The following is a 142,363-nucleotide window of genomic DNA, read 5'->3' on the forward strand; positions in this document are numbered from 1 at the left end:
CAGTCTGCATTTGGCGTCACGAACAGCTGCGTTTCTCACAGCACTTTGAGCCCTCTTTATTTCCAGGCCCAGTCCTCAGGCCAGATCCTCTTAAACCTCTTCAACTCCCAGAGCCAAATTGAGTAAATTTAGTCTTTCCGTGGGATTTATGCTTAATAAAACATACTAGAAGTGTTTTCATAAGCCGGAACATCCAGTCCTTCTACTAACGTAGACTCCAAATCCATAGTGACAGGAGAACCGCTGGAGTCCATATGTGAAAAGTTTGTTTTCTTTACGTGGCACAGTTTTTACAGTGTGAGGATATTCTGTGTGCTAAAAAAAACAACACACAACATAATAATATGTGAGGGAGTAGCTCTGACATCTTGTTAGTTTCTGCCATTTGGCTGTTCAGTTGGTCAAATGCTGAAGTTTTCCAGAGTTGCGAGCTCCTTTTCCTGATAAATGATTAAGACTTGTTCCTTTTTGCAGCTGAAATGATGAATTATCACCACCACTGTGTTGGTGTGTTAAGTAATGTATTGAGTAGGAACACTAAGTGTAAATGAAACCAGACGTGCCAAAGAAATCTGTCTAATTTTAGACCGCTTAACTGCATTGCTGTCATTACAATGCCCTTCCAGCAACTCTGTTCTCGGTTCTCGTAGCAGCTAATTGTCAGTTGTTGCTCTATGTGCTAACTGGCAAATGACATTTTTGGGACAAAAGAACTTTTAATGTGGTGTTTGCTCAGTGTGATGGACACTTATGTCACACTTGGGAGTGAGGACCCAAAAACAGATGAACGAAACAAAGTGTTAAAAAAAATGAATTATTTATTGCATTAGTGAAATGTGCAGGAGAATGATGATAAGGTGACTGACTGAGGTGAGGACTGGTCTGTGTTCTTGTGGTATCTTCGGCCGGAGGAGTGGACAGGAAACGGCTGGGAAACATGGCAGAGATTACAAAGAGGTCTCAGCAAAAAAACAAATCAGCAAGCTGGCAAAAAAATGGAAAAGGTAAGAAATGAAGCTGGACTCGGCTTGCAACAAACTGTGTTCGGCTGCACTCTTGGCTGCACTCTTGTAGGTGCAGGCTTGATTGCAGGCAGGTGTGTAGTGTGAGGAGTGGGGGGAGAACAAAGGAGAGACAAAACCAAAACACAACAGGCACACACCAATTACATGCTGACAGGAAAAAATGAACAAAATTCACACAGACTCACAGGAGTCACCTAGAGTCCGTTAGAACAACTTATCTACATTTAGTTCACTGTTAACAGGATGTGAAATTGCAGCTTTTTTCTCTGCAACCCACTTGTGCATGTTTAAATCCTGATAGAACAAATTATCATCACTTTTCTTGAGCTGCGTTCAAACATCTTTAACAAGTTTTTAAACCCTTTAACCCAGAGCAAATCACTTTGATTTCTTTCAAAAACAAAGGAAAAAGTCAACTTGGCAAGAAATGTCCCGTAAATTGCAAGAAATGTTTTAGATTTAGAATATTATTATGTTTTTATAAGGTGGGGTAAAATGCTTAGAGAACTATATTTAGAATCATCAGAATTAAATATTTAAAATTATTTTACAGAATTATTAGTTTTTAAGTAGTCCTTCAGGAAATTTTACTTGCTTTTTTTGTTGTTTTTGTGGGATTTTTTTCTGTTTTTTGTTTTCTAACTTTCCTGACTTTTTTGTTTGTTTTGGATTTTTTAGTTAATTTTTGTTGTACTTTTTCACTAATTTCTGTCTTAATTTTGGGTCATTTCTTCTTTAAGTTGGTCATTGCATCCCTGCCTGTGTGTTTGAAGGAAATCAAGCCAATTAGCCCAGGTTTTAAAGGGTTAATAACAGCAACAAATGCATAGGGGTGTAAATCATACAGGGTTCCTACAGCTGACGGCAATTTAGATTTAAAAAACTCTTTGCATATTGTGATATCTTGAGAGGAAGAGTCACAGAGAGGAGATACATTCCCTCCCGCTGGCTGCAGCAAGGACTACAAACCATAATGGCATCCAGTAAAAGACTAAACTACCCACAGTAAGCCAGCAGGGCAGTCAGGATAATGACTGCTGCCCAGCTGAAACAAATCAGCTGATCGCCTCTGTGAGGGAGCGGAGGGGGAGGGGACACTGTATGTGTGTGAGGGAAAGACAATTATAGACAGACAAAGAAGAGCATGGTTTTTCAGTTACCCTGAAGACAGTGAATTCAGGTTTAAAATTTACACGTCGGCACAAATAAGTTGTTAAAGAAGACTAAATACATTCAATTTAAGTTGAAAAAACATTTAGCTGTCTTTTTTCCTGCTCCCACACCTCCAAAGCTCCAAGAAAAAAGCTCCAGACCTCTGAAGACATCACAATATAATACACCAAGCCTCTATGCCTTATTTACCTTGTACTGCTTTAAGCCATGCCACAAAAATTTAGTAAAATAGCTGATTTTTATTGGATTTGCACTTTCCCTTTTCACCCAAAGTACAGTGACAGTTAGCCAGCAAAAGATCCTCTGCTCTGAGCATCCTGACTATTAACAAAATATGACTGTCATTAGTTTCGCAATCCTGATCTGTATGACATTAATGCGAGCAGCATTTTGTATTTTTTTTTAACAGATGTTACTGATTATTCTAAGATTTTACAATGCTGCGAAAAAAAGGAGAAAAAAAAGATAAAATCCTCCTTTCCATGTCTTAACATTTTCAAGACTTTTGAAAGATTGATTTAAGACATTTTGATAGAAATTAAGGACTTGATATTGCATATATATTTAGGGGGCTGCAATCAACATGAGAAATTATCAGTTAATTTTCTCATTATCTTTTTTTTGGCTGCTTACCATTATCTGCTTGGCATTTGGCTGCTAGCACTGTTTGAGAGTTTGGAAAGATGGTATGCTTAGAATAGTGACAGAAATTGTGACACAGATGTGCTGCGGACATTTCAAAGTAGAGGTGAATCTTAAAAATGATATGTGTCAGGTTTTTTTTTTTCCACTTTGCATTGTTAATATTGTATTGTTGATCGTTATATCAATATATCAATCCAGATAAATGTATCATTTCACCCCTTTGAGTACTCGGTAAAAAAAGCATCAGCTCGTGGCGATACATTGAAAGAAAGGTTTTATTGTGACTGTAAAACAACGGTCCGAGAGTGAAATACGGGCTTTGATATAAACACCTGAAAATTGCATATGCAGATCAGTGTGTGCATTTTGATCCATGCACAAATCCCCGGTCTCGTCACTGAGTCTTGACCTTAACATCATCACACACATTCAAATCTTTTAAACAGATCACACAGTTATATTAGCAAACAAAATCATTCCTTTGATCGCCTCAGGGCTTGTGACTACAGAGTGAAATGCTGACCCAGGATCTCAGACTTATTGTGAGTTTCACAATTAAACTAAGTGCGTTTGAGGCGTTCTGTTCAATTTGGTATGCTGGAAATGTCCGACATACAAAGATGACCGCCGAGAAGTTGCACCTCAACTGCTGACTAAGTGGTGGATCAATGGTAAAGTCAGGAAAGTTACATGCTTGCCAGGTTTAGGAGTTGTGATCTAGGACAACTGTTAAATAATATGCTGGAATATTTTAATATAATCAGACTTCTAATGTGTGACTTTAACCGTGACAGCCCCTCAGATAGGACACATATTATTCATGACAGCAAAGTCCAAATCAGCACGCTGACAACTATCTAAAGACACTCCCTGATGCACATACCATTAAAATACTATACATTTATACAGAGTTATCATCATCAGTGTCTCCCAGCAATACCCAACATTGATTTTTATGTGACTAACTTACCATTACATTTCAATAGCTCATTAAGTAAGTGCAGTGCTAAGTGTTTCCAGCATCAGCACATTTGCGTGAAGTGCTTCGGGCCAAATTCAAAAGCTCCGGCCTGTTGACTTTGACAGTGAGGCAAAAACAAAAAAAAAAAAAACAGAAGTAGGCCGTCCCACTGCGCTCTCATCTGCACAATCTGACAAGGTTAAGGCTTTAACGCCTTCTCAATGAACACTTCACAACCATGCTATAACTGTAATCATTAAAATCCAGCATTGAATTTAAAAGATAGTGAAGTCTCTCCCAGTCCTTCTGAGGTTATTGCCTTCCTGTGTTTAGGGCCAGCCTCTCCCCTCTGTGGTGATGTCACTTCCTCCGACATCTTTTCCTTAGCCTCTCTTCCTATCTCTCTGTCTAAAAGGTCTTTCTGCCGCTGTCAGTCTCTCTCCCGCTCTCTCTCCTCCTCCAGCGGATGGGTCTGTCTGTGCTCCCACATTCGCACCGCTCCGTCCCACTGTGGAGAAAAAAAAGGAGGAGTAGAGGGATCAGAACTAGAATAACTTGATGATTTTAAAGACCCCTCAAATCAAATTGTTAACATTGTTAACGTTTCCATACGGTGTTTTTTATATGCTGCAAGACATACAATGAGCAAAATAGGCAATCAACACCATGGCTGAGCATTTGTGACTTTCAGTGTAGCAATGAAAGTCTCAAACACACAGATTCAGACAGCCAGGGTTTGTTACATCACAAACTTACGGAACCAATCCCATAACGCTAAGGCGAAATGAGGGGTAACAGAGGAGAAGCAAGGTGAAGATACACATGGGTATATTTTGACTTCCACTTCAAGCTGTGGGAGCTGGTGATCGGGAACGTTTATCTAATAATAGCAACACTTTATTAGCTGTTTGATATCGTGGTCTAGCCAAAGATTCATGTTATCCATTACTGTTATGTTTCTAATGTTTTAGAAATTGATGAACAAAGTCATATGCCATCAAGTAAGCTCCAGCTGCTGCAAAGTAGATGGAGATAGAGGCAAGGACTGATTTTCAAATTCATAGTTTTGCACATACTAAATGAATTGTTTGTTTTTTATTTCAATCTTCAACATATTTTAAATTTGAAATAGATTCCAATTAAAATTTTAACCTCCTGTACGAGCACTATACAGTAGAGCCACAATGATTAGATGATTAATCAACTGATCGATCGAAAGAAAATCAATCCACAACTATTTTTGTAACTATTTCGGTCTTTTTCCGAAGAAAGATGTCAAACATTTCCTGGTACTACTTTCTTATATGTGAGAATTGGCTGCTTTTCTTCATCATTTATGACGGGCAAAGGGAGCAATCTGAAGACGTCACTTTTGGGTTGGGTGAGCACTTGTTTAAAAACGTTTTTTTTAATTTTATAGACTCAATTCACTGTGAAAATAATGGATAATGATATTAAGCTTTAGTTGCAGCCCTACTAATCAGTCACTTCGCTCTGGGTAGTACCGTGCTTACTTTCTATCTGAAAATGCTTTCTCTTAATTGTTGCCAATTTTGTACTTTTATCCACTGAAAGTCATTGACAAAATGTATTAGTCAGTGGATAAACTTTTCAAATTGTGCAATGTGAATTTACTAAAAAAAGTCTACAATACGACATCACAAGAGCATCAGTACACTCTGCAAACATTCAGTAGTTCTTGTCGTTGTAGAGGGCGATAACATTAGGACACGCAGCATATCAGGACTCAGTTTTAATGGTTTATCCAGCTATGAGTAAATAGTCTGGGTTTCTCTTTAACTGAGAGAGAAACGGCTGAAAAGTACATTTTAATGCAATATATATTTGGAGCAAGATATATTAAATATGCTTGTCTATGTCTAAATGATCCATCTGATTCTTTTTGCCAGAACACATATCAAATTCTCTTTATTCCATAGTACTACGCTACTGGCGGAAACACTGTCTGATTTAATCCCCCTTAAAAAAAAGCTTTTGACATTTTTTAAAAAACATTTTACTGTAATATTTATGAGCACAAGCTTTTACACGTCGACTTCAGTTGAACAGTTTGCACGAACAGCACTCACAGAGCTGCTGACGATGTTGTCCTCGTACGGGTGCCAACTGACATCCCTCACACACGCGTCATGGCCCGACAGTCTGGAGACCACGGTGCCCGTTAGGACGTCATAAACTGGACACACAGAAATAAAAACACATTTAGATACTTATTTTTCATATATAAAATACACAAAGAGTTAACCGGTGCTGGCCCATTGCAATGCAATTACACAACATGTGCCCTTCATAGCACCGCATTACAGACTCACTGATGATTTTGCCAGTGGAGCAGCCTGAGTAGATAAACCTCTGTCCAGTGCTGAACTCTGGAGAGAAACGGCAGCGGATGAGGGTGTGCAAAACGCCGTGACCACGGTAGGTCATCACCGAGGTGTCGCCTGTCAGCTTGTGTCTCTTCAGGGCTGAAAAGGACACAAAATCATTTTCAGGAGTTATAATTGAATTCACATTAGTTTGACACAATTAACCAACAGTTCATTTATATCCTAAACATCTATAAGGGGTGGGGGTTTTATTTATGAAGAGGGAGGGTTGGTGCAAAAAAGGGAAAGCATGTCAAATAATTTTTTAAGCACTGAGGACAGACTTTTTTATTTTGGCTTAAGGAGGGGGCATCCAAATTTAAATTGTTGTATTCTTCATTTATTTTACATGAGATTTTCTATGAAAATATGTTTTCTTTAAAAACTGCCCAAATGACACCATTCATCATAGCCAGAAACTGTACAAACAGATGTTATTTTTGGAATTTTAAATGTTGTATGTTCCTTGGACACATCATATGCAACAAACGGCAAATCTGAGTTTAAAATAGTGATATTTCATTAAAAATCTCTGTATTTTATGACTCATTTAAAATTTGGCTAAAAATAAACTGTTTGCTAGCTATCTAATTAACTAGCATGCACAACAAAAGTAAAAAAAAAAAAAAAAAGGCTTTTTTAACCTCCAGGATTTAGTCTTCAACTTTTCACTTTAAAACATCAAAAGTTTTAAATTTTAACAATTAATTTATGATAGATGGAGGATCATAGATTTTCTGCCAGTCGGGAAAATATTTTTTAGCTTCAAGGAGGGTCAAAATAAAAAAAAAAAAATCAACAAAGAAAATAAATAAAATGAAGTCACATGCCTAATAAGGAACAGCCCCAAATCATGTGGAAAAAGAGCGTAAAGTAGAAAGATATGATTTTTAGGATTTTCTCTTCCCCTCTCTACTCATTCTCATTATCTCAGATCCTTCACCTCTCCTCTTCAACGTCCCTCCTCTAAGACTTAAGACTCGTCATGCTAATCACTCATCTCTCTATCTATAGTTTTAATACTGTTGTATCCTCTTACCCTCACCACACATACACACCTACATTTCACCTCTCCGTCACTGGCCTTCCCTCCCTTCTTTTATAACGTCATTTCATCTTTATCTCCTCCTCTTTTCTTCCTCCATGAGACCTCTCCTCCTCTTGTCCTCTAACTTCTCCTTTCCTCCCACTCGATTCACTACGAGTGGCTCCGTCTCTCCTCCTCACCTCTCTGGGGAACCTGCTGCCAGCGGTAATCCCAGTTTTGTTGGGTGACAGCCAGGCGGGAAGCTGCCAAACCCTCTTTTGGTGAGAACTTCCTGACGTCCCAGAGCTTGATGGACTGGTCCTTCGAGTTGCTGATCAGGTAGCGTGCGTCACCCTGACACAGTCATGACACAGGTGAGGAGGACCATATTTTAAAGAGAAGAAAAAAAACAAAAAAGCAAGTATTAGACCAGTATACTGAAGAAGACACCAATGCACTCAGCTTATTTTAGCATTTAATTAATCAACTTCCAGCGAATCATGAGTCAAATCCAGCTACCCATGAGGCTTTGGGGAACTTGTCATTGACAGATTGATAAAATACCAGCAGCATTCCTTTCTTCGCCCCCCCACCTTGCTGTGGATGAAGGTGATGCCGTCTCGGTGGCCGGCCAGCTGTCCGACAGGCTGCGGTCTGTCCTCCCGCAGCGTCCGTCTGTCCCACACCTTGCACAGCGCGTCGTCGCTGCCAGAGAAGAGCAGCTGGGACGAGCTGTCGGCGAACGCCACCGCATTCACGTCGTCCTCGTGGGCATCAATCTGATGAGCGGAGACGCAAAAGACAGAGAGTCAGTGTTCCTTTGTGGAGTGTGTACAAGCCAGTGAGGGTGTGTGGTAAGATTGTGTGATTTCCTTTGTGAGTGACAGTGTGGAATATACATGGTTGTGTGAAAGTGCCTTTTGTCTGTGAGCTTGTGCATGTTTTTGTGCATGTCAAAGTCGTGACAGAAACAACAAATGCTGTAAAATTCAGAGCATCAGTGGGATGAGAAAGCTAGCCCAACATTTCTAGAGCTGATCCAGTATATTTCCTGTTTGACTTAATGGCAGACATATTTTTCTGCAAGATTGAAGGACACCGGAGCTCAGACTATTACATTGTCAATACAGTTCTCTGCAGCAGATGAGAAAGGCACTCCTGCAAACAAGCTCTGTGGTGTGGTTACACAGGATGCATGACCTAACTTGATAGGCTTAGGCAGTAATACAGTATTATTATTCTTAGTATGATGATGATGGTGATGAAAATAATGATGGTGGTTGCTGCTAGTGCTGACCACGTTTTATAGATGATGCCTAGGTTGTTTTTTGTCAGAATGGAGATATGTTGATTTTTTAAATCAATCTTATCCATCTTGCAGGATCACCATGCACTTTGTTTACCTTTTTGCACTCCAGATGCTGCAAATCATTCGATTGCATCATATTTTTTTTTACATTGCAATGGCTGTATTCTGGTGTCTACTGCTGTGGCAGTTCTGTATCTCACTGTATCCCCCCTCCTCCCACGATAGTTATGTACTGTGTATATATATACTGTATAACCCTGTGAAATGTCAGGAAGGTATGATGGTATTAAAAAATATATACTGCCCAGGTCTGGTTAACTGAACTGCTGTATACTCTAACCTGATGATTCACACTCTGCCATTACAGCTCTAAAAATAACAGCTAAAATAATAAGGGCAGACAATGAGGCTGACTTTTGGACACCCAATCCAACAGATTTAAAATCCTCTTAAACCAATTATCCATTGTCAATTGCGCACCCATTCTAAGGTTTATGCTATGAGCGTTTGCATCATATCTTTGTCCATTTTGACTCTGATGAAGACACAGTAATATGGATAGGTTGGTCTGTTGGCCCAATTAAGGACTGCAAGTCAATTGGTGAGCTCCAGTCCCTTTTTTGCTCCCCTTGGACGTTCTCTGTCCTTGAACTGAGAGGCACATGATTTAACTGCATGCTGCTGGTCAATGCACAAAGAACCGCTTTAAACTATTTTCACCCACTAATTTGGTGCTCTTGTGACTATTTACAGCTGCAAAACAGTGTATGCGGGATTGACTCAAGATAAACTACAGCGGCAGTGTGTACTGTAATAAAGCGGCGTGTTACCCTGTCCACCAGTGTGCCTAATTAGTGTATTTTTAGTAATTTTTTGGGCAATGGTGGAGCTCTATGGCACTCTATGGATCTGTTTACTTTCGTTTTTTTGGATTTGTTAAAAATAAGAAAAATACTGACCACTGTCAGACTTATCATTTAGGGGAAAATATAGCCAAAATGGGCAAAAGGTAAAAGTTCAGAGATTAAGTACAGACACACTGACGCAGAGGTAATAAGAGGGACAGAATGAGAAAGAGCACAAGACAGCGGTGAAGCAGATGGCAGAGGCCAGCAACTGACTTCTACGCAGAGGGGGGTTATGGGAGGAGGAGGGAGGGGGGTTTAACCCCCCTGTCCCTCTGCAGGGTGTAGCTGGACACTACAGACGGCCGGGGCGGGCGGGTGTGAAACTTTAAGTGAGGCGGGCACACTTTCAGGTCTGCTAATGTCTGGCTCACCTTGATCAAAGGATGAGGCACAAAACAGACGGACAGGTGGACGTGACTCAGAAACGGAAAAGGAGCCACAAGCAAAACACAAACAGAAAACGCACTAACCTTCAACGTTCGTTTATTCTGCTCAAGATCAAAAACGTAAAGGCAGCCATCATTTGCTCTGAAAGGAGAGGAGAGAAGGCAGAACACATTCTAATGAAATGGTTAAACGCGACTGAGCTTGCTGGTCTGAGCGTGCTTTATATTAAATAAAGGTGTTTTATCTTGTAATTCAAGTATTCAATGAACCGGCTATAAGAAGAAGAAGTGCATTCAACTTCCACCGAGGGGAAAAAGGACTGCCTGAATTAACATTTCTGAAAGAGACTTCAGTCCTGGTTTCAACTCTGTCAGTCACTGCCTTGAAACATAAAAGCAAATTGTACTCACCCTCCCAGGATCTCGTTGCCATCTGTGGACGCAGCCAGCGAGAACACACAGAACCTCCTCTCATCTGGACTACAAAGCACAACAGCACACACACACACGAGCAGGTTGATACTGCAGCAATAGAACCATTATTGAATCACAATTACACAGAGTCTACTGTATGTCATCCCACAACAAAAAGCTTGATGAAGGCACGCATCACCTCTTAAACAATGCTATTGTTAGGAGTGCTGTGAGTTTAATGGGGGTGCTTTGTTGAAATAATGATCTCTCCGTTTCACAAAGTAACACACACGCACACACGGAGCGAGAGGATGGATGTTGAGGTGACAAGTTCTGACAGCATCATTCATCCAGGTGGTAATGAAGGGAGAGGAGGGCCGGCTGGTAGGGAATGATAGATTACCTGCTCCGCAATGTTATAAGTTACTATGAGGGAAACACTAACTTGAGGTCCAGGGCGGTGTGGTTTTCACTGTCTCCGTTTATACTGCACAAATGAACTGTGGGGAAGACACACAGAGACAAAAGAACACATGAATAAAACAGCACATCAGAGCTACCTATTTTAAGTATTTGGAACAATTTGTAGGCAGGAATTTTCAAAAAAGTCTAGAAACTATCTAATTCAGTCACAATATCTACACTGTAAAATCTGACAAGATCTTACTTGAAATAATCTTGGAAACCAAAATAAACTTAACTTAAAAATGAAAGTGAAATTACCTTGTCCATTCTAAGCAACTTGAGTAAACCAAGTTAGTCTGACTTAACTTGATCATCAAAGAGGATTTTTACCCATGATGAAGTCAGATCTGTGAGTTCAGTTTCCTTAACATGATTAAGACAATACAAATATGATAGACTAGTTAGCAAACAGCAAAATACAGATATATAGCTCAGTAAATTTGGTTTTACTGAAGTTGCTAAAACTTAGAAAGATTGATTTAATTAAACTTCTCATTGTTAAGTTGCAAAAATTTCACAAAATTAAGTAAATATAACTAAATTTTAGGCAAATTTAACAATTAGATGTAAAGTAAACATAGATTAAGATTAATGGTAATATCGACTGTTAGATTTTAAAGTGTACAAAGTAAAATGTGCATTCAAAAAACTAACCATTACAGGAAAAGTTAAACCCAAAACAAAAAAACATTTTTCTCTTACCTGTAGATCAATCTATACTGTTTTGGTGTGAGTTACCGAGTGTCGGAGATGTTGGCCGTAGAAATGTCTACATTCTCTTGAACATATTGAAACAAGATGTCACTCAGCTTGTGGTGCTCAAAGCGAAAAAAAAAATCTGAAAAACTCAACAGCAGTGTCTTTTTTGTCAGAATTCTTGAACCAGTTTCTTAAGCTTCTTGCCGTTCTGATGGCATAGACATCTTTACGACCGATATCTACAAGACTCGCTAGCCTAAACCAAAACAATGTAAGTTCATAAATAGCATTACAGGTAAGAGGAAAAATGTGAATTTTTGATTTTGGTGATAAATAGTTGGAGGCTGCAAGAGCTGGCACACCATTAACAGGCGGATGAACACCGCCATTCGTTCTGAAACATGAGGAACCCTTTAAATCCTTACCTCGTCTGCTGGATCTTCAAATAAAGAGCAAATCAGATTTGCTGCTGAAAAGCTACGACATATTAGGCATTCAAGGGGTAAAGGATGCTAGCTAGCCTAGTGCTAACTAACAACATGATGTTTATTTGTTGATGGCACCATTTTTTTGGGACTATTGCTAACAGCCTGGAGGGCTATCAATAAACTGACAGTGCTGTCATCTCCCATAGAGACAGCATCACACCAAATGCGTCAAACAAATAGTCCATTTTGTTTTTTCTCAAATTGGGCTAAAATAAATGTACTGCAAAGCATGGTGTATATGTTCTTGTACTTCGGCAAACTGTTCCGTATGTGTCTACTCCACCAAAGAGCGTTTAAGTTACATTACATCTCAACTGTTAACGTGTAGGTAACATTCACACTACAAGTTAATATAAGCTAATTTATAGAGAGTTACGTTTTTTCATTATTATTATTATGAATCCTGGTGTGAGTGCGAATCTACTTCTGACAAACATTCAGGCGAAGACTGTTGTTTTTTGTAGAAATATGCAGATATTTACCATATTCAATAGTGGGTTTTTTTTCTCTAACCACGATTTTATAAAAACAACTAGCCACCTCATATGTGACTATTCTACAGTTGTAACAACAAACTGTTTGATATGGGATCAACATAAGGCTGTGAACCAAATTATGAGTTGGTCTCTAAACCGCCGCTGCTCTCTTGTGACAATAAAGTTAAGCTTTTTTTTTACTATCTTTTTAAAAAATCTTTTATGTCCCAATGTCATTTTTAAGCTGACATATAACTGCATGGTAAAAATTACTCAAATTATAAGATGACTAAAAATCATTTAGAGCAGGCAATCAAAAGCTGATGCCGGGTTGCCAGTCTAGAAGCCACTTTTAAAGGTTAAGTGCAAAGCCCTATGAGATGCAGATAGATATAGATCTCCATCACCTTCCAAGTGAACTGTAGCACAATTTGTCTGTAGTGAGAACACAATTTAATTTAACTATAGGAAACAAGCCCATAACATAAACATCTGAAAATAAAATAACTTCAGTGTGCTAAAGTTAAGTTAGTTTTTTTGGGATCCCACTGCAGCAGCAGTAAAATTCAAATATGGATAACACGGATGGTTCTTGTCTAAGTGATGACTATTGTAAAGAAATTATGAACATGAACTTAAAGGGCGCTCAGAGAGTGCAGACTACCACCATGAGCACATGCTCTATCCCACTATGTTAACGAAAGAAAATAATATTTCATGCATCCACCCTGTCATTCAGATCTGCTTCAAAACCTAATGGGTTCTTCCTTGACCCTTGCTACACCCTGCTGACAAACAGAAAAACTAAACTGAAAAAACATAATCTCCTTAGCAAAGATAAAAATAATTGGCAGACTGTATTATACTGTATTTTAGAGCTCCATTAGCCTTACTGTAGTCAGACCAGCTTGAGTAGAGCACATTCTGTGCGTCAGGGGTGAAGCAGACGTCCAGCACGCTCCAGCCCACATCACGAGCCTTCACTGTTCGCCGTAGATGAAAGCGTCCCCTGGTGGTGTCGTACAAGCGAATGTTCTGGTCTGCAGCGAACAGCAGGAAAAGCGTGTTATAAATCTGATGTCTGATAGTTGCTGTTTGAACCAACAGATGCTTAAAAAGGAATTTTAACATCACAATAGTCGTCTGTCGGTGACTACATTTTGCATATGACACTTCATGAATGGCTCTGATGATTTGGTGGTCTACGCAGTTTTGAACAAACACTACCAATCAGATCTGATTCAGTTCCTCCGAGTGTTCATGTTGGATCTGGGGTTATTTACCTTGGCAGGCGGAGAGGAACATGTTGCCATCCTCACTGTACACTCCACAGAAGGCTTTCTGCTGGTACGTATCCTTGTGGGATACATAGTTTGGCAGGAAACTGCGAAGGAACAAGGGTCAGTATCGTTTGACGGACAACAGCGTGAATCTTCTCGTAAACATCACAGAAAATATACAGTAATCAAGTCGCATGGAGTTCATTCTTCATCAAGACTGATTTTTTTAATGTGCCACTCTTGTTCTTTCTCTGGGTCACTTTCTGGTAAATCCACTTAATAATATTGCAAATGTGTCAAATCTGAGCAACACTTACTGTGTGCGGATACGACTGCACTCTCCATGGGAAAAACTGGAGCCTCTACATCTGCCTTGTTCCCTCTAAAAAGCAAAGAGTTTATCAGAAAAGAAAAACTGGGAACAAAAGGGACTCAAACTAGGTGACACAAACAATTGACTAAAATCATCTTAAATATTTGGATAAATTTAATCTACTTTGAAGTAATTTATCTTAATTATTTTCCAAATATGTGAATGAAAATGATTATAATCATTATCATCTTGTGCCATTCTAGTCCTCAAAATCTGCCCATTGCATTCAAATCCAGTGCTAAATTTTAGTTTGTATCTCTGCGGTCTGACCTCTGTTAACATGTGAGTGAAACTGTGTCGGCCTTTCAGGGTGGAGGATCCGGTGGCCAGCAGGATCTGAGTTCGGATCTCGCTTCTGTCCACCTCATGTGTGTCGGGTTGGGTGTCCACTAATAGATAACAAAAAAAAGTCTTGGTATTAAATACCAAAATCAAACTTTTACAACTTGTTACATACTACAGACAGTATATTCTGGTTCAATAGGACTGGACTTTTCTACAGCTGTTACATTGTACCATTTCAATGACCATTTGACAAATTATACACAAACAAGTGAAAGGATAGTAGTAAAGTAGAAACTGACAAAGAGCTAAAGAAAAACACGACTCACACCTCACACACTCAGTAAAGCTAATTGTGGAGTTTGAAAAAATTCTAAATACAGGATTGTCTTCATTTTATACTTCTTATTAACGTCAGTATTTTTTCAACCTAGTTGTAACCATAAGAGGCATGTGCACACTGTCAATACACGTCCGCTCAAAGGTCTTGTTAATGCCACTGACAGGATCATATTATTATTCCCAGTGTGTGACAACATTATATCGCCAAACCCACCAGCCACTATTTAAATAAAACAGTAATTGTATTATTATAAAACACACTTTATTCAAAGTTGACAAAAACAAAATAAAACTAATAAAAAAAACATCTTGGTTTGTCTTTGCACCGCTCCAACATTCATTCATTTATTTAAATGGAGTCTGGGGAGTTTGGCGAAGGCAATTTAGAAACTGTTTCTGGTTAAACAAAAAGGACCTTGTGCTTTAACAAAAGGTATCTCTGTACTGATAATTTCCATAATGGTTTTGGATAATTAGAATAATAATCAGAGCCTGTCTGAGGGGAAAACAAGCACCTTAAGTGGACTCAATATTGGACCAACTTCAAAAATCATTCCTTATGGTCAATTAGACACGAGAACGTGGAAAAATTCAGTCTACGTTTAAAATGATTTAAATTATTCATCATTTTTTCTAACACAAAGAACATTTATTTTGGAGGTAACTGAATATAAGACAATTGCATTACTCTAACATGATTTACATCTCTAACTGAAAGACACTGACACATTACTGGCATAGTTTCATGCTGTTTCTGCTGCTGGGTATTGGGTGGATTCCAACTACACAGAATACAAACAGCCTGAAGCCCACAGCAAAACACACACGCAAATAGCCAAAACACTGTTAATTAATACCGCAAGTAAATGTTTTGTTTTTATCCAATGTGTGAAGCTGTTAAAACTGTATGTTTAGGAAAAAAGTGAAAGCAAGATACAATTCATGTTTCTACCTTTAAACCTTGACAGTGAACTGTGTCAGTCGGACGTTACCTGGTGGATTGTAGCGGTCACCCAGCCGACCCTCCCAGGCTCCGTCGCTGTCCTCATCAGAGTCAGAGTATGACTGGACCAGCTGCAGCCCTGTGGCTCCACTGCCATGGACCAGTCGGACCTGGCCCCTACACACGCAAACACCACATTAGTTCAAAAAAAATCAATCCAAATGAATTTAACCCTCTACAGTGAAGAAGAGATCTTCACTAAAACTTGAAATACCCATTCAAAAATCAATGATGGTGAAACACCAGCCTGTACAAGGGCTCATGTTTTTATACTGAGCAGCTAAACTCTAACACATGGGGGATCTGTGGCTCGCTCCAAAGAAGATAAATGCTAACGGAAGTGAAAAGTAAGAATGCTACTTATTCATTTCAACTCTTCCAGATCCTGGTACTTTCTAGCTCTAACATTCCTGCTGTATTATCACTAGAGACCCTGCTGCTCTCATGGATCAGCGCTGAAAACATTCTTTCAGAAGTGGTAGTTAACAGGAGGAATATTAAAAAGTTTCCCAGCCACTTTAACGGCATAAAAAATCACACTGGAATAGGGATGGGAATTTCCCAACCTCTACTAAGCTTTACCAGCACTGGAATGTAACGAGATTTATGCTCTCTTGACAGAGAGGTAAAAAGTCTTTCCTCTGCTTTGTGCCATTTGAAGAGTGTCCAGATACAGGCCACCATCACAGCAGCTCGTATTTACGTGACAATTGATCCTTCTTTTCTACGGAAGTGGTCACATGTTTGAAATATCCACCGTAAAAATCTTAATTAAATCATCAATTTATGATGTTTTGTACATTTCAAGAGATTTAAAGTGGGAAGTTGATGTTGTGTAACATGTTTTGAGTCCCCCACTCAAACTACTCATTTATACCGAGTGACCAGAAAAATAGAAATTCGGTTACATTCATGTAATGACTGTTGTACTGCACTGCACCTAATCACACCGAGTGTTTCTATTGGAGGCAGTAGCTCAGTCTGTGGGGACAGTGGGGACATGGAGTCTGTAGCGGCAGCTGGAGAGGTGCCTGTCTGCCTCCTGGACACTGCCGAGGGGTCCTTATTCAAGGCACCGAACCCCCAGACTGCTCCAGGGGTGCTGTGCTATGGCTGACCCTATGCAATGACCCATCTAGTATGCATGTGTGTGCTGTGTATAAAAGGAGGAATATGCAAAGACAAAAATATCAACGGCCTTGTGTGAATTCATCAGAGAGGCTATTAAAACTGTTGACAATTGTATACCTTATAATATTTTTATTTAATGTAATATCCCTGACTTTTTGGTATTATTTTTAGGTGTTAAACTGTATGCTGTATTTTTCTTATACTCTATTGTGTAAATAACAAATGGGAAAAAAAACACAAAACAACCAACCATCTGGACAATTCTATATTTTTTCCTTTCTTCATAAACTTATGATCTAAACAAGGGCATATTTTAGATGATGATCTGTATGGGGTTTTTATTTTTGCTTGTGCAGTTTTCCACACTATGGTTATTGACCTACAAGTGAATGTTTGCCACTTTGCACCTGAAGTGTTAAGTAAACAAGTGTATTAATTTAAGTGAGTATTTATACTTTTTTTCACTGTGTACATATCTATTATCTGTCAACTGTATTTCTTTATTTATTACAGTGTGAATATTTTTATTGTATTTAATAGGGGTCCACAGATTATCATCCTGGCTGATCATCAAGGCCGATATCTGGCATTTTGATGATTATCTGTGTGCAAAGAATGTGTCAGCATGGGAGGAAGCTTTTTTTGTACTTTTTTTTTGTAATTTTGCTGCATATGATGTTAAATGTCTCAGTTTTGATTAAACATTTACTAAAGGCATGTGAACAAAGTTTTGTGTTGGAGTTGTTTATATTCCAAATTCTCAACATTGACAGAAAGATTTTCATTTTTATGGTAAATGCAAATCGGTTATCAGCCTCAGTAACTACTAATTATCAGTATCGGTATAAGCCCTGTAAAAAACAAATATGGATCAACCCCTGGTATTAAAATGTTGTTTTTTTTAATATTTGACTAAGAGATCCACACACAAATTCCACAACTAGATAAGAGGAGGATAAAAGTGTTGCACTTAACCTAAACCACAAAAATAGTCCCAATTCACCTCCTTAGTAGGTAAGCCAGCACTTCAGCTAAGTCAACGTCCTCCTCTGATGCCTGCTGTCTGTCTCCCTGCTGCCTGTCAGCCGTCCTGCGGCCTCGGCTGCTGCTGCTGCTGCTGCTGCTGCTGCTCTGGTTTGACTCTGCTGCTTCAGGCTGCTCAGCTGGGTTGCCACTGGAAGAGCCCCTTCCACCAGACATCCCAGAACTGGACTGAGAGCCCATAGACTGAAGAGGGCCTGCCAGAGAGAACAATTCAACAGTTAAATGACAGTTTTAAATGCACCTGTGAGGAGCTAGGTAAGCACAAATACAGTGTTTTAACAGGGAATTGGAAAAGTGAAGTTAGATAATAACGGCTGCACAATTAGCTAAACTAACATGAATTCGTTTACTCAACCACTGCATTTTAATTTATTCAAATTGACAAGCAGCGTGTCTAACAAAGAAACCGAACAACATATCTGTGCTGTTACGTTACGTGGGCTCATCATAATCAAGATGCAGAGGCTGGTTTTGTTGAGCTAGCTAATGCTAACGACTTAACATTACCGTTTGACTGTCAAACGGTCTTGACAGCTCGTCCGTCCAGCTCTTTGTCGTTCAGCTGCGAACTTCACAGTTTACCCGACGCGCAACTTCCGCGGGGTTTAACGTGTAGCGCTTATAACACAAAATAGCTGTAGCTTGACAGCACAGTGTTAATCAGTCGGCTAGCAGCGGCAGTCCGTGAATCGCCATGTTGTTTACAAAAGTGTGAAAAAACCCTGCGCGTGCCCTGGCCTTTCGCCGTCACGTGATCGAGCGCGCTGAAGCTCCTGCCAGCCCCACTGACCAAATTTAACTGAAAATCAATAACACAGTTCAAAACACTGGCTAGCAGTTTGATTTAACAATGAAGTATAACTACAGTTTACTATATAAACATATATTCAAATGAATATAAATAAACTACACTACAGCAATTGCTTTACACAAAAGAAACAATAAACACAACAATACAGAGTAAAAGAAAGGCACAGAAAAGTAAAACAGACATAAGATAACAATCTGGGATGTTCAGCTACAATATCATAAAATATAAATCAAAATAATGGACTATTAAAATATGCTTTTTAGCATCTCACACAGTGGTAGACTTAGCCAGTCAACACCCTCGGCAAGCTTTCCCTGGCTCCCTCACAATGAAATAAAAATAATAGTGGTGGTAGTAGCCCATAGTAGCAGTATTATTATTATTATTATTATTATTATTATTATTATTATTATTATTATTACTACTACTACTGGGGTGAAGCTTTAAATGAGGCATGTGGAATGAAGTAATGTTGATTAATTTTAAGCTTAGATTTGGTTATGGTGCTAAAATGCTCAATATATATGTTTCTGAAAATTCAACAGTAATTTATGCTTTGCAGTTTTTTGCTATGAGGAATTGTGTGATTTTCATTTTCTTTTTTTTAAGCGTGCCTTTAAAGACTGTTGGTGGGCTCTAAAGGTTCATCCAGGTTTTTAAAATTCATTAAAAAAAACAACTTAAACAGTTATATGTGCCTCCCTTAAGCCAATTTAAAAACCACAAGTTCCTCCCCAGAGCTTAAAAAATTATCATAATCAAACAGTCCCTAAGAGTGTAATAATTCCTGAAGGTCTGGCTATGGAGTTACACACTGTGTAGTATAAACTCGTCCATGATCTATGCAGTCCATTATACCAAAAATGAATTCTCTTGCTAACATCTGTATTCATTCATGTTTTAAAATTGTAATTACTGTGCTATTCATGTAAATGTCATGCAACATACCACATGTAAGTACACCATTGTTTTGTTTTTATCTTTTATGAAGGATGCAGTTGCATTTTGTGTAAAAAGAGCTGATGTGGCCTGTCAGTGTAACTGTATGCACGTTGTGCATGAAGCTGGCCTCCAGTGTCGTCTCCCTGTGACCAATACCAGGACTATTGGGACCCAGCTGTCACAAGGCAGACTGATATGCAGGAGGAGCCTGGGTGTGTGTCTCTCAAATGACTGATGATTGCTCTCTGTGTGAAAATGCCTACCCATGTGTCAAATTACTCTACATTGTATACAATCTGTTAATGTGTGTGTGCATCACAGGTGTCCAGACAAAGCTGCCCACAACAGGTGCTGGTGCAGTTGAGACGAGATCAGCAGTGTAGTCTATCAGAGGGCTAATTTTAAGCTCTCAGAAATCTCCTCCATCACTTCCGACTGATTGGTCACAGCCTGAAATTGAAGATGATGATCAATGCGTGACAGTGGTAACCTGTCTTTTGTTGTTAGTCTGTCTCTCATGGAGGAATCAAGTGATGTTCCGCAGAAATGGATGTGTGAGGATTTGAATACTGACCAAGTCCTCTTTTCGTAGATGAAAACACAGCAGTAGACTAAATCCTGCAGTGTCTGCATACTAATTACAATTTAATCTATCTTGCTTAACGAGAGCATGCTGCAAAAATGAAATCAGTTCATTTAGTGCTTTTGCTCATCTACTTCTGCATACTAGTGGCAACATTGCTTTTAGCTCATTATAATGAGAAAACATCTGTTGTTATTGTTTTACAAAGTTAGTTAATGTAATCAGATTATTTTCTCATTTTAACCAGATGCTTTGTTGTGATAACAGGATACATCACTTGTACGAGCATGCCACAACCATAATCATGCAGACTGTCGAAGTCAACTGAATGGTTTCATTATTACACATCCTACATACAAAATATCCATGACCACATTCTTTAGTCAAACATTTTGATTAACTACAATAATGATATAGTGCCATCAAAATAAGGTGACACTTTAGTTACTGCCAATGCAAAAGTTACTTAATTTTATTATTGCAAGACATTTTATTGAAGTGAAAGATTGCGTTATTTTGAACGTCTACATTTTAGCATTCAACACCTTACTGACCTTTATGCCATTACAGATCTGACTTAAATTCTAATTTGCTGAGTTCATTTATGATTTTATAAAGCAAAGCTGACATATAAGCCAATTTATACCACTTTACAGCATAGGGTAATATAGATTTAAGACTTTTAAAGGTTTTTTTAGTGACACATGGAAGGAAATTTAAGACCAATTTTACAATAATTGAAACGTTCATCATAAATGGTGAATTGACAGTAATTCAAGAGCCTTACACTATTTTCAGATCCAGGAAATGTGCTGAGTGATTCAGGTCTTACAGTGAGTGACTACAGTAAGTCTTTTATTAATTTATTTATTATTTAAATTTAAAGAAAATTAAGATTCCTTATAAATAATACCTTAGTTTCACCATGGATGGATTACTGAACAGGCCTACTGGGCACAGCAGGGGCCCAAAGTGTCAGGGGTCCCCCTGGCCTACACCTGCAAAATGTCATGCAGATTACCACTGACCATAAAGAGACTCAAAATGATGACAAAAAGACCACAAAGAGTTTCCAAAAAAAAAACCCAAAAACAAACACAAAATAACTACAAAACCAGGCAAAGCACAAAGAGACCCAAAACAATCACAAGAAGACACAAAATTACCACAAACACAAAACAAAACAACCACAAGGAGAGGAAAAAAAACAACCTAAAAAAGACGCAAAACAACCACAAAGAGATGCAGTACAAACATAAAGTCTGTGTGTCTTGCTCCTGTCGGGGAGGTGTTGGGGCCCTCTCCATATCTGTGCCCAGGGACCCACTGACTCATAATCCACCCATGAGTTTCCCTTATACGACTATATGTACATTTTAAAAACAATTTAACTGTAACTGTTAGAGATCATGTATCGTATGTTTTATAAAATATGTTCACTCAGTAGTTTTGCATAGTGCTCTGGGTGATGTCTTTTAAGGTAAACATCCATTTTTCCCTCAATCCGCTGATCTCCCATCAGACCTGGGGAAAAGAAGAAAAACATAATATTTTAACAAAAGCAGGTCACAGAAGGTTGCAGTGATATCGACACTGATGAGTGTAACTAATGATGCTGAATGTGGTGTATTTACATAAAGGGTTGGGCAGTTTGACAGCTTTGAGCTCACCCAGCTTTGCAGCCATTCTTTCGATCTTCCCAAAGGCTGACTGCACATCTCCTCCCTCTGGAACTAGGACCTCGATCTCTCCCACATGGTAGCCAAAGTCAGCTTGGTCGAGATCTATCTGCACCCCCTCCTCCTCTAAAGTGAATGACCGCCGTTCTGTTGTGAACTCTGCAAAGCACACCAGATTCATTTTGCTCAGCCAAGACTCATCCTCCTGTGAGGGGACCGTCTCTGTCTCACAAATGTCTTTTATGACCTCTTTCACCCTGAGTTGAATCTCTGGCATATTTGTTATCTCCTTGTAGCGGGAACACAACGCAGCCGCTTTAGATAGTTCTCCAGATGTCTCTTCTGTCCTGCTGACTCCTGTGGGGCACTTCAGCTCCCAGCATCCTTTACGTTTACGCAGCCACATGTCCCTCAACGTCAGGTCAAACTTTGGGGTGTCATAGTATTGGTCACAAAACTGGCGCTGACCAACACACACTGCTGAATAATAGAAGTGGGAGGAAGAGAGATAAATTGATAAATAATCATAAAAATACTAACGAGGCTGATACAGAAAATTAAACTTCATTATTAACAAGAGACAGATGGCCAGTGTCACTACAGTTACAGTGCAAATCACAGCAATTAGTGCCATCAAATGAAGTCCTTCAGTCACCATTTAGAAGTTGACTTGGATCACAGCATCAGTTAAATGCCTCAGTTTTAAAGTTACCCATGCGTAAATGTGTGGTAGACAAATTAAACACATACCGCCTATCTCCTCCAGTGTTTTCACAGTGTCAGCATTGCACACAAATTTTCTTTCCACTTCCACACTCATCTGAAATGACAAAGTAAGATCAACACCAACAATACTGAATGAAATCCAGCTAAAGACAACAAGTTTAAAGACTGTTATTAATCTTTTTAGCAAGCAACCTAATATGTAAATATAGTATTATACAAGGATGTGTAGGTTTTTTTTCATTAAAAGAACAGTGTGCAAGATTTAGGGGGGTTAAGTGGTATCTGTTGGTGAGGATTGCAGATTGCAACCAGCTGAAACTTCTTTTGTCATCTAAGCACATTTACTTAACTAGTGCAGGAGGTACTGTATAGTATATTATAGACTACATCTCAAATGGAAATATTTTACTTTATAGTATACTGGATTTAGTTACTGAACACTTTTAGCTACTAGTTTATCTGCAGATTAGGATATTACATACAAAATTAAAAAAACAAAACATTTACAATATTATGCATTAGTGTCGACTAAAATACCAAAACTTATAGAAATGTAAAAATACCTTCACTTCAACCAGCTACATTAAAGTAGGGGTCAACAGATTATTGGGGCAGATCATTGGGGCTGATATTTGGCATTTTGCAGATTATCTGTATATAATTTTATTGACCACCAATAAAATTAATTAATTAAAAAGTGCAAAGCATGGGAGGAACTTGTACTTTGTATAACCAGGGAGCTACAATTATTCATTTTTTAATTTAAATTCTCACTTGACTTTATAATAAAAAAAAAAGTTGCTGGGAACTTGCTGTATATGATGTTGAATGTTCCAATTTTGATGAAACATTTGCTCAAGGTGTTTAAACAAAGCTTTGTGTTGCAGTTTGTTATATTCCAATTTCTAATTATATACAGAAATATTTTCTTTTTTCATCAATGCATATTGGTCCCAAATATCGGTTATCAATCTTCTTGACTGCTAATGGTTGGTATTGTCCCTGAAAAATCAGTCGACCCTTAATTAAAATCCATCTTTACACTATCATGCACCAGTAATACATAATGCATTTATATTAAAATAATAATATAAATTCTGTGGTTCTGTATTATACAATATTTTAAACACATACCTTTTACGAGTAACAAAGTATTCTTACATTGTGGTAGATCTACTAACTTCTGCCACCACTAAATGCAACCATTATTTTCACGGGTTCTCAAGTTTTGGGTGTCATTGCACTTTGTAAATGTCACATTATGTCTAGTATGACATTTATTTTCAATATCGCAGTAATATAGCAGTACAGTCGTAGCTCCTGCAGCCGCACCGGTGTCATAATAACCAGGCTCAATTTATTCAACTCGAGCTGCTGCTGCTGCTGCAGACTCACACACGAACTCCAACACAAAATCACCAAATTGAACAACAGAGTTATAAAAATCACAATCAACGTAGCAAACTGCACTACCACGCACCTTCGCAAGTCAAATCCTTTTGTCAAAACAATTCGGCATTGAAAAGTGGGCGATACATCAATCCGAGCTGCCCCAACACGTCAGCGAAGTTTATTTTGCACAGGCGCAATTAGAGACACCTATCAGGGTATTCAGGAACATCACTTCCTGTCCCAGTAACGCAGGGGCATACAGATGGTGCAGTTTTAATCCCCTCTGCTTCATAAATATTTATTCCACATACTCGACTGTTGATGTGCGCCACACCTATCATTTGATTGAAAACATGTCATAATTCGCGCGGGCGGAGCCCTCGCGCTCATATCTGTATTATTCAGCCTTAATTAACTCGTCACACTCTTTGTGGCAATGCAAGTTGGCAGAATGGGGACTCATTTTTTATTCACCTTTAATGTGAAAACGAGTAAAGGGGATTCCGTGTAATCCATGCATCGACTTTTCTTTTTTTTAAATGATCCATCATGCATTTTTTTTAATTGTCTTATCTTTATAGCTCAATTCCAACATTAATAATCTCTAATATCTGCGGGGTTACATAAGGGATTTGATAGCCGTGTCTGTCCCTTCTGAATGTCAGCAATCAGCCTTGGGGGGAGCTGTGGTCTGTTTACTAGAGGGAAGAGGGGAAGGAGAGAGGGATAGGGCGAATGAAGGGAGGGGGAGAACAGGAGAGAGAGAGAGAGAGAAGAGAGAGAGAGGGAGGGAGGGCATGCAAGAAAACTTTTCACTTCTGAGGAGCCACGGAGGAAGCGTGTGTGTGTGTGCGTGCTGGAGCGGCGACCATGCAGGTAAAAACGCATTAGCTAATTGCTCTGAACTTAATTAAACGTCATTCGCGATCGGTTAATTGTGCCGATTTGAGCGGCCTGCGACTGATACGGGATCGAGCAAACGACGGATTGTGCCCCATACTAATCCGATCCCTTATAGAAATCCAACATTAAATCCCAAACTTTTTCGTCTCTCTTTCGCCTGCTCTCCCTTACACCACCCCCATCGTCGAGGCGACCGCGGCGCACGTACTCCGCTCTTAAGTCGCTTTTTAGCGTTTAATTCTTACGCCAATTACGGCTGGAAGCTGTTAAAATGATAGTTTAAATGGCCATGTGTTGCACCGTGAGTGTTTAAGGTATGGATTTGAGCGCTAGGACGCGTCAAAAGAAGGTCTGCTGGGCGGCGAGGGAGGAGGGGGTGCGAGTGTTTTCTAACACATCTGTAAACGGAGCCCACGTTCATTAATTAAATGGCTTTAGTCCGGCTAGGCCTCAATTTGCGCTGTTGAGCAGCAGGCGGCGGGCGGTGCAACACTAGATGCCCGATTGGCAGCCCACAATCAGAGGGGTAAGGACACAACTCGAGGCCGAGGTTTTTGAGCTGAAACCTAACGAGAGTATTTTCTATCCTGGGTGAACTCGGTCGGTGTATTGAAGCTGCAGTTCCCACCTGGAGCAGGCAGAGTTTGTAGGGAGTGGAGACTAGCCAGTTGGAGACAGTTTGAGGAGCGGTTAATTATCTCTGCCTGCTAACAGGCTAGCTAGCAAAGTGACACGACTGTTATTAGCTCTACCCCTTTTTTGTTTATGGATTTAATGAACGTCCGGAGAGCCAGCAGCGAGATAATGCACACGCCTGCCCTGTGTTTTGCAGTTTCGGAGAAGTGTCTTGCTATCACTGCGGGGTTATTTTCAGTAAACTAACTAGCTAACCAGCATTTCCAGAAACACGACTGTAATGCGACGTTACAGGGGGGGCTTCTCAACCTAGCTTGCTAGCTAATTGATTCGTCTCTGGTCGGCATAGCTAATTAGACTGCTCATTAATTAGCCAACTCTGAGCGGAGAGACGTCAATCCGGTTATATCTTTGCTTTTAATTATGAAGCTCGTGTCGACGAGGTTTTAAACATGATATACTCTGCAGATATGGACTTGACGAAACATTATCTGGTCATATAACCCTGCTAGCTTGCTAATTGGCATGACGAGGAAGTGAGGATTGGAGCTGTGTTGGTATTTCTCCTCATGGCCATGGATTGCTGTCTTGGTTGCATTTTTGGATCATGAATCCTTGTAGAAAAATACATCAAAGCTGTGTGGTTGAAATTCAGACTTAGTGGTCTATTTCGACGTCCTTAAAACTGCGTGGGAGTAATAGTTATTTGATCATGCACGTCGAGCTCATGCAGTATGATTTCAGATCATGTTTAATATCTTGGCCACGTTCCTTGTGGTGGTCAAAACTGAGGGAAAATAAGTGGTTTGAGAGACTATATTGTAATTTTTTTATGCAGTGCATGTTATGATTTGGATTCAATTATTACTCCTCTATCAATACATGTGCCATATGCGCATGTGATGTCAAATCAGTTTGTTGAAAGTTGGATTGATTGCAAAGGGGTTCAAAACAATGGACCTTTTGTCTAGAGTAGGTTTTAAGGTATACTGTGATATGAAAGCTTATGTTGTCATACCATGTACATTTGCTTATCTATTATAATGGGGGGGAAATGCAACTGGGTGGAGAATCGCACCTTTATTTGAGTTATTTTAAAATGGGAGACTTTTTGCACATACTTCCATTAAGAAAATGGTTTCAAGTTTCTTATAGGAAAAAAATGTTTGTTCAACCAAAACTAACCCTAATGTTTTCATTTCTGTTAGGGTCATTCTGGCTAATAACAATAATATTATGTAATAACGTGAAACTGCAATATTTATTAGGTGGTTATCATACCATGAAAATCTCATACCGTTACAACCTTAATCTAGAGTTTGCAACAGTGTAATGTGTAACCTACTTAAAGCATTACATAGATACTCATTTAAAGGTGTAATTTGAATAATTGCATTATTGTATAACTTTTTAATCTTTGTTGACAAAATGTTGGGAGCTTACAAAACATGGTTAATGTTGAATGAAACTTCAAAGAGCTGTAGGATTAAGATACTGATATAATTAGTTTTACTGTTAAAAGGTGCCTGTTGAAAGGTATGGTAACTGGCCTCGGATAATGGCTTCAAATAGTTTAACATAGCAATGCATGATTAAGTGCCAATCACCAAGCTAAGGTGTGTAACCAACAGTATACTTTTATCTGGGTGGGTGCAACTCCCCTGTTGAGCTCAGTTAAATTACTTCATAAATTCCTTTTGTTCTCTTTTCTGTTCTGCATTTGTGATCAACAAAACAGCTCCAGAAAAAGTAGGATTCACTAAAATCTTATTTTATTTTTTTTTTAGGAGGAGTGTGGTGAGACAGTGAGCAGTGAAAGCAATGGGGTGCCAGAGTGGCTATGCCCCCTGTGCCAAAAAGGGCAACCTGACAGACCCCACTTGTCTCTACATCTCACTGAGCAACACAGCGTACTTCCATCTTGTGTCGACAAACTGCTGGACATTGTAAGTCCTGCTGGACACTATGTCCAGGGTATTATACTCCCTTAAGGGTAGAACTTGATTACTTTTGGGTAGTAGATCAGTTATGTGCATAATGTTTTATGAGACCACTTGTTGCTGTCTGGTATACAGGCTTTGGACACATTATTTGCAGTAAATGCAAATAATGTGTCATGGAAGGGAAAACTGCATAAGCAAAGTGATCACACCTTTCACCAAGATTTACACGAGCCGCACCAATTCAGGAATCACAACTGGGCTATTATAGTATACTTTGTTTCTATAATTTTGTCCCACCTCTGTCATATATATCAAACTGTTTGAGAAAACATCCCAATTGATGGATGACTTTATTAATTCCCTGGTTTGGTCATCCATGCACCTTAAAAAAAATAAACGTTCCCATGTGTAATTACTAGGTAGTACTACGTAAACATAGGAGTGCTCATAGAAATTCATATTGTAGTGTTTCTTTGAGCTTTCATTTTAATATACAATGATATCTATCTGAACATAAACGGTCTAATACACATCTTAACAAAATACTTAACATATTGATGTCCATTATGATGAGATTGTTTTCAAACAATCAGGGGAAAAAAATATACTCTTATTTCTGCATTATCTCTTACTAAATTAGTTATTAGTAGCTTGAAATGTGACTGTTGAGGGTTTTGTTTTCTGTTCATGACTTGTTTGTGCAGATTCACTTTTGGAATTTGGCAGTTTGTTAATTTGACAGATTGAATATTTTATTGTTTGGGTTAACCAGTTACCAAATATGTCAGTGTGGAAGTATTTGCTGAGTAGAAAAAAACTTATCACCTTCACAAATACACTGTAACGGGACTGTTACAATTTAGTGTGTTAAGTGTTTATTGACTTTATTGGTGGATGAACTGATCAAAGACAGCTTAATTTATGCCTTTAGGGTATTTTGTAAATTAAAGGCTAGCCAAGTTTGCTGTGTAATATAACCACACATCAATGAGACACGCCCAAATGTTGTGCTGCTCGAAAGTTATATGGCATTCAGCTCATCAGAAAGGAGTTGGTGCAGAGTTAAGTTTGCAGTGTGAATTTTGTTTACACTCTACTTTTATTTTCATTCAACAGGCTGTTTTAAAACAGAGTGCCAGGGGAAGAGAAGAGGACAAAAGTGCTCTAAAGTCTACAGGTGAGTGTGAAGGAAATCAAAATTGAGGGCTGTAAAAACACGCATGCAACCTCTTTTAAAGTTCTTATAATGATATTGATTAGCTGTGTAATTACTGACTTTTTTTTTAATCTAGCCAAATCTGATTTACTCTATTAATGAATTATTATACTGTGGATCTCTTTTTGGCACTAAAATGGTGTAAACATTCAGTTTGCAAATGTGCACCTCTGTTATCAGAGCTCAATTCACTCGAACATAAAAGTTAAAACCTGTGCTTCATTTTATCAGGTGCTGAATCTTCACAACTGGAGCACTCTGAAGACGTCAGTTCAGATCCCTGCCAATCTAGTGAGAGTTCAGACCCTACACAGACACTTGGAGACAAAGAGATGGAGGAAGAGAGAATAATGGAACAGGAGGGAGGTGAAGCTGAGCCCGAGCCAGATGAGGAGGGAAATCAACTCACAGGAGCCAAACAGCAAAATGCAACTGAAAACACAGAAATCCCAGACGCTAGTGAAAAGTCAGTTGGTAAAAACGGTGTGCCAGCTGAAAATAACACCCAGTCATTCAAATGCAATGCCTGCCTGGAAACTTTTCCCGGCAGAACTGCTTTGAAAGTTCATTACAACTCTGCCTCCCACATTCAGAGGATGACAACAGGCTCTGCAAAACAAGGTGGGGATGTTGACCCCCCATCTCCCTCAGTTCCTGTCCTGTCTCGGCCATATATATCAAACAAACCCTACCAGTGTGCTGTATGTCGAGTCTCTTACAATCATGCCATCACCCTTGAGAGCCATATGAAATCTGTCTTGCACCAGACCCGCAGCAGAAATGCTGGAATTGTCGCGCATGCTGCAAACAGCGCAGTTGCCACCGCTAGTTTGGGAGGTACCACCACCAGTGCTCTAAACACTGTAGTGACCACATCTGGAAGTGGAACCAGTCAGCTGGTTACCACCACCAACAGTGCTGCTCCTGGGACCTTGATGGTGACTACGACAAAAGACGGAGAGCAGATTCAAACTTCACAAGTGGCTCCCTCCCTCCTCACCTCCCCTGTGGCCTCAGCTCAGGCGGTCTCAGCCTTCCTCACCCTCCTCACATCCAGTCCCAACACCCTCTCACACTCCCTCCTCCCCTCCCTGTTCACGGCTGGTGCTGCACCCGGTGCCACCGTGCCTCAGCTCGTGCCTCAGCCTCAAATGGTCATGCCCTTGATCTTGAATGGGCTCCAAGCCCAAACCCAGCAGCACCAAGAGAACCAGCAGGGCCAGCTTCTAACCCAGTGTGTGCCATTCGTAGGTCTCAGCACAGCCCAGCAAGCCCTCCTAACCCAAAGACTTAACAGCTTACAGAACCAGTGGCCCTCTGCAGGAGTTCCAGCAAACATACAGCCCTGCCTGGAAGAGCAAAAACAGACTATGACATGTGAGAAAGAACAAGAAAGGCAGGACAGTGAGGAGGCTGTTGAAGAAAGGGCAGATCGGAGCAAGGACAGGAATAAGTTGACTGCAGAGAACATAAAAACACAAAAACTTGAGGACAGTAAAGAATCTGCACAGTGTCCGAATATAGAAGGCAAAGTGAAGGTCGAGAATAATGAAGACAATGCGAAGGCACATAGAGATAGCACAACAGATGGAGACAGCTCGACTAATCAGTTGGACCTGGAAGGTGATAAAGCAGCTAGCCTCAATCTCTCCCCGGCGGGCACAGAGAAGAGCCTCCGCAATAAGAATCTCTCGCCTTCTGCATCTGTGCCCAGCAACTCAAGCCTCAGTCCTTTAAATTTAAACCTAACACTTAGCCCTGATTCTACTCCTCAAAAATCACAATCGGGCACTAGCCCTTGTGGCTCTCTTGGCACCCCGAAATCCAGCCCAAGTACAAATGCCTTAACTAACAACCAAACTCGACCCCATTGTAATTCAATGGGATCCATTCATCCAGACCTTCCAGTGCTGACGGAGTTCCAGTCAGAGGTTCTCTGGGCCTTCTTTGAGTCACGTAGTGAGGCTGACGCAGCAAGTCCTCCCCATGAGGACTGTGAGGCACTGGGCAGAGAGGTTGGGCTTTCTGAGGGAGAGGTACGTAGGTGGTTGACCCAAGCCCGACATGCAAAACAGAGGCAGAGGGCGACAGAGTTAGAAAACTTGCAGCGCTTGGCATTTACAAGGCACAGCCAAAATTCTGACATCGACTTTGATGACGAGGAAAGCTCACTGGTTATAGCAGAAGGTGAGGATGATGTTGAAGCGTCAGGTAGTCAAGCGATGGATTTGTCGAGTACAAGAGGGAAACGCAGACAGAGAGATTTTAGAAGGAAGGGCCAGGGAGATTCCTGTCTCACTTCAGACTCAGAAAATGAGGTATACACCTCTGTCATTGTGTCTGACGAGGAAAGTCAGAACGGGTCTTTGAGGGAAGGTCCTGAGAGCCCTGCTAAAGATGAAGCACAGTGGGAAGTCCATGGTGATAAAGGGCCAGTTGGAGGAAAGGTCTTGCGCTCTACAACTGTGTTTCTCTCAGATGCAGAAGATGAGTATGAAGATGAGGAGGGCGGAGGAGGTCAGAGAGCGAAGAGGAAAAAACGAAAGGGGGAGTTTGAGCGCGATGAGGTGGAGGTGAAGAGAGAGAGACAGGACCCAGATGTGGATCTAGAGTTGGAGGCCCAAGGGGATCCTCCTGGCTCACAGTCCCATATTGAGATTCCAACTAGCGCTCTCCACTCACTTCCCCTGTCCCTTACTCCTTTTTCTACTCAGTTCCTCAGCCCCTATGTCCTCTCTCTTACTCCTTCAGTGGTTGATGGGAGCAAAGTACCCATCTTTCCTAACCCACCAACAATCACTCGCTTCTCCGGCTCTCTTCTGTCACAGTCTCTCTCCTCCCACAGCCAAACTTCCCACTACCTGTCCAATGGTGGCGACTGTGAGTCTGCTCTGGATCTCAGCATGGGGAAAAACAACTCAAAATCTGCTTCTTCCTCATCATCTCTGGCTGATAAAATTGCAGCACAGAAGGGACAGTTGCTGGATGGACTTGGCTTGAGGCCCACATCCAAGGGTCTGGTGGTCGTCCAGGTGAAGCCTGAACCTGTTACTTCCATGCCCTCTTCCAACAGCAGTATGAATCTAGTGAACTGCAACAACATGACTAAGTCTAGTATTTACATGAGGGCAGCAGAGAAAATGAACGCCACACTATTGGAAAGGGAGCGAGAAAAGGAGAGAGAGAAGGTAAAAGAGAGGGAGAGGGAGCAGGAGCAGCAGCAGAGGAAGTCCAAAGGAAAAAGGTATCGGGATATGCGACGGTCAAGGACCATAATTCAAGCTGAACAACTTGACATTCTGTATGGCTGCTATTTCAAAGACCCAAATCCTGGGAAACACGAGTTTGAACAGATTTCAGAGTGGGTCCACCTTCCAAAGAAGGTTGTTCAGATTTGGTTCCAGAACATGAGGGCAAGGGAACGTAAGGGCGAGGTCCGATTCATCAGTGATGGGACCCTGGCAGCGGTTGGCAAACCTCTCATCAAATTTACCTGGCCTCTTTCCAAACCCATTTTCTCCAACAAGCCTGCTCCAAATAACACAGGCTGCATCACAACTACTCCAATTGTCCGCACCCTCATAAAGACAGAGAGAGAGCCTGTAAAGGAGCTGAGCAAACCTATCGTGGTGAAAAAAATAGCCCCAGTTCCTATCAAGCCCAAGGAGGTTGTTTCCACCACCACAGTCTGTCCTGTGAGCAGCAGTGCTTCTGCAGTGCCAAAGACCAAGCTCGAAACCACCAGCAACGTCACAATGGTCAAAGTTGCACCCAAAGTCAACACCCCTGTCCTTTTAATACCACCCAAGGATCCAATCCCCATTGCCCCGCGACCGGCCCAAAAACTAAAACTAGAAGAGGAGAGCGAGGAAGAAAAGACTGATGAGGAGAAAGACAATGAAAACGAGATGGGTCCTGGACCAGGGACCACAAACCGCATGGTGCCCAAGCTGCCCGCAACACCCATCAACAACAGGCCTCCTGTTACAACTGTGGTGCCACAAAAACAGAATGGGCTCAACTACTGGACCCCCAAGGTCCCCATTAAGATCAACACTCTATCAAGAGAACAACTGGCTCTTCCAACACACACGTCTCCTCGTACCATCCCACCTCCTCCCACTCCCAGCATTGCACCAGTTAGCCCCAATACCCCCAATACCCCCAGCTCTGCCAAAGTGGCCAGCCCCTCCACTCCGGTTGTAGCTAAATCAAGCCCAACAGAAAGCAGCTTTCTGCCCCATTCATCTAGCCGGAGACCACGCACGCATTTGTCCTGCCTACAGCTGTCCATTCTGCAGTCCTGTTACGAGACCTGCGCTCACCCTAATGCCATGGAGTGCGAGGCGATCGGCACCGAGCTCAGCCTGCCGCTCAAAGTGGTGCAGATCTGGTTCCAAAACACCAGAGCCAAGGAGAAGCGGTGGAGGCTGCAGCAAGAGAAAATGGTAAGCTGGCAGGTAGATGTGCTGTTAAGTATTTTTTTAAGTCTTTGGTACAAAATCACAGTCTTGTTTATACAGTAAGAGATCGGGGCTGCTCGATTTGTTGAATATTACTTGCACTCACGATTTTGGCTTCCCATAATAAAACAAACACCATCAACTGTGATACTGACATTTAAAATATGAGCTCTACAGCTGAGCTGCAATTCAGATCAGACACTCCCTAAACCAACAGCAGCCTCCACTTTTGAAGAGTTATCATGGCGCTACTCGTGCACTATGCAGCAGCAGCAGCCTATGAAAAACTTTCCTAAATGTTGTGACCACAGACCGGCAAAACTAAAATTACTCGTGATCAACAGTCCTCATCGGTTGTTTAAAAGTATTTTGGATCCAAGAGTGAACAAATCAAATGCAAAGAGTTCATGAAACTGGTGTCGGTGCTGCAAAGGAACACAACGTATTTGTTTAACCGCCTGAAAAAATTCCTTAATCTGCAGCAGGATGAATGCATGAGTCTCAGACATCCATAATGGCAAAGCTGTCAGCAAGTCATGGTACCATGACTGCTGTAAACAAACAAACAACAAATATATGTTGCAGATACCTATTCCTAGGAGGTGCAGTGAATTCAGGTGAATTATGTCTTGAGTGTAGCTCAATGTGAACATTAAAGTAGTGCTCTGTTGATTAAACTTTGGGTAAAACATTTTGGTGCAGTTTTATTTATATTTTGCTTCTAGCAGATGCACAGTAAATAAGGACCAGTTTTATTTTGATGCAAAGATTTGTACATGAAAAGCAGTGCTCTGTTTATTTAAATGTTAAAGTACAATAAAAATAATTTTGTCCCTGCAACAATAACAAATCCAGATCTCAATGATAATAATCAAAATAATCATTGTAATCATTTTGGCCATAATTGTGCACCTCTATGAAGAAATATTAAAACTCACAAAAAGGTAGGTCACAGAGGAGAGAAACATTTATTTTGTTGGCACAACATCGCTGCTTTACCCACTTTAATTCAAGTGCTGCGCTTTAATTTATCATCAGATTTTGACTTCAAATGGAATCAGATTGTGACGCGCTTATGGTTTTATAAAATTTTATAAAGTTAAATAATTTCAAGCGTAAAGTAATAAAAGTCATTTACTTTTTTGATTTATGCACTTGAGTTTTTCTGTAATACATACCAGTGAAACAAAATATATATTATATATATATATATATAATATAAATATGAGTCAGAACATTTTTTTTATTAATAGTGTGAACTTGATTTGAACTATATATATATATATATTGCTGAAAAAATACAGAATTGCTAAATTGGGTATATGTATAACAGATGGTTCAGTCAAACCTGTAACGAAATTTGAACTTTATATGACATTAAATTTCTTCTCTATCTGATCCTGTCTATCCCCTCTACTCTCCCATCCTCAGTCTCCTCTGTCAGGTGGGAAGGTGGACATGAGCTCAGGAAGCTACCTGCAGTACAACGCTCTCAAAGCCAATCGTCCCATCCTGCCCAAACCCGTTCAGCTGACCATTACCGAACCTTCGGCTACCCCCGTGGCTGGCCAGCCAGTGCCAAAGGAGACCCTGACAGGCCGCTGCGATGCCTGCAACGTCTCCTTTGAATCGCGGGCAGCAGCGAGGGCCCACGTCTTCTCCCCACGTCATCTGGCAACCCTGAGAACCACTAACTTTGGCCAGCCGACGACGCTCGTCAACAAGAACGGAACCGGCAGTGTCGGACCTGGTACCGTTGTGCCCGCCTCACAGGTCCCTCACTCCACCCCGGTAACCAGTTCAGTAGGGGAGATGGTTATCGAGTCGCCTCCTCTGACGGCCACCAGCAACAGTTAAAAGACTCAGATCAGGATTGGTCTGCACACTGACTATTCTCGGACCCATTTGGGCTCCTCAGATTTTAATAAACAAATTTGAGCACTAATCCTCAAAAGCTAATATTCTTTAGTTTTTGAAGTTGGCTCCCCTACACCCGCTGTCCCCTTGCTCAACCCTCACAGACTCAAAATCCGTTAATCTATAGAGTTCACCTGGAATCTCAGCAGACTATTCCCATGCTGCTTCACTCACTCAGTTGCTGTCTGATAAGTGATGAACACATCTCAAGTCTCCCTCAATCCTCACACACTTTATCCAAACTATTTTGGTCCTAAGCCTGTGGTTATATATTACTTCAATGACCTTCCTATAATTTGTAAAGGCACTCTACTTGCCATGCTTGAACTGTGCTATCCTAAAGACTGATGCAAAAGTGTTTCCTCTTTGGAAGTGGCCATTTGACAGTAGGCCTGGAAAAACTTTTTGGGATAATAACATGAAATACTCACATAAATAACTCCCAGTTTTCTCCTGTGGAATTTTTTCTCATGCCTACTTTCACTTTTAGGGCAAAGATTGCTTGGATATATTATGACTGGACTAAACCATTGGGAGAGGAAGAACTGATATTAACCGTCACCTTTTTTTATTTGCTACAGGAGTGTGATTCGAAGAGTGTTGTGTCCACTCATTTTGGGATTAAAAAAGAGGTACTTTAAGAGCGAATAGGGCTGTTGAATTGTCCCCATTTACATGTTCATATATTTCACGACAATCCAAATAGACAGGGCAAAAAGAGAGGCTGAGGGAGGTCGAATCTTGGCATACCGCACTTTGACACGTTTTACCTAGTTTGAAATGTTTTTAAGCATTCTAATGCAAGTGTCTTTTTATGGAGATAGAAAGATACAGTGATGCATGTTGGATGCCTTAATGTAAATCACGTGAAATAAATGGATTTTTGCTAGTACTGAAACCTGCTTTAGGTGTGAGCATAATGTGCAAGAAGAAGACCTGGGTATGTAAAGAAGAGCTTTGTTCCAAAGTACTTTAACATCCATCTATGGGGGAAATATATGAATGTCATATTCTTTATCTAAAACATAGAAAATCCTGCCTGTAAAGTTATCAGCATTCTCTTGGCCAAGGACTATATTAACATAATTACCAACTACATTGTTTTTATAACTAATTTCTTTGATCCTGTGGATTTCCGTTTCCTTCCAGATGGTGTATATCTTATTTTGAAATGCAGCTCTTCAAACCTGTTGGGGAAAATAAATGTTTTCACCTACTGTGGGTGTGTTAGATATGACAGCCTTAAGAAGAAACACCACCAGGTTTATAAATTGAAGCCCAGGTGATGTTCATATAATGTTAGTGAATTAATTTCATCCTCATCTGGCAACGAGGGTCAGACTGATTTTTTTTTTTCAAATGTATGGTTTTCTTTGCCATGAATACTGAGCATAAGACAGGAAGTACTCATTTAATTTACCTTAATATTTATATAAATGCCAATAGAAGCAATTAAAAACTGGTCTAAAAGATTTTTATTTAGGTCAAAAGCCAAGCCACTAGAAATATTAAGAGAACAGGGCTTGAAATGGGCTGTTTCCCATACTTCCCCCCTCGTTTTGTTTCGTTTTGATACAGAGTTACTAATTCTGGTAATGTACGTGCTGTGAAATGAGATCTGATATCTGGAAACCATGACAAGGGAGAAAGTTGGGTATTACTAGTATCCTTAAGGGACTAATGGATACTCAAATCTTGAAAGCAAATTGGGAAACATTAAACGTGTTGACTGAGAGCTAATAAGATGGTGCTGTGTTGAAGGACACATAACATACTAAAGATGTTTTCCTTCAATTTAAGTTGTATATTAATGTTACTATTGATAGTTTTAACAAAATGCAAAACTAAAAACATGAACTTTTGTAAAGAAATATATAAAAAAATAACTGATATTCCAAAGTAATCCTCCCTTTGCTTTCTGTCATTCAAAAACCAAAAAGCAATCTTGAGGTCGACAGAGAGCAGGAGAGGTAAATGCAAACTGTAAAGGACATCCCACGGCTTGACACTTGCACTAGTCCACAATTTTTGCACAAGCTACAGACATTTCAAATGAACACAGCCATTAACACAACATTAAGAGTCACTTGGTGTGGTTTTTGAAACAAGGAGGGTAACAATGTCCTTTCGTGAGTAATAACTTGTACTCCTGTTGGAAACTGTATCTTGTGTGTAAAGCAAGGACTGGAGTGCTTTAAACTTCAAGACTGGGATTACACACACGCACACACACAGACACGGTGTTGCACTGTCCAAACTAGATAGGTTTTTATGGAGATCTGCTTTTTATTCTCTTTTGTTTCATTGTCACTTTGATTATCACTATTGTTATAACTGTACTACTACTTATACGATTTATCATTACTACCCATCACTGTTTTTTGATTATTATTGATCCATAATGGTTTTAAATGCCACCTCTCTGCTCAAAAATAGTATGGTATTCCTATGAATATTGAACAATAATAATGGCAGTGTTGTTATGAATTGTTAGATTTTTGATTAAGCTTATTTTTCCTCCTCACTTGTATCTGCCTTTTTGTGTTTGGTCTCCATTATGCTTTCTTTGATATACAGAAAAAGAAATAAAATCAGTTGAACAACAAGGCTGTCTCAAGTGCCTTCGGAGCATTTGTTTGTACCATCTTTGTGTGTGACAGCAGTTTATATTGTATACATACACACATCATTTTTTTTCTTCAAATTTAACAGTACATTGTACGGACACATTTCATCTTAAAACACTGAAAAAAAAAATCATTTTAACATCATATTTGAAACCACATGCATCAAAAGATAAACTGATAGCGATAACTTTAAATTGTACAAGGGAAATTCAAACCAAGACGTAACACACCTTATTTGTATTAGATACAACTTTTCCGATTATTTGAGAGGTCTCGATAGCTTTTTTTGTTTATCTTAGGAACAGAGCCAAAGAGATATTGTAGCTCAAGGCAAAACAAATGAATATTTGGATGCATCTGAAGCACTTTAGTGGTATGGACATTGTTTTTGCAAACAGGACAGACAAGTTTGAGAGCATTGTCAATAGATTGTGAACCTGTACTAACTTTTTTCTTTAGAAATAAGACATTGTCTTCCAGTCTTGGCTTCAGTCTGTTAAAACTTTTATAAATCAACAGAGAAACTTTCATTCAGAATTCTTGAGAGTAGGAATATTCATAGATTGGATGAGAAATTGATTTAGTTTCTGTTTTGCAGGGGAAAAAACTAAGTTGGAGAACTCTCCTCTTTAAATTTACGTAATAATGTATTACAGGGGTAGTATCTATGTAATATCTTTAAGTGAACTTCATATAAATCTGAGGTTTTACATGAGTGACATATTTTAATTGCTTTTTACTTTGTGATTCATTTTAAATTCCCTTATAAATTCCCGTAAAAATTATTACGAAAATTTAAAGAGTAGAGTTATACAAAAAATACAAATAAGAAAGAAAAGTAAGCGCTATACTTAAGTATGCAAAGTCGGTTCAGCTACAGAGCAAAACAACAATGACATTTTGAATTATAGTTACTTATAATAAAATCTATTACAACAACCCCTTCTACTTGTTAAAAAACCTCAGATATGATGTAACTTGTGTCCACCTTTGTGTAAAAATGTCAATTTTCAGTTGTAGACTTGCTTCCATTCATTCCTTAGCGTCAACCCTCTTTGCATCCACTGGGTATAGTTGGTGTTTTTGCATCTTTCCAGGCCACTGTTTACATTTCCATGGCAATCAAAAAAGTATCCCTAATGTATACCTCTAGTCTGTACTGTATCTGTCTTAAGGTATAACTCCAGAAATATTGGACTGACGGGACATGTAACTATAATTTTTGTTTAATAGTAATAGAATAGTTTTTGTTTTTTATAATTTCTTTTTTTCAAGCTTTTCCAAAACCTTTGAATTATTGGGCAGTCCCAAATAACATGATGCATATGGTGCCCAGTTTTTCCACAAATTCTCCCAACACATTGCCACTGAAGTTTCTTTCATATATAATTAAATAATGAGAGGGGTATTAAAATATCTAGTTTTTAGTTTCCAGTTAAACGCTTTCCATCATTGATCATTTATTCCTTTTTGCCAATTTTGAGTGGCATATTTTAAGTAAAGGTCACTCAGGTCACAGTGGAGGACACAATTTATATGACACGCTCAAATGTGCCTGGAATTAATTTGCTAAACAATTGGCTTCGCCAGTTCACTTACCACTGACAGAGATATGATTGACGGGGAAGTTATCCAATTAAAAGCACACATGCGATTTGGGAACCGGAAAGTCCTGTGCGACTATCCAATAGAAACATGGGAGACACCAAAGAGGTTGGCCCAGAATCCTCTGGTGACCAATAGGATGGAGAGTTTTACGCCCGCAGTGATACATGACTCCGCCCCCGGCTTCCATTTCTGAACTGAAGGGACGCCGCCGCTCGCGCGTAGAGTCCTCGCCTTTTTTATACACTCATTTAAGTAAATAAACTAGGTTCCCTATCGTTAATTTGGACCATTGCTGAAAGGTCGCGAGTGAAACAGCAGTTCTTGTTCATCGTGATATGCTGTTTGAGTAGTGGCTGGAACTGTAGCTAGCATTTTATTCCCCATTTTAACTTTAGTAAGCGGCGTTTTCCGCCGTTTTTTTCTTTCCGCCGCCCCGCTCACTCTACCCCCTTGTGTGTGAGTAGGGGCCTGCAACGTCGGTTTGGCCACGAGGCGCGTCGGTACAGTTGGAACAGGGCGATGGCGGAGTTCGGTAACGGACTGGCGGAGGAGTCTCTACTAGATTCAGACCCCGGACATCCCGAACTGGAAGACCCGGGTGTCGGTGACGAAGAACCGGGGTTAGAAGAGGGAGAGGCCGCAATTGAAGACCCGGTAAGTGAAGGGCATTGTTTCACTCGTTAGAGCCAAAATGTATACCGGGAGCCGTTATGGTCAAAGCGGAGTAGTTAGTAAAAGCAGGCGAGCAATTTGTTGATTTTTTTTCCACAAATCTTGGGTCACATGCCGTGTGCGTTACTGCTATCGCCAGGTCGATATTAACCGCCATTGTGGTTCACGCAGTGCAGTAGAAATGGGTGGTGACATGCGTGGTGTCGGCAGCCATCTTGGCGCAACAGCGGCGCCAGTTTCTCTGCGCCAGGGAGCAGCACGAGCTGTTGGGGGGGAAAATCCTCGTCTCAAAAAAATGCGAGACGGAGATGCAGGAGACAGTCAGGGGCGAGGGTAGGACAGGCCGCCGCCATTAGCCGCCGCTGAGCGAGTCCACCTGCTTGAGAAGGCGACCTATTTACGGTAATTACATATTTTATTACATTTACCTTCACCATTTTGCTGGCCGCTGCAACATTTAAAGCACCGGCGTGTGCACATGCAAATGACCGAGCCTCGGCAAGCTAACGCTAGCTAATCACAAGCATCAAGCGCTGCAGCTAAAATGACCAGAGGACATGTCAGCCGTAATCACTAGTCACGAGATAAGTTGTGAAATTCGCACCTTTAACTACCATCACCCTCATGGCTAGATTAAAACCATGCAATACCATGATTTTGACATGCTAACAGGCTAGCTGGTTTTTAACAAAGCTAGGGTGGAGATGGCAGACGTACACCTGATCATCTTTGTCAGTTATTTTGGACGAAGGTTGTTATCGTGAATCGTTGGAACATTTGATTTGCTTTATGATGGTTCAAGATGCACAACCAGCTTTTTAGTCGGCCTGATTTACATTTTCCAACACTTACACACTCGTGCACACTCCTGATAATGTCTATGCACCATGCCCAGGTGGGTCTTGAGGTTGTAGTGTCTGTTGGGCAGTGAGAGCGCGACATGCAACGCAGAAGCTGGGGGTTGCGGTATTTGAGGGGCTGGGTTTGCATCCTTAAATGTTTTGCTAGAGCAAGGAGAATGAGAGAAGGGAGGGGAGTGGAAGAGCTTGCACTGAATATGCGACAAAAAGGAAGCTACAACATGTCAGAGTCGGATGTCTTTATTTTTTAACAATCTTGCTCTGAACGTGGATTGCTTTATCCTGGCATGATGTCGACACGCACTATGATGCTTGTAGATTGGAGGGCTGAGAGACGATGGTGCCATTATCATCACATGCAGTATGTCACTGTGCAGCCCCCCCCCCCCCCCCCGTTCTCTCTGGTGAGAAGACCTGAATTTAATATGGTGTGTCTGTCACTGCACCCAGTTGTACAAAGAGCCTTTACATTACAAATCCTGTCAGCACGGGCAACAGCCCTGGATGGAGCTGGAATGACTCCCACTGTGCTGCAGTGCACCACTGTCAGACAGGAGGGTCCGCTCCCACGTGAGGACACAGCCATCTCTCTGTTCACTATGGGAATATTTAATTTTTTGCTCCACAGACCTGATTATTGTCACTGCCCCAAATACGTTTCCAGTTGTGTTTCCAAAAAGGTTCTAATTGGATTTCAGTTGCCATAGAACTGCAGTGAATCAATTTCCTCATTGACTAATAAACAAATTATTTATTGACATGTTCAGTGGCAAAATTAATTAAAAGCGAATCCCTATCCGGTGCATAAGCCTATACTGATGTCAACCAGAAATATAGTAGTTTTTTTTTTTAAAGAGATGAGTATGCACAAAATATGTGTTGAATTTATATACATGGTTAATAACTTTAATTTACTCAAAACTAGTATTGATTACTTATGTTTACAAATGGTTTTACTTGTTATGTTGACTCTGTCTTGTATCTGTTTTTAATGCTGTCACTTAACTTTAGATTAATAGTCATTGAGAAATTACAGGAAATATGTAAACTGAGTGTCATGCTAGGGGTGGGGGATCACAATATTTTAATATTGCGATATTGAATTGATACACAGACCCCAATTGTCTATATTTGAAGTTTTTTTAAACATTATAAATACAAGTTAAACTTCTGGTAGCTGACTAAAATTATAAAATCAGTAGCCCTTGTGGTCTATTCAGTTCAGATTCAATGTGCTACAAAAATTTACTTTAGTGAAATGAAAAGACCAAAAAGTTGATCTTATCAGATAAAACAGAAGTTTTCCTTTGGGGACAGAATTTACAGTAGGAGAAGGGTAATAAATCACAATATACAATATATGGTAATATATGTTAGTGTAATTAGATACTTAAGCATATTATGACCTGAAAAGGCAAATTTTCATTGGCTTTAAGTCAACTTTCAAGTAGGCAGCCACGGCCAAATGTAGGCTGCGTGGTAGAAAACACTGTGTACAAATGTGGGGGATGAGAGGCATTCCAACTACGATGCAGGTTCAGGACCAGTCAGATAAAACATTTTTAAATGGAAGTAGTCCCATTGTGTGGGTTTTTGATTTGGGCAGAAGCGATGCAAACACACGCTTCTCTTTGGATCGAGGTCATGTTATGACGGCACCATCACTTGCAGGGCTCAGCGTCTCCTTGCTTCTCTGACATCTTCGCTGGCATTGTCTAGGGGTGTTGTGGTCAGATTTGTCAATGAGTACATCTTCATGGCTAGATTTGGTAGTTGGTCAACAGTTATTAGTATAGCAACTATCATCACTGTGTGATAAATGACACGTGAATAAGCAGGTTTCCACAGATCCTTAAAAAGTCTTATAGGCACTGTATTAATTGATCTAAAATAAGGCCTCAATTGTTATCAGGCTATAAAAACCAGCATTGTGCACCAGCCAAATACTGATAAAATATGCAAATGGCTGATACAAGTTGCTTCATTTACCAGCCCAAAAACAATGGCAATGTATTTATCGGCTGGTAATTTGGACATTCACTAGCCATATGGCCGGTGGACCAAAAAAAGCACAGTCTGAAAGCTAGCTGTCGCTGAACCTCAGACACTATGAAGAAGTACAAATCCATCAAAAAGTGACTAATTAATCAAGATTTAGCTGTTGGTACAAGGCAGTGCAAACAAGGCTGTATGTATTTTATGCAACAAAAAAAAAAAAGAAAAGAAACGCAGCGATGTTAATTTAAGTTTTTCATTTAAATTTTGGTCATTGTAAAATTTGTCTTAAAATTAATTCCGCATGGCATCAAAAACATTTTTAAAGTCTTATATCCAGCTTGCCTTAAGCCACAGGAAACCTGTTAATGTTTCAATGAGTTGTATTGTGCTCATAATGAAGTGACCACATGTGTGTCTGTGATGCAGGAGCTGGAGGCAATCAAAGCCCGGGTGAGAGAGATGGAGGAAGAGGCAGAAAAGCTGAAGGAGCTCCAGAACGAGGTGGAGAAACAGATGAATCTCAGCCCCCCACCAGGTCTGTTTGTGTGTTTTGAGGGGAAGACCGCTTCTTTCTCCCCATCTGTCCACATTCACTTTCTCTGTCTCTATTGTCAAAGCATATAATAAAGGAAGAATAATAATTCAAAAGTAATCAGATCTTGTGCCTCCTTAAAAACACATTTAATCTCATTGTACAATTCATTATCTCAACCAACAGTTTTAATGTTAATATGCACATTAAGATTTAAATCCCTATTCATACTTGTCAATACCAAGACCTGTGCTGATGTGATGTGATGAGAGGTCATATAGAGTAATAGCATAAGTGCAAGAGACTACAATGTGCTATTTGATGGCTTGTTTCCAACTGATACATTAATAAAATGTTTGTTATTTAATTCTTAACCTACAAATCAATTTATACATTATAGATATTATAATTCTGCAAAAATACAACAGATAAAATGGTGTTAAATGAAAGTAATCATGCAGTACTTAGTAGTCTTGAGACGTGTGAAAAGTTCCGTTAATTTTCTTGTATAACAGGTACGTGAAACCAATTCCAACTAATACAAAGTTCAGACTTGTACTTGATCCGCTAGTCATCTGTTCCTGTCATTTGGTAGACTTAGACAAAACTTAATTTCCCAAGATGCTGTTTGAGAGTTTGCATGTTTTAGTTTCGGTTGAAATATTTTTTTGCTCATATATATTTGTTTCCCTCTCCTTTGTGCAGTCGGCCCCGTCATCATGTCCATTGAGGAGAAGATGGAAGCAGATGGCAGATCTATTTATGTTGGAAATGTGAGTAACTGTCCCATAGATGCCATTTTGGTCACATTGTAATGTTTCTTGTTGCAACCTTTGCCAATGACCTCAGAGAAAAATAGGCAAAACCTTTAAGGAAACAGCTTGAAACAGAATCGTGAAGTGCCTAAAACTTTTGAGTATGGATTAAAATCAGTTTTGTGCACCTGGACACCACTGTTTTCCCCTATTCTCCTTTGGAAAACGACCCAAGCTCTGTGAAATACATGCTGACCGGGAGGAAAAAGGAATTTTCAAGTCCTGCAAAAAATTTTTGATTATGGGCAGAGTCACTCCAGAGCTGTAGTGTTTGGGTTTAAACCTTAAGAGCACCTTTAAAGATGCTTAAGATTAGATTTCAGTACTTTATAGCTTTGCCTTTGTGTTTGGTTTGTGGTCTTGCTGGAAAATTAGTCCCATGTGCATTGTTTGGACCTTTCCCTCTGGGTCTCCTGTGGGTCTTCTGGCAAATAATGGCTTTCTCTATGCTACTCTGCCCTAAAGCTGTGACTTGCGAAGCACCTGGGTGACAATTGTTTTATTCACAGTGTCTGTAATCTCAGCCAAGGCTCGCTTGCTCCTTTCAGTAGTTTCATACTGGTGCACTTCTCACACACACACTTTTTTTAGGACTTTAAGCTAGCTAGAGACAAAATCAAAGCTGTTCTGTATTTCTTCATTTAGACCAATTTGCAATTATGATATTGTGGTACTTCAACATTGTGTTTCTATTGATGTCTGTGTTGCGTTTGTGTCTGTGCCTCAGTCTTAATTTAAACATGCACCTTCTCTGTCTTCTCTGTCTTCAGGTGGACTACGGCGCCACGGCAGAAGAGCTTGAGGCTCACTTTCATGGCTGCGGTTCAGTAAACAGAGTCACCATCCTATGTGACAAATACACAGGGCATCCCAAAGGGTAATAAACCATTATTGTACTGTATCTCTCCACTATGCAGTGGATAAATCACTGGAGAGTGGATGGCAAGTTATCATTGTCCTTGTTAAGTAAATGCAACACAGTCATACTGTTGGCAGAGAAAACGGACAAAATGGAACTGTGGATGGACAGATTATTATTTAGTATCTATACAGATGATTTAGCGCTAAAGCGTGATGGTTGAATGTGATTGTGAGAATGTGAGAAACCCAGGGCTCAACAGTACCAGTTCCCGGGACAAGATTTGAGCAACTGTTGAACATTTTTTGAGATTAAAAAAACATTTAATCTGTTGCTGTTGGCATGCAGTCTTCTGAATACGATAATAAAAGTTAGATCCCACCAGAAATGGCCTTTAACTTTATACAACGCATTCACCTTTAGGGAAATATATTTCCTCACCAGTTCAATGTTTCTGATCCTTTTAAAACACATCAGTGGTGTCTGTTGAGATGCCGGGGCTGTTATACTCTACATGTTACTGCTTTTGTTTGCGTTTGAGCACTCATGAAGTCGTGTGGTAGAAATGTATTGGACATGAAAGAATGTGTGACTTGTGCATTGCCCTGGGTGGGACTGGGCGACGTGGATATTGTGATGATATTGTAGGGTTGGCTATTAGTAAGTGTGTGAAAGAAAATAATCAAACAGTTTGATAAATTCAGGAAATTACAACTTCACTGTAATGCAGCCTCCAAAAAAAACGACACCTGTGCCATATTAAGATATCCAAAATTTGGATTGGTGTTGTAATAAGCAAACATTAAAATAAGGACAACTGAGGCTTACTGAGTTTGTTCTACTATTCATCATAGTGAAAACTGATCAGCACTACAGGTCTTCACCATGAGGTTCATTGATTCTTTTTCTTCTTCAGGTTTGCCTATATTGAGTTTGCAGACAAAGAGTCTGTTAGGACAGCCATGGCTTTGGACGAGTCCCTTTTCAGAGGAAGGCAGATAAAGGTAAGACATTATCTAAATTTCAGCTTTCACATTATTCAACTAGGAGGTTCTCACTGACATTTCAGCAGTTGTAGGTCAGAATGAGAAGAAAAGTGACACCAATGTGATAGGAAATAAGAAAAAGGCAATGTGACAGTTTAATTTTCTCTTACACCCTTTCCTACCAAATTAGCGGCCCCAGCAGGATTTTCAAACATGGGAAAACCAGCTAAAAATATACAATCGACTCCTTTCCCATTTCCAGTTTTTATCCAGGGGGAAAGAGACTTTAATAAAAGGTTATCCCTTATGATCATTGAACTAACTACGGGTGCTTTTAAAAAATGAACTGAATGGAAACAAAATAATCATTGTGACTACTGCAACACAACAGTTACAGAATAAGCACTGTTGGCTAAATTTAGTTGATGCCTGGAGTGGAAGGAGCTACTTTGATTACTGACAGTTTTGGGTAAGTTTGTTGGGTTTGTCCCGATTGGCCAAGTGTGTATGTTCTCCTTTGTCCTCTTAGATATATGGTTACGTGTCTTACCTTCACTATTGTTTCTTCACAGCAGGTTTGTGTTCCAGCCAGGCTCTCTTTAGCTTGTGTGATGATTATTTCTTGTTCTCTGGTCAAAGTTTACCTAATATTTACACTGGCACAGTTGGGTTTGAATGGAAATGCTCTATATGCTCTTGTCAATATGGCAAAGGAAGCACTGATACAAAATCATCTGCAGAAACCTAAATAGTTTGCATATCTCCAAACTGAAAGGAGAATGTCACCAGAAAGGAGAGATAGGCTTCTCTTGTGATTAGTTCTGTCAACAAGTCATAACAAGAATCCCAAAGCTCACTGTTTTGCAAATGAATGAAGCATCTTCTTTGATATTCTGGTGGCTTGGTGGTGCAGTGATTAGCACTGTTGCCTCACACCAAGAGGGATCCGAGAGCTGGAGTCCTTCTGTGTGGCGTTTTCATCAAGTGCTTCCTCTCACAGTCCAAAGACATGCCGCTTAGGTTACTTGGTGACTCTAAAACAGCTTTTACACAGCGATCGCGCTATAGGGCCGCACAACAGCGTCGACCTCTAGTGTGCTCTTCAATGCATGTGTCAGCAGTGCCGTCTAAACAATAACAAAGACATAACATGCCAGTCACAATTATTTGCCTTGCGTTATATTGGGGTTGATATTGTCCTCTGCTCGGGGGGTAAGAAGCTCCCGAAATTTTTGATTTTTTTTCTCTGGTTGCGGGCATTTATGGCCACTGTTGTTCTTCTTTGTATTAGCTGCTCGTTTCTACAGCTGCTCTTTAAATCTCCCACAGTGAGTCACACACACAAACACGTCATCAAAACGTCACAATGCTGCCCATGGTCACGTCTTTACGTTTCACAGAGACCTTGTTACAGTGCTGTTCCTACGTCTGTTCCTAGCTCAGAGGCAAGACAACTCTGTCCCCCATTTGTGATCATATGTAATCAACAGAACGGCAAGTTGAAATAACAGCGTGATATTCCTGCCTTGAACAGGCAGTGTGAATGCAGCTAAAATTTCCCGTAGGTGGGAATGTGAGCGTGAATGGTTGTCTGTCTCTAATGCTGCATTCCATTTACCTCAGAAGTTACAAATCTGAGCTGGGAATGACACCCAAGTTGACTGCGTTCCAGTACAAGAAGTGGAAAAACTAAGGTGTTCACGTTACCAGTTATAGCCACTGTTAGCATTACCAGTTGATAATGATGCATTACGCTGTATTTTGCGTATACAGTCAATGTAGCACAGATAAAAATTGGATAGTGATGTCTGACTTTTTTAATAAAACACAAATAAGACAGAAGTGCTAGTATACTGTGGCAAATTTCACGACTGTTGATGCTGTCGATGGTGCTGCAGTCATATTGGATTTTGAGGTTGGGGTTGGTGAAGTTGCTTTTACTGTCAGAGTCGGAAATCCAACTTGAGGCGATGTTGTAGTTTCTTGACCTGTCCAAGTCTAGCACAGCTCCTCAGGACCCTTAATAGGACAAGAAGTTACAGATAATGGGTGGATGAATTTACTAAAATTCTCACAAAAAAATTAAGATTCTTAATTATTATTTTTAGGAAGAAGAGCAATTTTCTTTAAATCTGGAAAATACAAAAGCTGTTTAGAGGAATGCCACAAGACTGAATGTCAGTTAAATTTACCTTTGCTTGATTCTCGCTCCTCAGGTGGGGGCTAAGAGAACAAACAGACCAGGCATCAGCACCACAGACCGCGGCTTTCCACGGGCTCGATTCCGGTCACGGGGAGGAAACTTTTCGTCGCGTGCACGCTACTACAGTGGCTACACACCACCCAGAGGCAGAGGACGGGCCTTCAGGTGAGCTGACGCCAAGACGCCTCATTTCTGACACCGTGGGAGAACACTGCACCTGCATGCACTGCACCTCACTCAGTGTATGCTGTGAAAAGGAGAGGACAGGACAAGCAAGGCAGACCACCATGACCAGCCAGATTTAGCAGCAAGATTTACACAGACCTGCAGTTATTTTGTTGGTATTTGTTGTATTGGACTGAATTTTGTGTGCAGTGTAAATGTTACAGCCAATTCCTCAAATCTTGTTTGAAGTCTAACATTTGTTAGAACTTACATTTCATCATGCTATCAACTTTATAGAGATTGTATCAGACTGTATAAGAACCACACGTACACGCCACTCAGACATGCCATGTAGTCAGGTTAGGGATCACATCACGTCAGCTGTGGGGCTGGGGGCTCATTGCATGCCACATCACATATAACCGTTTCGGTTGAGGCAAAAATACTCGGTGCACATCAGTTTGTTCTTCCCAGTCTGTACATACACTCTGCATTAATTGGAACAATGTTTGGGTCAGTGCCAATGCGATCTCCTGCAACATAACCATAACAGAATGGTATTGGTGCAAAGCTCCAGCGACTGCACTTCATGTTTTTTTTTATTTTGAATGATTGGGGTATCATTTGTAATTTGACCAATTATTGGCAAGGGAAAGTGCAAACCAATTTGCAAATTTCCGTGTTTTAAACTGTGTGACAATCAGTACAGTAACCTGTGGCATTGCTTTACTTTGCAGTGGCATGGTAGCAGTTGTGTTTTGATACTTCATTTCCTGTCGCATTGCTGTGATGCACACATTGAACAAAATGAGCCTGGTTTTGATCAGAGTGTTGTGCACTGGGACTGTGGTGGCTTTCTTCATTCAGTGTTTTGATGGGCTTTATTTCAGAGCTCTGCAGCGGGGCCCCGTGAGTCTTTAGTAGTCTTGTTTCTGCTGTATGACCACATGAAGTTTGTTACTGCAAACTTTAAATGTTAAAAACTCTTGGCAGCTAATTATTAAGTAAAGCTGCACAGTTTTTATGAATCAGATTATGCAAATTAAACAATGTAATTTACCATCCCTTTATGTAAACTGTGGCCAGCCCTTGTAGGCCGTGAAAAATCAAGGCTACAAAGAATCTCACTGGTAACTCCATATAAGCCCCGTGGAGCCATCTTGTTTTGTTTTTTTTCTATTGAGACTGACAAAGGAGGTGTGGTGCCAAATTCGTTGATCAGCATGCCAACTTCCCCACACATGCATTGAGCTTTGAGATGGAGAGATTCTGATTCGATCATCCCTGCAAAGCATCTGGAACCTTCAGGCCTTGGCTGTTGCTTTAGTACTTAATGTTCAACAAAGAACATTTTCCAGAAGAAAGATGCTGCAGCTCTTATTTTGGAAAGGGCCTAAAAACCTCCATACGGAGGCCTTTTATTTCAGAGATTTAACGGCTTGCCAAGTTCTTTTGACAAGCCCCCATTTATTCCATTTTATCATGTGTGTTTCTCTTGTTTCATTTTTGCCCTTGCTCTTGACTCGAGTATTTGTACGATGAATTCCCATTTCAGCGAGGCTGCCTTTAAATAACCACAAGAAAGGGTTACATCTCTATTCATTCCTTTGTGTGAGAAAGTGTCTGAACCTCAAGGTCAGAATCTCTCTAATCACTGTGTGTGCTTACCCCAGCCACTCCCACACATACCAAGAAACCCTAACCCTGCCAGTTTACTCACTAGGCTTTGGCCTGAATTGCAGGACAAGGCACACAAAGACTTGGGGAGAAGCTGAGGGGTTGTTGATATTAAATCAAGTCTCCAGAAGCATAAAGTACTGATAGTAATGTGTAGTTTATTAGTGAAAAGACTATATAAGCATTATTTGAATTCAGTAGGCTTTGTGTGCGTAGGGAAGACTTATTGTGATCGTTCAACTTTAAAGTTCTGTCTGACTGATTTGCAGTTATGTGAAGATAATGAAAGTAAGATTTGACACCACATTCTGCACGATAGGAAGAAGCACAAATAACACTGTGCTAAAAAAAAACACAGTAAATGTTGAATGTGTTGAATGTCATTTGCAGTCAGTCGGATTGAACCTGGCAGTTTCAAGGTCATAAAATAATTTTTGTTTCCAACAGAAACTTCACTCTGACTGTGCTCATAATCTTAGAAAACACCCTCTCAAATATTCCTGATTACCACATAGTGTGTCATCACATTATCTAACAGCATTGGTTAATATGTTCTAATCAGCCGCAGAGAATAGCATGCAGAGTTGTTCCACTTGAAATGGCCTTGATCACATTTTGCAGAGGAGAGCTGTCATTGGTTGCTACATTAGGAAGTCATCACTAGCACGCTTAAATCTGTGCTGCAGTTGAACAGAATCAGGATCAGATCTGAACCAAATGACACTTCTCAATTGTGCCTTGTCTTGTCGTTGGAACACATCCATGGTGAAGAAAAACACAAGATCTTTGCATTGACCCATTGTGTGCTTGGGAAGATTTCACAGCATTTGGCTGCAGCCATGCAAACGCAGTCCAAGAGTTATGTTTCATTAACGGTGTTGCTTGGCTTTGAATATAAGAAGTTAAGATTCAACAAGGCCACAGCAAGTGTTTTCTGTGCAGGCTAAAGAATGCCATCTGCCAGGATTTAATAGTATTAAAGGACAACACAGCCAAATAGTGGCATTTGTCTTGCACCAAAATCCTTGCACCCTGACTGAAAGCTTGTGAACAAAGAGTCATTCATGTTTACATGCACTTAAGAAATTGGCCTCTGGCTCCAAAAAAATGTTTTCTGTGGTATTGCATCCATTAACATTGTTATCATCATCTTCCCAAGTTGGCATGGTGAAAAGCCAAGATTTTGATGTTAGCCAGAAGACACACACACACACACACACACACACACACACACACACACTGTACTTGTGATGTGGAAGAGTGGAAGAACCTTTTCCTTTTTTTGCTTCTCTGTGCTTATGTAGAGTGTATGTCCTTGCATGTACATAAACACACAAACACACACACACACACATACTCCAACCCAGATTCGCCTTTACAGCGCTCACTCCCAGAAACGAGGGTTCATTACTGCAGCCTGACCTCAGCATCTAGCCTGACAGCCACTGGCTTCAGTCCCAGTGTGACATTTTTTTGTTTGTTGCCACTGAATGATGTGTGTGTGTGTGTGTGTGTGTGTGTGTGTGTGTGTGTGTGTATGAGAAAGTGGAGGTGGCGTGCAGAAGGTCCACTGCTGCCTGGCTTTGTGTGTGTCAGGCAATGTTTTGAGTGTATAATAATGATGCAGTTGTGAGTCCTGTCCCCCCAATTGTCAAATGTGTGTGTGTATGTGCACTGTGTCTTGCTGGGGGTATATGTGTGGTGCTGTTTGTCCTCAAGGTCTTTCCCCACAGTGACCCCAGAGGCGGCTCTCGCAGAGAGAGACAGAGAGAGAGAAAGAGGGAGAGAGAGTGCCTTTGCTGTCCCCTCACACCCACACACTAATCATTATTCCAATATCTGGAAATGAAACACTTTTCCTCTCTTGACAAAGCTGCTTTCAGCTTCTTTCAGCACTGTAGTCTATTCTTCCAGATTGATTTTTTTGTAACACAACACTGTGATCAAAGGCCCAATACCGTTAAGATGGTATGTCGATTTAGTTATCTGTGAACACTGTCCTAAACATTGTCATTTATTTTTTATATATAAACACACTCTTTCCCCTTCAGTTTGCAGACCCTTCCTCTGGCCACAATCACACACACACATATATATATACTATATTATATCACACCAGGAAATTGGTGTCAGTCTTCTTAAGCCAACCAGAAAAAAAACTCACCCTCTTTTTCTCTCTCTTTTCCAGGGGCCGAGGGCGAACAACATCGTGGTATTCCCCTTACTAAACACCCCCTCCCTCCCCAACACTCCCTTACTATCAACCCTCTCCCCTCTCTGTTCCCATTAAAAAAAAAACACACAATGAAAAAAGTCCTCCCCTTCCCCTACAATAAAAGAAGAGAATCCCAGAAGAGAAAAAAAGACAAAAAAAGGAAAAAAAAAAAACTTCTCCTGGACAGAGAGACTGACTGGCCGCAGTGTGCGATTGTGTGTGAGCGTGCGTGTGCGGAGGTTGATGCGGTCACCCCTGGTAAGGTATAAGTTGGCCATTGGGGAAAGAATACAGTGGCAGATTTCTTTGTTTTTTGTTGTTTTTGAGGGGCGGGAAGGGAATGGGGGGAAAAAAAAGAGAAGATGGTGGTATCTCAGGCTGCAGATGTGTCTCCTTTGGTCTGGCTGTGACCTCCTGCTTTCACACCATCACCAACACAGCCCACCCACTCACCCTCCACCACCACCTAAACAAGAAAAAAAACGGGAGGGGGAACAGCAACAAGAAAATACTGTTTATTTTTTTGTTTTTAATGTACCGTACATATGTGAAACTATCACTAGCCAGAGTATTTGTTGTGTTTTAAGTTTGTGGTTTGGAGTATATCATTACCTCCCCCACCCCTCCCTCAACCCCCTTTGTGTCCGCCGTTCTCTGCCTCCCACCCTCACCCCTGCTGCATTTTATAACTCATGCTTTTTCCTCCCCTCCCCTCTTCCCTCTTTGCCTCACCCCACCTTGGTTTGTTTTTTTTTTTCTGGACAGTGATGGACCTTCAGTGTTCAGTGGGACTGTACATGCATAGATTTTTTTTTTTGGTTGTTGTTTCTCGTGGGCGGGGCTCCTTCTGCTGCCACCTCCCCCCGCCGCCCGTCCATACCTTACACCACCTCTTGTCGTTTCAGGTTTCAGGACCAGTGGAGGCTGACGACCCCTCCCCAGGTGGCGCCGGCCCCCCCCACTGTCTCTGCAGCGTCTCTCTCTCTCTCTGCTCCCGCTATGCACACTCACCCCATCCTGTCCGTGTGGGGGGGCGGGGGAGGGGGGCAGGGCGACCACAGGCCCGCCACAGGGGGCATTTACTACAACAGCAAACGCTGATGATGCTTTTAGTCCCTTTTCACACTTCAACTCACTCACACACACACACACACACACACACGGACGCTACACAGACACACACACACACACACACCTGTTCAACACACACCACAGCACACTGCAGTACACACAGCACTTAACAGGCAGCCAATCCAACACATGATTTATATACAGAGAGCTGAAGCCAACATAGCTGAGTGGCAGGCAGGCAAGTTTGCGTGAGAGTGAGGAAGGCAGGACCAGAGACGAGGGTGTTTTTTGGGGTGTACAGTGCGGACCTTAAGGCGCCCCCCTTCTCTGACTACGCGCAGTGCAGTCACGGCTTGTCTGAGGGAGGCTGATAAGCTAACGGCATTGATTATTAATTTAATAAATGGAGTGGGCCGGAGCTGTTATTTTAGGGTGGGGAAAGTCAGGGGTGGGGTTTGTGTGGAGACTTTTTTCTTTTTTCTTTTTCTTTTTTTTTTGAAAGGGGGAGTGGGTTTGAACAAATGTTTTGCTTTTTTTATTTTTATTTTTAACCCATGAGTCTGTAATTAGAGAAAAAAAAAATAAAGACATTGTGTAAAAATGAGAGTGCGTCTGTGTGAGTTTGTTCTGACTGTATCTGCCTGGCCCCACTTCTGACTTTGTTGATGTATTTATTTATTTATTATTTATACAGGTTAAGAAATGTTTTAATTCTTATACATGTCAATTAAGTGATACTTAATTTAGTTATTTTACAGGATATGGTTTGATTTTGTAAGTGATTAATGTCAGTACAGGTTAATTATTTTACAGGCTTTGTTTTTATTGATTCAGGTTTAATGATTGTTTTAATTTAAGTACATGATAATTAAGTGATGTTTATTATATGGGTGAAGTTTTAATAAAATCACACTGTATATTATTAGATCCCTAAACAATATTAGGTGGTTGGAGTTATGCATTTCAAAATGAATCATTTAGTATGAGCAAAGTAGTCAACCATGTAATTAGTTTTAGACCAAATTGTAATCTGGATCACAGGCCAGACCTCAAATATTTAATATTCAGGCACAAGACAACCTTATTACTGAGAGGTAAACCTTAAGGTTTGACGGTGCTAACATATTTACAGATCAAACTGCAAACTCACCCAAATTACAAGATACAGTTCATCACTTGCTATTTAGACTTGTGATGTGAAAAAGGCCTGTAGGAATACGTAAGTGTACTCTAACAGGCAGGGTTACATTTGCACCACACTTGTATCTAACCCAGTGACGTGTACCAAAACACTTATTTCCACTGTGCAGCAGGTTGTGATTTGGCCTTGAATCAGCATCTGGCTGCTTCTCAAGCAGCTGTTTGTTGTCTAGTAATGCTGGTAAATGTGTCCTAAAATATCCTCCACATTATCATTTCTGTCCCAGCAGCGGGTTCGTTAGATGGCACGAGGAATCCTTAAAATTCATTCAGAACTGATGGTCTGAGTGAAAAGGAGGCAATTTGACTGCCCTCTAATGGAGATCAATAAAAAGTGACAGATAAAATAGTCAACAGTAAACGTTTATTCCAAAGTTATACACCCTGCAGATATGTAGGAGAACTTACTACAGGAGCACAATTGACTTATTGGTGAGAAAATCTTCAAAAGTCTGAAGTAAAAACTGAAATGATGATGGCTGTTGGTGAGAGATCCTCTTCAGGTCATCATTTGGTCTTCTTACATCATTGGACATCACGTTTCAGGTCTATCTGTGCTTCTTAAAAGCTGCAGAGAAAGACAGGGGCGGTTATTTACCTAAAAAAGGATTAAAATACACTTGATTGCTGCTTTTCAATTTCTCAACATTGCATTGTTTTCATATCTCACAACACTGGAGTCGTATTTAATGATCATTTAGTTATAAAAGCTTTCTTTCAAACTGACTATAAACGCAGCCTCAAGACAGACAATGTTGGAGTAGTTCTTTGGGGAATTATAGAGTCAATAAAGTAATACGTTTTCTTAAGAAGAAGCAGGAAATTGATTTACACTGTCTGGTATATTTGTATGTCCTCACCTTTTCTTTTGGTTTTCTTCTTCATGGGTTTCTTCTTTTTCTTGGGCTGAAAGTTATCCCCGTCCTGCACAAGTAAAGACAAAGTGTTACAACCAGTAGCCACAGTAAGAATGTGATCTAAATAAAAACAACACAATGCTGCCATTCATGCTGGACGGATATGAGCCCGTTAGCTGCATCGCTTTGTGGCTTCTTGCGTTGTCTGGTGAAAAATCTAATTTTTTTCCAAATACATTTAGCCGAGTGGATTTTCCACATCTGCGAGCAGCATGACGTTGGCCAGTCATTACTCTCACTCATAAGCACTCTTTATGACAGCAGTGAATTGAGACAGGAAACGGAGTGGGATGACATGCCAAACCTGTGGAGACATTAATACAAGTGGAACCGCTGCCAGCAGCACAAGAGCAGACGAATGAGTCACCAAGATACACGAATGTACGCGGACTTCAAAAACCAACAGCAGTGCTCTGTCCAACGTTAATTATCTGCTGCTGGCAGCCCAAACTGAGTAATAGTCATTATAAATATTTCACCACCTTCTGTTCTGTTAAGTCCAGACTTTGTGAAGTGTCAACTTCTTGATTAGATTCACAACTTTCTGCTTTAGCTGCTCTCTCATTACATTTATCCCCAAAGACGGACCTGAAATTTAGATTTTCACCAACCGCAGAGTTTAATTCTACGTCTCTACTGTAGTTTAATAATACTCCTTTTCCAACAACGTGGAGCAAGTTTGTGCACCTAAATCTGAGCAGTTAAGAGCTTTCAACAATAAATTGGTTCGGGACATGAATAGTTGGTTTCGGGATGGAACGAAAACAAAAATCAACGCAGGTTTTTCCTCACTTAAAAGTGCAATATGTGGGGCGGCCTCTAACTCAGGGAGTAGAGCATGCGCCCCATGTGGGCTGCATCCTTAGCAGCGGCTCGGGTTCGATTCCGGCTTGTGGCCCTTTTGTGCATGCCATCCCCGTTCTCTCCCTCCCCCTTCCTGCACTATAATAAAGGCATGAAAAGCCAAAAATAAAATCTTGTGCAATATGTGATGAAATCAGTGGGTGTCATACTGTACAGGTTTGAAGGAGATGATGGTCGACGTCGTCTTATCATTAATGCTCGTCAGCTGCTGTTGTGGAAAATACAGTGCTGCAGTACTGAGTCACGCTGATTCAGAACAAAGAGCCTCAGTGTTTTTATATTATTACCTGCATTAGTAAATGCACAGCTCATAAAGCTAAATTAATATACCGACGTTCACTTCTGTAGTGCAGCACCTTTCTCTGATGATGCGTCCTTAATTTCAAGGTCACGCTCTAAACTGGTTGAAATGCAGGCTGGTTTACTAGATAACATCAAGGTCCCAAGACTCCTGAGCGGATCTGGTTTGAGAACCAAAGATACTTTAGTGGAAATACGTGTGACAGATGTGACTCCTTTCTGATGTACAGATGTCTCTGCGAGCTCACCTGCCCGCCATCGCCGCCTGTCAGTGCCGAGATGTCTCTGAAGTGTGTGATACCGCTCAGCTGGCCGGACATGGACATCGCGCCTCTCTTCCTGGCGTTCTTCTGGCGTTGCGGCATGTTAAGACGCACCATCATCGACTCTTCATAATTTTTCCTTTAAAGAAAAAAGTAAAACTTCTTCACAGCCGACTCAAACAGTCGAGTAATGCATGTAATCCCACCGTCTTTCACTTCAGCCAGTCCCTACATCCTTTCATCCTGCATCTCATCCCGTCAGCCTTTCTGTGTCTCCCTGTCCAAACAACGTATACAAAGTACACACCTGTGCAGCTCCTCTCGGCTCTCCCGCTCGCTCTGGAAGTCTCGCCTGTCCCTGATCTCCTCTGGAGCGTCGCTGTACTGCTGTCTCAGCTCCTGGATCACGGAGCTTCTGAGGGCAGCTCGCCGCTGGCGCTCCGACTGAGCCTTCTTCCTATCTGCTTCTGTCATGTCACCGTCTGGAGGACGCAGGGATCAGAGGAGAATTAGGGAAAACAACACAGCTAACTATAACAAAAGAAACATGGCAGCTGCTTCGCTGTGTCACTTCCACAAAAACACTTCACCAAAAAAAGAAAAATCTATCCTGTTTAATCAAACCACTGGAGGAGGAATTGTTAAGTATTTTACATGACAACCGATGAAACAAAAACCTGTTAATGAAGACAAATAACATTACCATAATGCACTGGGGCAATCTTTGGCGGTACATATTTTCTGCCACTAGAGTGGGCTGCTTTCTTGTCCGTCTTATTCTCAGCTTCACCCTCAGACTCCTCAGATTCACTCAACTGGGTGATGAAAGAAGGAAACTCAGTCAGTTACAATGCTGCTTTTTTTACCCTTTATTGATAATATCAAAGGTAGCCTGACTGATTAAATGTCGTGAAGCAACCTATGATTTTAATTCATGATAAACCGTATCACCCAAATAAAAAAAAGGGGGTTGAAATGAGCAGGACATTCGGCCCTTACTTTGCTGATGAGATTCTCAGGATTTGGACGCAGCTGCAGAGGATCGTTTTCAGCTGAAATCAACAAGAGACACTTTTATACACTGAAACACGGAGGAAATAAAGTCAGATCCAACCATCAACACAAAACCACCTTACCTAAACTGCCGGTGACAGCTGTGCGCACCAGTTTATCAATCTGGTACTTCAGTTTGTGGTCTAGCGGTCGCATCTTCTCCAGGACCTTAAAAACAGTCAGAAAAAAAGAAAATAGATGTTTTAACAGCTGGATTGATGGGAATAAAGAGGTTTATTTATTAGCTAACTTTATCTGCAACCATCTCACCGTCCTGATTGTGACCAGCCTGTTCAAGGCTTCGCTGTCTTTTATTTTGCCTCCCTCTGTCTTGACGCTGAGCAGGTGAGTGAGGTCTTGAAGGTAGAACAGCAGCAGGTGATAGCGGAGATCTAAGAAAGACAGTCCCTGCAGGAAAACAATACGACAGTGAGTCAGGGAGGGCTGTTTGTGTGGAGCAGACTTGGGAAAACCAAAGTCTTTTTACGTCACACAGTTGTCCGTTATATGCCTTTTTAAGCTTTTTAAGTGTCAAGCAGCCTGCTTTCCTGTTATGGTCCAAACCATTTTAATAACAATCCTGATTAAGTCTCCACTCACCTTTGATGTCTTAAATGCCCCATCTTTGACTTTTGCTATCAGCTCACGGACGTGACTTGTAACTGAGGCCACCTACAGAGAAAAGCAGAGTTTCAGCTGTCAAGACTCAAATCTACACACGCTGTGATAAAAGTGACCCTGAAAAACTCAGAAACATCATCACTTAATGATCAATCAACAAATACACATAACGCAACAGCAGGATTCTACATAATACTATTTTCTTAATATTATTTTGCATAGTTTCCGTTATCAAAAGGCCTCACTGCATCTCCAGAAGTAGCTAAACAACAATATTACAATGCAACTATAATAAAAGGCACATTTCTTACCTGTTCTGTGAAATTACTCAGCAGAACAACAGCTTTCGGCAAATCCCTTTCGATTAAATCCTGTCAGAAAGGAAACACGTCAATAAAACGATGCAAAACTGTTCACACCGTTTTTCTACGATAAAACGTCAATAATGTAGCAAAAAAAGGGCTAAAAAGTAAGTTAGCTGGTAGCTAGTTGGCTAGCTTAAGTCTTTAAAAAATATTATCACTCGCTTTTATCGATCTCACTTATAAAAAAATAATTTCAGAGTACACAGTTAATGTTTGACATTGTCTGTAATATTAGCATTCATTGTAGAATGATAAATTAAATGTTTTATTAGCTGGTAGCTAGCTAAGCTCACTCACGTTGTCAACAGGGGCAGCCATTTCGATTTCAGTGTGGAGTATGGAAGCCGCAGAGGGTCAGACAGAGCTCGCTTTGATTGCTACAGTGTTGTAACGTTGAAGTCTTGGAAAGAGCTCAAACTGATAAATTAACTCAAATAGAATAAAGTATATATTTTTTAAAAAAACAGAAAGCTATTAAAAAAGTTAGTGAGTTAGTTCCCTTGACCCAAAATGTGTTTTAAAATAAATTGATTAAGACTGTTTTTATTGTAGCCATGAAACCAAAATAATCTAACCTATATATGACAGGAGCTAACACAAAAACTCTACCCCGCTCTCTATGTCCTTTTTTTTTGTCACTTTTTAGTCTTTGTGTGTGTGTGTGTGTGTGTGTGTGTGTGGGTGTGTGTGTGACAGAGAGAGAGAGAGAGAGAGAGAGAGAGAGAGGAGGAGGAAGAAGAAGTGATGTACCTGGCTGTCTCCTGTCTTTCAGATCATTTCCAAACTGTCAGAGGGACCTGAAGAACAGAGAGTTTGCGTCGAGCTCTGTCACGGTGAGTCAGATCATAACCTTTTGACTGTGTGTAAAAAAAAACAAGCCACAGACTTTTAGAAATCATATTCTAATACTCTGAAGTTCATTTTTTTCCTTTACTGTGCACAGTAAACTTTGTGTAAACATTGGGCTGCAACAATTAGCCCTTTCATAGTTGATTAATCTGCTGATTATATAAATCAATTGAATATTTTTTTCAGTCTGTAAAATGTCAAAAAGTAACATCACAACATAAGTTTGTAGCCTATATTCAAAGTTTTTCTTTTTGTTTGATCCTAGGTCCAAATTCTAAAGACCTAAAGTTAGTGATCAGGGAAAACTAGCAAATATTCACATCTGTGAGGGTGAAATAAGATTCATTTTCATTTTTTTTACCTCATGAAATGACCTAAATGATTCATTGGCAAGCAAAAATTGTCAATTCAATGTCTGTAAATCAACTGATCAATTGTTTCAACTCTTACATGGTGTTAATGTCCTCTTCAGTTCAATTTTAACATTTTATTTTGTACTATTTTAATTAATGGTACTCATTATGAGTGACCAGGCCAATAAAGTGTAATCAGCTTTTTAACGCTCGTTGTTGTCGGTGGAATTAGCCCTACTTGAACATGTTGTAGTATAGTTCAATAGTTTTGCCTTTTATTACTTTTTATTATTATATTATTATTATTATTATTATTATTTTTTTTATTATTATTATTATTATTATTATTATTATTATTTTTTATTATCTCAGTGGTAGAATGTAACTAAAATATTTACTCAATTATTGTACTTATTTTTTAAACACTTACACTATTTCCATTTCCATGTTATGCTACTTTACATTTTTACTCCACTACATTTTGGAAGCCAATATAGTTTTAACTCCACTACATTTATTTGACAGCATTAGTCACAAGTTACTCTGTAGAGTCAGATTATTCAACTAAGAAAAAATGTAAGTTAACTAATAAATGATGATGTATTTTTCAATGGATGAAGCTATCCAGCAGAACATAAAGTCATTAAACTCACTAGCTGCAACATTAGTGACACTTACACATCAATGCATCATAATCCAGAGATAGAATGAATATTTCTCTGAAATTAGTCTTTCTGCATGATGAGTACTTTTATTTTTGGTACTTTAATTTTCTGTTAATACTAATGGTTAGCCTATGTGTTTTTACCGAATTAAGATTTGAATGCAGGAGTTTTATTTGTCACAAAGTATTTCTATAATTTCAGATGTTGCTACTTTTACTAAAGTAGAGTAACAACTTCCATCAATATTGCCATTGTCATATTTATTCATCTGTTGGAGTCGTTTGTTTTTTTTTGTGTGTGTTCTTGTTTTAATTTACAAGAATGAAACTGAACTTAAAAAAGAAAAAAACTAATCTTTTTCTGTATCTGAACTCCCCCAGATGTCTGATTCCAGGGTGTCCTCTGTCATCCAGGAGTGGGTGAGCTCATACCCGGGTCAGGCCCACACCCAGACCTTGAACCCCACCACATCAACCAATCAGCTGGCTCAGATGGACATGATACTGTACAGCCAGTCTCAGGGACTGATGAGAGGGGGCGGTGATGACAGAGTGGCCGATCAGATGATGGGACTGCCTTACCTGCCGTACACGTCCTCCTGTCTCAGCAACACCTCCAGCGCAGGGACCACAAACCACCACCAGAGCCACGCCAACACTCAGCAGGTGTGTGTTCATGTGTGTGAGATCCATCTTTCATTTGAGGGTGGATAGATTAGCAGTTTAGGAAATACATCAAACTCAACTCTCAAACTTAAACTTACTTGTGTTTCTGACCTTCAGGACTTCTCCTCCTTCCTCCTGCCAACTCTGCGGGCCCGGGAACAAGAGGAGCATCAGCAAGGATAGTGAGGAGTACCGCCAGCGACGTGAGAGGAACAACATCGCTGTGAGAAAGAGCCGGGACAAGGCCCGCAGGAGGATCCTGCTGACCCAGCAGAGGGCCATGCAGCTGCAGGAGGAAAACCAGAAGCTGCAGATGAGGATAGGGCAGCTGACTCAGGAGCTGGACACTCTCAAACACATCCTGTCACAGCGGCACCTGCAGGGAGCTGAGGAGGAGCAGCAGGGGAGTCCAGTATCTAGACCCACATTTGTACCTATTAATTATAGGCATTCTGTTCATTAGTTTCTAGGCATGCCTCCACTGCTCAAGCCTCCTTGTTGATTTATATAATTTTCACCAAAAAATACCATCTGTGGAAAAAGTCACATAAATGAAACAATTTGAGGGGATGTAAAGGGGTCGCTTATGGTTTCATATTGTAAAAATACTGAGGAGGGAAAGTAGAAAACACTGGCAGGGCTGTAGCTTCCTTTGTGGACACTGAGGTCATGTCCTCTGCCTTTTTGGGGGAGTTTATAGCAACCTTGTAAGCCATTGCTGCACTCAGGCTTTCTGTGCTTGTACAACACATATACAGATTAATGACAGTGGCAGATTTAACTCTCAAAATGTGCTGGAATTTTTGAAATAATGTGTCTTTAGTTTCACATAAAAATAAACAAAAGCAGCTCCTAATTTCTAGCAGACATCTGAGGATACACAGGAGTAATGATATGCTATATAAAACTTGTGAATGAAACTCACGAATGCTTTATACATTTTTTACTCAGCCTATTGGAGATTAATGGACGTTTTTGCAACCCTGTGTCACTTTTGACCCATGTGTTTTACATACTGCAATTCATTTTTTGTTGACCACAGTGTAGTATTATGTATGCAAATGAAATTATCTTTGGTATATTTTTTTCCAACTGCAGCTCAGTTCCTCATGGTTTTTTTTGGATGTTGTTGGATTGGTTCAAACCATACACTGTATAGTTCCAACATAGCGAATCATCCGGAGACTTAAGTGTTGACTTGGTGTGAATGAATAGTGTTAACATTAGTAGATTCAAGAAATGAAAGGACATAAGGAGATTTGTGGCACACTTTTCATATAGCATACTTTTAAATCTTTAGACTTGGGGGGAAGGTATAAAATATTTTTAAAGTCCAATTGAAGTCATGTGTCATTGGTTTTAAAGTCAAGTCACAAGTCTTATTTGATTTTGTCGAGTCAAGTCTAAAGTCTTCAAATTTATGACTTAAGTTATGTGACTCGAGTCTTCTCCTCTTCTGTGAAAAACCCAAAACTTTGTTTGAAAACAGTTCTGCAGCTGACTTTTTAATGTTTCCAGCTGACCCTTTATGAAACAAGTTGACCTAATCTGTAACCCTACGAAATAATGTAGTTAACTCTACGCCTTTGAATATAATGCAAATTTTCCACTGTTGATTGTTAGTCAGGTAAACATGCTAATGCTTGTGGCTAATGCTTGCGTGTTTTGGGTTGTAAAGGAAGGCCACCACCTTCTGAACTCTAAAGTGTATTGTTTCATCTTCAGCATCAGAAACTTAACAGGCTGCTAAGCTAGGCGAGCTATAATGGACAATTGCTGATTTGGAGCTGCGAGACAGTGAATCAATTGTTGGTAGTGTAGATTAGGCTTTTAAACAGCATTTCAAGGTGGGAAAGGATATACAGTATACAGTAACAGTTAAAATAATGAATAAAATCATCTAAAAAAAGATTTTAAATTAATTTTAATTTTTGCCGTCTGTCAGAATTTTCTGGGTGAGGGGGGACTTACTCATGACCTCAGTAGATCTGACATTGTGGCTACGGCCCTGCTCACGGGACTTATGAATAAATATACTGCACCAGAACGAGAGACATTGAATCTTAATTCAAAGACAGAAGATGAGTGATGGGTATGCATGTAGATGCTCTAAAGTCATTGTAAAGTCTAAACTGTGTGTGGAGAGACTGGAGAGACGCAGAAACCGGAAGCAAGTCTGTGCATATCAAGATCTGTAATTAGCTACATGAGATGGGAAAAGGATTTGAAGGCAAACTTAATGTACCATAGATCTAAAAACTCCTAAACGCTGTACAAATAGGCCTCGCAACAAAATTTTAAAGCTGCACTTCACTTTAGCCTAATCCAGATGAACTCTCCTCAAGGTCCCTAAAGAAATGATTTTGCACACATGCATAATCCTCACAGACCCTTCAAACAGAGGCCTGCTGTGCATTAGACAGATTTGATCTGATTTTACAAATGTTTCCTAATCATACCTGACACTTCTTGTCATTGTCAGAGATGATTGTAAGTGTTCTTACCCAACTAGGTTACACAACCACGTGTGGTTTGTAGGCGATTCAATGAAATAAATGTCTCTCTCTGTAAATTACTCTTTTGTCACTAAATGAATGTGGAATTACTTGAAATAGCATCGCAGTTTTATATTTTACCTTATCTTTTCATGTTTTTGAATGTTTTTTATGATAGCAATGTACTGTTAAAGCAATACTTTGTCAAATATTTTCTCAAAATAAACAAATAAGCTTGGATTAAACATGTTTTATATCTGCCAGTAGGTGACAATAAGTAACAATTCTGCCAAATTATATTTTTAACATGAAAATATTTACAAAGGACATCACAGCAGCTTCAGTGTGTCCTCAAATAGCCTTTACAAGCTCCCATTAGTGCACTGTACCTTTAAACCACACATCCCTCTCACAGAAAATGGTGTGACATAACCCCACTTTTACTCTCATTCATTCTCCACTACATCCTTCATCAGGGAACATGGCGTGCACCTGCCACATCATTTACCATAAGTTGTCTACCCACAGAAACGGACATCATGCCATGGACCGTTGTGCACCAGCGGTTTCCCTTTGTGGGATGGGCAAGATTTCGACACAGCGGAGGACGGAGATGAGGAGCGCAGAGATAGTATCAGTGTTTCGGGCTGCCAGGGCCTTCCTGTGGCTGTGATGGTAGTGAAGGGATAGAGAGATAGGGACACACAGAGAAGGGGGTGGGGGCAACCAGCCAGACATGTGTCTTTTTTTTTTTCTTGAAATCTTAGTCCAAATCTATAGTTGTGACATTTGGGCAAAGCATTTTCAACTCATATTAGATAAGCAAAACCAGTGATTCCTTATCATCTGGTCCCCAAGATCAAGGACCATATGACTTATTAGTTTTGGTATGATATTCAAAATAAAGAAAACACATTTGCAGTTTCTTTTCCATGTCTACTTTCTTTGATGGCTAAAATATTAAATATATAACAAGTGAGTTAGTTTAAAAAACACACCTAATTGTGCTTTATTTTATTACTGTTTTGGCAACAGAGACCACATGAGGCCAAATGGATGCAAATGTTCACCAATCTTAAATGTTATACTTTATTACAAAATAAAGCATAAAGACATTTGTCGTTGTTGTAGTTACTGGGAAAGACTTCCTGGATTTACTAGAAACATAACAGTAGTTGAAAATGATATTAACATCCTTTTTTAAACTCTGCCTTGTTAAATTATGTTAGTATTCAATTTTCCAACTCACTAAACTGAACTGATAATAATATCAGCACCACTTTGAGCAGCACACACACTGTTAACTGTGCAGTTTGATTAATCCACCAGGAAATAAAACTAATCACATCCAGTCACTGAGGATTTCATTAAACGTTATTACCCAGTGCAGCTCTGCACAGATAATCAGTAATGTTAGAAGCTACAAACACAGGGTCAATAATGATACTCCAACAGCATCAGAGAACAGCACACTCTTCTCATACTGAAAGATGAGATGTTGGACCTGTATCTTGTTTTGGGGGGCCACAAATCTGCTGCAGCAAATTCACTCTATACCAGTGTTACAGGAAGACACATGACAGTGAAATGCTGGACAAAGCAATGTGAATTAAAAGGAAACATCACCTAAATTAAGATTTTCGGTATATCATTTCTATAGCCTTGGAAAGTTGAAAGTCTGAAACTTGGACGTCAAAGGGCACCTCGTTTATAGGCTGGGTTTAAATGCTGATGCGTCCTGATGCGTCCCCAACAATAACAGTCATCAGTGTAGCATGAGGTAGTTGTTTTGGTGACAGCAGGCTTTAACTTGCCCATATTACATCGAATTGGACAAAGTGTTGCATGGCCATCCATCATTTTGTCATACTGAATTCTGCTAACAGAGATGTCTCCAGCTGCACCGACACAAACACTAACGTAACAAGCGAGCATGCTACATAGCAGCTAGCAAGAAAGTGGATGTAATAACTACGCACGGGGCCATTTGACCTACTGTCACAAATGGCGTAGGCAGTAACGAAACACAGGTGTGAAAGCTGATGTGTTTGGATTACTGAAACGCATGATAATATTGTTCTGAATTCATTGTCTACACTTTATACTTGATGACATCACAAATGTGAGTTTTAGTACTCAATTTTTTTGGGTTTGGTTTAAAGTTTGTCTTTAGTTTTATTTTTGGGCTTTTTTAGACCATAGGATTAATGTGTATAAATTTTGAAAATGTGTGTAATTCCCCTTTAAGTTAGTAATAATCAATAGAATTGAACATATATGCTACACAAATATCTTTTGCTCTTGTTTTCTTTCCTCAGAGATCATTGAGATATAGATATATATGTCGGTGTGGATATTTATGCACATGTATATAGCCTATATTTAAAAAAGTATTTTCTCTCGTTTCTTACTTATAAAAGGCAAATCAATAAAATGGTGGATTACTAAAGTTCCTCCTAAAAGACTAAATGCTAACATTTTGATCACCTGTTTTAATAATTATTTGATACAAACACTGACTTTATCCCCTAAATGTACACTGACTTTATCCCCTAAATGTACATAATCTTTGTGTCATTTTAGCATCAAACTCCTCATTAACAAAGGAGAGTGAAAGTGTGATACCGGCTACTTACAGCCTGTCATGTGTTGACTGTTTGTGTGACCATGTCTGTTGAAATGTCCCGCAGCGTCGTGTGGGGCAATCTGTGGTCCCAGGACTGCAACATCTCACCAGAGTGAAGAAAGACTGTATTTCACCTAATCCCTTACAAGTTACTCAATACCAGCAGACCATATGAACCCCACCACAGCCCCAGTGAAGCAGCTCCAATCTTACAGCCCCTGCTCAGTTCAGGTTTTGTGATAGTTAAGAAGTTAATTGGACTTTTATCTTTAAAACAGAGAATGACTGAATTTATAAACAGTCCAAATATGGGAAACTTTTTTACCTCTATTTCAGCACTTCCGCACTCACACATGCTCACAGCTAGAGATACAACTCTGCGGTCAGACGCCTGCCTTTTTGTTTTTCTTGTTCCCACCACACCTTTATAAAACTTTCCATTGATGATACCAACGTGATCAATCACAAGGAGCCCTGCAGTGACAGACAATCTGCAGCAGTGTGAAATGCTTTTTGTTTGATTATCTGAGGAAGATTTCTCTTACTTAAAGTGTGACACTTTTTATTTTTAGTTTCTCACAGGTAGAAAATGTAAGAATCCAGCTTTCTGATGCAATAGATAAAAGACCACAATTTTTTTCTTGGCTGTAATATAGACGTTATCTTGGTGTTTAGAGGGGAAGTGGCAGCCATTATGGTCATACTCAGTGAGTGACACAAACACAGCAGACACCAACATGACATGATGTAATGGTGATTTTATATTTAATACATCTATTCTCTAAGGACTCTTGATGTTTAGACGCTTTATGGCTTAAAACATTCAAATTTACAGCAATGTCTGTGTTGTCTGGCCAAAGCCTTCCACTTTGAATGCTGCAACACCTGCGTTAGTGCCATCAAGTGTAGCTCAGCAGTCATTACCAAATGGCTGTCTGAAGCCATTAGTCACGTCTTTGTCCATGAAATAGGATGCTATCACGGTGCACTATTATACAGATCAAATCTCACAATGTTTTCCGCCTAAAAACAAGGTGGAGATGCTTGTCATGCTCGAGACTGGTGTACCAGAAGGGGAAAAGTCTATCAAAAAAAGACCCTTAATTGCAGAATTAGTAGTGATGGTCTTGCAAATGCAAATACAAGGGAATATAATTAATATGCCTCAAGATAAACGAGGGAACAGGGACGTTTTCCAAGAAAAACAATATGTGTCATTTCTCTTATATGATAGTGACATCTTAATCATTGCAAATTCATGACAAAGAGCAAGCCCACATCAGCCTGGACCATGGAGGTACAGTCAGAGCTGTCTCTTGTAGTGGCCTGTGATTTATGGCTCCACCATGCGGCAGAGGACTGCATGTAGGCCTCCTGTACAGACATTTAACAAAGAACAGATGACTTACTCTCCCCTTCTTCGACTGCATCGCTGTGTTTGCTGAATATTCTTGCACAAGAACAATTTTCAGTGTCTGTAGTAAATGTAGGCGTGTACAAAACTTGAAACGCAAATAGTTTGTCTTCTTCCTCTTTTTTGTTTTAGGCTAATTACTCACTCATTATGGAAAAAAATTATCATATGTACATTTTGTAAGTCATACAAAAGCCACACTTTCCAAGTACTCTTACATAAACATTCTTTCTTCCTGAGCCTCTTTTCTGCCACCCCTTTGAACAAAATTAAAATAAAAGGCGCAAATAAAAATGTCTGTGGCTCTTGACTGACAACGATTCTTAGATCTGGAGGGAAATAAAATATATGCATCATGCATAAAGCAAAAACTCCCCCAAACCCTTGTAAAGATTGCAGAAATAGGATTCCCGAGGAAAAAAAAAATCAGATATCAACATAAAACATGTGCAAAATTGTTTTATGCTTTTATGTGCTGTCCATTGTGAATGTTGGTGTCTTGTGTCATTCATGTTTTTTATGCTCTTGATGCAAGACAAATTCCCTTAGGGGCAATAAAAGTTTCATTCATTCATTCATTCATTCATTAAACCCTACAAGGACATAAGAATAATAAAAATGCCAACCATGCATGACCAGTAGGTCCTAGTGTAAGCTTTCTGTACATTAAGCAACAAAAAAAAAAAAAAAAGAACTAAACAATGTGAGCCTGATTGGTTTTAGAGACAAATAAATGTGACAATAATTCAATTAGGTTATTTTTTTTAGAATTAGTTATTCAGAAAAAAGTATATATTACTGATTTAATGATAACCCTTAAATTAATATACAGCCAGACAAACAGCATGAGATAATAATACAATAGTGTGTGTGTGTGTTTCTGCTTTTTTTTTTCTCACCAAAGCACTTGGTAAATTCAGTTTTTAGAGGTGCAATGAAAAATACATTATTATTATTATTATTATTATTATTATTATTATTATTATTATTATTATTATTATTATTATTATTATTATTATATCTGTGCCCAGGGGCCCATTGTCTCATAAGGGACCCTTGAATGGAGTCCTTGTTTCTCGCATACTTTGGGAAGCTTATAAGGTATATTACCTTTTGATGTTGTTCTCCAACAACATGCAAATCTACAATCTTTTTTTTTCAATAACATAAATGATAAGGACAATTGTAGGTGTGCCGGAAACAGTCAATAACATAGTGAATAAAGGGAGCAGCAATTTATAGTTGAGTGATACAACATCTTATTATATACGATCTTTGACAACAGTGAGACGAGGGGACGTCGCTTTGCCGATTTTAGCCGACTTTTGCCGAAGTGTGCCGCCGCCGGTGTCGGAGCTGCTCGTCTCTATAAACAGGCTTCTCCCAATGCAGTTTTCCACCCGCTCTTTGTCCGCCACCGGCTCACTGACGACGCGTTTCCTTTTTAAGATGATGTCGGACACAATTATACCTTCTTTAATCATTTCTCGTGATGTCGGCAGGCAGAAACATGGACTAAAAAGCTACGTTGAACCCGAGCGACGGTAGGAGAGGAGTGTAGCATCACCTCACCTCAAAGTGGCGGAGGGCTAGCTGTGCTCAGGACTAACAGGAGTCCGGTGTCCTTGCGTGTGTCAAAGACAGCACTGGTGTTTAAGGGAGGCTACAACACTTGTCCGGGACAGAAATGTCTTTTTTCGTAACAGACAAAGGAGACTGGCATCGAGGCGCAGAGGAGACACGGTGAATGCGGTGAAAGTAGTCCGTCTCCCCTCTCACCCCGCAATGTTTTGGATGTTTGGAAGAGACAACGGGCTGTAGGATTTTGGCTCACATTTGGCAACATTTTTTAAAAAGGTGAGTAACAGTATGAGTCTGGTTTTGAAGTCGTGCAGACGTTGTTACAGCAGCTGTGTGTGAGGACAGTGTTTGGGGCAGGTGCGAGTCTTGTAGGACCCGTTTGGCCCAGCTGCTTCCCCGCTTACATTTGTGATTTTATTCTCCTCACAGTGCCCACTGCTCTGTTTTATTGTGTCAGTACTTCCACAGAGGCCAGCCAGCCCCCGTGTGTTACATTCCCTACACGTCCTTTTCCCCCCTCGTGTAAAAGCTCTTATGTAACCCTGTGGGATTCCTTTTTTTTTGCAAGACTTCCTGGCCCTGTGTAAGGAAAACACGGCAACACAGGCTGCTGGAGGAGCACCATGTGCAGGGACAGAGAGGAGGCTGCTGAGGAAAGCACAGGCTGTTCACATTCCTGCCCTCAACTGGGAGCACACACAGAGCAGCCTGTAATACAGAGAGAGGGAAGGGCTCCCTCCTTTCCCAAAACACCCATCATTTCAGGTTTTTTTTTATACATCCATCTGTTTGGATTATAACCCACAACCTTTTTAAACTTTTACTTTTATTTATAACATTTTTCTGTGGCCCCATGCGCCCACAGAGGTTACTGACCTCTATTTTTCTGACAACAAATAGCCTCTTGACTGGAGTTTCTTCTCTGTGTTGTATTTACATTTTTGGGAGAGATAAATGACAAGTTAGAAAGAAAAACGAACACTTTAACATAAACAGTACTAGGGGTTGCCAGATTATGGGCTTGGCCAATTATCGGCCAATATTTGGCATTTTGTGATTATCTGTAACAGCATTTTATTTTAATGATAGCCAATATGATTAAATAATTAAAAAGTGGAGGGAAGGCAGTGTGCAATACATGCAAAGAAAGTATCAGCATAGGAGGAACCTTAACTCTTTAAAACCACAGGGAGCTGTTTTTATTCATTCATTTTTTGTTGAAATTTAACTGAACTTGCAGGGAACATGCTGTATATGATGTTGAAAGGTTCAGTTTTGATTGAACATTTGCTAAAGGCATTTAAAACTAAGTTGTGTGTTGGAGTTTGTTATATTCCAAATTCTACATTTTGACAAATATTTTCATTTTTATTGTAAATGCATATCAGTTCCAAATATCAGTTATGGGTCTCATTAAGCACTAATAATTGTTATTGGCTCTGAAAATCCAGAATCAGTTGACCCCTATTTCTCATACCCATTTTATCCTTTTATATGTTTCAAAAAGTGATTCCAGACCTGATAAAATTCCCCTTTGTTATCAATGAACCCAGCTATCATCCATTCAAAAGAAGCATTATCAGTCATCAGCGTCACCCTGTCATTCATTTCTGGTCAAGTATGACTCTTCTGGTGGCGAAGAACAATTCTGGCTGCAGTGATGAAGCCTCTAAGTGGCAAACCAAATTCTGGTTAGATATTCTTGGTGGTGAGTCTGACTCATCTCCCAATAGACAAATTTGGGGTTATTCTTTGAAAGATTTTTGAAGTCAGTCACCCAATTTTACAGTAAATCCTTTCCAGAAAGGAAAAACTATGTTGGGTGTCTTCACATGACAAAGCATAAAATAAGCTTTCTGTTAGGCCTATAACCAATACCTAGTGATTTATAAACAGTGAAAAGGAAAAGTAATACAACTAATAATACTTTTCATTAACTATTAATTGTTTGGTCTGTAAAATGTCCTTTCTCTTTCTCTGTAGTTCTGCTGACATTCAGAAAACATATGGTCATCATTTCCCACATGATTGTCAGTGCAGAGATTCATTTCACTCTAACATAAGGCAAAGAAAATTAGCTAATCCACACGTTTGAGAGGCTAAACCCAGGACATTTTTGGTATTTTTGTTTGATTTAAATAGGGTGGGAATCACCAGAGGCCCCATGATATGCTAATATCACAATACCTATGTCAAGATACAATAATATTGCTATTTTAAACATGTGACAATATGCTGAGTATTGCAAAACATATACTAGGATTTATATCCTTTTTTAAATTGCAAATTATGTCTCCAAAGGAAAACTTTGTCAACATCTGTTTTATATACAAGTATTTAATCTGCTCATCTTACTGTAATAATTTTATTGCAGAAAAAACATATGTAGTGGACAGTAAAAGCCATTACTTTGATTATTCTAGTTACCAACAATTTAATATGTATTTGTAATATTTATCATTGATAAACTTGGTGTGCTATATTGATACGATATTACCACGCAAAAATTCTACGATCTGATACAATATCCATGCTGTATCCATTTTTCCTTCATCCCTCATTGTTAAATGATTAATAGATCTAAATAGGTACTGATTATTTTTCTGATCGGCTATCTAAATATTGACCAATCATTTCAGATCTCTTATCTATTTGGAATTGGATCACTTTTTGTAGAGGATCTGTTTATAAGTGTGCAGGTATGATCTCATAATCCTGTTACCAAATTTACTCTCAGTGCATAGAAAGCATTGAAGTTCAGTAGGAATCTGTGGACAGATATTTGCTCGTCCTTAAAAATAGTGTCGTCCCTCTGTGAAATTACTCGGTGTGTCTCTCTCTGGAACTCGTAGACAAAATGCAGCGTTACTGTGAACTTTCACATTAGTGTAACTACGCAACACGTGGTCCAGCAGGAGATACCACACAGGTGGTACATGTGCTGAACACACACCTAGTGCACACAATGCCAGGACCCTGAAATAGGAGCAGCTAAATGGAATTCAGCTGTCAATTATTTATGTATTCACACCTGCTTTTCCGACTGTGACATGTCAGAACGTCTCTTGCTGTCTCTTTAACCCTTTGAAACCTGGATCGACAGGTTTTTATGCGCTGCATTAACACACCTTTCACAAGCATTTAATCTTCCGAAACGTGAGCAAATTGGTTTGTTTTCTTTCAAAAAAATGGGAGAAAGGGAAATCAGCAATTTGACAAGAAGTGTCCCGCAAAATGCAAGAAATTTGTAAAAACTTGAAAAATAAGAAAGAGGGAGAGAGAATTATTCATTTTTTTAAACTAGGGGAATATATAAAGTTATAATAATCAATAATAATAATTATACATTTCATTTTATGTTACATAAAGCTATTATTATATTATTATTATTTTAATTTTTACCAAGTAATTTCTTTGTTTATTTTTGTTTTTTCCTTTAAAAAAACATCAAACAAAAAAGCTATTTTTTAGGCAATTTTTTTCTTAAGATTTTATTAATATCTTCCTCATTTTGGGGTCATTTCTTATTAAATTGCTCATTCCAAATTTTTTTCCCTATGGTTTCAAAGAGTGAAAGATTTAGTCTGCTCCATGTCTGCATTATAAAAATAATGCTGTGCACTTCTTCTCTTCCACAGAGCTCTCCCACGTCTCTTCCCCTCTCCCCACCATCACGACAGCGTCCCCACATACCCACCTTTAACCCCAACTAATGATGACATCCCCAGACTCTCCCCCTCTGGTCTCCCCTTCCCCATGCCCTGCTCCCCCTCCATCCCTCCCCTCCTCCCCCGTTCCCTCCTCCCCAGCCCCTTCTTCTTCCTCCCTCCCCGCTCCACCTTCACTTCCTCCCACAGGAGAGGTGATGGTGCTGGCTCTGGGCAGGAAGAAGCAGAGGGTGCTGATCGCCCTCTCCATCCTCCCCAACCTCTTCCTGGCCTTCCTTCTCTCTTCCGACCCCCTCATCACCCTCTCCCCGCCCCACCACTGCCACCTGCCGGGGCCCTTACCATCACCTGAGGTGCTGAACGCCTCCCTGCCCTGGGAGAAGGGGGAGAGGCCTTGGGACAGCGGAGGCTTGTCCCAGTGTAAGCAGTATGTCAACGGCAGCCAGTCTGCAGTGGTGGACTGCGAGGCCGGCTGGGACTACAACGTGACGGAGGGGCTGAGGAACAACATCGTTACTGAGGTAAAGCTCCGGTCTGAGAGCTGGCTAATTACAGTCCTGGCCTACTTCATTGTTTTGGCTTTCTGTGAGAAGGCTACTTTTTTTGTTTATGTATGGATTTAGCGCCTTAAAATGCTGAAACGTTTGTTTCTTTTTTTATCCTGTTTTTATCCACAGGAGGGTCTTGCTGAGCATGCAGCCTTCCTTTTTTTGCAATGCCACGCTAAACTTTAACACAGCTGCACACATTTGTACCTACGGGTCGGAGAAAAAGTGTGTGGGACAGGAGTTGTTGTGAAAACTCTTCCTTGTTGGTGCATTCAGGAAAGCTCACAATGTCAGAGATCATGATACAATTTCCAACACAAACCTTCTGTTTGAAGCAGGTAACAAATGTACGTTTGAGGTAGTCACATGATGCTGAGGTTAATCCTAGGACAGTCTGATGCAGTGGCCTTTGTGCGATCACTGTGTAAAAAGAGCTTAAGTTAGGCCTTTATTTTAAAATTTCCACAGTACGTCTTTGTTGCCATTTCCGTTCCAGCTCACCTTCTCCCTAAACCTTCAAACAGTGCTAGCTTTTAAATATACATATTGTTTTGTTTTCCAACTAATTGATTTAACGTGGGTAATATAAGTACCCGTTTTTGAAAAGGAAGAATGATATCTCTGGTTCTGCTGCATCAGTTTTCTACTCTCTCCAATCTGTCCACAGTGAGTCTTGCAGTACTCTTGTAAGTTTTTCATAAGTCTTCCATTCAGCCACGAAAGGAGGGCTGTGAAGCCAGGTTAGATAACGCTCCAGTGACTCATTCAGGAATGTGTGTTTTATCGACGTCAGAGGTCACGGTTTCCTTAAATACGTCACTGAGAAGGAACAATCCCTTATTCACAACCACGTTAGCACAGACATAATATCTTAAATTCTCAATGATTGGCAGCAATTTGTCCTTAATGGGATAAAATTCCCTGCTCATCGGTACCTCAGTTGCAGTTTACAAAGCTGGGATTAAGGAATTTAAATAATTTACCTCTCTGCTGTGAGGATTTGAACATCTAGGCTACACCTTCGTATCTTTAATCGTTTAACTGTAACTCTCCTATCACCTTGATCACTGTGTTCAAACAGCAGACAGGCAGGTTGAAGGCAGCTACAATGGAAGATGGAATATTTTGTCAACATGATATTATTTTGCCTTTAAATTGCATTATGTCTCCTAAACGCATTGGCAGTATTGATAGGTTTGTGAAGTAACGCTGCGTCAACAATATGAGGTGGTTTCTTTTCCTCTCATGCTCATAACTACACAATCAATGCTCTTAGCGAATTACACAAAACAGTGTATTCAGGTTGCCAGTGGAGCTCGCGTTTCTCAATGAAATTATAGATTTTAGGTCTGTAGGAAAAAGCTGCTTCTGGCTCCGTCATGCTGTTCATATTCATGATACTGCAGGTATTTACCTGTGTGAGGGTATGAATGTACACTGCTTGTTTGACCAGTGGGGTAAAAAAACATGCATTTCCATTTTAGAGCTGAATTTTATAGAGAAAACATTGAATTATTCTTGTTAATATGTTAAACAGAGCCTTGCCAGATGCTCACAGTTTTCCAGTCGGGCTGGTCACTCTGTGGCTTGTGTGTCTGTTTTCATTTCTGGTGCCTACTGAATGTGGGAACCACACCCAGCCCTCCAGTCCATGGTATTAGGGCAGTTCGCTGGTAATCCACCCACATCACTGCAGCGAGGGGAGGATACATAAACGCTGCCAAGGGAAGCATTTAGCAGGGGCATGTGTGCAAAAGCGTTCTCATAGACATGCAGTAAATAGCATGCTCACCTCCACCTCTCATTTTACACACTGAGACATACAAGGAGACGGACATATTTTAAGTCTGGTTGAGCTCACAAAGTATTTTTTGCTGTCATGATGATCTGTTCCTGCAGCGCTGCCTCGCTTTGCTGAGCTGGCAGGCGGGTGAACAGGAAGCAGGAGGGCCTCTGATCAGCTTCGCCTCTGCCACTGATCAATAAATACTGTGTCACTTCACTACAGGCAAACTGCACTTAACATCTCTATGCTGTGGATCTACGAGCTAATGCACACACACTTCCTGTTATCACTGGGGTTGGGCAGTATGGTGATATTATACCATGAGATTACATTCATACGTACAAACATACATGTCATTCCTAACTTTTTCTTCAAGATGTACCCCCGCACCCCTATCAGATTAACCCTTCATCAGTGTAGCCCATCAGGTTCCAAACAAGGCTGGGCGATATGAAGAAAATCAAATGTCATGACATATTTGGCCAAATGGGCTTTCACACAATAATCACACAATGAGATTTTCAATAACTAATCATCAGTAATGTGGATATGATGACTGAGTGGGTAAATGCAAATACTAGAACAGTCTGGTAAGTTTAGAAAATGACAACACAATTATGTAATTCAGCCTTTAAACCAGGAAAAGATGTCACTTACAATACAATATACATAATCTAAGACAATAAGGCTGCAACTAATGATTATTTTCATTTTTAATTCATCTGCTGATTATTCATGATTAATAGATTTGTTGTGTAAAATGTGTAAAAATGGCAATCAGTGTCTCTCAAACCCCAGGATGATGTCTTCAAATATCTTGTTTTGCTCACAACCCAAAAATATTCAGGTGACTGCCATTGAGAAGTATAGAAACCAGAAAATATTTACATATAAGAAGCTGGAATCTGAGAATTTTTTACTTAAAAAAAAAAAACAACAAAAAACTCCAACTGATTAATTGACTATCATATTAATTGGTGGTTAATTCCGTAGTTTGCAGCGAATCAAATAATTGTTGCAGTTCTAAAAACTATATCTACTCTAATATTAGGATGTCAGTATAATAATGATAAATTGTTCGGCCCTAGTTCTGAATGCATCTATTCGAATTTATCATTAGCTGGACAGTATTGAGCTCTAATGACAGATTTTTTCATATAAATAATCACTCAATGCTTAAGTTAGTTTGGTCAGGGCTGCATTTTTAAGCTAGATGTTAAGCTATTACAACCATTTATCCATTACTTTCAGCTAACTATCAGCTGGATATTCATTACTTTTGGTTAGTTTACTATTTAAACGGTGTATTTATCATTTTTAGATATTTTTTAAACATTTACACATGACTTTAGGCCAACTCGCAGTTACAGCTGACACAAAATATGGATATGTTTCTTTTTTCTTAACTGTTTATTTACTTTTTTTGACAATTTATTTGAGCGAAGCTACACCAAAATATTTACTTGTAAGCCACAGTAACTGCAAAATCACCCAGTTAGGCCACTGGGGGCAATATAGCAAATCAATAATCAGGATGGCTTTATGTAGGTTTTCCATCTATTGTAATACGATGGATTTTTTCAGATAAAACATTGATTTTTCTAATAAAATGAATAATACCACATATACTGACATCACTATTTAAAATTATGTTCATCATAATGGGACTATTTGTTTCTTTCAAGCTGAAAAGTCATCCTTAAATTTCTCTGATCTCACTCTGATCTAAAACATCTTTTGGCCCGGGTCTTTCTGACAGCAAAGCTGAGTGGAAATTTACAACATCACATGAATAAGCAAAGTGTGAGCTGAGTTCGTCAGCAGCAGCAGCGAGGCGTAGTTTCAGTCAGAGATGTAAAAGGAAGGAATGGTTAAGTTTCAGTCCTTTCCCACAGGGACACAATGTACCTGACTAGTGCCCGAGCCTCATTCTCAAAACCAGTCTGGGGAGTTTACAAACTGGTTTGTTTGCATTTTACCCTCCGGTTGTTGTCCAAAGCATGCCTCTCATAAGACCATTATGGGTTGCTATGCTGCCCTTTACCCAACTGGTGTGCCTTGTTGTGGCTCTGCGCCTCAGCAACAGGACAGCTGATATTATGTGACAGGCTTTTATGTTTCTGTGCACGGGCTCCAATTATGTAAGGCTCTTTTTATCACCGGCCCTCTGCTCTCCCTCTCTAGATCATTAAAATCACTTTTGCTTTCAGCAGCCAGCAGACAGCGACGTTAGCAGAGCTCAGCTGTTAATGCAAATCAGTGGGTCCGCTTAATGTGATTAAAACTCTGATATGAGAGCAGATATCTGTTCTTTTTAACAGATGTGCCGACTTTCCATGTGGATACAATGTTATGTACAGTCACACAGTAAATACATGTGGCCACAATGTCACACTGCTGTTACTTCTGTTTACTACTATTCTTGCTTCTGCTGCCAATGCTACGGTTGTAAAATTAATCCACTATTATCACAACATACACAGTGATATTATGAGGATGCATCTGTCTGTGTTTGTATTGTGAGTCTAATAGATCCTGAAGGCTTTATACTGCGTCATTATCCCAGCCTCTGATCTCCTTTTGTAATCCAGGTGTTCACAACAGTAAAAGCACAACTGTTACTGCATCCAACAAGGACCAGACACAGATACTCTTGCACCATCTAGTAACTGAATGGTAATATTTTGTGAATAAATAAAACTTGGCTGCCTTTTGAATCCAAGCAAGTAATTAATTAATCAAGTAAGCAATTTAATTTGCCAAAGGCAAATTTCTCCATGAGTAAGTCAAACTAGCAATCAATGTGAATGCTCTGTGATGTTATAAATTTTTCCTCAGGGCTTTAAAAGATGCAGACAGGAAGCCAACACATATCAGGCCACATTTTTAATCTCTCTTTGTAGGCAAAGAGCTTCTATTTGTATTTTAGTCAACTTAAAAACTAGACACTCATGAAAGGAATATTAGGAAAACCTCATGTTAAAGAATAAGTCTCCACAGCCAGGTGTAAGTACATTGTGAGTTTTCAGCTTTCTTTTGCGCACACAGTTTTCCTTCATGAGTTTACTGACAATTAACCAGTTTACCAAATAGTCTGCTATTCAGTCAGGAATTAAGGGTTTAAATAGTATGATTTTTTTTTTTTTTTACTACAAAACACTTTTCACCTACAGTTTATTACAAACTCTCAAATATGTTGCTCAACCTGTTGCACATATTTTAATACCAATAGTGATTTTAGGTTGAAGTCACCAAATCTAATTACAATTGTGAATTAGTCTGGGACTTCTCGGTTCATTTGGGACCTCTCGGTTCGTTTTCAATTTTCAAGGGAAGGTTATCGACAGCCGTAAAAAAAAAACAAAACGCTTTTGAGCGCAAATAGATGGACCTACAACCAATCAGAGCAACAACACGTGAAAAATGCCACAAAAACAGACTGTAGCGTGCAATGATGAGCTGTGAAAGTGTAGCATCAGTGTGTCTGTGAACCACTGTTGATGTTTTTTTCTATCAAAATATGAAAATAGTTCCACATCGCCTGCAGCCATCATAGCTGTTTTCTAAAGGATCCCAGCGTGTGCACAGCTGGATTGTATGTTGCTTGTCCATGACTTCCATCCTCCTGTTGCTCCATTTGTGTGGTTTTGTTTACTGATAACTCCCTGTTGTCTTACTTTTATGTTGTGCTAACCTGTGCAGGTAATAACTAACAGGTTTGTCTTTGTCCCTCTTGTGTCTGTGCTGTCCAGTGGGATCTGGTGTGTGGTCAGTACTGGCTGGTCCCAGTGGAGGAGGTGTGTTTCATCCTGGGAGTCCTGACTGGCTGTCTGGGCCTGGGCTATGCTGCTGACAGGTAATGCATGTTTCCTGCAGCCTGTCATCTGCAGAAAAGACAAAACACGCAACCCAAGAAGTTCTGTTAATAGGTTGCTTTGTCAATTTTGAAAGCTTGTTTGGGTTTTTCTTGTCATAGCATGCCACAAAGAATCTGTGTGTCACGCAGGACACGCACATGTTAATGTGTTCCAATACATCTGAGTCCAACATCTGCAGACATCTGTGCTGCTGAATCACTTGTTTTCTCTGTCTTCAGTCTCTTGTCCTTACGTTGCAGTTTCACTACCTCACAACCACCCATACAACACACAGAGACATGAACACGCACGCACACAAAATACAAAGTTGAGTCAGGAAGGAAGATTTTGTACCAATCAGCCTAAATGTTAGTTCACAGTGACATAAAGTTGTGCAAGATAAACCAAAGGATATATTACAGTCACTAATTTTCTACACATAAGCAATGCATTGGATAAAAGTCAAAAAGTGAAAGCCTTTTTTTTGCATGTGCAGTCATTACTCTGCTAGATCTTAGGACCTCATGCTCGGCAGTCTGCATTAGGCACAACCCCTAAGCACCTCCGATAATTGGCATAATGGATCCAGCCTGTGTGTGCTCTGTTGTCGGATTGAAAATCACACAGGGGAAGCAGTAGTTTTGGGGGGAATTGTGAGGGAGATGATGCCAGTTTAATCAGCTAACAGCTTTCATTAATTTGCTGACCAATTGAGCATAGCATCTGTTTGTTAAGACTAGTGAATTAATGTTGCCTCCTAGGAAAGTGCAAAGACGAAAAGAGAACAGTGCTAACCTGCAGGTTGGAAACAAAAGTGCTGCGCATGCACGCAGCTGAAAATTGGCTAATCATCAAATTTAGTTGATCAGTTATGCTTCAGACTTGAGCTGCTTGGAGGATGCGTTTATATTTTCTATTTATATTTCTTTCTTTGTCAATGAATCATTTACTTATAAAGGTTTTTATTATACATTTACTATTATTTTTTGTCAGAATTATTTGGAAATAACGTGAAACTGGGATTTTGGCAGCAGCAGTAATGGTTTGTAATGCTGTGAAAGTATAGAGTTCCCACCGTGCTTCTCTATTGTATCTTATCTGTTATATTCACAGTAGACCGTTGTCCTATTTTCTGGTCTCAACTCTCATGCTGTTAATATTTAAACATGTGAAGTAGTGTTTTTGCTCTTGCACTATCAGCACTCACATTATCATTCATGGCTGTTTTACATTTTAGTTTGATGTTTCTATCTTGATTTGGATTTAAATTTAATTTAATGATAAAGAAAAGGCTCATTTGACCTTTGGAATGTTAGCTCAAGAAAATCCCAATTTTATTTAGCGATAAGTCAGTTCGTTTTTTTGGTGTAATTATGTGTCAGTCAGGTAATAATCATTATATGTCTCTGTTTCCCTGCAGGCTCGGCAGGTCAAAGACTTTGCTCACCTCTCTGACCCTCTCCGTGGTGTTTGGTGTGCTGGTGTGTGTCTCTCCGTACCCCTCTATCTTCATCGTCATGCGTTTCTGTTTGGCGGCGGCTAGTGCGGGAGTCTACCTCACTCTGTACATCACTCGTGAGTATTTCCACATGTAAAGAATGTGCTGCAAACTGACGCTAAACACAAAGTACAGCTGAGGCTGATGTATCAAGAACAGTCAGAGTTGATGTTGTGTGTGACTGTCAGGTCTGGAGCTGTGTGAACCGTCTCTGAGGCTGGTGGTGACCATGCTGGCCGGGCTGATGACTGTAGCTGGAGAGCTCCTGCTGCTCGCCATCGCCTTGGGCTGCCAGTCGTGGAGGGGCTTGCTGGGAGCTGGCGCTGCACCGCTAACACTCTTTCTCAGTTACGGGTACGTGTGTGCATAATTGGTTTCACATCCACATGTCTTATTATTCGATTCTAAGCTACTAGTGTTGCTGTGTTTTTAATTTATGTTTAATTTTTACCTTTCCATTTTTAGGAATTCATCCGCATTGTCTTTTTTGAATTTATACATTAATCCCGTGTGTGTGCACATGTGTTTATTTCCATGTAAAACTGCAGGGATAAAAGAGTGAAGGAACCTGATAGTCTTTTGATAAAGTGTCTTGATGCCAGCTGACTTGCTGAAAGCCTTGTTGGATCGTATTGATTCCAATCCCCTCGTCACTGTGAGCCTTTTAGTTCATGTCAGAATGCATTAAGACCGCTTTGTTTAAGGTCCCCCGTCCCTCTAAGACCTCTGTTACAAGATAAGCCTCCATTGCAGTTTCAAAGCCAAATTAACAGAGATTAAAGTATGATTACTAGCAATGAATTGCAGGTTTGGAAGAAAAGCTGGATTAAGAAATAAAGAATTCTGCTCCCTTGTGACCCACATGAGTTATTTTCCATGCTGAAGGAGCAAATATGGGCTTCATAGTTTTGCTGCTGGGTAAAGGTCAACAAAGATCAAACAATGATCCGGACTTATGTTTTGTCTGCAGCATTCCTGGGGTGTTTCCAGAGTCTCCTCGCTGGCTGCTTCTGTCAGAGAGATCTGCGGACATGAACTCTTTTACTGAGAGAAGAAACTCCAACAGAGATGTGAGAGACGACGAGAGCTTCACAGGTGTGTGTGTAGACTTTACATTCTTATATTCCACCTCAAAATCAGAGCTGCACAGGTTTTTCTGCATCAGTATGAGGTTCAGTTTATGAATCCTGCATTATTTATGTGTTACTTATTGCAGTGCATTTCAAAACACAAGTACCTATCACACACACCCCTACAAGGAGCAGGTAATGATGCTCAATTATGATTCATGAGTTATTAAACACGCAAGGAATGATAATGAAGCATAATGACCTGCAGCTACAGAACAATCTGAGCTGTATATTCACTGGACTCTACAACACTTTACATGTAAACATGTTGACCAGAAAATAAGGAGTTGCACCGGGATTGAGACATCTTTGTCACCCTCATAGGGATACTTATTTAGAATTTTTTGATTAGCCATCGTTATCTGCAAATCGACAATAGGGGGCTGAACATGACTTTTTTGTTACTTTTTATTATTTAAAATGGGTAAAATATTATTTCATTGTAGAGCTGATGTTGTGTATTACGACACTTAGTGTCTCCTTGCCCCTCTCCGCCCATCCGGCGTGCACACAGTGACTAGGCTTACTGTTAGCATCACACGGCTAGCTGGTTTAACAACAGAGTCGAGCTATTTCAGTGCTGGTTTGAGTTTGTAGGGCCCCTTTAACAGCTCAGTGTTTAATGTCAGCTACTACTGTTATATTAGCTTGTGCTAGATGTTGAATTACTTGCTCGGAAATAGGGGTCCTCCTCTTCCTCTGGGTCAGTAGCTTGTTGAGGGGTGCTGTTGTCATCTCTTTGGACAGGAGCGACATCATGGCATTGCCCTGGCAACAGCGTATGACTCCAGTCTTAGCAGCAGCAGACTCTGCTGTCTTATCATCTCCCCCCTGTTGTGTAATTATATTATATTTTTAACAGTTTAACATAGTATTAATTTGCCAAAATGTTTGTAGTTGGTTAAAGGTTAAATGGTTAATTATTAACATTCCTACACCCCAAGTTAAGTTTGGTCACATTCACATTTACTTCCTCATTTTTGGGGCCCCATATCTTTTTTTTTCTTTTTTTTGGCATTTTATGAAATTACATGCCATAGTGGTACAGGAGATTACAAAATTTGTATCAAAAAACAGGAAGTTAAAATACTACAGAAATTTAAAAATGGAAAAAAAGCAAAAAGAAAAGCAAGACAAAATAAAAATAATAATGATAATAGTACTAGCTTGTTGCACATATTTGAGCTCATCGGAAATAATTTAACTGGTTATAGAAAATTCATTCTGTAAGATATATTTTACTGATAACTGATAAATTTAAGTCATAGGGTACATTTTACCAACATAGGATACTGTAACAGGTGCCATAAATACACACACACCAAGTACATTACTAAATGCATTAATACACAACATAATGGCGTCATATCTACCTAACTACATCAAAGTGTCATAACGTGCCACAAATCATTTATTAATTGTTTATAAACTGCAGATAAATGCTAAATTTGGAGGGTAACAGAAACGTTTACTGTAAAATCTATCTTTATTAATCGTAGTACAGCTGCCGTATTCTGAGTGGCGATTAAACTACCTCCATTTGACCTACAGGAGCTGCAACAACACTGAGTCAACTGTTGTGCTCCTGAACATGTCTCTTTTCAGATCAAATAAATGGATAGTGAGCTATTGATTAAAAGAGCAACCAGGTCATCACTCTCTGCGCTGTTGAGCTGTGAGTTAAAGAGCCTGTTTTGTCCTTTTTGCTGCAGAGCTGGACTCAGAGCCAGCCCCCTCTTCACGCCCCCACCTGTCCTTCCCTGAGCTCTTCCACAGCAGGAACATCTGGAAGAACATGTGTGTGCTCGGCTTCACCTCGTAAGTCATCCCACGCTGTTGGCATGAATTTAGCAGCGCTGCAGTTTCGAGTCAGCCCTTTCCGTTTGCAATTTATTTACAGGAACTGCTGCAGTCTCATATTTCATCCTCAAAGAGCGATTCTTCCACTCTGAACCACTTCTCTATTTAAAACCTTTGTTTTTCTGTCGCTCCCTCCCTCAGATTCATCTCTCACGGCATCAGTCACTGCTACAGCTCTTTCCGAGGTGATGTCAGAGGCACGGCCCCCAGCTTCTACTGGACGTACCTGCTGTTAGTGTGCACGGGGGGCGGTGCCTGGCTGTTGCTCTGGGCGACCGTAGACAGGTGCGGCCGCCGTGGCATCCTGCTCCTCTCCATGACGATGACGGGACTGGCCTCTTTGATCCTCCTGGGACTCATGGAGTGTAAGCAGGCTTTAGTTATGGGATTTTTTTTTCCCCTCCAAGGTAATCTAGAGTCAGATCAAAAAAGCTATTAATAGTCTTGGCCAACAAGATGGACACATTCTCCCTTCATCTCCCCAGAAGTCACCCCCTGTTGTTGTAGAGAGCCATTATGAGAGGCTTTTATGAGGATTAAAGGCTCTGCTTTCTTGAATCCTGACTGAAATGGAAGTTATAGTTAGTTAATTGAAAATTTGCTCATTTTAGATCATCTATACACCACTGACTTCATGTTGGCTTTATGAATTAGATTAAAAATGTTTTGGGTGCCTTTGTCTTTCCACAATATGGTGTAGAAACACATTCCAGGCTTCCCACGGATCCTTAAAAAGTCTTAAAAGGCATTGAATTCATTTATCTAAAAATAAAGGCTTAATTATTATTAAATTGACTTAAATTAATATTTCAAAAATCTTAAAAATCTTCAAGGAAGTTGGATTTTATAAATCTTATAAGTCTCAAAATAATTGGTAATATCTTTTTTTTGTTATGTAATTTAATAAATTCCTTTTCTGAAACCAGTCATAATGGAAATCCGAGCTGTGACATCTCACATGCGGAGTGAGAAACACAAAATCGTCCTGAAAAAACAGGCCAGAAATGCCAGATATTTTCCACTTATGCTGGTTAACCAAATAAAAAACCTTGAACATATTGTATTATCATAAAGGTTTTTAAGTGTTCCTCTCTAAAGGGGTTGTTTTTCCAACATTTAACATAGATAATCTAACTTTTTCACTGGGCAAAAAGGTCATGTTTTATGTGACAGTGAACGTTAGGGCAAAACAAAATTGTCCTAAATAATAGAAAATTGGTTTTAAACTTCACTGCAAGTGGCATTAAAAAGTCTGAAAAAGTCTTAAATGTGGCTTGCCTTAAACTGCAGGAACCCTGCATTCACTGTTGCCTCAGTCTCAGTCTCCCCCTTGTGTCTGCAAATGAGTATAACAGTCAGTTTATGTAGGACACTGCAGTGGCAGCAAAGTCAAAGCTGTGTCAGGTGCTGTGCTTTAATCATGCATCAAAGGCTGAGGGGGCAGTAGCTCCGAGGGGTGATGTTGTTTCAGTGCTCTTAGAGGCTCCTCACTGTTCACCGTGTCTGCTGTTAATGACAGAAGCCTCAGGGAAAAGATTAGAGTTCTCCATTGGAAATAATTTCAAATCAACAGGGCATCATGATATATCACCACAAAATGAAAAACAGAAATGCTGCACTTTGTTAAAGTCGTCCAAAGTAACTGATGCTCAACCCTCCTCCTCCCCTTCAGATCTCAGTGAGACGGCCATCACAGTTTTCTCAGTGCTGGGTCTCTTCTCCTCCCAGGCCACCGCCTCCCTCTGCATCCTCTTCACTGCAGAGATCATGCCCACCATCATCAGGTAACACCAACACAGCAACGCTGAATTCAGAGTTAAAGCCGTCTTTCTTTATTTAGTTTTGGTGCTAATATATAACACGGTAGATTGTGATTGGTACTTGTTTCTGTCAGAAAGCGTGAGCTCAGCTCATTTGTGCTGCCAAATGACTCAGGACATGAAAGATGCAGTAAATCAGGAGGGACATTTCCATTGATATCCATTAGTAATGAAGAGAAGCGAGAAGAGAAGATTAACTGGGATCGCTCTTAAAATTACATGACAGCGAAGCTTATCTTCTTTTGGAAATGGAGGAATAAAATGCCTCAAGTTGAGAATTTCAGGTAATTAACATTATTTTGTAAGACCTGATATTTCTCAAATAAATCTTATTAATTAGTACTAAAAGCAGTAGTTTAAAAGTAGTTAAGGGCATTTTTGGAAATATGCATATTTTGCTTTGGTTTGGTGAGGAAAGCGATGCTAGCATCATGTCTGTACGCTAAATATGAAGCTACAACCAGGAGATAAAATAAATAATAATAATAATACATAAATAAAAGGATAACAGAACAAATGATAATAGATAAAAATGTTAAAAACAATAAAATAATATACCATCTAGTAAAACAGTAAAACAGACCAAAATGTATAAATCAATAGTCTATAGTCATGTAGAACCTTTAAGCTATTTTACTTGTAATAAAAAAAGCACTCATAGAGAAATTAAATTTGTATTTGAGAATGAGGGATCTGAGTCTGAGAAATCTAAACCCATATGTGTGTTAAATTGATGTATGTGTGTACATGTCAAATCTGAATGTGTGTGTGTGTCTGCAGGGGCAGTGGTGTGGGCGCAGTGCTGGCCCTGGGCTGCGTGGGCCGCCTCAGCTCCCCGCTCATGGACCTGAGGAACCACTACGGTTACTTCCTGCACCACGTGGTCTACTCCTCTCTGGCCCTGCTGGCCGTGCTGTCAATCCTGCTGCTGCCCGAGAGCAAGAGGAAGCCGCTGCCCCAGACGCTGGCCGACGGGGAGCAGTACAGGCGCCCCCCGCTGGGCAGGAGGAGGCGGGACAATGTGCCGTTGCTAGCCACGCCCAACCCAGAGACCTAAAAGTCCCCTGAGAGAGTCGGATGGACTGTGCTCAAATCACTTTGCAGCCAGAACATTTACATCCATCATGTTCATGCAGGGAGGAGAGAGACGCAGCAATATGGAGACAAGGGCTGCACGGATGATTGTGGACAGAAAATGATGGACGGTGAAAAACGTGGCCAGACACTCGAAGCTTCATAACATATCATCCTCTAGTCATTCCAAACGCAGGCGGTTGGGTCGAGCTATCATTTTTCTCCACCATCCTCTACTTCCTGCCATTCAGTTGTGTGTAGATGTGGCACACAACGCTCACAGACACGCCTTCATCTCCATCTCCTCCTGACCAGACGGCAGGCGATCCCCCGCCATGTAACACACCAGCATACACTGCTGCACGCCGTCCGCCCGTGCGTCTGTCGTAGAGATGTTAGCTGCTTAGTACTGACACTCCAGACGAGACGTGGCTCAGAGAGTAGTTGCAAATTATTCCTAGCATTTGTCTAACCTGCATAGAGCAGTTTTTTGTCGTGTTTGCTGTGTACGACAACACTAGAAGTGCTCCAAGGTGTGCAAAAAGTCAGCTTTGAATACCTTTCTGTGACACTCGTGATGAAACTCCCACTCCAAACAGGGAAGGACCACAGCGCTCGATCACACGTGAGACTCAATGGAGTGTGGGTGCCTTGTAAATACACTAGACTTAGTTTCTTTAACTTTTTTTGGGGCATCTGAGTTTTGCTAAAGCAGACCCTGTGGCTGGAAACTGTACGGTACAGTTACGCTATGCAGTGGAGAAGCGGTGCAGAGCACTTTGAATCATTCTTTTTAAAGATGATGGTTAACTTGACCAAAATCCTCAAATTTAACGGAGAGTTTTATGAGCCTAAATTATAAACAACAGAATCAGAGGATAAAACAAAACATAAAAAAAGGCCTTCAAACAGAAATGTGTTCAAACTGTTTAAATCCAGTGACTGAATCTGGCCTGGAGCCAGCACTATTTATGTCTTATTTATGTCGTTATTAAGCATAATCAGTTAATTATCCAGAGGCCTAGAATTTTTTAAGCTAAATTGAGGTGACTCTGGAATAACAGTGAAGCTGTAAACTGTCACAACATTCCTATCTGCATGTTTGGAAGCACTGAAGGGCTTGTTTTTTCTGTATTTCCTCAGAAGCTTATAGTTACTCAATACCTCTCTAGATGACCAGTCTCAGCTGTAAGAGAATAGACGGGTACGAACAAACTACAGTAGAATTTTAAACAGTGACTTGTATAACCAGGCACATATATTTTTTGTCTACACTTACATGTGAAAGTTTTGAAAGAGGTCATCTTGTACTTTGCCTGAATGTTTATCGATGCTGGAGAAAAGGGCCCGGTGATTATGCTCCATGAGGTTGGAACGGGAGCTGAAGAGGGCCCCAGAGCTCCAAATTAACCCCCGACTTCCTCAACCACGCACCGAGGATGTTTTTCTCTTCATTGCTTCTTTATTTTGAGCGTACTGGCTGATGCCGTGTTGCATATGGTTAAATCATGATGGAGAATTAGCAAAGCATGTTGTTTTCAGTGTAAAAAAAAAAAAAAATCCCAGTGTATTTTTGTGTGCTTGGGGAATTACTCAAGTTTTCGTGGGTGCGTAATATTAAGAGGAAGTGGGAGGTGTTTAATTTGGACTCTGACGTCGAGGATTCACTAAAGAATTTACGGACTCTCGCTTTTGTTGACAGGTTTTCCTCCGTCAGCCTTTGGAAGGTTTTTTCCTCTGTATGTTGCACTCAACAAGTCCTAACACTTGTACACTGATAATTATTATCACTATGATTAACTTGACTCGAGTAGTATTATGTCTGACAACACTGATGATCTGTTCAAATATGAGTGTGATGCAGTTAACTCTATAGCCTGATTTACTGTCAAATAAAACTGGTTAAATAAACAGGACATGAGCATTTTTTGAAGGAGTTGTAACAGTATGAATCATTAACTGCTGATGACATGCGTGTTTCAGCGTAAATGTTAATAAAAAAAAAAACAGTTAACATTTCTTCCCCCAGCCATACAATGTATCGGAGTAATACACCCGCAAATTAAACAAAATCAAAATTATTTTAGAATTAAAAACCTGTTACTTTGACTCAACTACAGTTGAAATACAAAAATAGTACTTGTGACTCCACGACTTTTCTATAAAGGCTCTCTACATTTGCTCGGAAGTCAGCAGTTTATTTTTTTTTTTTTTTTCTTTTCTAAAATGACAAAAAATCCATAAGGATTGTTTGCATTGGAAACAGAAGCTCACTTTTGGACAAAAATTGGGTGGGTGTCATTGTCTGTAATATATTTGTGGTTGTGAATTCATACAATTTTTACTAGGATTTTTCTATCCAGCCAAGTTGCTGTTGAACAGTTATAAAGCTATAAGTGTATAATTAGGATGGTAAGGTAGGTTGTATATTTATCTGTTCATTTTATTATTTTATTTATTATTTTTTGAAGAAGCTGCATCTGCAATTCCACTGTGAGACAAGGTATGGGCCAGAGGACAAGATATTTGTTTTGAGTTAGTTGCAACAGAGAGACAAACAAGAACTGCATTTAAAGACTCTGCAGCATATTCAACAAGCTTGTCATTCTTCAAGTTCTCCAAGAAAGTCAGTGCATGTATTTGGTTGCTTTAGAGTCCTTAGGATCTATCAGTGTATTGAGACAATATACAAAAAGGCATTGAGATTTTTTTTAAGTACTTTGAACACATAAGTATTTTCAAAAGCGAGACATCACATTTCTAGTGCTGATTTTGGAGGCCTCTTACAAGTACTTAACCCTTTAAACTCAGAGCCAATTAGTGTGATTTCTTTCTAAAATATGGGGAAAAGGCAATGAGCAAGCTGATAAGAAATGTTTCACAAATTCCAAGAAATTGTAAATTTAGAAAATTATTCTGAAAAAGCTTGGTAAAAAAATATCTAGGGAAAAAAAGGGAAAAGCTAGGGGCAAACTAGGTTTATAATAATCATAGTCACATATCTGAAATAATGTACAGAATTATTCTATTTTTAAGCCCTTTCCCCAGGTCATTTCCTCGTTTTTTTTTCAACTTCTTTTCTTATTTGTTTTTTAAAAAACATTTTTAGTACTTTTTTTTACTTTAAAAACAAACTATTTTACTACCATTTTTGTGTCTTTTTTCTTTCTTTGAACATTGCCTTATTTCAATGTTTTTTGAAAGAAATGAAGCCAATTTGCAAAAGTTTTAAAGAATCAACTCTTGGAGTAATGTTCGACCGGGAGAATATATAGGCCTACTTGGTCTCAAGTAAAAAAGTTGTGTAATTTGTCCATCCATGTAAATTTGTTTGAAACATAATGTCTGCAGGCAGGATTTCATCTTCCATGCGATTATGACAGCTTCATCATGACAGTAGGACAGGGCGCTATGAGGAGGAGAAAAGTTAGGATGATTCTAAGGGCACATGTCTGACAGGGGGGCTTAAAATATTGACACATTAAGATTTTTTTTCCAATACAAAATTATTAACCTGTCATCATTAACAGAAGATTTTCCTTACACTGTGCTAATTAATACTCACGGTGTCCTTTTCCTTTCTTGTTTTTGGCAAAAAGAGTAAACATCCAGAGAGCCTCTGTATCTCTTCCCCCCAGTATTGTCATGAAATGGTTCGGTCCTGTCCACACACCTGGAGCAAACGGTACTCGTTAACGGAGCTGAGCCTGTTAGCTTCCAAAAGAAAAGTATGGGTACCAAAAATTAAAAGAAAGACAGGAAAGAAAAGAAACTGTGACAGTTTGTCACCCACTTCCTCACAAAAAGGTAGGTCACTGTGAGTGATGGAAATTAACCTGTTGAGTCCATAGTGAGATGAGCTACGTTTGCTCCGCTAGCATTAGCATCTTCACAGAAATGTATGTTTACATCTTGCTCCACTTTTAACCGTCATTTTATCAATGTAGCCGAACTTTAAGCAAGTTATTATTTGTAATTCAGTTGTCCCTGTCTGGTATCAGGCCAAAGGACAGACGCAGCAGTCGTGTCTTCCCAAACACCACATTAAGGAACCAGGACGACTCCAAACGGTAGGAGGAGGTGAGCAGCTCTTTATATACAGTCTGTGGTTCTGGAGGTGCAGTGACAGTATTTGCTATTTAAAATGGCTAAGGTGGCTAAAGTGATGCATTTAAAGTCAACTTTCTGATGCAGGTTCAAACCCTGCAGACAATGAATGCTGGTAATACATTTGTTTAAAGGATGAAATCAGATTTCATCATCAAGATCATATCTTTACACCGACAATCCCACAATATATGCATACTTATATTTAAAGGCACATGTTGACTGGCGTTCTGTGTAGAGGAAGTTTCTTGTCTGAACTTTCAAGTTCTTCTGCAGTACAAGTATACAAAGTACAAACATTGTCTCTGTTATGTGCATTTTCTACTGCATTTTTCCATCATCACAGATTGGTGGTCAGCTTCAGCTCCAGGCCAGCTGGCAGATCAGATTTTCACATAGCACCAGCTGGATTTCCAAAACAGATTAGAGAGATTTCCCAACATTTCATACTGCGATACAATCAGGCTACAACTTCAGTGTTAACACCGTCACATTCAAAATATCATCAGAAATAGTGATACTTACAGAAAATCTTGTTTGTATTTTAACTAATTACTGTGTTACTTTGTTACAAAAATGTATGGTATAATGTTTGGGTGTCAGACACACACAAATCAGGGGATTTAGAGTCTAACCCACGAAATTTTGAGCATCAAACACTTATTTTTTTTCACTGTGGTGAATTTTTATGCATCAGTGTTTGCCTTTTCTGCATTGATTTACGATGGAAATCTTTTTAATTTACTGGAAATATAAGTCCTCTGCAACTTTTACATTTTTTTTGGGATGTTATACCCCCTGAAATCTACACCTGTACATGACACAGACATGTTCATATTAAGGAAGCTGGACTATTAATGTATTGTGGGGTGAAATGTGCAAATATCATTCTTCAAAGAGAGAGCTGATTAGTGATCGTTGTCGGCAGGGTTTGAACCTGCGCGGGGAGACCCCAATGGATTTCAAGTCCATCGCCTTAACCACTCGGCCACGACAACTCACATATACCTTATTCAATGAGTGCCAACTCGTGTAGATCGATTTAATTTTCTGTTATTGTATTTAATACAATTATTTTGAAAGTTCCAGAATTACAATTATTCAATACATTTTGTTGGGGCCTTTTGTGTCATAATCTATTTGTGCTTTTAACCAAAGCAATATTCCCCATAAAAGCTGAGAGTCGAGCGATTCCCTGCTTACTGGGGAATATTTAGCATCAATTTTTGCCTTTTTCCACATATGGTGGAAATGTCTATTGTTTATTGAGGGTGATAGGGCCCTTGTAATCTTCACCTATGCTTAAAATTTCCATATTGAGGAGTGAAACCTGAAGCTTTTTCGCTAGTTTCTTGTGAAAGTGTGAACGCACTATGGTCATAACAAAGAATAAATACAATGTGAAGTAATTTATACAGCAATGATCGTTGTCGGCAGGGTTTGAACCTGCGCGGGGAGACCCCAATGGATTTCGAGTCCATCGCCTTAACCACTCGGCCACGACAACTCACTTAGCTGTAGTTCAAAGAGAGTAGTTGTGCTGGATCAATTTAATTTTTTGAAGGCATCCATCCTGAGCCTGTATCAGACAACCCCACCCTTTGTCAACGTCGAGCAGGAGCGGAGGAACACCACACCGTCTCCTCTAATTGAAGAATCATCAGTTCTGATGGTGCCCTCTGCAGGCTCCAGCTCTTCCTGAGAGGACAGACCTGGGAGCCCTAATGGCCCACCACGAAAACTGTGTCTGGTGCATGGATGGCAGGACTGTAGGCAAAGGTTGTCTCCCTTGTGTCCCACTCTGACAGCACTAAGCTGACCAACTGCCGGCAAATGCACATGCTCCATATAACAGGGGGGAAATGCTCCTTGCCACCCTGCAGATCTACACATATGCCTGACATATCCATATCCATATTAGGGAGTGATATCTAAAGCTGATGTATCAAGGGGCTGCAAATGTGAAGATGTCCTTCACACAGACAGTGCTCGTTGTCGGCAGGGTTTGAACCTGCGCGGGGAGACCCCAATGGATTTCAAGTCCATCGCCTTAACCACTCGGCCACGACAACTCATGTTCATGTTCATTTAATGAGAGCAGTTGTGATGGATCTATTGTATTTTCTATATATTTTTTTAAACATACAATTTTGATGTTATGTGTTTCTAAACCTGAAGCCAAATTATCACTGTTTTTAATGGGACTGCCAGTATCATTTGCACATGAGTAATCAGTTTCACTGTGAGGATGACATCCAGTATGAGGATATCATAGTTTAAACAACAGTGCTCGTTGTCGGCAGGGTTTGAACCTGCGCGGGGAGACCCCAATGGATTTCAAATCCATCGCCTTAACCACTCGGCCACGACAACACACATCCTGCTTTCTTAATTAGAGCAATTGTCATGGATCTATTGAATTTTCTATAATTTTTTTTTAAACATACAATGTTGATGTTATTTGTGTATAAACTTGAAGCCAAATTATCAATGTTTTGTGGGACTGTCAGTGTCTTTTGCACACAAGCTATCATTTCCACCTTTAGGATGAAGTATGAAGGTATCACAATTTAAACAGCTATAATCGTTGTCAGCAGGGTTTGAACCTGCGCGGGGAGACCCCAATGGATTTCAAGTCCATCGCCTTAACCACTCGGCCACGACAACTCACTTAGTCTCCTGTTCTTATTCTCAGATGCAATTTGCATCCTCACCACTAGATGCTGCTAAAGGCCACTATATCCAGCACAGTGGACCATGAAGTTACATTTCCAAGGCAAGACTTTAACTTGAGATCTAGTATAATTATATTGCAGTATTGCTTATTTAATACAATGGACATAATAATTCCTCCACTGTTACAAAATACAAAAAGGTACCGGGTAGATTTATTTGTCTTTTTTTTTTTTTTTTAAGTAGTTCAAGAAAAAAAGGAAATTAAAATTTGTCCCTAAATGCTGCTACATCATTTGGCATCAAAGGAGGAGTTTATGAGTCTCACAGCTTGGGGAAGAAGCTGCTTAGTAGTCTGGTGGTTCAGCAGCGGATACTTCTGTGTCTTTTCCCAGATGGCAGCAGGCTGAACAGTCTGTGGCTGGGGTGGCTGCTGTCTTTCAGTATCCTTTGGGCTCTGTGCAGACACCTCACTTCACCGAGGTCACTGATGCTCTGTAGATGGGAACCAGTGCTGTGTTTTTACTAACTTTTTTGGGAAAACATTCAAAAGCAATACCAGCCAAGGTGATGGCAATTACCTTTTAGTGACAGTACAGAACTACATCAAGTGTGACAAAAAAAAGTCAGCTGCAAACCTTCTGACAGTGGATCTCCCTATAGGAAACACAGGCAGCTGCCTAGGGTGCCATACGGAGGGGAGGTCACTTAGGCAGACACCTTATATTTAAAGATTGATCTCAGTGCAGTGATATTCTGACAGAGGTAGCTGTTGGTGTCAGCAAGTCCTGTCTGTCCACAGCAGGAAAGACATTGTGATGAGTGTAAGACAGCTAAGAATGAGCATTTTGATTTGGGCTGGTATGTTCCACACTAGTAGCCACACAGTGCCCTCGAGGATAGAGGTGTAAAAGTTGGAGCGCAGGGCAAGATGGTACATAATCGTCATCATACTTTCTGCAGACATGTATGACCTTGCAGCAACACTGCACACTCTCCCTCAAGCACTTAAAAGCACTGTTGAGCCTAACTTGCCTAGGTAATAAATTTAAGAGCGGAAGCGCTGCACTCAGCACGTTGTTATTTACATCTCGACAGCTTGTCATAATTCACAGGCCAGCTTGAAATACCTTGTGCGATATGAATGAATACACTCTTCCTTTTACTTCCTACATTTGCAAGTGTAGCACAAAAAATTGTGTCTGTGCTGTTAGCGTGGCTATTGGATGTCAGATTGAAATGTCTCAACAACTAATGGATTACAATGAGAATCCAGTCATGAATTGCAGGCAATGAATCTTATTGACTTTGTTGATCCTTCCACCTTTACTTAAGAGCCATTTTGAGGTTGACTTTTGTAGTTTTGAGTGAACCTGCAAGTTTTTGAAGGATCCCAATAAAATTTGGTATATTCATATGACTTATCATCTGGTGTCTTCATAGGCTTAAAATGTTAATTTCAATACTTGTATTTATGTCCAAAAACCTGCAAAGCTAATGATATTCCAGTCGGCTTCAACTTTAGGCCGACTTTGTGTTTAGCGCAAATTCTGCTAATTAATTATGAAATGTTAGCATGTTCATCGGCATAACTAAGCTGGTGAACATGGTACACATGATACTATCTGAACACCCAATAATTCAAGTTTACATGTTGTGATTTTGTTCATGCAATCCTCATCTTCATCCACTCTACTCCTTTTTCCAATCCACCTCTCCCTCTTTCTATCTGTTTAGTAGCATATAGGGGAGTTCCTTGTCTACATATTATGTGTAAGGTATCCTTCTGCGTATGCTCTTAACGTTCCAGGATGGTGCTACTCTGATATCAACAAATGCACATGGATGGTAATGATTAGGGTAGGGGTAGAAAAAACACCCATCACATTCAGACAGGAAGCAAACACCAGACTCCCCCATGAAAGTCCGCAGTCTGTTTGATCCATCCACCACTTCTCCGATCCACCCTCATGCCCCTTATCTAGGTCGTCACCTTCAGAATTTCAATCTGACGTAGTTCTCAAGTGATGCTGCCTGTTCATGTATCAGGCTGACGTGGCAGTTGTCCCCAGCCCGCCTGCTGGCGAATAATAACAATGCAACCGATTCTGTCTGGCCACGTTCTCAACTAATGCTGTCCATGGCCGTATCATGCACACGTAAAAGGTGTCGTTTGGTGTCAAAGTGGTGTTATTTCTGATAAATCCATCAGACAAGGTGTGGTCCTTTTTGCTGAAAGGTGGCTCACATGTAACAGACATATTAAGCAGTTGACACAAAGAATGACAAGCGAACAAGACGATGTCAGAGGCCAGCTCCTTAAACGACAGCTGGGACTGCGGCGTATTTAGACTGCTCAGGGTTAGGGCCTGAGGTGTGGGGCATTAAGTGTTGAAAGGGTCTTGTTGTGCAATGCAGAGGTCTTGGAGGAGTATCTGTCATCTCTAATTATGTCTGAGACATATTTTCACCTTGTAGAGAGCTTTGCAATTCACATATGAGCTGCTGGGATGCTTGTGTTGACCATAGCCACCTAGGAATTCAAACAATTTCCTCACTTTCCAAAATTCCAAATATTTAAAGAAGTTGGTCTAATAGACTGTGCAGTAGAAGTCCCCTTGTTACTTTCTAACTGCTTGACAATAAATGAGCTTAAAAAAGAACCTAATATGTTCTAGAAATACAGGAAGTTAGATCACACTGTGAAAAGAGGGCAGTAGTTTATGAGTATCTTTTAATAATTCAAGACCGCTGACTTTAGAGCTGCTGACAGGGACTAGTTTGTTTCACCTTTGAGGCTAAATGAAGAAGGCCTGAAAAAGCTTCTGTTAATCAGTGCAAAGTCTTGGAGAAGCTCAACACTTTGTAAAGATCTCCCTCCCAGATTTGCACCTAATAGACGCAAGTACACTTTTTATTGTGTAACTCTGTATGAAAGTTGTCAAATGATACATGACCTAATTGACCTTGGCTCCACATATTGTGTTAACTTGCTTTCAGTGTTTTAATCATGTTGAATAAATCATTTTTATTTTTCGAATTTAAAAGCAAGCAAATACATAGCCACAATGCTGAAGTCACAGCAGAGAGAGACAATGACGGCGCCTCCACTTGAGCTCGGTAGAAGAAATCCCCAAACAATTTCACAGGGTTATCTTTGTCCTCAAGGGTAAATGGAAGGAAACAATGCCTGGCCAGCAAGAAGGAGTGTGGAGTTACAGTATGAAGTGGCAGCAGGCGCCAATGTATAGGGTGGTGACCCTGCGTTCCTGAACAACAGCTGCAATTGTGATGATGTTCACACTCGTCTATCATCGTTACTTCTCCTTTCTGTGGCACGGGCAAGAGAAACATGTTCTCAAAATTAAATTTCATTGATTTAGACTACATTTTTAGAGGGGTATTCATGTTAAATTCAAAGAGGTCCAGATACTAAAATTTCCTCTAAGTCTTAACCTAGTGATGTCAAAATGTGTCCCATAGTCTACTCCTACATCTATCAAATAAAAGCAACATGCTTTTCCATATCATTTCAACAATATATACTGTCAGATTTCAAAGCAGCATACGTAAGCCTGAAAGGGGGTCATGCATTTAACTGTTTGTGTGTGTCTGTCTGTCCACATGTAATCTCACATAGTAATGGACCAATCAGCCTAATACATATTTATATCTGTATGCTCAAGGTGCTCTTAGGGTTGATCACAAACAAAAGCTTGAGCTGCCAGGACTGATTGGCTTATCCCCCTGGTTAGTTTAGATCCAGTCGCTGGTTAACATAATAGTTAGGCATCCAGCACAAATGTCAAACAAATGATAGCAGGAGGAAAAGTCAGAGAATGAGCAAAGTTGATAAGACTCATTGAGTGCAATCATGACTCTGTAAAAAATTCCATGGGAATCCATCCGTGCTCCATGTTGTCATGGTCTCACGTCTCTATCATGGTTAAAACATATTTTGCTCTAGCATACTGTTTGCTCATGGTAAACAATCGATTTGACTGGCTCCCTTAAATGACACTGTTGTTGCGTTAACTGGTTAATCTGCACCAGCTGTCTATAGCTTTGACAGTTGGAGATAACAACTTTCTGTGAAGAATAATATTTATTATCATTTATTTATCAGAAATTGGTCAAGGGCCTGCTGCAGGTGGACCCAAATGCAGGAGACTGCAGAAAACTTGAACTCAAATAGAGAGCCCTTTATTCCAAACTTTCTAAACGTAAAACCAGGACTACAATACAAACCGGTCTGGCGAAGGGGTGAATTGCAGGTGGAGAAAAGGGGCAGAGAAGATCTGGTGAGGGCAATAAGGTGATGAGGCAGAAGAACAGCTGATTGCTTGAAAGTAACTCAGGAGCAGAGACGGACGAACAAGGCTGCTGCATGTCAGGTCTGTAGATGAGTAGATGAGGAACAAAGAGCACAGGAACAAAGTCAAAAGAAAGGCAAAAACCAAGGAAACACAATCCTCCTAATAGTAAAGTAGCCGAGTGAAACAAAAGACAGATTAACCAATGACGGCAACTTAAATGAGTCTTGTACAGACACATTGTCCCGTCTGGCCTCCAAAGAAAAAGAGACATTGAAGACATAGTGCAGTTTCAAATTTGGTATGCTCCGGGGTGTGTGAGTGTGAAACATTAAGTGTGAGGGTGTGAGTCTAAGTTTGATATAATGTGTCACTGTGCCTTTGTGATGTGTCTCTGTGTGCCAAAGACATTTGTAGTGGCTTTGTGAATGTCATGTGGTTGTCTTTGAGCTCAAGGACAAAAGGAAGGAAACAATGTGCCATAAACACCTCTTAGAACACTGTGGATTGTTTTCGAACCAGTGAGTTAAAAACGTTCGGTACTTATAGAGGGACTCGTGCTAACACCTAACCCTAACCCACCTCCAAGACTCAATAATTAACATGTTACATGTTGTTTGTTTAAGCCGTACAAGTTCTTTTGCCCTGTTGGCCATCGTCATCAAAGTTTAACTAATCAGCTGCTTGCTTTGGCTAAAGGTATGGAGTACGCAAACATGAGTGTGGTATTGATCTTTTCATTTAGCTCTTCCCAGTAAAAAAATAAGCAAGTTTCCCAAACTTCTAACTATACTCTTGTAAGGGGCACCCGGTGGCTCAGTGGATAGAGTGGGTGCCCCATGTATGGAGGAAACAGCCTCCATACATCAGGCACCAAAAACCAAAAAAAACCCCAAAAGGTAGTACTTCTACCAAGTAATTCTACTAATTGCCCAATCCAAGATAATATACAGCTCCCTCAACAGTTATAGAAGGCATTATACAACTTTTTTTTCACCGCATCGGTCGGTATGTACTCCTCGTAACCAGCACGCTGATCTTCAAATAAAATAAAAGAAATAGTCCAAATCCTTAATTATAAAAACTATATTGACCTCTAATCTAATAAATATGATGAAATACATATATGGCCAAGAGTATGTCTGTTAACCATCTGTCATAACTGTCATAACTGTCTAAGTCAACAACAAACCAGAGCCCCTGCTGTGTATAAGAAAGTTCATGAAGCTCCATGAGGTGTTGACAGCAGAAGGACACAAGACAGCTGGGAATGACAGCCTTAGCCTTGCCCTTGATGTGCTGAAGAATGGTACACCATGTTCGGACAACCAACTGTCGAGACCTCTGAAGGTCTGAAGTGGAAAGTGTGAAGTTGTTAAAGTCAAAAGGGCTCGTGTGCTTCTTGAGGAGGTCTTCAGGTGGTCCGCTCAATAAACGCGTGATTTAAGGATCTCCGCTGTTAACTCGAGAGTTATTTCAAGTATTCTCATTATTGGGGAGGGTGATAAGTGTTCTGTGACCCACGTTCATGTGACCTATATGCATTTTATTTACGGGGGCTGAAACCCTTGAAAGCAGACAGCTGTCATACCCGATCTTTTATTATCGATGGAGGAGAGTCAGCTGAGGTCCTCTGGGAGGCAAACAAGTACCGCGAGAAGGAATCCAAGTCAGAAATTCACAAGTTTATCTTTGTCCTCCAGGACAAGAGAAGACAGACAATACAGTCTGTAGACAGTGCTTATTGTAGAAGTGACAAACCAACACGTGCACTGGTCTTTAGTTCAAAAACGAATGTAAGAACAGCATTAGATCATATAAAATTAAATTGCTTCAGGAAGCTCAAACTTTTGTTTAATTAATATTATTACAAAAACATATTTTCCCATGTGGAGCAGGCAAGAATCGGTCCACATACACAATTTTTGGAATTACATATAATGAAAATAAATGCTTTCATACTAAAGCTAAAGTATTTTACTTTTCATAATTTACTTGCCTTTCAGTCACCAGAAGGACAAAACAAAAATAGATGCTGGTCTATGACCAGCTAATTGGTTTCAATTTACCAGCCAATGGTTACATGAGAGTTATTGTTGTCCACACCTTTCTCTCCAAATACAGATCTCCCTTTTTTGATTAGCGTCCTTTGTTTTCTTGCTCTTCCCTTATAGGGTGGCTGGGGGTCGAAGCTCTGCCTCCAGGATGAATAAAAAGAGGGATTCAGAAAGAGGAGTAAGCACGGGAACACAGCACCTACAGGTGAGTATACATACTTTTTTACACATGCCTTACCTATTGCATCACATATTGAAAATACTGTGTTTTTTATTCTTTTTTTGCTTATTTTTTCTTTCTAGACACAAAACACTGAATTCAATAAGGGGGAGAGAAAGACAACACAGGTAAATATTGCCATGTTGTTTTCTTTTTGAATTAAAGTCAGTACATGAAAAAGAGTAGGCTCAAAATAACATCACTTTGTCTGGTAACTTCTGAACCCTCTCTGAATCAGAGGTGCCCCCAAAAATGTGTCATTGGGGTGGCCAGATGAAGTAGCTGAAATCTTGGGGTGGCACACCAAAACCAAAAGTCATATCAGAATTTCAGCAATTCTATTATGCTGTTAAAGAAAGTAGGTTAGTTAAACACTATATTAATATGGAGAGTCAAGGAATTGCATGTTGATGTACTTTGGTTTCTTGTATTACAGTTAACATTGTTAATTATCTGATGTGCATAGACTCATACTGGTGCTGCTAAGATTTTCCACAACAATCCTTTTTTAATTTGTGATGTATCTATACATGTTAAGAGATTCATTCTTCAAATAGTCTTGTCCTTTTCCGTAATGAGACATAGATACAGCTTTAATGTGAAGGAGTACATTGATTGTAAGACACAAAACATTTAGTAGCAGCAAGTCTTCTTATCTTTAGAGGAGACTTGTAAGGACCCATACAACCCATTTTCATTAAGAAATATCTTTAGGGGAGAGTCCCAGGGACCCCTTTGAAAATGGTCAAGCCAGTTGATCCCTCTCCAATATTTAGCCCAAATTTGGAGCCTTATTCAGCCTCCTCCCCAACAAGCTATGCCGACATGGTTGTTACCATGGATGCCTTAGATAGTCTAGTTTCACAATGTATCACTACCTTTGCGGAAGCTTAAAAAATGATTGTGCTACATTCATCATAGTTCATAGGTAACTGCAATAAGTGTCTTTCTTGCTCAGATTTTTTTTCTACTTACTTAATAACTGAACTACCATATTGCCTGTGATATGATGTACAATTTTCTATGGATAGAAATTCATGAACTTATAAAATTACAAGAAATTACCAAAAAAGTTATACAAGTGCTACTCCAGGGACCAGGTAATCAAAATGCTTCAAACCATGTTCTCGGTTCACAGCTTTCAGGATGTCAAGCGATGCCCAGATGGCGGAGTTTGGGCCGGCCGCCTCCTTTCTGAGAAAGTCAGAGAAGGAGCGTTTGGAGGCCCAGACTCGACCCTTCGACATAAAGAGGCAATGCTTTGTGCCTGATCCTGAGGTTGAGTACGTTAAAGCCACAGTCACCACCAGAGACGGCAGCAAGGTCACCGTTGAAACTGAGTCTGGAAAAGTATGTCAGATATTGACACTGATTGATTGAAGTGGTTTTGACAATATGAACTTTTACCTTTGATGACAGTTTAAATTGATTTATTCTCTTGCGGTAAATCGCTTCAGACTGTAACCCATAAGGAGGAAGATATCCACCCTCAGAACCCGCCAAAGTTTGATAAAATTGAGGACATGGCGATGTTCACCTTCCTCCATGAACCTGCTGTGCTGTTTAACCTCAAAGAGCGTTATGCAGCATGGATGATCTACGTGAGTAATGACCACAAATCTACAGATGTTTCCACTGAATGAATTGTTCAGTCCAATAAAAACAGACTTGGTCTATGTGTCTTTACCCACAGACCTACTCAGGGCTGTTCTGTGTGACTGTCAACCCCTACAAGTGGCTGCCAGTGTACGATCAGGCCGTAGTCAACGCCTATAGAGGAAAGAAGAGGAGTGAAGCTCCTCCTCACATCTACTCCATCTCTGACAACGCCTACCAGTACATGCTGGCAGGTATATTATGTCATCTCTGATCTGATCTCTGACATCATTCAAACATTTGAAGATAACTTAACATTTTCTTAAATCTTACAGACCGAGAGAACCAGTCTATCCTTATCACGTAAGTAATTTACAAAAGTCTCATCTGATTCCAATTTAAAGATCAGAGTTTATATTTTCTTTTCATGACTCATTGTTTTCACTTGCAGTGGAGAATCTGGTGCAGGAAAGACTGTCAACACCAAGAGAGTCATCCAGTACTTTGCCAGCATCGCAGCTGTTTCTGGCAAGAAGGATGCAGCTCAGGAGAAAAAGGTTGATTTGATCATACATATTATGATAAAACATAATAAATGAAGTTTTCTGGCCTAAATTTTATATTTGTGAAATCTGCAGGGCACCCTGGAGGATCAAATCATCCAGGCTAACCCTGCTCTGGAGGCCTTTGGAAACGCCAAGACTATCAGAAATGACAACTCCTCCAGATTTGTGAGTCTTTTTTATTACTCATTTTTATTAAAGATGCACTCCCTGATTTTGCTATTGTGCCAAACAGCCTCCCAAAGCCAAATTTCCTCCCAGCTCACTGATGATGCTTCAATCTTATCACAGCTGACTGTTGGGTTTCAGTGGTTCAATCTAATTGTCATTGTCTTGCTTCCTACAGGGTAAATTTATTCGAATCCATTTTGGTGTCAGTGGAAAGTTGGCCTCTGCGGACATCGAAACATGTAAGCAGCGAATGACATGAACATCTCCGCTGTGCAGTACGATACTCTGGGAAAATGTAAACTATAACACATCATCTTATTGTCATTTTTGTCTTTTGTCAGATCTGCTGGAGAAATCCCGTGTCACTTATCAGCTCAAGGCTGAAAGAGACTACCACATTTTCTATCAGATTCTGTCCCAAAAGAAACCAGAACTGCTGGGTGAGTGTTAGTGAAACAAAGAATACATTTGACCCTATGAAACCCAACATGCAGACAGACTGAAACTTTTTTTTTGTGACAGAAATGCTGTTAATCACCAACAACCCCTATGACTACTCCTACATCTCCCAAGGAGAGACAACCGTAGCCTCTATTAATGATGCAGAAGAGCTGATGGCTACTGATGTAAGTAAAACAGAGTGCTCGTCAAAACTCCACACATACAGTTTCGCAACTAACTCAGATGTATTTTTTGTTTTTAAAGGAAGCTTTTGATGTCCTGGGCTTCACCCAAGAGGAGAAGAACGGCATCTACAAGCTGACTGGTGCCATCATGCATTATGGAAACATGAAGTTCAAACAGAAGCAAAGGGAAGAGCAAGCAGAGCCTGATGGCACAGAAGGTAAACCATCATCATGGCAATAACAAAGTGTTAATTATCTCAAAACAAGAGCACCAGTTTCACCAATTCAAGTCTCTTGACACAAAACAGTGTACTAAAAAAATTCTCCTGCACAAATCCATTACAGATACTGACAAAGTTGCATATCTGATGGGCTTGAACTCTGCTGACCTCATCAAGGGCTTGTGTCACCCAAGAGTGAAAGTAGGCAATGAGTGGGTCACCAAAGGTCAAAATGTGCAGCAAGTGAGTTCAAAATGCTGGCACCACACTGAAATCCATGGGGGTTTGAAGAATAAACTGAAATTCTTATGTCATTGATTTTATGCAATTATCCAGGTGAACTACTCCATCGGTGCACTGGCCAAGTCAGTGTACGAGAAAATGTTCTTGTGGATGGTGGTGAGAATCAACCAATCTCTGGACACCAAGCAACCTCGCCAGTACTTCATTGGTGTGCTGGACATCGCTGGGTTTGAGATCTTTGATGTGAGTGTAAAAGGTTTTATGGACATGTGACCACAAATGTACCTTCTCTAACTTCTCTTGTTGATTCCTCTTCCCAGTTCAACACATTTGAGCAGCTGTGCATCAACTATACTAATGAGAAGCTGCAGCAGTTCTTTAACCACCACATGTTTGTGCTGGAACAAGAGGAGTACAAGAAAGAGGGCATTGTGTGGGAGTTCATTGACTTTGGTATGGACTTGGCAGCCTGCATTGAACTCATTGAAAAGGTTTGTGCTGAATTTGATTTTAGAAGTTGTGCAACAAACGTTTGCTATTCTTTGTGGCAAAATTATATTCAATTAATTCTAATCAATTCCTTCCCTCAGCCCATGGGCATCATGTCCATCCTTGAAGAGGAGTGCATGTTCCCCAAAGCCAGTGACGCAACATTTAAAGCCAAACTGTATGACAATCATCTTGGTAAAAGTCCCAACTTCCAGAAGCCCAGGGTTGTTAAGGGTAAAGCAGAGGCTCATTTCTCCCTGGTTCACTATGCTGGTACTGTTGATTACAATATCACTAACTGGCTGGTGAAGAACAAGGACCCGCTGAATGAGACCGTGGTAGGACTGTATCAGAAGTCCAACCTGAAGTTACTGTCTGTCCTGTTTGCTGGGTATGCTGGTGCAGATTCAGGTAAGAGATCTTTGACTACACTGATTATCTCTCTTTGAAGATTCCAGAATATCAACGAGGAAGAAAATAACAATTACGATGTTTATCTACGTTGTTCATACAGCCGATGCAGGAGGCAAGGGAAAGGGAGGAAAGAAGAAAGGTTCTTCCTTCCAGACTGTTTCTGCACTGCACAGGGTAAAATAGGTTTAAGATTTAGTATATGTCCTTACAGTATATGGAACCAGCAAATACATATTGTCTTCTTTTACAGGAGAACTTGAACAAATTGATGACCAATCTCAGGTCAACTCACCCGCACTTTGTACGATGCATCATCCCCAATGAGACCAAGACTCCCGGGGCGATGGAGAACCCTCTAGTCATGCACCAGCTGCGCTGTAACGGCGTGCTGGAAGGCATCAGGATCTGCAGGAAGGGATTTCCCAACAGGGTCCAGTATGGAGACTTCAAGCAAAGGCAGGAAAAGCAATGTTTATTTATTCTTTCTCAATCTGTATCACTCTTTTACAAAACTTGCAATGCATCAGGACACAACATAAGTGATGATAAGTGATTTGTGTGCCAGAGCTGAGGATGGTGTGCTTAATGTGTGCTCATCAAGGTCAGCTGTAGAGGTTTCGCCGGCCAGTCCCAATGAGGACCAAAGCTTCTGCAATCCCTTGGCCAGTCTTCTCAAAGTACAGTCAGTTCCAGCAGAATAACCTGCTTTGCTGTTTTGGACAATTAGAACCATGTCTGTCCTGAGTTTCATCACCGCGATGGTATCTGAACACTTCACCAAACTCACTTACATCCCTGATCAACCTTCAGATTCCTGTGCAGTGGCAAGGAGACACTTTGATGATCTTGAGTGCTGCTGCTTGTCCCTCCCTTACTTTACAAACACAGTCTCCTTCCTTGTTGGGTTGAGTGATAATCCCTTTGTAAGTGGCATCTGCTATTCCCATCAACACCCTCTAAAGCAACCAGATCCGGAACTTGATATTAAGCGATTCAGCTCATCGTGTACTTGAGTTGTTGTTATAATTTATTTACAAATTAGCTTTATTATTGTAACAATGTTATGTATGGTTTTAGATATCGCATTCTGAACCCCAATGCTATCCCTGAGGGACAGTTCATCGACAACAAGAAAGCCGCAGAAAAACTTTTGGGCTCTTTGGACATTGACCATGAACAGTATAAACTGGGACACACAAAGGTTGGTCCTGTTTACAAAGAGTATGGTTCAGTGTTGGAATGAATAATTTAACCAGGGAAGAAGTTACAAAACATTTGTCAATTTCAGGTGTTCTTCAAAGCTGGTCTTCTGGGTGTTCTTGAGGAGATGAGAGACGATCGTCTCGCTCTCATCATCACGGGAATTCAAGCGAGATCCAGAGGCCTGCTCGCCAGAATTGAGTTCCAGAAAATTGTTGAACGCAGGTTGGTGTTTTGGTTTAAAAATTACTGAAAAAAAAAGAAAAGGTACTTAAAAATAGATTGAAGCTTACTGATGTTGTCTACAGGGATGCCTTACTGGTGATCCAGTGGAACGTGCGTGCCTTCATGGGTGTTAAAAATTGGCCCTGGATGAAAATGTACTTTAAGATCAAACCTTTGCTGAAATCAGCTGAGACTGAGAAAGAGATGGCAAACATGAAGGAGGAGTTTATGAAGCTTAAAGAGGCTTATGCTAAAAGCGAGGCCCGTAGGAAAGAGCTGGAGGAAAAAATGGTCACCCTTCTCCAAGAGAAGAACGACCTGCAGCTCAACATTCAAACTGTAAGATCTGTCATTCAGTTTACCTAAAACTTAAGCAACATTCTTAAGAAAATGGTATGAATTGCTGCATTTATTAAATTTACTGTCTACAGGAACAAGACAGTCTTGCAGATGCTGAAGAGCGCTGTGAGGGTCTGATCAAGAGTAAGATTCAGCTTGAGGCCAAAGCCAAAGAGCTGACAGAGAGACTGGAAGATGAAGAGGAGATGAATGCAGAGCTGACCGGCAAGAAAAGAAAGCTGGAGGACGAGTGTTCAGAACTCAAGAAGGACATTGATGATCTGGAGCTGAGTCTGGCTAAAGTGGAAAAGGAAAAGCACGCTACTGAGAACAAGGTAACAACATATTTCTTTTACAAGTTTTTATTGTACATATTTTTGACAAGATGACGTGTACTAACTAGATCATAATTTAGGTTAAAAACCTGTCTGAAGAGATGGCAGCTTTGGATGAAATCATTGCTAAGCTGACCAAAGAGAAGAAAGCTCTTCAGGAGGCCCATCAGCAAACGCTGGACGACCTGCAGAGCGAGGAGGACAAAGTCAACTCTCTGACTAAGGCCAAAACCAAGCTGGAGCAGCAAGTCGATGATGTGAGTACGGTGGCATTTGTGACTAAATCCACAGTAAACCCGGACATCATTTATGGAGTAAATGTTTGGATTGTTTTGTTTGTTAGCTTGAGGGATCACTGGAGCAAGAGAAGAAAGTGAGGATGGATCTGGAAAGAGCCAAGAGGAAATTGGAAGGGGACTTAAAGTTAACCCAAGAAAATCTGATGGATCTGGAGAATGACAAGCAGCAGCTGGAGGAAAAACTCAAAAAGTAAATCTTATCTTTTACAGTCACAAACATGATGCCCATGCCCAAACAGCTGATTACTGATGCATAAAATGTTGTCATTACTACATAGGAAGGATTTTGAAATCAGCCAACAGCTGAGTAAGATTGAGGATGAACAGGCCATGGGTGCTCAACTCCAGAAGAAACTGAAGGAGTTACAGGTAATAGCACAAACAGGTTTTCTGTTGTTCCATCATCATCCTCATTATCTTGATTTTGTGAATTCAGACTTTCCAATCATCTGATGAATTTTTATCAAGGCTCGCATTGAAGAGCTGGAGGAAGAACTGGAGGCAGAGCGAGCCGCTCGAGCCAAAGTGGAGAAACAGAGGGCTGACTTGGCCAGAGAGCTGGAGGAGATCAGCGAGAGGCTGGAGGAGGCCGGAGGAGCCACTTCTGCCCAGATTGAGATGAACAAGAAGAGGGAGGCAGAGTTTCAGAGGATGCGCAGAGACCTTGAAGAGGCCACTCTGCAGCATGAAGCCACTGCTGCTACACTCAGAAAGAAGAATGCAGACAGCGTCGCTGACCTGGGAGAGCAGATTGACAACCTGCAAAGAGTCAAGCAGAAGCTGGAGAAAGAAAAGAGCGAGCTCAGGCTGGAGCTGGACGATGTGGTGTCCAACATGGAGCAGATTGCCAAAGTTAAAGTAAGACAAAACAAGTCTTGATTGCTGCCACTCTTGTGTCTGTAGTAAATATGAAGCAACTGCCAGCAGCTGCAACTTGGTTTAGTTTTGTTATCTGTTTCCAATCTGTTGGCTAAGCAAAGTTAACTGGTGGCTGGCATTGGTTTCATATTTATCAAAAAAGGAACAGTTTTGCATTTTGGGAAGTACCTATATTCGCAGAGAATTAGATGGAAAGATCGATACCACTCGTGTCTTTGTGTGAGTATAGAACTAGAACCTCAGAGAGATGACAAGACCAGCCTACAGGAAGTCAGTGCCTCGCTGCTTTTTGCCAATAAATAGTAAAAGCATGTAACTCTCTGTAAAACCGTAGCTGTCTCTAGCATTTTGTCCTCTGCGCTTTGTGCTAAATTAAGGCTAATCACCTGCTGGCTCTGGCAGACAGACATTAAAGTGTTAGCCTATTGATCTTCTCATCTAATTAGACTAAGAGTTAGACTAAGACAAAATATACAGAAATGCTTGGGTTGCATACATCGTGTGACTTACATATTAATATGAAAATCATTTAATTCAGACCAACCTGGAGAAAATGTGCCGCACTCTGGAGGATCAAATGAATGAATACAAGTCGAAATCGGAGGAAGGCCAGCGTTCCATCAATGACTTCACAATGCAAAAAGCAAAGCTTCAAACAGAGAATGGTAACCAGATAAACATGCACTCACATTTCCATGGAGTTTTTACTGTTACTGATACTTGCCGTTTTTTAAGGTTAATCCATGCAGATCCAGGCTTGACAATATTTGGATGTGATTTGGTGGCTCACAAATCTTTATTTTACAGGGGAGCTTTCCAGGCAGCTGGAGGAGAAGGACTCGCTGGTCTCTCAGCTGACCAGAGGGAAGCAGTCTTACACTCAGCAGATTGAAGACCTCAAGAGACAGCTGGAGGAGGAAGTTAAGGTATTTCCTTAAGACTTTTAAAATACAGAACCTAATGGCAACTGGCAAAATGATTCAAACTTATTGTTCTCTATCAAAGGCCAAGAATGCCCTTGCCCATGCAGTGCAGTCTGCTCGCCATGACTGTGACTTGCTGAGGGAACAGTATGAGGAGGAGCAGGAGGCCAAAGCCGAACTCCAGCGCAGCATGTCCAAGGCAAACTCCGAGGTGGCTCAGTGGAGAACCAAGTACGAAACTGATGCCATCCAGAGAACAGAGGAGCTGGAAGAAGCAAAGTAAGGAACGTTATACAGACTCATCCGGAGACAGCTGCTGAACTCTCTGTTAGGTAATGATTTGATGCTTTCATTTTTGCTTTTAGGAAAAAGCTAACTCAGCGGTTACAGGATGCAGAGGAAGCTGTTGAAGCTGCTCATGCTAAATGTTCCTCTCTGGAGAAAACCAAACACAGGCTTCAGGGTGAGATAGAAGATCTCATGGTGGATGTGGAGAGATCTAATGCTGCTGCTGCAGCTCTGGACAAGAAACAAAGAAACTTTGACAAGGTAATGATGTTCGAAATGACAGAGACTCATTCCAGATAAGTATACTTTAGTACATAATAAAGTCCGGAATGTATCAAAATGAGTATGTGTATAATTTACTTCAGCTCATAATTTAATATGCAATTTATAAGGTCCTGGCTGAGTGGAAGCAGAAGTATGAGGAGTCGCAGACTGAGCTGGAAGGTGCCCAGAAAGAGGCTCGTTCTCTCAGCACTGAGCTCTTCAAACTGAAGAACTCTTACGAAGAAGCTCTGGATCATCTGGAGACCATGAAACGAGAAAACAAGAACCTCCAAGGTCTGGGGAGAAAATCTGTCTTTTTGTATATTTAGTGATTGTGCTGTGTGCATTATGTGGCTAAGCTTTACCAATCATACAGTATAATGTATGTAATGTTCTTTTGATGACAGAGGAAATTTCTGACCTGACTGAGCAACTTGGTGAAGGAGGAAAGAGTATCCATGAGCTGGAGAAGATCCGTAAACAGCTGGAGCAGGAGAAGGCTGAGATACAGTCTGCTCTGGAGGAAGCTGAGGTGAACGAATGCTAAATGTTGTCTGATGTATACGTCATTTTTCATTGATCAATTTGTTGGAATTATCTCTCTGATGCGTTGAAAGGCATACATTGATTTACTGTTTTTAACAGGGTTCCCTTGAGCATGAGGAGAGTAAGATCCTCCGAGCTCAGCTTGAGTTCAACCAGGTGAAGGCCGACATCGAGCGGAAGCTGTCTGAGAAGGACGAGGAGATAGAGCAGGCCAAACGTAACCATCAGAGAGTGGTGGACACTCTGCAGAGCTCGCTGGAGGCTGAGACTCGCAGCCGAAACGAAGCTCTCAGGCTGAAAAAGAAGATGGAGGGAGACCTCAATGAGATGGAAATCCAGCTGAGCCAGGCCAACAGGCAGGCGGCAGAGGCTCAGAAGCAGCTGAAGGGAGTCCACGCTCACCTGAAGGTACCATAGAGGCTTATCGTTGATGAAAGTATAGTCCTACATAATCATTGAAATAAAAAATGTAAAGATGTCCAAAAACCTTTCTGAATAGGATGCCCAGCTGCAGCTGGATGATGCTCTCCGTGCCAATGATGATCTGAAGGAGAACATCGGCATCATGGAGCGACGTAACAACCTGCTGCAGGCTGAACTTGATGAACTGAGGTCTGTGGTGGAGCAGACGGAGAGAGGTCGCAAACTGGCTGAGCAGGAGCTGCTGGATGTCAGCGAGAGAGTTCAGCTGCTGCACTCTCAGGTATGTCAAATCACTATGTCATGGTATTTCAGTTATGTGCACAATTCATACTGTTTTTACTGAAAACATGTAGAGTAACACTGTGATTCTGTGCAGAACACCAGCCTGCTGAACCACAAGAAGAAGCTTGAAAGTGACACAGCTCAGCTTCAGAACGAGGTGGAAGAAGCGGTGCAGGAGTGTAGAAATGCTGAGGAGAAGGCGAAGAAGGCCATCACTGATGCCGCCATGATGGCAGAGGAGCTGAAGAAGGAGCAGGACACCAGTGCTCACCTGGAGCGTATGAAGAAAAACATGGAACAAACCATCAAAGACCTGCAGCATCGTCTGGATGAAGCTGAGCAAATAGCTATGAAAGGTGGCAAGAAGCAGATCCAGAAGCTGGAGGCCAGGGTGAATGTTTCTTAATCCCTCACGGTACTAGTATACCAAATATCCTGGCTTTTAAAAACTTCTGACAGCTGCATCCATAACTGTTCTTATCAAGGTGAGAGATTTGGAAAATGAGGTGGATATGGAGCAAAAGAGAAACAGCGACTCAGTGAAAGGTATTCGCAAGTACGAGAGGCGCATCAAAGAGCTCACCTACCAGGTACACATTGCAGACACGACAGTGATAAACATGATAAACACACCAAAACATGAGAGGGTATGCACTAACAAGCAATATGCCTTGTGTTCTAACAGACGGAGGAGGACAAAAAGAACCTGAGCCGTCTGCAGGACCTGGTGGATAAGCTGCAACTGAAAGTTAAATCCTACAAGAGAAGTGCAGAGGAGGCTGTAAGCAAAAACACTACACCCTACATGGCCAATTTGCCTCTTTATGAGTCAGCTTCATTTTCCATACTCTCATCTTGATTTTTTAGGAGGAGCAGTCCAATGCAAATCTGAGCAAGTTGCGCAAGTTGCAGCATGAGCTCGAGGAAGCAGAGGAGAGGGCCGACATCGCAGAGTCTCAGGTCAACAAACTGAGAGCAAAGAGCCGGGACACTGGTGCTAAGGTGAGCAATCATTCAGAGCAGTTTTTCTTACCAAATACATCTTGGAATCATGCAATGCAGAGTGGGTTTAATTTTTTGGCAGGAATTTTAAAAAAAAATCTGATTATCGAACATTTTTTCTTTGCACAGAAAGCACATGATGAAGAGTGAAGCCCTTTAGGATCTTCAAGCAAGTAGTTTAACTGAAGTATTATAGTTTCTTTATTCTCCATGCAACATGAGTGGAATAAAGAATACATGAATGCACCACTTAGTTCATGTTTCCTCTTTTCTAAAAAGATAAGAAGTGAGTCATTACACAACAAAGAAAAAATGGAAATTACAGGCCTGCCCTGTGAGTTACTATCTATAATAAAAACTAATGCAACACCTTCCCTTCTGGAACTTAATCCAAAGAAGACTTGATTATCATGTTTTGACATGAAAAGAAAGAAGGAGTTCAAACCTGCACTGTGGGGCAGACAGCTTGAGCACAGCTGAGATTGAGCACCAACAGAGCAAGCTGAGGCTCAGAACAGCTGCAAGTGGTTAAGACCTCTGATGAGACTTAACAAGCAGCATGAGCTGGTGGAGACAAAGTGAAGCTTTGAGTCAAAAAAAGCCAAACCAAATACAAAATGTTTGTCTCAGGAGCATACCTGGGAAAAAGCATGTCATGTATTTATTTATCTAATCTTCATTTTATCAGGAAGTCCTTTGAGATTATTTTTTTTTGACAGAGACCCTGCCAAGATAGCATACCAGTACAAGGTTAAGGCCTGTTGGTGAGCAATTGGCCTTCATCTCTGCAGTGTGTCCTGTACTGTTAGCCCTCGTCTGCTTTTTTTCCACCGATACAGCATGTTGAATTGGTGGCGATGACTTTGGAACCCATCGATGAATGAAATCACTCTGATTGGCAGTTCAGCTCAGTCCATGAGAAGAGAAACAGAAATGAGGAATACGAACAAATGACCAAAGTCAAGATGGAGACAGACCGAAAGAAACGTGATTATTAAGGTAAGATTGTTTTTCTTTAGCCATTGAGCAGAAACATTTCCTGGTGGTTTGTGTTGTTGTTCACTGCCGCACGGTAGTGTTTTGTTCTTTCAACATTGAGTGTGTTGTTATTGTGCTAACTGACTAACCTTTATGAATTCTAAATGCAGACCGATGTCTGCTGGTATGGAGGGGTATTTTCTCACACAGGCACAGAACACACGTGTTGGGGAGCAGTCAGATTGGGGTGTTTATGTGCAACTTTTTGGTGGAGACACAGCGACCTGAGGCGACACAGCAGGAGGCTATTTCTCTGGTGTCACTTTTGATGTGTCTGGGCCTTTAGAGACTCAAAAACACAGCATAATAAAAACAGAGGGACAACACATTCATAATGTAAAATCCAGTGTAGGAATAATGACCCAAACTGTTTGGAATTAGTCCTCACAGGTGCTGAAGTTTAGTTATTTTTTTTAATCATAGTGGAAATGATTATTGTACTAAAAAAGTCAATATGGAGAAGACAGATGACACTGGGCAGTGCAGTCAAACGTGTGACTGCATAAGGCAGCTGAGGTGAACTACACTCAGCCACCACTAGATGGTCAAAGAGCTCCAATCATTATTTCTCCCTAATAAAGCACAAAGATGAAAAAAAATACATATAAGGGATATCAAAATAAAAAAATGTTTTTTATATATTTTATTTTGCTGGAATAGCACATCTGTCCAATGTAGTGGTTATCAAGTATTGACAGGTTAAAACATAATTCAGAGATACAAAATTACTTTGATAAATGCTTTCAGAGGAAATAATAATAATAATAATAATTACTTTATTAAAGCAGAAAAAAGGGACAAATAACACAAAAAAAAAACAAAACAGAATTACCTTTTTTTGCTTTTATTGTCAAGAGTAAATGTTACTATATGATTGCATAACTGTAATAATTGCATAATTGTTAATGATAGTATTGAAATTGTAGTGTATTTTCATGGATAAATCACCACTCACAGCTTTTTTTGTGTGAACTGCCCAAACTGCATGTACAGTACACACGCACACACAAAACAATCACCTCCCCAGGCTGTTTGATGCCACTATGACCATGATGCAACTCTCCATGAGAAAAAAAGCTGTTTATTGTTAGGTGAAAGCTGATACTTTTACTTTTTTCTTTTTTTTGGTTGTATAAAGCATTTGGAAATTAGTTTTATCTTATTTGGTAAAATACTAATTATTGCAAGTGTGTATCACTCATATTTGTGTTGGACACATGTTATACCTTCAATATATAAATTGTAGTGGATTTTACACAAGATAAGCAATTCAGTGGGCTTTACATTGTATTACAAGTGCACAAGCCATATGCATCCAGTCACACTTCCAAAGATTAAATGGTTGGTATTTTATCAGTTTAGTGACATCAACAAGTCTTTATTAAGAGAACCAAGGGTTCTGAATGAGTCTGCCGGCTGTGGGTAGTGTTGTGCCATCCCAGTGTAACCAGTGCTGCAGTTTTCTAATGACATAGGATGGAAAACCAGACTCAAAACTGTTGCTGTGAAGACTATGACACATGAGGTGAGGCAGCCATGCCGTTCCCAGCTGATGTCATGGCTAATAATACAAAGCAGCTTGTATTGTGTCAGTGTGAATGCCTCCCTGGTAAAAAACATACAGAGAAAAGAAAGACAAGGACACAAAGTACAACATACAGAAATGATTTTACAACTCAATGCACCCGCTCTTATGATGTTTTATCTAACTATCACCATAACAGTTTATGTGTTGCCACGGCTAAGAACAAAAGAGGGAACACCCACTTGAATAATGTGAAACTGTTGAAGCCCCACCTATAGCAGACACTATTAACAGTAGATAGCATCCAGCAAAGCGTTTGTGATTAATATGGTCATTGAAAAACTCCCTGCACACTGGAATGTGACCTCAGGCAGCAAATCTTATGTTTGTGTTGCCAGTGCTCAACATGCCTTTTCACTTATGATGGCATGTAAATAATGCCATGGGAAAGAAGGCTGGATCATTTGAAGTCAGGCAGCAGCATAAAGAGTGTGTCCAATTTGTTAAGCAAGAACTGTGAAACATAAATTCAAAAACACAAGTCATTGTTGGAAATAAAACATTTATTTATAAAATAGATATATTAAACTTTAGATTGCCACTGTGCAAATAAGAGCAAGCACTGTATAAAACACTTTATAATGTTTGACATCAAATGTTAAGTATAACATCCTACAATATGATTTAATTTTATCTCAGAAAACTTTTTCAACACAATTGTTTTTAAATTTTAAAGCAACATTAACAAAAAAAAATCTGCTTTATGCTGAAAACTTCTACAACAATTCATTTTAATCTTAAAACAGAGGAAAACTGATGAAAATAGCGTATTTATCAACATTACCTCAGCACTTACTGGTAAGTAGCAGGATGAAATGCAAACCTAAAGACTAGCCTTATGTCAAAATTATAACTTTTCAAAGTAGTTTGATCATCAAAACAATTACACAGATGTACATCCCTCACTGATGCCATGCAACGGTCCAAACTAAAAACGTTAAAAATGCAGATTGCAGACCTGCAGTCAAACACTGTACATACATTCTAATCCTTAAACCTATACTGACAATATTAAACTTACTCATTTAATGTCTTTTTGATATGATAGCAACCACCACTTTTGGAAAGCTAATCATGCAGGCAAAAAACAGTCTGTATCAACCTCACGTCTCCTTTGTGATTATGAGAGAGAAGAGAACAAAAAAACAGGAGACAAGCAGAGATTACTGTACATAATAGATTTTAGCCCATCATTCTTCCCGTAGACAATGAAAGTCGACAATCACAGAGACTTGACAGAAGGGAGGATTTAAAGCAATTGTTCTGCTTTCACAATTCTGTCTCTTTATCTCCTTCCTCTTCTAAGTAATATTCATCATCTGTTGTTGTGTCTGAATTGCTGTCTGAAGACTCCTCAAAGGTGCTAAGGCTTGACACATAACCTCTGGAGGGAAGATGCCCTCTTGAGGACTGGGTGTCCACTGGCTGTGGTGCTCCTGATGAGCTGGGAAAGTTAGGGGAGGAAGGGCTGGGAGGTTTGGATATGCGTCTAGACACTGGTGACAGAGGAGGTGTTGGAGGTGGGGTTGGAGGGCCCTCTGTATCCCATGCAAAAGGACAAACGTTTATGTTGGGACTCCAGAGACGAGATGGCTTTGAGGTTGTGGTAGTACCAGTTGAAGTAGCAGGGACCTCTGAGCTCCAATTTGCCAAGCGCCTTGTCAGTGATCGAGGAAGAGATCTTGATCTCATTTTACCAGGGTCACTGGGGAAATATGCCATACTGCTGTCCTTACTGAGCTGATAATCATATTCTGTGGTCCCAGGATTACCAGACCACTGATCCAAGTCATCACCTGTGCCTCCACAACTCAAGGCAGATTCAGAGAGGTCACCCACACTCATGAACCTGGATCCAGTAGAGATGCGACCAGGCCCTGAGGGTCGACTGGACAATACCGAACTCACAGAAAACGTCCTCCCAGGCTCAATGCCATACTTTAAGTCTGCATAAGAGGATGCCATGCAATCACTGTCCTGTCCTGGACCTACACTTGGAGGGCCAGTGGAAGCTCGGCTTCTTCGTGAACCCCCCAGGCTGATCCCCTCTCCCAGCTCACATGGTGAGGAGGATTCTCTGCGACGCTGTAGTTTTGGGCTGTAGAAGACACTATCATCTGTAGCATCTGGTGTTGTAAATGGGGACACAGGGGACAGAGAGGAGAAGGGGGAAAAGGGGCTCCTGGGGCTGGATGTGGACTTCCTGAACTGATTAGGATAAGCAGCGGAGGGGCTATGGCTCCTAATAGGACTGGGATCTCTACAAGAGAGGAACTGGTTTGTTGGTTTATAATCTGTCTCATCTTTGTAAAAGTCAAATTGATGTGTTGTTGGGCTGTGGATTACCAAATGAGGTTTGTTTTGACTTTCCATGTGTATTGCACAAGCAATTTGCTTGTCTTGGTCAGTTTCTTGAGTTGATTTATCTGGCCACATGTAAAGCTCATCTCCTGCCACTGAGTTCTCAGCAGCTGAGGGTGATATCAGACTGTATCTGTTTTGTGTCCATCTATGTGCATTCTCTGCTCCCTTTTCACTGTCCTTCAGCACCATCCCGTTCTCCTGCTCTTGCTGCTCTAGTTTTTTGGTACTCTCAACAGTGATATCACTGACATCACTTGATCCACTAACAGAAGGCGTTTGGGAGGCCCGCTTCCATTTCCATGGAAACGATACATCATCCTCAGACCGTCTAGTGCTGAATGTTTGTTTCAGTCTGTTAAGGACCTGGTCCATTTTGTTATTAGACTTGCTGGACCTGTCTGAGTCTGACCTCGACAAACTGGAGCTTGGTGTGCTGACACTCTTCTTCAGTGCAAACCGGCTTCTTTTAGGGCTTTGGTCATTATTGCTCTCCATCGAAAAAAATCTGCTCTTACCCAGTACACTCTCCTTCACTCTTCTCTTAGAGCTTTCACCAGGAGGCTGACTCTCTGTTGAGCTGCTACCAGTGGAGCTCTGATCTGAATGACTACATGGTTCTCTTGGCGCTTCCTTGCTCTGTGCTCTGTGTGACTGTTGACTTAACTTGGTCTCCACAGAAACTGGTGTGTTTGCAGTATGTTGCAAAGGTTTAGGTGTGGTGTTCTTTGAGGCAGATGAAGCTGTATCTACTTTAGATTTAACACTGTAAACCAGCGTCTCAGTTACACATGTTGAGGAGTTTTCCGCCTTATGAAATCTGTTGTCAACAAGTAATAGCCGATCATTCTTTCGATCCTGGTTGTTGTTCTTACTGTGATTATTGTTGACTTGATCAGTGTCTGACACCCCACACTTTGTACCTCCTTGAGTAGCAGTTCTGTTTGGGAAAGGCAAAGACAGGGGCTGAGCTAGGCTGGCAGCTGACTGAGGGGGTTTGGATGTGGACATGGTCGTGGCCCCAACTGGTTCAGTACGAATGGAAGAATGAGGGATATACTTCGACTGGGACTGCTGGAAGAGGGGGGATCTGGGTATTAAAGTCTTGGTTTCTCCCTGTGCTGACCTGCTAGACATGAGAGTGGAGTAAGGAGGGGAGCTATATCGAAGCTTATAACCACTTGAAAAGTCAGGAGGGAGGGAGAGAGGAGCGGAGGAACGGCACTGAACTGTGCCAGACTCAGCTGATAGTGTCCTCTCGTGTCTGGGAGTGGGTCTTGCCTGGTCAAAGGTCATGGCATCACTAGGTATTTGCTTAGACTTCTCTTGCTCTCTAGATATTAACTCGGCAGAGTCAGATGATAAGGATCGATACTTCCCTCCTTTCACCTGTATGCTGGAGGTCTTAGGGCTAGGGGAGCAAAGAGAAGATGTGTTTGTGGTTTGGCTGCTTGATCTTAGAAAGGAAAAGATGGCTGGAACTTTGCCACTTTGTGGGGACCTAGAGGAAGACAGAGAGCTCGTTGGGACTAGAGATGGCTCTGGCTTCTTGACTTTGGTCTCAGAATCCTTCAGATCCACTGAGTCCTCCCATGTTACTCGTCTCACTCTTTTTCCCTCGACTTTGGTCCGCAGTTTCTTTGGGTTGCTTTCTGGACTGCTTGAGAATGTCCTACCCTCTTTAGGACTAGAAGTGTCTGAGTAGTTGGGGCTGGTAATGACAGGGGTGGCAGGAGGGGTTAAGAGAGAAGAAATAGTGATAGTGGTGGGGAAAGATGCAATGGCAGAAGTGACAGGAGGGGAGAGGGGGGATGGGCTGGAGGCAGTTGTGCCTGCAGGGTGGCTGCTAGTAGTAAAAGCAGAGCTGGTGTTAGCAGTGGATACGGGACTGTAGTTTCTTTGAGAGGAAGCGTTGACTGTAGAAATCTGACTGGACACAGTTTTAGGGTGGAGATTCTTGTGAACTGAAGCATAGCTTCTTTCAAAGCCAAGAGGTGTGGCATTGGCTGTGTTGGTGAATTTGGGTGTTTGGGAAGAAGAGCCAGTGTATGATGACGCATGAGTGTTGGTCTGTGATGCAACTTGATGAGAGTGGAAGGAGGAACTAGTTTTAGTGTTTGGGGTTAGGGGGAGACCAGAGGTGGTATTAGAGGTAAGAGCTTGACTGTTGAGAGTGTTGGTGGTAGCAAAAGAAAGAGTTGGTTTAGTTAACTTTTGAGAGTCCTTGTTGTGTGAAGAAGCGGGGGTGCTGTTAGTGTTGGATGTACAGTGATTTTTGTTGTATTTGCTGCTGCTCTCAGTGGGTGTATTTGAGCTCTTGAGATTTAGCAGAGCAGGCGGTAATTCAGTTACATGTGCTGTAAGTGGACTGTTATTTACTTCATCCCTGCTGAGATCCTTGAGCCTCAGTGTTGTTTGCTCTGTAGCTCTGCTAATTTTAGAACTAGACAAAACATCAGGCAAACTATGAGGCTTTGGGGGTTCTCTGTTGTTTAAACTGGAGCCATATTGCTCTTCGACAACCCTGTCAGATTTGTGGTCGAATGATTCCTCAGCATTTTTTTGTTTGGGGTTGTGAGTTCCTCCCTGTATCTTCATAATAAGGTTCATGTTACCTTTGCTAACTGACTCTGTTGTGTTATTGTTGTCTCTGTTAGTGGGGATTTGACAATTAAATCTGCTGTTATCATTTGGACTTGCAGAGGCAGAGTCTCTATTATTATTGCTGGAGGGAAAAAAGGGCGCGTTTGGTTTTTCTTTGATGTTCATTGTACCGTTGAGGGTTAGAGAGGAGCTGTCTTCCTGGTTAACCTGTTTCCACCAACAAGTGGATGTCAGGGTGGTCCTTCTTGGGAGGGCATGGGTTTTTAGGAGGGCTGATCGCTCATAGGGGGAATGTCTGGGTGAAGAGGCAGAGCTCTCTGAGAATACATTTGTACTTTTGTCTGAACCCCTGAGGCTCTCTTGCCTCTCTGATGGGTCACTACTTAGAAATGCATGTTTTGAACATGAAAGACTGGACTGCGTCCTATTTATTATTTGAGGTTGCTGGGAAAAGGGTGTGTCTTCCATGTCTTTGTTCAGGGGCGATGATGAAAAGAAACATGATTCAAATGTGTTCCTTTCTCTTTGATTGGAGGATGATGGGGAAAGGATAGGCCCAGTTTCAGTTGTGCGATAAGAAATGGATGATGGTGAGAGGAGGGGCTTCACCCTCTCTTGCCCGTTATTATTGAGAAAGGTTTGAGAAAGGTTTGTTGAGAAGAATTTTCCATCTTGATCACTTGGCGAACTCCTCAGAAGCGAAGGTTTTTTCTCAGGGAGACCAGAGCCTGTATTGGCGTTCCTGCTATTTGAGTTGACTCTTCTTAAAGACAGAAGCAGACTGCTGGTTGTTGGTTTTGAACTTAAATATGACATTCCTCCTTGATGACCAGTTTGTGGATTCCTCCTTTGTTCATTTGGGTCGAGGGAGAGGGGTGATAAGGGAGATGTAATTGTGGGTACATGGCTTAAAGCATCTGTATCCATTTTTCTGTTGTCCATCCTTCCAGAGTTTACATCCAAGGAGACAGTCTGAATCATTTTCCTTTTAGAATCATAGTCCAAGCTTGCAGGACCACTCTTGGTTGACCAGCCCACTGTATTCCTCCTGGTACTCAGAAATGGCACCCTTAAGGGTGCTTGCAGTGCATCTGTTGATGACCTGTCCACAGTATTCTGAAAGTGTTCATGTGCCAGGTTTTCTGAAGTGTTTGTCACACCTTGTAAATTCCCCTGGGCTTCAGAATCGCCAGTTCCCTCAGGTCTTTTGGTCCGTCTTAGTCGGCCACTCCAGTGTGGGGCAAGAACTGTTACCACAGTGGAAGACAACATCGTTTGAGTAGGGCTGGATAGTTCCACACAATCAGTATGTTTCCCAAGCTTTCGGTGGTATTTTATATCTTCTTCTATCTCAGCTGATCTAGTGCCAGTCCTTGGTTGTGGCTCACATTGAAACATGTGCAAGCCATTACACTCATGTGGTCCAAACTCCCCATTTGAGAAACTGTGAGTTTTACTCAAGTCTCTGGTAGACCCCAGTTCATTGTAAACAATTGTGATAACGTCTTCTTTCTTGGGTAGAAATGGTATCCTGTCAGATAATGGGGAGTCTTTGGCTACCGTTATAGAGGTGTCTGGTGACGTTTGTCCATTAACCTGTTAAAAGAAGAAGAATTACTGCAAGTTAGCATGGATTGTATACATTTATTTTTTCTGCCAAACATCTCGAATCTGCATTATAAATTAATATCTTAAATTTTGTTGTCACATCTATCAACTCATAAGAACACAATATCCCACACTCGTGTTTTTTTATCCACTGATGGGCTATGTTTAGCTGTATCATTAAAGCCCAACTCTTTTCATAGGTCAACTTCATATCATACCAATGCAAATTACTTTCATGCTGAAGTAAAATGCTTGCTGGCATTTACAGTGAGTAGGCAACAGTGGCCTGCTATTTAATTTGCAAACTGTGTGCTGGCAGAGGCAAGAGCCTTGCTGAAGCTTCTGTTCCCATGGTGTAGCTATTTAAGAGATTCCGGCCTTGACAAACAGGTTATTTTGAAACACGTGAGATTTCCAAGGACACACACACACACACACACAAAAGGCACACACACCCTCTCCCTTGTTATACTTAAAATAATAATCAATCTGAAGTTCAAGAGTACGCAATGTCACTTATTATGTTTTGATGTTATTATTTCATGTGGGTTTCAAAAAATGTCAGTGGCTTTTAACATGTTGCCTTAGGTATTGATTGGTTAATAATATTTTGAATTAACTGGGAATGAGAGGTGCAATTTAACACTTTCAAGATAGTATCCGGCATTGTAATAATTCCAGCATGAACCCTAAAACATTATGATATGAATGATTAAGACGGTGGCTGATTCTTACCTGACTGCTGCTCTTCTCAGTCTCTGCGCTCTGTGTATCAGGTAAACTGACGGAACAAGAGAAAGAAAGAGAGAAACAGAAAACCATTAGGCAACTAGTAAAGATTACACCCGTCACTTAACTGTAGACTGCACAAAATGTACAGTATGCAAAAAATGTAATGGTTACCCTGTAAATGAAAACTTAGCTGCTGTTGTATTTCCTTAAAATTAGAGCCAAGGGGTAATCATAATATATCTAACGACATTGTTGCACAATAAAGAGTTACAGAAATATGTTTTTTATTATTGTTATAGGTTATTGTTATTGCAAAAAATCAAAAATAAAAGCAGTAAGAAGTAAATCTGACAAAGCAGTTTAACATCTATTTGACATGCAAGTTTTGCTCTGGTTCATCATGTAAGCTGCACAGTTGTATGCACATGTTTAAAGAAAATCTAATTTTAATGTGGTCCAGCACTCCATACCACTAAAAGATTCAGTGCTGGTATGCAGTACCAGGAAGAGGGGACAGCATTTGCCTGACTAAACCAGGTCAGCAAATTTGAAAGATTTTCGAACTTCCTAGATCAGTAACTCATTAGTGAAATGTTTCTGAAACACAAACTATGCCTCATTCCAACTGTAGTATGGTTGATGAAAACCGAAATTTCATCAACATGCAGTTCTCTCTGAGCTGGACAATGACAAAGCTCTGTGAGGAAAGTACGCAAGGACCGTCCACAATATCCAACCCCAAAAAGAGATACTGCAAAAATATTCTGTATTTTTACTCTTGTAAAGGTTAGTATCCCAAAATCAATTCACACATCAATGGTTTACTGTTAGTTAGTCCAACACTTAATTTTGAGAAAAAGGGCTTTTACATATTGCGGATACATTTTTCTTAGGAAAAATATTAAATGACTTCATTCTTAAACTGTGAGTGCCCCCAAAATCACCTTGAATACTTTGTCAGCAAAAATGTGCTCTTGCATAATTTGGGGGAATTTTTGTTGAAAAAAAAAATCAATTAAATCAGTCCTACGCAGTGTAGTATCCCCAAATATTTAATAACCTCACTTTTGTTTTTTAATGTGCCCAATGTTCTGAAAATTCAATTTCGATTCAATTTAAAATCAAACCAAACTTTCGAAGTTTTATCAGCAATCACAAATGATCCTTTGGCACTATTTCAATAAATAATTTGCTTTACATGGCCTCAATTGTTTATCATATCTTTCTACACCATACAGTTGTCAAAAAATGTAATCAGTGTGTTCAGGGATGCATTAACTTGGGGGCGGGAGGAGAACAATAAGAAGCGATGAAGGTTGGGATAAAAGCACCGGCAAGAACTTCAATCTACTTTTCACGCCTGTATGTGATAAACACTTGTCTGAGACTCATAAAATAAGCATGAGGGGAGTTGTTGTGCAATGTTTGATATTGTGTGATCTTGATTTGTTGGGTTAGGTTTCACACGGCAAGACTTCAATACTGAAAAATAGGACCGATCAGCCAAGAACATTGTGAACATGATAATCAGGGCGTGAAGATAAAACTGTTTCATAATTTTACTGCTGATATAACAAAAAGTTAAAGTGACTAAAACACATCAAGAATAAAACTTTAAGTGTAATTTCTTTAAAAATATCACGCATCATATGGACACACCCGGTCTTCTTGTGTTTCGCTGTAATGTTTTTATGTGAAACATTTGAGGGCTTAGATGTCTCACATTTGTCATAGGAATGCCGATCAACAGGAAGGTCCGCATTCCTCTGCTCTGTCCCTTTCTTTCCCTCTCCCTTCACTTAACACTTTCCCACTATCACATGTGCACTAACGTCACACCTCTTAGAAGATATTTCAATGTTGGACATGACAGCACATGGATTGCACACGGGCGTAGCGTGCACACACAAGATCACACGCAGTGAAACATGTCTATATAAGGTCATGTTGGATGAAAAGACGGCATGTGGCTAGCAGACACTAAAACAGGCGTGTTCCTCTCTTTAACCAGTGCAGCCAGGTCAATCAATGATAAGGCTACTGTAATCTCCAGCATACATTGAATCAGACACAACAGCATGCAAATATGCTTAAGGGAAAATGTACAGCACATGCTCATACAAAGCTTGCACACCATACACACCGTCAAAAGCTATTAACATGTCATAACAGATTAGATTTAAAGTCAAAATTAACGTAATCGGAGCTTCTGTAGAATTAACCTAAAACGAACTTCAGTGCTGGCTTAAGGAAGAAGATTATCAGCCCACAGGTAGTTGATTTGTGATAAGATAAATGAGGAAGGTAAAGTCGGGCTTTCTGAAGAGCATCTATGTGTCTTCTACAGGATACCAGGACATGTAGTGTGAAGTAACAATGCAAACAAATGCATACATACTGTTAACTCACGGAAATACAAACGCACATGAACGCAAACATACCTGACCTACTCTTAAAGGTCACATAAGTGGGTGCACTTCCTTGTTTACAAAAGGAGCTGACCCTCCCAGATAGCTTGTCACAATCTGAAGTATGCAGACAGGTTCAGTGGTTCAGTTACTGTTTGACTAAATGTTAGTGAGGACTTGTGATTTCATCTCGGAGCACAACTAATAATGCCAGATGGGCCTATTCCAAACAGCTCCAGGGCCGCTGGTATGCCAAGCTTACCAACGCCCCATGGTAAGGAAAGTTTTGGGAATGGCATGAATTATTCACGATGCCAAGCAGATAATAATGTGAATTTCAGTTCAGCAGAGATGGGACCATGTCATTGTTTGCAGTCTGACAAGTCCCGAGTTCTAAACTTTGAGTCGTAAATAAGTCACAATACGCTCTTCTCCAAATGTAATGTCATTTAACAAAACGTTTTTTTTCGTTTTTTTTAGTTTCGTTTTTTAGGAACTTGTTGCATCTCCATCTATAAGTTTTGACAAGCACATTTTCTTGCTGTAATGTTTTTTTTGTACGTGAACAAAATTATCTTTGGCATTATTTGTTCCAACTGGCACTCAGTATCATAATGTTAGTTTTTCATTGGAATATCCTGCAATTTAATTAAATGCTCTCGGATTGGTTCAAACTAATGGGATTTGGGTAATTAAGCGTCATCTTGCTGGGAATGGTGTTAATGTTAGCTGATTCAGGAAATGAAGGGAAATTAATTGATTTGTGGCAAAAAAACATTTTTTTAAATAACATACTTTTTAAATCCTTGGTCCTTGGGGGAAGGTATCAAGTATTTTCAAGTCAAAATTCCTGAAGTCTGAGTGAGGTTACAAGTCAAGTTGGGCTGGAATTTTTTTATTTTTTATTTTGTCAAACCCAGTCTGAAGTCATCCAATTTGTGACTCCAGTCTGATTCAAGTCCAAGACATGTGATTTGAGTTCACACCCTTGCAGATCAGTACATGATCTCATTATGTTTGTCTCAGGGTAAATCTATTCCTTTTCTCCTTGCTTACCTGTGCAGACAGGTGTCGAAATTCTTCTTGAGTCTTCGCTCTGTTTTATCAGTGCCTGAATTTCTGGAGAGTCTGAGGAGGAGGGAGGAGGTGAATCTGGGTCCACTGGGCTTCTGACTCTCGACCTTTGAATCACCACAACAAGCAGCTTCTCCCTTTCTTACTCTGTCCGCTCTTAATATTAGTGCTGTAATAGATTCAGAATGGGGGATTATATTCTGGTCACTACTCTAAATGTTAAAGCTTAATAGATCACTGAAGGTTGCAGACATACTTGTTGTGTATAAAATGTTGTGCAATGTGTGTGTGCATGTCACCTTTGTGCGTTTCCTCCCGTGTGACGGCTGATGGGTAACACTGCTGTCCCGTGTGGGTTTGATCATCCTGATGACTTGCCTGCTTGAACCTTTCATCGAATGTTTCATTCTGCTGTTCTCTAAAAAACAAAAAAACAAAACAAAAGAGAAGTTGATGGAATTAATTGAAACTAGTGATCAACTAATATCTTACGACTCTGGTAAATGCTGGAAAAATGCTGGTTGCAGTTCTTATATCACTGGTCACAGTGCAGCCTCATAATGAAACAGCACTGTTACCCTCAACTGAGGGTAACATCAAGCTGGATTCATGGTGAACACAAGGGGTTAATAGTGTAATTTAAGCAATTTTGTGCATATTCTACATCCCTTAACCGTAAACCATTACATCACACAACAATCAAACTCAAATTTTAAGTGCCCAAATGTCTTTCAGCAAGTTTGTGGCCTTTCAGTTCAAAGTGAAGCTGCAACTACAATTATTATGATGAGGAATATTTTAATCATTAAACATTTTGTCTTTAAAATGTTATAAGATAGTAAAAAACACATTGCTAGAGCCCAAGGTGGCAGAGCATTTAGATTAGTGCTAAAGGTTCATCGAGGGGAAATGTAACAGCCCGTATCTTATCGGCTCTACAGAGCTGGACAGATAAGCGGTGGTTATATAACAATTCCTCTCTGCTCACTCCACACTTTCTCTTACAACCAGAGCTAGCACACCCACTCACACAGTCACTAAAACATGCACGTCATGCACATTTGCTGCAACCCAACGCTGAACCTACGCAACTGTGCCAACCGCTGAGCACGATGATGACACCAAGGCGGTTATCTAAATATGTATATGTGTGTCACTGCAACCTTTGCACGTTAAAAAGAAAATACATTTAATGACAGCTTCGGTCCGTCACAGGATCTCTTTTTAAATCTGAGTCAGCAGTGACAGTCTGGAGTCCTTATACAACCTGGGGTGTTTTAATTTTTACCTTTTTGACCTTTTTAATTACAGGGACCATTTCTAAAGAGCCTCTCCCTATCCACCTTGCCTTCAGGGGCGAAACCTCAGCCTCATTAGAGCTTAATCTCTGTTTGGCTATTATCAAAACCAGACATGACATGACATGAGAGAGACATGGGTAGAAATCTGAAAAGGAAGGGAGGGAGATCTTCAGTGCCAAGGCCAACACACCTTCCTAGTGTTTGGGTTTGAGTGTGTTTAATCCTCCCTCTCCCCGAGGCCACAGGAGAAATCACATCACATCACACCAACATGCTTGTAAACTTGTAGGTAACCGTGTTTAGATAGCTGCAGCAGGACGTTGATGATTGAGCATTAGGAGCTGCTGTTTAGATGGCATTCCCAACCGTCCAAAATGAAACCGCATAAGTTTGCGCTACAGTGATTGCGACCAGGTTTTTATTTCAGCAGCTTTCATCATTTGATACACCTGCAGCTCCACAGTCACGTTTAACTCTCCTTTTGTTCACCTGAGCTCAAACATACAGTGTCTGAAGTGTGTAATAGATGGGATGGCTTTTTATGAAATTGTTTGACAATGAGGCTGTAACTTAACCATTATTTTTATTATCTTTGAATCTATTATTCTGTTCAGTCTATAAAAAGCTGAAATCTTCAATTTGCTTGTTTTTGACATCAAACCAGGGTTCCTACAGTTTAAGGCAAGTGCAATTTGTAAAATTGGTCTTAAATTTAATTACAAGTGGCACTGAAAAGGTCTTAAAGTCAACAATATTAAAGGAAAAAAAACAAAACATGTACCCACATCAAGTACTTAAGGGTATTTTATTTTATTTTTCAAATACTTATTGTAACATAAAACATAACTCTTTAGGGATGTTAGTGCATGAATAACGAACGCACCTCCAATTTGTAAGCATTTTTGAGACTTCTGAAAGATTTATTTAATTTTAATTCCATCGAAGGCTTTATTTTTAGATTAATGGATTCAATGCCTTTTAAGACTTTTTAAGGATCTGCAGGAACCCTGCATCAAATGTTAAACCAAAATATATTTAAATAATAAAAGTTTGTACTTTTATTATTTAAATATCTTTTGGTTTCCATCATATAAAAAGCTGGAATTTTTTCTTTGATGATTATGGCAGCATTTCACTTCAGAGATTGCACATTGAGCAATTTCAATGTTAGCATTTTCATTAATTCCTGCTAATGTATTAACCAAATCATAAATTCAGTGATCAAGAAAATCAGCAGACTAATTGACATTGAAAATATTAATCAGTTACAACCTTTCATTTTTTATGTGTTAGATTTTTCTGCTAGTTTATATAAAAATTTCCATTTCAGCTTCCTTTTATTAATATAATCAAATCATATTTTCTTTCCTTTTTTTCCAGTTTAGCTGAGCTGCTCATCAAGTTTCCTGCGTACCTTCACCTCCGACTAACTGCCAAAGAAACTCCAGCAGTACAGGTATTGCCAGTTGGGAATCACTGATTGGTTCCAATAATCGATTAGTAATTGTGTGGTTTCAGCTTCTCAAATGTGATATTTTTTTCTGCTTTTCTCTTTTCTTATAACTTCGTAAATTGGCTTTCTATAAGTTTAAGATCATGAACAAGTCGAGCAAAGAATTTCAAAATGCCAGCTTGATATCTGGGAAATTCTAGTAGCTGTTTTTTCTTTATTTTCTAAATTTTGTATGCATAATACTTGAAAAAAATGATGAAAGTAATTCATGAAGAAAATAAGTATTGTCTGCAGCCCTAGTGACCTACTTGAGAGGAGTAGTTTTTCAAAACTTGATGATTAGTGACCTCTAATCCTGTGTTGACAAAACATTGACAAAGTGCATCCTCCAGCCAACAATGCAGCCATGTAGCGAGCACGTTGTGTGGACTATTTGACCTGCGTCTCAGTTTGTTTTGGTAGTTCCTGAGCTGATGACTGATTGTTATCTTTGTAACGCTCTTTGGGCTGTTCCATTATACCCGGTGTGTCTCAAACAAGTATGTTGGTGTATTCTTCACTGGAGGTCAACCTTACTGTGGGTGTGTGCCCAAATCTGCCAGCTAACACTTACATAACCACATGGATCCAGCCTCAACTAAAGTGTGGGTGTGTACTCAACACTGAAAATCGCATGTAATGTTCTAACAACCGCAAATGATTTACACCCTAAACTGCTTTTAAGATTCAACCAAAGACAGCTTAATGACTTTGCAGTGACTGCATGTGTTGTAACAAAAGGTAGCCAGGACAAAGTGAGACTTGTTCTGTTTGCTGCCACACCTTCCATGACTGTCAGACTTCCAAGAGAAGTGTTTATTTTTGGGCCTATATGGGCCTATGGATGGGATATTAGGATACACAGTAGGGAATTAGCAGGAGGATGTGCAGATATCAACAGGGGTAGGGTTCTGGACATGCACAGACAGCAGCATTGTGTATCCATGGCACTGCAGGCCTGGATGTGCATGTATGAGCTCGCCTGCTAAGCCACTGGAACCAACTAAAATACAAAAACCTGATCATGCTGGTTTGCAGTATCTGGACTGTAGTGTGGGTTTAGTTTCTGACACACAACAATGCAAATGTGGGCTCAGGTATGCATGTTAAGTATATAACAGGGTATATTATAAATGCATGCAAAATACATAAAGAAGTTACTCTGCTTGGATATTTCTAATATTAAACATCTGGAAATTGTGCCTAGGTGCGTCACCGCACACGAATTAGAAAAAGACCATCTCACACCAAAGCTTGCTCCGAAATCTGTCAATTTGCGCACACAAAGACCAATGAGATCACATTTAAATGACAGTCATTAGCATCTGTTTTTCGACAAGATACCTTTATTTCTTATTTTAAAAAACATATAAAACATATTTTAGTCAAAATATGACTTTCTTCACAAGTTATTCCCGCCTCCTGCTGCTGTCAAACGGCGTATGATGGACAGTGTCCAGCGGTGACTCAGTTGTATAGAGGTTGAATTAATGGAAAATCTTAGCGCCGAATGAACTAAAATTACGACAAAAACCGTGACACGTTTTCGTCTTACTGTTAGAGACGTATATATCCCAGACGAGTGTTATTACATTAAATGTACATATTTATAAACGCAGTTCGGCGTGGGTTTCTCTCCCCTCACGAGAACGGCTCGCATCGCGCGGTTAAAAAGTCTCCAGCAAGCAATCGGAGACACAAAAAGTGCGCAGCAACATTTAACAGGTCGTAGTGAACTGATATAAATACAAAATGAGTTCAAACTGCTTGTTAAAATGTAATCAGAAGAGATTTTCACCTACCGTGCAGTTGTAGTCCGTATTGCTCGTGCTGTCCTATACAGAGGCGTAGCTGTCTCTCCACCTACAACTCTGAGCTCCAACTCTCCTGCGTCACTTGTTGACATCCTATTTTAACCGGTTCAGTCAGCCTTCATTACTCAAGCTGCCAAGACAGTGCATCTCAAAAATGTAGTGTGGAATTTACCTGAGAACAGGCAGTAAATGTGAATGTCACCGTGGAGGTGAGAGTTCAACACCTCCTGACAGGTGAGCGGAACAAGTGCCACCATACAATTACTGCAGGCTGCGTCCCGTTCCACGAATGTCTCCCCCCTCGGTCATTTCCTTCTCAGGACACTTTAACTGCTCGAGGTTCTATATCAAGGACACTCAACTTGCTTAGGGGCCACTTTTGTATACTGACAGGTGGTCAGGGGCCAGTCACAGCAGCCCATAGTCTGTTTCTAGGATTTTAGAAAATTTTTAGGATTTTAGGACGGTTGTGGGATTTTAAGACAGGATATTTTTTTAAATAAAAATGTTAGGACGTTCTCGGATTTCAGGGTGTTTCTAAGATTTTAGGACTTTTTTTGATTTTAGGACATTTCTAGGACTTTAGGACATTACTTGGATTTTATGATGTTTCCAGGATTTAAGGACATTTACGGAATTTAGGACATTTCTGGGATTTAAAGGTGTTTCTAGGATTTTAGGATATTTCCAGGATTTAAGGACATTTCTAGGATTTAAGGACATTTCTGGGATTTAAGGACATTTCTAGGATTTTAAGATATTTCTAGGATTTTAGAAGATTTCTCAGAATTAAGGATGTTTATCAGATTTTAGGACATTTCTAAGATTTTAGGATGGTTGTGGGATTTTAGGACATTTCATATCACTACTGTATGTCATTCTGCATTGGCCTGTACACATTTGTTGTGGTGATCATCATCATTATCATCATCATCATCTCTCTCCTCTCCCCCTCTCTCTCTTACTCCCCCTCTCTCTCTTCAACTCCCAAAGCTTGTAATCCACTAAAAATAATAATTCCCCCAAATTATAATCATACATGTACCCATTTTTGCAGATGTGTTTGTGCTCTGTGGGCCTAAATCACAACAGCAACACAACATGATTTCAGATTCTTTGAAATAATTGATTACAGTTTTCAGATCTCAACCCCATTATTTGTAATGTGTAAGATGGGGGGTCCTGTGTATCATACACAAGCAATGTGGGAGTAGTACAGGAACATGTTTTTGCTAACATGTTTATTAGAACTTGATAAAGGAGGTTTGCACATATTTGTTATTGCTTTTACTTTTTGACAAGTGGTGCATGAGTCTAGGGACCTCTGCAGGAGTTTGTTACCCACAAAACTAGGACCACATGACTTTAGTTTTCTCTTTTGCTCTACAAAACATGCTTGAGGATGTGTTATGTCCATCAGACTTCCACAGCCTGCACCACCTGCCAGAAACTCTCGACAGCTTTGGCTCAGTTTCTGCAGGAAGAACAGTGCCCTCTTCCTGTTCTAAGAAACTGTTTCTTTCATCTCTGCTGTCATAAAGAAAGGTTTTTCTACTTTAACTTATCAGCAAGCAAGCTCTGCAAGTGCTAAAATCAAGGTGAAATTGCCACATGCTCTTTTAGTTTTCAAGGTCAGATAGCTTTTGGACATTGAATAACTTAACAGGGCAGTTGGGGGGAAACAGGAAGGAACATTTATTGGCCAAGAAACATTTCAGAGTGGGACCCAGCCTTATCTGTTTTGTAAACATGCTTCCCAGTATTAACAAGGGTCTCAGTGACACTGAATGAAAATGTGACCATATAATAGTTTACTGCATAAGACAACAAGGCCATAGGACCAAGAAACAATAAAATAAACTATTAAATCATAACCTAAATATTCCAAAATGACCAAATAGGTTGCCATACATTGATCCCATCAGTGGACAATTGGATGTTTTAGTGACAAATAAAGCCAAATGCAGGAACGAGGTTCACATTTTTTCTACATCTGTCTGACCCTATCATGAGGCTTCAACAATCTCAGTCAAATCCAGTGATATCTTCCAAAGTTACAGTCTTTTTGGTACAAAATTCCCTCTTTGTGTTTCCCTGAACAGAGTTTCCTTGTTGAGCTGCAAGTGCACAAAGAGGGAATTCTGCACTGAAAAGACCGTCACTTTGGAAGATATCCACTTGATTTGATGTTTTGTGCAGAAAGGGGGCAGTGAACTGTGCCTCCCTGCCATCTCTTGATCTCTTGAAGCATGAGGAGGGGACAAACTCTTAATGGCCAGGAGTGATGGGAAGGTAAATGTAGCAGGTTAAAGATTACAGTTACTCTGTTAAAAATGTAAGTAATGGAACTATTTTAATTACCTCATCAGACTTAGTAAACTTATTAAGTTTGATTTTTTAAAATGACTATCCTAGCAAATGTTTTAAACTGAAAAATGTCCAAAATAAAAAATAAATAACTGTGGTGATAATCTGTGACAAGATGAAAAATGAAAAAAAAAACAAACCCAAAAAACAACCCTGCAATAAATAAATAAATAAATAAATAAATAAATAAATAAATAATAATGATGATGATTATGCTAATAATAATAAAGCCTCCTACGTATTCTAGGTAAAAATTGTACATGTACATACACAGACACACACACACACACACAGACAGACACACACACACACACACACACACACACACTTTTTACCTAGAATAATATTTTCTGATGTAAACCCTTTTTAATCTCCAACATTTAGATAAGCAACTATTACTTTATTTCATATTTTTGTCAAGTTGTAACTTATTACAATTACATTTATTTTGAAAATAAATTACATGTAACTAGTTTCACCTGATGGACAGTTTGGAAAAGATGGATGACCAATAACTCTTGCAGTGAAAACATGGACACCTGACTCCTGTTGTTAAGATAACAAAAGTCTACTGCTAATTAGAGGTAATTAGCTGAATGCTGAAAGCATCCACAGTAATTACCACAAAAAGAGACAAAGGCGCAAAAAGATGCATTTTGACTTCAAAGGAATACCAAACAACAATACAAAAGACGCAAAATCACTACGAAGTCTTTGTGTATTTCTCCTGTGTAAGGGAGGTGGTGGGGCCTTTTGTTTTTCTGTACCCAGGGGGCATTGTTTCATAATTGGCCTATGCACTGAAGGCGTTAATCACATCTGAACTGGCTCCTGGTAGACTGAAGGTTTGTGTCACATTTCTAAAGGAAACCAGAGGAGGGCAGTGTTGCTTCAGAGACAAAAATGCATCAAACAGCATTTCAGGTTGATGGATTAATTTTAAACCAGATAATCGTAGATCCTAATTCCATAATATTTATAGGCTATCATATTAATGATGTTTTATGTTTTATAACATTAAAATTGCAATGAAATTATAATAGACAAATACTGATAGACAAATACTGACATTGCAACGTAATAATCTCATCAAGTCTCAATCAATATTATGCATACTCTTATCGACATGGCCCACCAGCAGATGGAGATATAAAATACAATGCTTTTCAATGTATGATATTCATTCGTCTTGCAAAATACCTGTTCACTTTGATAATTAAAAAATATATAGTTTGTGATATTAGTTGGCAGAAATCAGCATGTTGGCCGATTTCAATATTTAATTTTAAAACCAGTGTCTCCCAATATCATCGTTCATCAATAATAATAATAACAACAACAACAATAATAATGATAAATAATAATAATAATAATAATAATAAAAATAGCCATCATCATCATCATCATCAATTCTTCTTAGTTTTAGTATTACTAATATTAGTGTTTGTATTACTATAACAATAGCCCAAGTTTACATTTATAATTAAAATACAGGAACAAGGGAAAACTTTTTTTTTGCACTGTTGCTGGATTCTTGTTGTCTTCTCTATAAAGCCATTATAGCAGCGTTACCCAAACCTCTCCTTAGATTACCACGTGTCCTGTATGTTTGCTCTCTCCCTGCTGCAACACAGCTGAATTAAATGATGAGCTTGTTAAAAAGCAGCTTCGGGAGTTAATTGCGAGTTGATCATTTGATTCAGCTGTGTTGGAGCAGGGAGAGAGCTTAAATACTGGAGGACAGGTTTAGGAGACGCCGCACTATCTCACATTTACAGGTCTCCAGTGATCGGGATCCAGGCTGCGCAGTTACTCAGTCAACATAATCTAGTGTCAGTGCTGTGGAGGAACCCCATCCTCCTCCTCCTCCTCCTCCTCCTTCTCTCCGCCTCCCCCCTCCTCCCACAGAGGATGCGGGACAGTGTGAGTGGTCCTGAGCTCTGACTCCTGACGGCACAGAGAGGTGGCCGCGACCATCACGAGGACAGTCAGAAATCACTCTCGCTCTGGGATCACATTTCTTTTGTTTTGCTTTTTCTTTTTCCTCATTGGCTTCCCCACTCCTTTCCTTCAATCATCCCCTTGACTCGCGACAAGCATGCCGGAGCTCGGACTCACACATTTGGGATGATTTTAATAATGGTTCGCTTCAAATGTACATTTCCACCGAGCTGCAGCTGAGGTTTCATTCAAAGTCCGACTGGATTCTCACAGCGTGATGGATACAAATGAGTTCGCAGTGCTGAAACTTTTTGTCGTTGGGATTTTGGGTGAGTAAGATTTATTTTTCTTCCTATTTTTTATTTTTGTTTTTAAATTTGCAATCACATGTTAAGAACCTGGATAGCAAGTTGTTAGAAAGAAATGTCACACAATAGTCCCTTCTGTTTGAGCACCCACTTTCCCACTATAACATCCCACATTACCACACTTATATGTATCTATCATATTATGTGTGTTATGTGAGTGTGTTGGCTTGCAAAGTGCTCACAATTGCTAAAAAGTATCAGGCACATCAAGCAGAGCACATGCAGTGAATGGGGAGTAGAGTAATGCAACCACAGGCATCATGCCCCAGTGGACAGACCTGACCTATATCGTGGCCAATGGGAATTTCTGGATCTGGCTCATTAGCTGGTGGTTACAAGGATGAAATCATGTATGAAATTATGTTTCATGTGTGTGACCGATGAAATGCACACACTAGTTGTCATGATTTGGATGTTTGTATGGGTGCTCTGGACGTGTCCTGCTCCATATCACGCTACAGAGACGCTGGGCATTGATTGAGATTAGTCAAAGCATGAATACCGATAATAATGATTATCTTGAGCACTGGTATATTCTGTAACAGCAGAGTAGAGGCAGTGCTATGACTCAGTGGTGAAGGTGGATTCAGATATTGAGCTGATTTACAGACTAGTGACTCTCTAAGGAGCTGGTTAAGTAGGCTGAGTGCTTTCAGTGAGCAGTTGTTGAGCTGATATTCGGTGTTGGCGCCACCTGGTCTGATACTGATTGAAATGACCCACCTATCTCCTATGTGGACACATGTGTCAGGAGATATGGGATTTCAATTTCAAGGTATTTGGTTCAGGTGGACTTCAGACTCAGTGTTGCTGTTAACCCAACGCCTCTGGAGCGCTGAACCTAAAGGTAGATAAATCACAAAAGCATGAGTGCAACGAGGTTTAGGAAGTCTTTTTGCCATTTTTAAGAGTTTTAGTAAACAAGAGGATTTGGTCCATGTCCCGCTAAGACCTTCAGCCTGGACTCCCCTGGATATCTGCCATGTAACAGCTGTGGCCCTACAGCGCTGTGCGCCCAAGCAGAGAACTAGCTTAAATTGTCCTTTTGTGACTTAAAGCATGTGTTATGCTCAGGCTCTCAAAATGCAAGTGTAATGGAAAACAGGAGACGATCATACTGACTCATCTGTGTTTTGAGAGTTCACAAACGGCAAATTTAGCTGCAGCTGCTGCTATCAAAGCAATAAGAGGTTATATTCCCATGCTGACAGCGATGATTTCCTGTGATGGCTCTTGTCTAAAGTTAAAGAGTTTCCCATCAAAGTCCCCTTTGGAAGAAAAAAAGGTAGAGGCCAGTCGAAGTGCATTAAAAAAGAAACGGATCATACTGATTTGTCATTTTTTAGTTTGGCAAGTATGACTTTTAAATTCGTAAGATTGCTGTGGCCTACTGATAACGTTACTGTCTGTCTTTTATCTTGAAATTGTGGTTTGCCCTTTACGTAAGTGATAAAAGACGCTTCACAAGAAGGAGTCCCTGAAAAGTCTTTTCCAAACTATCTTTATGCCTACCATACACTGACGAGCTTGAAAATGTGAGTTTTTAGTCACACAGTGTAAGTTTTGCAAACAAAAAGGGGCTTGCAGATTCACTATTTGCAAGACTACAACTAAATTACTTTTGAGATTATTTCCCATCCTGCTCTTGGTGGAAAATATAATGCCAAACTCCTCATGTGTTCTCATGAACACATAAGTTTAGAACCACAGGATAAAAGGAGTCATGTTGTATTTGCGTATAAACTTTACATTTTGGATTTCGTCACCTCAACTCGCTACCAGCCTCTATTGGTTAGTTGTGCTATTTTAGTGGGAGGAGACCTCAAGAATGAGAGGCAAAGCATTTCAAAAGTTTACATTTCTCATAAAAAAACTAGTGCTGGTTGGTGGACCATATACACATGAAATTAAAAAACAATTCTTGATCACTCACAACTCTAGTTTCTCCTTCTTCTTCACAGCTCAAGAGAACTAAGACTTTCTCACATTCATGCATCTCCCAAAGCCCATCCATGTTAACTGTCTAAACAGTTTACTGCTTTATGTTTGGCGTCGGAGAGAGTGCAGCTATTGGTTGCTGACACTGTTTACGTCATTGAACTTGAGACCGCTCGGATTGAGTTTTATGGAGATCACGGGACCAACTGAGGCAGAACTGATTTAATTCCATCGTTGGAAATTTGTACCAGTGAAATCTATTGAAATGTTTTTGGGTATAAGGCAGGCATTGGTCAAAAAAAAAAAAAAGCTTCTGCAAAGCATGCAGAAGTGATACAGGATAAGACGATGCTTGAGATGAGACAGGAGTTCTTCTAGAAATGGATGTTTGCAAAAGAAGCTAGTGAACTAGTTCTCCTGTTATTTGACTTGCCCCATAGCTTCCATTCTCAAGTTAGTTTGTCGCTGCTTTTATTGCTGGTCAAAACAAATTTCACACTAAAGGATTTGGACTCCCAGACAGGTCCAGATATCTAACCTTCAAGATATCGCTCAGGCATTAGCAACGTATTGCCGCATCTCTCAGATTGTGTCTTTGAAAATTCCTCCTTCAATTTCTTACCTGTGATCTGGGACTTCTGTCGGTGCTAACCAAAAACTTTCAGCGGGTGGAAAATCAGAGCTAAAATCGTGTTGTGTAAACTTTGCAGAGGGCCAGTGTGGTTGATGAGGCAGAGTACAAGGTCCCCATCTGCACAGCAGAGAAAGAGCGATTCCCACTGACTGCAAAGCATCTGCTTACCCCAATAAACAGCTATTCATGCACTCTCACAGCAAGGGAAAACGCCTTGGGGTTCTTCTGTTCCATTGCCATCTGAAAAAATAATGTCCATGTGATTTTTTTTTTTTAGTAAAATGCTATTCATAGACCTGTGAGATGGTGAGATGTCAGTGTGTTAAGCTCAGCTCAGTGAGTATAGCTGATGCCCATATGTCGGGCTGTTCCTGTACACATGGAGGTTGTTATACACGGTGGTGTTTATCACCTGCACGTTCCAGGAATGAAGTGCTTTCAAGTTTAGTGATCAAAGCAAATCATTTGTTAAATGAATGAAGAAATGTGGAATGTTGGTTTCTGTCAGGCAGCAGGTAAAGGACAGATGGTGTCTTTAAACAAATTCCTGGTTCGTCAAAGTGCAACTTGGTCAGTAGAAATGTTTTTATTTGCACTTTTGACTTATATAAGCCAAAGGATACATTTGTTTTTTTTTATTGCTGTCAAATTCTATAAAAATATCAAATCCAGCAATACGTTTATGAGACATTCATGTGAATTTGATGCCTGATGTAGCTCTTCATGTCTGTCATTGAACTCCGCTGTTGTTAAGTGTGAAAGACACATCAATGACCGATAGCTTATTTCTGACTCAATGCCACACACCGAATAAATCTGCCGCTGAAAATGGTCCCCCAAAAATGTACAGTTTACTCCTTATTGAGTAACACTTAGAAACGTTGCATGATTTGAATACATAGCAATCTATCTTAAATGTTATGATACATACAGTGATTTTATTCTGTAGTCTATTCTATTCCCATCACATCTGTTGCATATCTGTCCGTCCTAAAAGAGGGATCCTTCCTTTGTTTTTGTTTTTTCCCTGTCAAAGGTTTTTTTGGGCAGAGTCTCGTTTTCCTTGGAGAAGAGTTGCGTGCCATACAAGCTGTAAAGCTACTAATTTGTGATTTTGGGCTATTTAAATTAAATTGTCTAGACTTGACTAAATATTTCATTGCTGTCCAGTTAAAATGATTTATCTCCTTGTGAGACATTGTTGGTTTGGTTCTTTTTTTAGTGTTTGCAGATGAACATGTGAAAAATATTACAAACCTTATTTGGCAACTACACAACTACACAGTTACAATAACTCCCAGATGTGAAAAAAGTGTCACAAGTTACATGGAGGGGGGATGTTAAGACAGAATATAGAACAGCTGCAACCCCTCTGTGTTGTAATTTTAGACTAAAATCACCTTGTAAGGTTGCTGATGTTACCTAAACTTACAAACACATGAAAAAAACAGCAACATATAATGAGAATAAGTATTAATTACACCATACAGTACTTCTTCTCTGCCATACTAGGACTTTTTAAGCATCCACATGTCCACATTCCTGTCAATGTACCCAAAAGAATTAACACATAGGTTTAAAACCAGTGGAAACATGCTTGACGTAACAAAGCCTATAGGTATACAGATTCACAGAGACTGTTATGTTTGAGTTTTCTCCGTGTATCTCAACTCAGTGGGCGCATGTTAAGAGCATGATTAATTTTTCAGTTGCCTGTTAAAGATTCATGCACCAGAAGGGTCTTGAACTTTGTCTCTTCACTCATCCTGCTCTCATCCAATGCTGAGGTGTTGCTGACTCCAAGTCACAGAGCGTGAATCTGACTACGCACCATATGGTCAGCACATTTCAGAGGCTTTTTATACTATGTAGATGCTTCAGTGCTTATCTGTTAGAGCTATCCCATCTGACCAGCGCTCGTTCAGAAATTTGAGTAAAAAGTGTACCAGAAGTTGCAGCATTTTTAAAGAAAAGTGCCCACTATTCATTGGATTAAGCTTTGCAGATATGTGCATTTGCTTTTTCATTGGTGTTCTATGTTAATAAGCTAAACATCTTTGGGGTTTAGACTGTTAATTGGACAAAAAAAGAAACTTTTTTTCCCCCTATAGACACAATGATTGCTTGCTTAAGAAAATAATTAAGAAACTCCACTTTAAGGAACAGCGTGTAAAATTCTGGGGGATTTAGGATTGCAACCAGCCGTGACTCCTCACGCTTATAATTCCTTCAGTGTTCAGTTCAGGAGGTTTTTATCGAGAGATAAATTGTCACAGGTCCTGTTTCTACAAAGCAAACGAAGCAGGTGATTTACACCGCTCAAAAAACAGAATAAAGCAGTTTCACGTTACAAATCAATCAGTTAAATCGCGTTCCTCCAATGCAGTTTGGAGCCAAGCCACAAGCCAAGTTACTACTAATGTGCGCTCACCTTTTTTCACTGATAACATCCAGACGTTTAGGAGATTTTTACCAGAAGCCAAATTATTTGCAGTGGTCTCCTTCTCTCCAAAACAAACAGACACAGTGATTTAGACAGATAAAAACACTGAATGAAACAGTTTCACATAAAAAAAGAAAAAATCAGTCTCAGGTGTGAAATACAAACTAATGCAAAAATGCCAATGGCCCTATCTAGAGCCAGAGTTTGGTTTGTCCATTTCAAACTACTGTAGAAACATGGAGGTGCAACATGACAACGTCAACATCTCCACCTGCTCCCTATGTAAACGGCTCTTCTAAGGTCACAAAAAACACGATTCCTACTTTCAGGTGATTATGCACTGCAGAAAACATACTTATTACATTATATTCTATTTTTGCCAATATATCCCCCTAAATCCTACACACCAGACCTTTAATGCACAAGAGTAAAAGCTATGCAGTCAAAGCTATTGCATGCATTATTTATCTTTAAGCAGCTGGCCTCTCACTCTTATGATGTCACAAGTGCTTAAAAATGCTGCAGATGGAGCACATTTATTTGTACGACAGCTCAAATAGTCAGTGGAAGCAGCAAAAGGACAAACCAAGCGCTCATTATTTGAACTCATTCGTGGAGGACGTCATACACGGGTACAGGCTCCTCAAGGGAGCAGCAAAGAGGGCAGAGTTGGAGGATAGTAGTTAGTTGTCTCTTTATATCAGAGTGTATCTCTGACAGGAGGTGGTTTTCTGCCAAAGGCCAGTCATATTCTCTATCACAGAATATAATAGGTGGTAATGAGCTCTATTAAAGTGAGAACGGAATTAAATGTGGAACTTATGACTAAGAATAATGATAGATGATAGACTGAAATGAGCTAATTATAACAGGAGAGGGCCATGCTGAACGATAGAAGTCATTTCATTTACATTTTTGGTTGTGTGGCCAAAAAGTAATTTTCCCCTGAAATGAGTTAAAATGACAACAGCAGACACAATATAATGACGAAGCTGTCAGACAGATTGAATGAGGAAAATACTCCACATCTCTCTCGGTTTACCAGCTTGTTAGACAGTAATTCACTGCGCTCTGCGTGAATCAGTTGTTGGTCGATACTCTAAAGCATGCTGAGATTAACCTTTAATTAACACTCAAGCATCCTTTTACATCCAGACACAGATCCGGACTCATGTTGAGGTGTTAAGAGGGCTTTTGTAACTGAGGAGAGCTCTTTGTTAACATTTCCTCACCTCATAAATAGTTTGCAACAGCTGTAAGACATTAAAATATTACAGGGATTATACATAAAGCTCACTGGCAGGCTTCATGGTTTTACAGTGTTTTTTGGAAGTTTTTAGTATTGGGCAACAATGCATTACTAAGGGAAGGGGGGTAGAAAAGGGAGCGGAGTTAGATCTTGTTTTTTTTTGCTGAGTGGTGTCACTTGTGGGTCAGTGTTTGTTGGGACTGACCTGAAAATTAAAAAAAATACTTGTGATGTGGAGTTAGAGAGAGTTGACTGAACCTCTGTAGCCTGTTCCTCTTATTTGCTTGACACCAGGTGCTCAAGGCAACATTAGCACTCATGGTTTTCTACACAATCATTTATTTGTGGCAGCCTGCCATGATTAAAACATCTGCTGCCAGATAGAGCTGGACCGATAATTAGGAGCATTGTTGAAAAATGTATAGCATTTGATTATGCAGAGCGTACTCTGCAGAACATCAGAACATCAGACGCCATGACAATGAAACTTAACTGTTCATTCTGCTCGGCCTAAAAGTTTGCTTTCACCCACAACAGCTGCTCCTCTTGTCCATTGATATGATCGATCAGATCAGGTCTGTATGGATCAAGAGATCAATGAATCACCCCGTGAGTCCCAAACTGTTGCTGAGGAAAAAAGAACTCATGGAGAGCTCAGTTATGTGCTGCGTTCACAGACTTGCAAAAACCTCCAAATTTAGAGAGGGGACACTGATTGAAACAAAGGGGCTCACATTTAAAAGAAAAGTCTGAGTATAGTGCATTCGCAAGGTAGAGGTACAGGAACACCACTCTGACAGACAAAGCGCATGCAGAATTGCATGATCACAGTTTATGGACTTTTATTCATTTTAGAAAGGACAAAAAAATCGTTCACAGTCTTCAAAGCAAATGTAACAAACAAATGTGAGTCTTGTAGTAGTCAGAACTACAGTATTTTACTTTCAAATGTAGTGGAGTCAAAGTAATATGTCACAAAAACCCTGCAAAAACTGTACTTGAGTACTTACTGTCCACCATTAAATTTACCCTTCAGCAGTCTGTGTATTTCTCACACATAGACAAAACTTGGTTATACTGAGGTGTCTGACAGCCAGATTGATACTTTGTTAGTTTGTAATTAATATAGTGGAGAGCAAAGAGAGCACAGCACAAAAGGGCTCCTCCAGTGTTGATGCAGTTCTCTCTGGTATTGGACCCGAACAATCATGTCAGTGAAGGTCTAAGATTCATTAATGCCCTTTTAACACTCCCGTCTGTCCGCACAGTCTCTGACCTAGTGTTGCAATTTATGACTCTGTCACAGTGTCTCTGTTTCTGCATGCCAAACTCTCTCTCTCTTTTGTCTCATAGGCAGGCAGATGAACAGCTTGTTGGCACTGTGAATGCATCCAGGCTGAGGTCTTTAGCACTGCTGGTCAAACAACTGAAATGAAACCTTTTTTTTGGGGGGTCAGTTCCATTTTGTCCTATCTGTTTTTCAAGAGAAATGGTGATGGGGTATTTTAAAGTGAAAAGATTTGAACATCTTTGTATGTATGTGTTACATCAGAACTTATCTATGTCCATTCGTAAATCCATCACATCCCTGATGAGATTTTGTTCAGAGTCAGAGTGATAGTGCATTCCTGCGCTGTGCTCTGGTTTTTATCACACAGATTGTGAGAAGGGACTGTAATTAACGGCCAGAACAAGCTGACATATTTATAACAGTTCGGCTGTGTGGGGGACGGCATCAGTCATGGGGTAAAGTGTTTACTGCTGCTGTGTTTTTAATGAATTTGGACATTTACAGGACGAATGCATCAATTTTACGTGTTGTTTTGGCCACAGGAGGCAGAAAAGTAATCGAGCTTTTGTGACTGAGCTCAGTCTGGATTTAAAGAACTTATTTATCTGAGAAGAAAAAGTGACCCATT

At 40.2% G+C, this 142,363-nt stretch overlaps 8 protein-coding genes, 5 non-coding genes and 1 pseudogene across 16 annotated transcripts; 5 read left to right on the plus strand and 9 right to left on the minus strand.

The window, feature by feature from the left end:
• Positions 1-3,100: 3,100 nt before the first annotated feature.
• Positions 3,101-18,514, minus strand: dcaf11 (ddb1 and cul4 associated factor 11). The gene is made up of 15 exons (XM_042510466.1): positions 18,326-18,514; positions 17,778-18,012; positions 15,633-15,760; positions 14,287-14,405; positions 13,961-14,025; positions 13,647-13,747; positions 13,257-13,403; positions 10,681-10,735; positions 10,233-10,301; positions 9,906-9,963; positions 7,812-7,997; positions 7,419-7,572; positions 6,138-6,290; positions 5,895-6,001; positions 3,101-4,312 (listed from the first exon to the last, which is right to left on the minus strand). Exons 2-15 carry the CDS (start codon positions 17,996-17,998, stop codon positions 4,235-4,237), a joined length of 1,641 nt encoding a protein of 546 aa, XP_042366400.1. The 5' UTR covers positions 17,999-18,012; positions 18,326-18,514; the 3' UTR covers positions 3,101-4,234.
• A 2,861-nt stretch (positions 18,515-21,375) lies between these two features.
• Positions 21,376-24,122, minus strand: thtpa (thiamine triphosphatase). 2 transcript variants are annotated; one of them, XM_042510057.1, is made up of 4 exons: positions 24,040-24,122; positions 22,584-22,653; positions 21,825-22,310; positions 21,376-21,678 (listed from the first exon to the last, which is right to left on the minus strand). In XM_042510057.1, the coding sequence occupies exons 2-4, from the start codon at positions 22,651-22,653 to the stop codon at positions 21,578-21,580; spliced, it is 657 nt and encodes a 218-aa protein (XP_042365991.1). In that variant the 5' UTR covers positions 24,040-24,122; the 3' UTR covers positions 21,376-21,577. The 2 variants fall into 2 exon arrangements, with proteins under 2 accessions (XP_042365991.1, XP_042365990.1); XM_042510056.1 differs by having other exon boundaries at positions 21,378-21,678; positions 21,825-22,313.
• Positions 24,123-24,735: 613 nt separating this feature from the next.
• Positions 24,736-37,635, plus strand: zfhx2 (zinc finger homeobox 2). 2 transcript variants are annotated; one of them, XM_042510055.1, is made up of 5 exons: positions 24,736-24,827; positions 27,278-27,436; positions 28,550-28,610; positions 28,881-33,097; positions 34,544-37,635. In XM_042510055.1, exons 1-5 carry the CDS (start codon positions 24,822-24,824, stop codon positions 34,967-34,969), a joined length of 4,869 nt encoding a protein of 1,622 aa, XP_042365989.1. In that variant the 5' UTR covers positions 24,736-24,821; the 3' UTR covers positions 34,970-37,635. The 2 variants fall into 2 exon arrangements, with proteins under 2 accessions (XP_042365989.1, XP_042365988.1); XM_042510054.1 differs by lacking the exon at positions 24,736-24,827 and adding an exon at positions 25,270-25,380.
• Positions 37,636-39,451: 1,816 nt separating this feature from the next.
• pabpn1 (poly(A) binding protein, nuclear 1) lies at positions 39,452-53,830 on the plus strand. Of its 2 annotated transcripts, none has more exons than XM_042510247.1 (7): positions 39,452-39,918; positions 43,221-43,329; positions 44,032-44,099; positions 44,912-45,018; positions 45,917-46,004; positions 48,203-48,354; positions 53,152-53,830. In XM_042510247.1, exons 1-7 carry the CDS (start codon positions 39,784-39,786, stop codon positions 53,345-53,347), a joined length of 855 nt encoding a protein of 284 aa, XP_042366181.1. In that variant the 5' UTR covers positions 39,452-39,783; the 3' UTR covers positions 53,348-53,830. The 2 variants fall into 2 exon arrangements, with proteins under 2 accessions (XP_042366181.1, XP_042366182.1); XM_042510248.1 differs by lacking the exon at positions 53,152-53,830 and adding an exon at positions 52,220-52,769.
• Positions 53,831-54,862: 1,032 nt separating this feature from the next.
• ngdn (neuroguidin, EIF4E binding protein) lies at positions 54,863-59,233 on the minus strand. The gene is made up of 11 exons (XM_042510472.1): positions 59,198-59,233; positions 58,847-58,906; positions 58,515-58,586; positions 58,185-58,322; positions 57,998-58,082; positions 57,861-57,913; positions 57,565-57,676; positions 57,169-57,343; positions 56,847-57,000; positions 55,378-55,441; positions 54,863-55,085 (listed from the first exon to the last, which is right to left on the minus strand). Exons 1-11 carry the CDS (start codon positions 59,216-59,218, stop codon positions 55,066-55,068), a joined length of 954 nt encoding a protein of 317 aa, XP_042366406.1. The 5' UTR covers positions 59,219-59,233; the 3' UTR covers positions 54,863-55,065.
• Positions 59,234-59,685: 452 nt separating this feature from the next.
• On the plus strand, positions 59,686-64,167 carry LOC121960662 (annotated as a pseudogene).
• Positions 64,168-73,070: 8,903 nt separating this feature from the next.
• On the plus strand, positions 73,071-88,722 carry slc22a17 (solute carrier family 22 member 17). Its single transcript, XM_042510811.1, has 9 exons — positions 73,071-73,737; positions 79,303-79,406; positions 80,828-80,982; positions 81,094-81,259; positions 81,876-82,000; positions 83,748-83,853; positions 84,037-84,260; positions 85,568-85,679; positions 86,496-88,722. The coding sequence occupies exons 1-9, from the start codon at positions 73,261-73,263 to the stop codon at positions 86,770-86,772; spliced, it is 1,746 nt and encodes a 581-aa protein (XP_042366745.1). The 5' UTR covers positions 73,071-73,260; the 3' UTR covers positions 86,773-88,722.
• A 3,090-nt stretch (positions 88,723-91,812) lies between these two features.
• trnas-uga lies at positions 91,813-91,894 on the minus strand. Its single transcript has one exon. It is a non-coding gene; the product is annotated as a tRNA-Ser (tRNA).
• Positions 91,895-92,321: 427 nt separating this feature from the next.
• Positions 92,322-92,403, minus strand: trnas-cga. The gene has a single exon. It is a non-coding gene; the product is annotated as a tRNA-Ser (tRNA).
• A 483-nt stretch (positions 92,404-92,886) lies between these two features.
• trnas-uga lies at positions 92,887-92,968 on the minus strand. The gene has a single exon. It is a non-coding gene; the product is annotated as a tRNA-Ser (tRNA).
• Positions 92,969-93,187: 219 nt separating this feature from the next.
• trnas-uga lies at positions 93,188-93,269 on the minus strand. Its single transcript has one exon. It is a non-coding gene; the product is annotated as a tRNA-Ser (tRNA).
• A 212-nt stretch (positions 93,270-93,481) lies between these two features.
• trnas-uga lies at positions 93,482-93,563 on the minus strand. The gene has a single exon. It is a non-coding gene; the product is annotated as a tRNA-Ser (tRNA).
• A 6,684-nt stretch (positions 93,564-100,247) lies between these two features.
• Positions 100,248-111,690, plus strand: LOC121960390 (myosin-6-like). The gene is made up of 38 exons (XM_042510058.1): positions 100,248-100,287; positions 101,298-101,509; positions 101,617-101,760; positions 101,853-102,009; positions 102,091-102,118; positions 102,207-102,312; positions 102,394-102,486; positions 102,665-102,728; positions 102,831-102,929; positions 103,012-103,115; positions 103,195-103,333; positions 103,461-103,579; positions 103,673-103,822; positions 103,900-104,070; positions 104,170-104,479; positions 104,583-104,656; positions 104,733-104,938; positions 105,560-105,683; positions 105,771-105,907; positions 105,991-106,246; positions 106,339-106,581; positions 106,662-106,838; positions 106,925-107,070; positions 107,159-107,249; positions 107,349-107,738; positions 108,298-108,424; positions 108,567-108,685; positions 108,765-108,961; positions 109,048-109,231; positions 109,363-109,528; positions 109,642-109,766; positions 109,880-110,188; positions 110,280-110,483; positions 110,580-110,876; positions 110,971-111,075; positions 111,171-111,266; positions 111,353-111,487; positions 111,617-111,690. The coding sequence occupies exons 2-38, from the start codon at positions 101,306-101,308 to the stop codon at positions 111,635-111,637; spliced, it is 5,817 nt and encodes a 1,938-aa protein (XP_042365992.1). The 5' UTR covers positions 100,248-100,287; positions 101,298-101,305; the 3' UTR covers positions 111,638-111,690.
• A 2,905-nt stretch (positions 111,691-114,595) lies between these two features.
• zmp:0000000991 (mucin-5AC) lies at positions 114,596-129,611 on the minus strand. Its single transcript, XM_042510303.1, has 5 exons — positions 129,493-129,611; positions 125,197-125,315; positions 124,880-125,066; positions 121,419-121,464; positions 114,596-120,671 (listed from the first exon to the last, which is right to left on the minus strand). The coding sequence occupies exons 1-5, from the start codon at positions 129,594-129,596 to the stop codon at positions 115,380-115,382; spliced, it is 5,748 nt and encodes a 1,915-aa protein (XP_042366237.1). The 5' UTR covers positions 129,597-129,611; the 3' UTR covers positions 114,596-115,379.
• Positions 129,612-142,363: the final 12,752 nt, after the last annotated feature.

The sequence above is a fragment of the Plectropomus leopardus genome, chromosome 21 (genome assembly GCF_008729295.1).
Source record: "Plectropomus leopardus isolate mb chromosome 21, YSFRI_Pleo_2.0, whole genome shotgun sequence".
In the NCBI taxonomy this organism is placed as follows: Eukaryota; Metazoa; Chordata; class Actinopteri; order Perciformes; family Serranidae; genus Plectropomus; species Plectropomus leopardus.

Coding starts and splice junctions, on each gene's coding strand:
- dcaf11 (XM_042510466.1), bottom strand. CDS start 17,998: ATGGGCTCTCAGTCCAGTTCTGGGATGTCTGGTGGAAGGGGCTCTTCC. Junction 15,761..17,777: donor CTGGCTTACCTACTAAGGAG/GTGAATTGGGAC, acceptor TTGCGTGTGTAG/GGGCCAGGTCCGACTGGTCC. Junction 13,748..13,960: donor TGCAGTCGTATCCGCACACA/GTAAGTGTTGCT, acceptor GTTCCTTCGCAG/TTTCCTGCCAAACTATGTAT.
- thtpa (XM_042510056.1), bottom strand. CDS start 22,653: ATGAGTGTGGAAGTGGAAAGAAAATTTGTGTGCAATGCTGACACTGTG. Junction 22,314..22,583: donor AACACTGGAGGAGATAGGCG/GTATGTGTTTAA, acceptor TCTATTATTCAG/CAGTGTGTGTTGGTCAGCGC. Junction 21,679..21,824: donor AAGAATGGCTGCAAAGCTGG/GTGAGCTCAAAG, acceptor TCTTTTCCCCAG/GTCTGATGGGAGATCAGCGG.
- zfhx2 (XM_042510054.1), top strand. CDS start 25,351: ATGCCCGATTGGCAGCCCACAATCAGAGGG. Junction 27,437..28,549: donor TCGACAAACTGCTGGACATT/GTAAGTCCTGCT, acceptor TTCATTCAACAG/GCTGTTTTAAAACAGAGTGC. Junction 28,611..28,880: donor AAGTGCTCTAAAGTCTACAG/GTGAGTGTGAAG, acceptor TCATTTTATCAG/GTGCTGAATCTTCACAACTG.
- pabpn1 (XM_042510247.1), top strand. CDS start 39,784: ATGGCGGAGTTCGGTAACGGACTGGCGGAGGAGTCTCTACTAGATTCA. Junction 39,919..43,220: donor AGGCCGCAATTGAAGACCCG/GTAAGTGAAGGG, acceptor TCTGTGATGCAG/GAGCTGGAGGCAATCAAAGC. Junction 43,330..44,031: donor GAATCTCAGCCCCCCACCAG/GTCTGTTTGTGT, acceptor TCCTTTGTGCAG/TCGGCCCCGTCATCATGTCC.
- ngdn (XM_042510472.1), bottom strand. CDS start 59,218: ATGGCTGCCCCTGTTGACAAC. Junction 55,442..56,846: donor CAGGCGGCGATGGCGGGCAG/GTGAGCTCGCAG, acceptor TTACTTGTGCAG/GACGGGGATAACTTTCAGCC. Junction 55,086..55,377: donor GAAGAAAACCAAAAGAAAAG/GTGAGGACATAC, acceptor CTTTCTCTGCAG/CTTTTAAGAAGCACAGATAG.
- slc22a17 (XM_042510811.1), top strand. CDS start 73,261: ATGATGACATCCCCAGACTCTCCCCCTCTGGTCTCCCCTTCCCCATGC. Junction 73,738..79,302: donor GGAACAACATCGTTACTGAG/GTAAAGCTCCGG, acceptor TGTGCTGTCCAG/TGGGATCTGGTGTGTGGTCA. Junction 79,407..80,827: donor CTGGGCTATGCTGCTGACAG/GTAATGCATGTT, acceptor GTTTCCCTGCAG/GCTCGGCAGGTCAAAGACTT.
- LOC121960390 (XM_042510058.1), top strand. CDS start 101,306: ATGTCAAGCGATGCCCAGATGGCGGAGTTTGGGCCGGCCGCCTCCTTT. Junction 103,334..103,460: donor AGAGCCTGATGGCACAGAAG/GTAAACCATCAT, acceptor AATCCATTACAG/ATACTGACAAAGTTGCATAT. Junction 107,071..107,158: donor CTGGAGGAAAAACTCAAAAA/GTAAATCTTATC, acceptor ATTACTACATAG/GAAGGATTTTGAAATCAGCC.
- zmp:0000000991 (XM_042510303.1), bottom strand. CDS start 129,596: ATGTCAACAAGTGACGCAGGAGAGTTGGAGCTCAGAGTTGTAGGTGGA. Junction 125,316..129,492: donor ATACGGACTACAACTGCACG/GTAGGTGAAAAT, acceptor TTTGTTTTTTAG/AGAACAGCAGAATGAAACAT. Junction 121,465..124,879: donor TTCGACACCTGTCTGCACAG/GTAAGCAAGGAG, acceptor TTGTTCCGTCAG/TTTACCTGATACACAGAGCG.